Source organism: Talpa europaea (genome assembly GCF_964194135.1).
Source record: "Talpa europaea genome assembly, chromosome: 10".
Lineage (NCBI taxonomy): Eukaryota > Metazoa > Chordata > Mammalia > Eulipotyphla > Talpidae > Talpa > Talpa europaea.
In genome coordinates, this window is record NC_140077.1 from 67649132 (window position 1) to 67793310 (window position 144179).

Sequence of the window (144179 nt, forward strand, 5' to 3'; positions counted from 1 at the left end):
CACTGCACAGGGTGACAGCCAGCATTTTGGATCTGACAGCCCTAGAACTGAGACCTAGAGTGCAGAATTCAGAGCACGGGATCCATACAGCTGCGGGCATGACACCAGGTGAAAACAGGGCAGACACAGCACCCAATAAGAGCCCCTGTGTTGAGGTGCTCCCCTCCACCCCCCTGATCTCTACTCAGAGAACCACTGGGAAAAAACACAGGTCAGCAAGTACAGGTTCCTGGCACCACCTCGTGACCAGAACTAAATACCCAACTAGCTGATTCCATGTTGGAACTGAGTAAATACAGAGGGAGGGAACTGTAAGGGACAGAGCCCAGCAACACAGCATCAACACCTTGGTGGAGTTTTGGCTTAACAGTGCTGGTCTCAGTCTGGTAAACAGTTTCCGACACCCCTAAAGGAGCACTCCAAAGAGATGCCCACCAACACCATGGCACAATGTCCCAATGCATAGAACTAATTAGAAAGCAAACAACAGGGAGAAGAAAAAATATAAATAACCAAGCAAGCCAGTAGGAGGACACACCACAAAAAAAAATACAGTCACCAGAGATCAACAATGACATGGAAGAACTTCTTGGCCTATCAGATAGAGAATTAATAATCATCCTGATTAAAAAGCAGAAGGGAAACAAAAAGGAAAAAAATTATTTGAGACAAATAAAAACTGAACTGAAGAATGAAATTGAGGCCTTAAGAAAGGAAAGAAAAGAAACACAGGAGATAAAAATATTACTAGAGGAGATAAAGAACTCTGGGAAAAGCAATGAAAACAGAATCGATGAAATGGAAGAACGGATCAGTACTATCAACGATACAGAAATAAAAAGAGCCAGAAGATAAAAGGAGAGAGAAGTACAAATGAAGCAGTATGAGGAGACTCTTAGACAATTATCAGACTCCATGAAAAGAGGAAATATAAGAATTATAGGCATTCCAGAAGGTGAGGAGAGAGACAAAGGAATTGAGAAATTATTCAAGGAGATAATTGAAGAAAACTTCCCAAGCATGAAAAAGGAGATGAATATAGACATACAAGAAGCGAGAAGAACTCCCAATTACCACAATGAAAAGAAAACTGCAGCAAGACACCTAATAGTAAAGTTTGCAAGAGTCCAAGACAAGAAAAAATAATGAAACTGGCAAGAGGGAAGAAACAGATAACTTATAAGGGAAAACCAATCAGGTTAACTTCTGACTTCTCTGAAGAAACATTATGGGCAAGAAGAGAATGGAATAACATATTCAGCAAATTTCAAGACAGCAAATGCCAACCAAGAATACTTTACCCTGCAAAGCTCTCCTTCCTCTACGAAGAAAAAATATGGACCTTCTCAGGCAAACAGAAACTCCAGAAATTCATTACAACTAAACCCCTAATCCAAAAAATTCTACAAGAAGTCCTAAAGCCAAAACCAACAGAGGAATGAACAAGAAGAACAGAATAAAGCAAGGAATAAAATCACAAAAAAAGACAAACAAAATGGCAAACACAGATGCCGACGTATCAATATTAACTCTAAATGTAAATGGATTAAACTCATCAATAAAAAGACACAAAGTAGCAGGCTGGATTAAAAAACAAAATCCAACCTTCTGCTGTCTCCAGGAAACACATTTAACCACAAAAGATAAAGACAGACTGAAAGTAAAAGGTTGGAGAACAATCCTACAAGCAAATGGACCAAAAAAGAAGGCAGGAACAGCCATACTTATATCAGATGAAATAGACTTCAAATTAAAAAAGGTGAAAAGAGACATAGATGGACACTACATTATAATCAAGGGGACAATATATAAGGAAGATATAACTCTCATCAACATATACTCACCAAATGAAGGGACACCAAAATATATTAGACAATTATTATCAGCTCTGAAAACAGACATTAAAGAAAATACATATATAGTGGGAGACTTCAACATCCCACTCTCACCAATGGGCAGATCAAAGAGACAAAAAAAAAACAAAGACACTAGAGCCCTAAATAAAGACATAGAACTCATGGACTTAACAGACATCTATAGGACAATGCACCCAAAAAAAATCCGGGTATACATTTTTCTCAAGTGCACATGGATCATTCTCCAGAATCAATCACATACTGGGCCACAAGACAAACATTAATATATACATGAAGATCAAAATCATTCCAACTATCTTCTCTGATCTTAAAGGCATTAAGCTAGAAATAAATCATGAAAAGAAAACAAGGAACCTTCCCACTTCATGGAGATTGAAATCTACACTACTGGAAGACCACTGGACTAATGAGAGGATCAAAGAAGAAATTAAAAATACTTTGAGTTGAATGACAAAGAAGACACCACTTTTCCAGAATGTATGGGATGCAGCAAAAGCAGTAATGAGAGGAAAATATATAGCAATACAGGCTCACATCACCAAACAGGAAAGAACTCAAAGAAACAACCTAATCTCACATCTCAAAGAAATAGAAAAAGAACAACAAAAAAACCCTAAAGCCAGTAGAAAAAAGGAAATAATAAAAATCAAAGCAGAAATAAATGAATTAGAAATTAAAAAAACAATCCAAAAGATCAATGAAACCAAAAGTTGATTCTTTGCAAAAATAAACAAAATAGACAAAACTCTTGCAAGGCTCACAAAGAAAAAATGGGGGAAAACACATATAAATAGGATTATAAATGAAAAAGGAGAAATCACAACAGACTCAGTAGAAATCAAAAGAATAATAAGAGATTACTATGAACACTTATACGCAAACAAATTCAACAACCTAGAAGAGATAGACAAATTCCTAGAACAATATAATCATCCAAAGCTGGACAAAGAAGAAATAGAACAACTAAACATACCAATTACAAGCCGCAAAATTGAAGAAGTAATCAAAGCACTCCCCAAAAACAAAAGCCCAGGCCCAGACGGCTTCACAAATGAATTCTACCAAACGTTCAGCAGTGAATTAGTGCCTATCCTACACAAACTCTTTCAAAAAATTGAAAAAGAAGGAATACCACCAAATACGTTCTACGAAGCCAACATTACACTAATACCAAAACCCAACAAAGGCAGCACAAAAAAAGAAAATTACAGGCCAATCTCCCTAATGAACACTGATACGAAATCCTCAACAAAATCCTTGCCAACAGAATCCAACAATGCATCCATAAGATAATTCACCACAACTAAGTAGGATTTATTCCAGGGACACAAGGATGGTTCAACATCCGAAAATCAATCAATGTTATCCAATACATCAACAAAAAGAAATATAAAAACCTTATGACAATATCCATAGACCTTGAGAAAGCATTTGACAAAGTACAACACCCATTTACGATAAGGGCCCTTGAAATTCTCAGGATACAAGGAACATACCTCAACATCATAAAAGCCATATATGACAAGCCCACAGCCAATATCATTCTCAATGGTGAAAAGCTGAAAGCATTCCCATTAAGATCTGGAACAAGACAAGAATGTCCACCCTCACCACTGCTTTTCAACATAATACTGGAAGTCCTAGCCAGAGCAATAAGACAAGAGAAAGACATACAAGGCATCCAAATAGGCAGTCAAAGGAAGCAGTCAAACTATCACTATTTGTGGACGATATGATAATACACATAGAGAAACCCAAAAACTCCACAGAAAAACTAATTAAACTAATCAGTTCAGTAAAGTGGCAGGATACACAAGGTCAATGCACAAAAATCAGTATCCTTCTTATACACAAACAATAAATCTGAAGAAGAAGAAATCAAGAAAACCATCCCTTTTATTATCAAAACAAAAAAAATCAAATACTTGGGATTAAACTGAACAAAAGAAGTAAAGCACCTGTACAAAGAAAACTATAAAACACTGTTAAAAGAAATAGAAATAGATGCAAAGAAATGGAAAGACATCCCCTGCTCGTGGATTGGAAGAATTAACATTATCAAAATGGCCATCCTACCAAAAGCAATCTACAGATTCAATGCTATGCCAATTAAAATTTCAATGTCATTCTTCAAAGAAATAGAAAAAAATATTGATGAAATTCATATGGAGCCACCAAAAACCTTGAATAGCCAAAACCCTCCTGAAAAAAAAAGAAGGGAATTGGAGGCATCACTCTCCCAGATTTCAAGCTATACTACAAAGCCATAGTAATCAAAACTGCATGGTATTGGAACCAGAACAGACACACGGACCAATGGAACCAGATAGAAAACCCAGAAATAAACCCACAGATTTATGGTCAACTAATCTTTGACAAAGGAGCAAAGAATATGTGCTGGAGCAAAGAAAGTTTGTTCAATAAATTGTGCTAGGAAAACTGGGTCGCTACATGCAAAACAATAAAATTTGACTACTACCTCACACCATGCACAAAAACCAACTCAAAGTAGATTAAAGAACTAGACAAGACCTGAAACCATAAAATATATAGAAGGAAATATAGGCAAAACACTACATGACATGCACCTCAAAGACATCTTTACAGGTACATCACCCAAAGCAGTGATAGTGAAGGCAAAGATAAACAGCTGGGACTACATCAAATTAAAGAGCTTCTGCACAGCAAAAGTGACAATAACCAAAATGAGGAGACTCCACACTGACTGGGAGAAAATTTTTGCACACAACACTAATGATAAAGGACTGATCACAAAAATCTACAAAAAGCTGATGAGACTCAACAAAAACAACGAAAATAATCCAGTCAAAAAATGGGCAGAAGAGCTAAAAAGAAACTTCTCCAAAGAGGAAATATAAATGGCCAGCAGGCATATAAGAAAATGTTCAACATCACTTGTAATCAGGGAAATGCAAATCAAAACTACCATGAGATACCATCTTACACCAGTGAGAATGGCACATTCTAAAAAACTAGCAACAACAAATGTTGGCGAGGATGTGGAGAAAAAGGAACTCTCCTGCACTGCTGGTGGGAGTGCAAACTTGTCCAACCACTATGGAAAGCTGTGTGGAGATTCCTCAACCTACTAAAGAAAGAGCTTCCATATGATCCAGCAATTCCACTAGGTATTTACCCAAAGGACACAGAAACATTAATTCCAAAGAGCACCTGCACCTCTATGTTTACAGCAGCACTATTTATAAGAGCTAAGCTTTGGAAACAACCCAAATGCCCAAAAATAGATGACTGGATCAAGAAGATGTGGTACATATACACCATGGAATATTACTCAGCATTCAAAAATGATAAACACATGCAATTTGCAGCAACATGGATGGAGCCAGAAGGGATCATGCTCAGCGAAATAAGCCAGAAAGAAAAAGAAAAATACCGGATGGTCTCACTCATAGCAGGAATCTAGAAAACCTTAATAAGGGACCAGGAGAAAGAATAACTATAAGAAAAAAAATCTAAATCAAAAAACAACTATGAACCAGAGACACACTATCAGGGGCGGGGCAGGGAAAGGAGGGATTGGGGTCAAAATAAAAGGTTTCAATTGTATGGGGAATAGAAAAATAAAATTAAAAAATAAAAATAATAAAAAAATAAAGAAGAATGTGCATCAGAGTAAAAAAAATAAAAAAATAAAAAGTTAAAAAGACAGAATAAAAATTGCAAAGTATTTTCCATACTGACAACCATATCTCATATCTTTTTCATCCCCCTGATTTGAATTAAAAGAATTATTTAAAAACTAATGACCCTTACATACTCTGTCTCAGCCTGGACGTGTAAGAAGAGCACCTTACAGATAGTAAGCGCTCAGTGACAACCCGAGCAAAAACATCAAGGCAAGACCAAAACATCAAGGCAAGGCCAGTCTGTCAAAGAAATAAAACTCCTTGAAAACAACCTCTTTTATGTCTTGCTAATACTTTTTTATTTTGTAAACTTAGTAAATTAGTTAACTTAGCCTGTGAATTAACTTCCTATGGATTACTTAAAAGTTATTCTGGGAGGGACCTCCCCTGTGGCGCAGCGGTTGAGCTCTGGGTTGCGAAACAGCTCGTATCTGGTTCGATTCCTGGCTGCTCCCTGGCCACTGGAGGAGGGTCCCACATGGCGTACAGACCTCTCCTGCCCCCCCACCGCTGCTCCCCTCAGCAGTGTACTTCGGTCCTTCTGCCTGCTCTGCCCCCCGCTCTGGCTTTGGTGAATTCTCTCACCCTCCCGTGCTTCTGACTGTACCCAGTGCTTGAATAAATAAAAAAATAAATCTTTAAAAAAAAAAAAAAGTTATTCTGGGAAAATATCAAATTGCAACCCAGGCCTAAGAGAATGATGAACCACCTCTCACAGGCCGTCCTCTCTAGGTGTGAAGACAGAAAATAATCAAACAGACAGCCTGCTCTCTAGAGTCTTGTAGCATTATGGAAGAAGAAAGATCTGTGCAATGAAGGACGCCATGAACAGTTAATCCTCATCACTATTTGTAAAACTACCTGAACGTCTTAACACTGAGAACTCAAATTCTACACTAAGATGTAAAGTGGGTAGTGCAGGCACACTTGGAAAGATTTGGGGAAGGAAATTACCAAAATGGGCAACAGCTTTCCAGGCGCAGTATCTCCAGGACCGGCGGTCTGGCTGGGAGGCCTGCCAGACCGTGGGTGTGCTCGCCAGACTGGGAGCCGGGCTGGCTAAGGCAAGGCCAGCCTGTCAAAGCAAATACTATGTGCTGTGGAGTGAAAAGTCAGTCGTGTTGACTATTTTTCTATAGTAATATTTGAAAAATTCATCTCTGCCACAGAACTTTAAATGGAAAAACTCAGTGACATAAGCATATTTTAATTGAGGAGATTAGAAAATCAAAGAATGTCAACTTTTTGTAATTTTTCCACCCAAATTCAGTTTAGTTAACCAAGGTTTATTGTATAACTCATGTTTCTTCCTCTCTTATTCAAACCTGAAAACATGGACATATGTTTAAATTAATTTTCCTTCATTTATTGAACAATGTCACCAACTAAACCAGAATAATTGAGGTGCCTTTGTGTAGATATGGACAGATGAAGAAATCAAGTTTGTAATAATCCATTTAAGAGTCAACGGATGCACTCAGGCCAGCCATAATTTCCCCCAATAGTAAAAGGGAATTATTTTTCACATGCCCATCAGCAACTCTATTAAATTTGTTTCTAGAAATTATGACAGTTAATTCATTTCCTGGTAGAGAGAGAACATTAGCTCTCCTGGCCCAGAGTTTCAGGAAATAATATGATGAGACCAGACAATTTCTGGTTCAGAAACCAGAATATTTTTTATATACTCTGAGTCCTCACTGCAGTTCATATACAGATACAGAATTTGACCCCCTTGTATTTGTTCATATCAGATACTGTGACTCCTAAATAGGGTATTTAAGGCCACCAGGAAAGAATAGAAGACAGGAGAAAATGAAAATAAATATTAAAAATAGAAATGAGAGTATGAAAATGGACAGCAGAATCCTGCAGTCTCACCCTCTCTGCAGAGGGAAGACCCCATCAGATCCACGAGCTCAGCATAGCCAGCCAGGAAGAGGGAACTCCTGTCTCATACCTCATACAGACTCAGAAACATCAGGGTGTGTGACCCAAATCTCCCCAGAAGAAATTGGCCTGCTGGTACATACAATTACAGTCACAAGACCCACCTCGGTCTACCACAACAATAGCAGCAGGCCCAGCCCCTCTCCCCCAGGTCAAGGGCCCCTGGGGGCATCTCTTCCAGGCACCTGGTAGCCCCTCACTTGCTGCCCCTGTTCTCAGAAGTCCCCAGGACTTGGAAATAAAGCCCCCAACCATCATCCCCTCCCATTCTCCCCATAACGGGGCTAACCGCACCTGTGCTGTTCTGTCCCTAACTGGGCTAACCTCCTGTGCTGTAACCAGCCCTGCAGAGTCACCCAATTTCTTTGAAGAAAAGAAAGGAAAAAGAACCACCTAAAGGTGCATATTTTCTTTTTGTTCTTTTCTGGCTTTGCCTTGAATTTCTTTCTCAGTCACTCCCCCCAAGGCACTGGAAAACTGGATGTCAACTTCTTACATGATTAACCAGACATTTGTGATGAATGGGCCCAGGTCCATATGATGAACACATGCCGCTCTCCGCTTGTCATTCTACCACTTCCTCCTACTAGAGTCTCATCTGCAACACTAATGGGGGGCTGAGGGTCAAGGGATGGGTCAAGAAGAGTGGGGTGGGGGTGAAGTGGAGGACGCTCTTGTAGTTCTGCGGGATCATGTGCGCTGGCATTAACAGGTGGAGACCCAGGTTTTGAGAACCACTGCCCCAGTGGTGGCTGGCTCCTCCATTTCCCATCTGCAAAGGGGGTCAATGTGGTGAATACAGCATTATTTTAAAATCTGACACATACAAGTCTCTCAATATATACTTTATGTCAGCAAAATTGGGTCTTGAGAACAAAAATTCCTCTGTTTTGTCCACTCTAAGTAAATGTGAAAATTGAAAAAAAAAATATCTTCCTATGCTATAGAATATTGCCTTTCTAAGGGACATACATAATTCACAGTGTCGTGGGCAGTGACATAGGCGCTCTCAGCTTGGGCTTCCCGAGGTCTGTTTCATAAAAGAGAAATTTTAATGGTGTCTGCCTAAGGAGGGAAAAGTTCATGGCAAAGTTGAGAATGTCTTGTTTTAAAAAAGAAAAAAAATGTAAAGGAAAGGTAGAGGTTATTGTTGACTCACTCTTGCCACTATCTCATTTTATCATGAGGAGACTCCCAGGAAAATATTTTGGGAATAGCTCAACTTCTGAACATCAGTTCTTGGAAATCATTAGAAAGTACAGTGTGCTGTACTGTAAAGGCTATTCACTGAGGACTGCAAATCCTCATCTATGCCTACAGTAGACATCCGCAGCCCACACACAATGTGAGCACAGAAGCAGCTTCTCCCGTTCAGAAAAGAATCTTAAAACTGAAAATTGCAACCAGCCCTCAAGTGGCAACCTGTAGAAGTTTTGTCATTTTCTGATCCCCACAAAGAGTCAAAAATAAAACCTCTGGGCTCTGAGATTGTATCAGTATTTGGGGAGGTCTGATGACTCGCCACTCATAAGCCAGAACTCCAGAGGTAAGAGTTAGTGGGAGGAAATCAGGTTTAGAAGGAGTCGGTGACCTTGAAGACATGGGGGTGTCTTCTCACAAAGGCCAGCTCCCCAAGCTAGGGAGGAGCAGGGACATCCATGAGGGAGCAGTAAGCAAGGAGAGAGAGTAAAGTGCCTGTGTTGGCAGGATTTCAGAGAAGAGGCAGGGTTTCAACCAGGATCTGCCTTCTTCCAAATTATGTCTCAACCTGACGTGTCACGGCATGTGGGTGTGCTTTTCACCACCACAATGAGGTGGAGGCTTCTCCTCGGCTTCCTTCTACTCCTAATCTTGGTTTCAGCCAGTTTGCCCTGGTTTTCTCTACATGAAACAATAAACAGGAGTCTGCTCAGGACCGACAGGCAAGGACAAGGGACTCATGTTTCCAGGCCCATGACTCAAGGAAGGGTGACATGTCTTGACTGATGGATGCCTAGTTCCACCTAAAGGGTTCTACTCTGATTTCACTTAAATTTCTGAAATTTTTCTTCTAAGAGATCTGCAGGTAGAATGAAAACAACTTTCAGTTTCCAGAAAACCAATTAAAGTATCGACACTTAGTGGGAGGTGGTGGTTTGAGCCTTAAGGGCTATGGAGAAATGAAGGCAAATTCAAAAGATGTGGCTTGAGCTAAGAACAGAGCATAAGTGCCCAAGGACAGAGCAGCAGATCAAGGAGTAGTGTTGCAGCCACACAGTGGATGCTGCTCAGCTATGAGAAGAGAGACTCGTCATTTGCAATAACATGGATGGAAGCGGAGGGGATACCGCTAAGTGAAACAAGTCAGAGGGCAGAAGACACACCAGATGGTGCCACTTACACTGGAACATAGAGAAACAAAACAAAGGGTTTTGTTAAAGCCAAACATAGCAAACCCTAGAAACCTGACTGTAAAATTGAAGCTATGGAGGGGAGGGGGACCACAGAGGACTGTGGTGAGGACTGTGGGTATCTTAGTGGAATCATACACAGGGTAGTAAACCAACGTGACTTTGATAAATCAATAAAAACAAAAGATTTGGTTCTATTCACCTTATTACCTAAGCTTCTCCTTCATTGGTCACTTACTATTCTAGTCCTTGCCGTTCTCCCACTGCTCTGATTTTAAAATCATCTGTTGCGCTTCTCCATCATCTATTCTAACTGCCTTTTTCTACATTCTAAAGAACATCTTTCTCACTGCAAAGGGTTTGGCACAAAACTAAAAACTAACAATTCTGGATTTTTTTTCAAGGTTAGTCTGAGTACCATTCATCAGTCCAAGGTTGCAAGCAAAAAACAAGAAAGATGTCAGTGTTGAAATAGGGTGGGAAGCGCTGCAAGTTATAGCATGTTCATGGCTTATTGAAAGGTATAACAACTACATTTAACTGTTTTAAAGAACATTTAATTGCTTCAGCTCACCTCTTGTAGGTTTCGCTACAAAACTTCCCTGTTCCACACAAGGCCATAAACATGGACTGCTCGAGGCCCACCCTGGGGAAGTGCCAGGTGTTGAGAGCTGCGCAGCCGTCTGCTCAGTCCTCCTAGACATTCCCCGGGACCCTTGTCTGAGGTGTCTCAGGGCCTCTCAGGAAGGACCACACTCAGGCTATTTTGTAATGAACACATCGTAGAAAATTCTCAGTAACAATTTATTTGTATCCCATTTCCCTTTCAATCAAACCACTTATTGAGCTCCTTCTAAGTGTTCACAACAACCCGTGTGGCTGGCACCTTTGTCATTTCATTTTACAAATAAGGAACATGGTTCAGAGAGGTGAGGGAACGTGACCAAGCTCGCCGTGCTGTTACGGGCAGACCCAAAGGCCCTCCATTTCAAAGTCAGTGCATTTCTAACACCTTAGAGGCCAGAGCGAATATCAACGTTAGTGCTGACATTTGAGTGTGGCGATGGAGTTTACCTCCTCTGTTCAGAGCAGGAACACAAGATTCAGCAAATACGGGCAAGATTTCTGTCTCAGGACATGCCACCGTGGCATCTTCTATCATGAATATGGAAGCCAAGGGCAGGCCAGCGCCACCCAGAACAGACGGATGAAAGCAAGGGCCGCGGAAGCCAGACAAGGAATGGCAGAAGCTGTATAGTCCCTCAAGATGACACCATGTAGTTGAGGCATTTCCAAAAGTGCAGAACCAAATCCGAATACATAGTGGAAAACAATAATATAAATCCCAAACACAGGCAGTATGGAGAGGGGATTCTGAAGGGGATTCTGGACAAACAGACTACATGGACAGAAGCCTGCAAACACAGCAAGAACTCTAGGAGACAGACATGCAGGTCGTCACTTATTCATCAACAAACACTATCACATATCAGCTACCACGTGTCAGACATGAAGCTGGGCTTGGGGCAGATTGTGAGCATCTTTCTCTGCCAAGCCAAACTGGGCAGCCTGGAGCTCCCAGTCCTGGCTTCGCGTGTAGACATTACACAGTGGCAGTGGGTCTCTAACCTTCGCTCTCATCTCTGCAAAGTAGGAGTAGGAACACCCACCTCACTGGTGTCTCTGTGGTATTAAACCAGGGAAGGCAAGATACCAGCCTACTGCGGCCACTGGCATCAAGTCCCAGCTCGGTACCTAGTGGAAAGACTTGACTCCGCTGAAGGGGGAGTCGCTGGTGTGTGCTGGAGGGCCCTGAACAGTCAGCGAGTCACCAGAGCAGACCCTCTGCAGTGAGGTTACTGGGATCCCAGCAGGTCATAGGCTCCACCCCTCTAGATAGAAAGCATTGGGTGAAATCTTGTGTAAGGTGCAAAGGAGGGCCTGGGGAAGGGGCCCGAGAAAGGGGCCCCGGGCTTCCCAGGTTAGAGATACATAGGATGGCTGGGAGGGAGGGGGTGCCAGGGCTGTGCTGTGCCCTACACCAAGAAGGTCCCCACCCAGGGGTCACATGCTGATGTTCAACATGTCGAACATCACCTCCCAGAGTAGCGAAATAGGCATTTTGCTACTCTAAAGTTAGATATAAGATTTCTCTTGTCTATAATGGTGGGACAAAGGGGGTGTTATTTTTCCTGCTCTGGAAGCTGTCATGTGGCTTAGAACAAATATATTTAAATTGCACACAAATTATTACTCACATTACAAACACATATTCTATAAGAATTCGTTATTTTCTAGAATGAAATCAGCCTTCATCCTATTCTCAAATCTCATAGTGAATCAGATTTTACCATTTAGACAAGGATAAATGGTAAATTTGTTTTACATCCTATGTCTTTTTAAACCATGTAAATTACATACCACTGATCTGTATTCATTACTCAGAATCAATTAATGGACTTTTAAGGTAATACACACAGATACCTCATGGGTAAACGGATCGCTGTTCTGTGCCAGGCAACCTGGTAGCTAGGGCAGTTCGAAGAGCTGCATGAAATCGTTTTTCTCCAAAACACAAGTATCCCATGCTTTTTGAACAAATGAGGAGACTTATCTTTGGCAACTGGAATTTCTTAGAAATGTTATTTCTTAGCAATAACATACCTATATAAACGGTATTTGAAGAATGAAATTCTACAAGAAGGAAAATCTATCCATTTGCTCTAGTTGTTAAAGTCACATGAGGCGTTTGAGTATAATTAGCAGTGTTTGTTCTAATAAGAGTCTTAAGAAGAATTTAGCAAATCACATAAAAGAGCAAAATTTTAATTTATCTGCTTTTTTAAAATCTTGTATATCTTCAGAAACTACACATTAAAAGAGAAGTGGGTATTATTCTGAAACTCAACTTCCAATTAAGATGTTTCTAGCTGCTGGGATACGAGGCACCTACATCCGTAAATAAAAATGCCTGTAAGTTTGTTTTAGCAATTCATATGTGAACAATTTTCTGAGTTGATGGTAATCATCCACATAATGATGATAGTGTTAGTGGCAAAAATTTGATTTTTTCAATATAAAAGCTTAAGAGTTGGCACTTTAGGAAGTGTGATGTGATTATTTTTAAAATGTGATAATTTTCAAAGCTCACTATAGGAAGAATAAACATTAAACTATGATAAATCCCATTAAGAGACTGTTTAGGGAACCTATAAGTGAAAATATAACATTTCATTAGGAGAAAAACACAGCTGTGTGATGACTCCCCTAAAATGATAAAACTAACAAATGGGAAATTATTTGTGTTAATGCTCTGTAAGTAAATTTTATTATTATGTGTCTCCCTGCACTCACTTCCTGGATTTCGTTCTCTGGCTTTCTACAATATTTGCTGTGAGCCATCTTCTCAAAGAATGGGGATGAGAACTGCAGTGAGTATGGCAACTTCTTACCCTCTTATTTCCAAAAGCAAACTTAACAACCCTAATGTCAAAGTAAGCCACTAATGCGCCCCCAAAATTCAGAAATATCAACTACATCGTGGTCACTGTTATAAAAACGGATTATAAGCAAGAGTGAGCCTCAATCTCACCCAAATAACCTGAGAGGGGCTCAGAGGGCCGAGGGGGTCATGCCTCAGATCCAGCATGTCCCAGGAGAAATGGGAGTTGAGAGAAGAGGGCATCAGGGAGGACCACCTCCCCTGCAGAGACCTCCAACTTCATCAAGATGCTATAAACAGGGAGGGTATTTTTATGTCATTTTTATTTTAACTTTTTATTGAGGTGACTGGTTGGCACTGCAGAGGATTTAGAGGCCCAGGGGCTCCCCCTTCAGGTGTTACCACACCACACCCGCCACAAGGCACCCCCAGCCATCATCATAGTCCTTGAGCAGATGCTCTCAAAAGGGCACCTGTGTCACCTCCAGGGCCTGCCAGCGGCCACCCCGGCCTCAGCCACTGCACTCTCCTCCTCAGGACCTCTGGACAGCCCACCTCCCTGCAGCAGAGACTCCCAACACGCACTGCCTCCCACGCCTCTAAACCCACACTGGTGCGCTAACGTCTCCTTTCTCTGACTCTTTTCAGTGCTTACAGTTCACACCATATGATTGAGCTCTTAATTACACACTCTCGTATTGTTCTCTACTTTTATGTCACTCTGATTCTCAGGATGTTACTAAAAATACCGCATGTTCAGGACTCACATCGAACCTCTTTTCTCTGCAATATTCTAGGTCCATCTGACTTCTTCCCTTTTCTTCACGCAGATCTACTGAAACGATTCCTGCCACCATCAGACGTGCTGAAGCTGACGTGGGAGAAGGGTTGGGAGGACTGGAAATCCAGGGCCTGCTGTGAATTTCCAAGCCACTTCACATTTCCAGAATGATCTCACCGACCCCAGTGGGATAATACAGGGGGCTAAGATGATACAGAGAGTATTATCTTTGTTCACTTTTGTTTGGAAAACAAAGAGAAATGAGTGGTGAGTTCTAAATTCTGAAATGTTCGATTCCCCCACTTTGGAAAAATAAGCATATTAAAATGGAATATTTATTCTAAAGTTGTCTCCCACTAGCACTCAAAATTTAAAACCCAGATGAGTCACAAGTTTATGTTTAATTCAGGGACCAGAACTAGTCAAAGGTCAGCTAAAAACTAAGTAGCTGGTAAATTTTGAGATGTAAAATTATGTTCCCTTAGAGTGAAACAGTCTCGGGGTTACTGAATTAGCAATGGAGTGACTTGCTGACCAGTGCTAGTCAGACTTGGAAACGTTTTCTTGGAGGAAGTATTTACTGGGGTGTTGCTTCTGGCCATTCTTGCCGAGTGGCTATGTCTTGTGTGTGTGATGCTGTGTATGAGCATGCAGGGGCCATGGCTTTAATAGGGAGCTTTTGTCATGTTAATGGTGCCTCCTTCAAGTGCCTCATTTAAGACTGACATTAACGTATTCTTAGGGAACCATGAATATTTTGATTTATTCCCAGATGATAATTTAACATGCCAGGAGATACAGAAAGGTTTTGATACACACACACACACACACACTGAATGACCTCCTGGGTCTTTTCTAGAAGAGGAGAGTTATAGAATGCAGCAAAGCAAAAAATGAAAAAAAAAATCATGATTTATCTCTTCAAAGGAGCTTACACTCTAGACAAGAAAAATAGTTGATTGTTGCCTTAGACTGAATTGGACACCTCCAAATTCAGGTGTGAATCTCTAAACACCAGTATGGGAGTATTTGAAGACAGGAGTCTAAGAAAGTAATTTAGGTAAATGAGGTCATCTAGATAGAGCCTTCATTCAATAGGACTAGTGTCCTTGTGAGAGGAGACACCAGCACCAGCTCTCTCTTTTTTTTAAGATTTATTTATTTATGCATACAAGAATTGGGGTATAGGCCAAAGTGTGGGGGGGTGAGAGGATTCACCAGAGACAGAGTGGGGAATAGAACAGGCAGATTGACTGAAATACACTGCTGAGGGGAGCAGCAGGGAGACAGGAGAGGCATGTGGCACCATGTGGGTAGCTCCCTCACCAGGGATCGAACTCGTGCTGCAGTGGCTGCCAATAGCTTCATAGGTTGCATCTTAACACCTTGCGCCACCAGGGAGGCCCAGCTCTCTTCTCTCTCTCCCCTCCCCTCCCCTTCTCTTCCCCTCTCTTCTCTTTCTCTCCCTCTTTCTCTCTCTCTCTCTCTCTCTCTCTCTCTCTCTCTCTCTCTCTCTCTCTCTCTCTCTCTCTCTCTCTCTTCTCTCTCTCTCTCTCTCTTTCTTTGCCATTAAGGACACAGCATAAAGGTCTCTGCAGGACTCTCACCAAAACTAACACCTTAACCTTGGACTTCCAGTTTCCACAACTGTAAGAAGTAAAAATCTGTTGTATGAGCCACCCAGGCTGTGTTGTTATATGAACTTAGCCACCTATAAAAATCATCCTTTCAAATTAAAGGATTAACATAAAGGTGGTGGTTCCAGAACAGAGCAATGTATTGGATTAGATTGCTAACTTTAAAATGATTCATTTTATGTGAATTTTGGTTTTAAGAAGTCATTTTTTAAAACTTATTAAGCAAAAACAATTGATGCCTTATGTCGTCAAATTTTAGATGTGAATTGCCAACTAGTTGAGCTCTAATTAAGCTTGGTAATAACTAACACAATTTATTTTCTCCATAAATCTTTCCAGAAAGACTTCAAAGGGTCTGATCCACATCACTGCTAAAATATTAACAAAACAAACAAAGCTGCTCATTTTCTTGCCAGCAACTGAAGGAACAAGATTGTAGAGTGGTGAGAATTCACTGGATCCTCCATTTACACAGGGAAGCTCAGACACATTTATTCAGGAAAGTCTTGAAGTTCTTTCTCTTTTAACAAAATAAAAATTGCTGTTTTAATTCAACAGTGTCACCGTAGGAAGAGGGAAATTTCTCCTACTTCATACTCAGAAGATGAGAATTTAATCTGTGTCTAATGAATGAGAGCTATTTAGAAATGGGAATTCAAATGTTTTGTGGATTATGGTCATTCCTTTATCTTCAGAAGCTGATGTATTTGGCTTCTTAGCTGTGTTTGTGTTAATTGTAAGGATTGCATCTGAATTTGCTTCACCTTTACCGAGGCTGGAAAGCTGGGGTAAGATGGCAGTGGGCTTAGTTTTCCTGTTGTATGAGTGAAAAATCAAAAAGACATGGAAACATCACAAGCATTTTTGCAATCTCCATTTCTTCCTTTGGATTTCAATAGGGAAGCAATAGGAAATAGGGCTTGGGAGTCAGCAGGCAGGATATTTGACCCTGGTCCAGTCCCTTACAAAACAACCTTGCGGTGCTCATAGTAGGCAGCTGTCATTACCTAAGAAAACAGAGGTTTGAAAGAGAAAAGAGGGGAAGAGTGAAAAGCAAGAGTAGGGAAAGGGGGGTGGCAAGGAGGAAGTCTGTCAGAACCTCAAGAGATTAGCTCATCAGTTGTATGTCACCGAAGGGAATGCAATATCCTGACTCTGCCCAGGTGACTTTGATTTTAATATTAAGTTCCTCATTTTCATTGCCCTTTCCTCTCTTGAAGGAGCATTATTTAGACAGTACCAACAGTTTTCCATCTCCTCCTGGGTAGCACTTTGTGAAAGCACAGAATTCATGAGCAGGATTAAAAAATAAATGACAAAACAGGTACCTAAGCAATATGTATGGGGTCAAATTTGAACCCAAGCCAAACATGACAGAAATCTAGCTGTTCAAGCTCTAAACCAGGAAGTGACAAGTTATTTCCTGATGAATTGTTCTAACTAATAAAGCCATAACACACAATGACCATAGGAAAGTCTTAGGAAAAGTTTAAATCATAGCTAAAACCCTCGTACAGAGATAACACAGTGAATGGTTTTTTCCAGTCTTATTTCTAATCTTGTGGTCTTGAGCCATAGCACTACATATTGTTTTCTGGCTTTTTAGTTGGCATTACATCATGCACATTTCTACATCATTCATGACACGTGACAAACCAAGAACCGTGCGGGAGGAAGCAGAATGAACCCCGGGGCCACTCAACAGTGAGCAAAGCAAGAGTTTTACTAAAGAAACAGGCCAGCTCCAGCAGCAGCCAGCAAGCCTGGGGTTTACATAAGGACAGATAAAGAGGTAGAACAGCTCCCGCCAGGGAGGGATCCCGATGGAGATTTGCCATCCAAGTGACAAACACGTCAGGGTCTTCGAGCAGCACTCAGGCTGTGGGTGGTATTGGTCATTCTGTTTCTTGAGTGTGGCTTGAGTCTTTCATCCCAATATGTTCTTGTCCTTCTGTTAGGCCACACTCTGTCATTTCCCTTCTGTTGCCTCCCCCAGACCCTGTACCTACCTGCCTGTCAAGGCCTAACTCCTCAGTTATTTTCCCCAAATACCATATCTGCTGTGTAGATGTATCTCCGTTCACTTAACATGAATAAAATATCCGTGCCAAGCCTCCTGCCCCAGCCCACACACTTCCCCTCCTAGTTGCGGTACAGAAAAGTGAGAGGAAACAGCAGCATCAGCCCCAGGGTCTCAGTGTCATCGTTGTCACATATAAATTAAAGATCTAAGGCCTCCTGGTGGCACAAGAGTTAAGCCTCAGCACTATCAAGTTATCACCAGCCACTGCATGCTGAGTTCGATTCCTGGCCAGGGAGCTGACCCACAGGGTGCAGCAGACCTCTCCTGCTTCCCTGCTGCTCCCCTCAGCAGTGGATTTCAATAGATCCATCTGTTCTGCTCCCCACTCTGCTCTGCACCCCATTCTGCCCCCTCACCCCACCCCCGCACTGCTGGCCTACACCACATAAACAAATAAAAATCTTTTCCACATCCAGTCATCTCCACATCAGTTTTCATGCCACCAGGAAGAGACAACTCATCCCTTCAAGTCCCTCTTGGACCAGAGCATGTTAGCTCTTTAAAGCTCCTCTGGATACGAAGCCATCATCCCAGCCACAGACATGCTATAACCTTGATTTTTTCCTTCGGACAAGGAGGCAATTTGCCAACAAAATTAACTAGGTCAAGTCTCAGCAGATGGCAAGATGATGGTTTCCCCAGAATTTGACCCGTTCTGCCACCACCCTGACATAAAATTAAAAATAAAAGACAGGTCAGGTGCCATGCTGAGCTTTGGCTTTTTGTTTATTCCAAACAAGAAAAAAGTGAAATGCACATTTTCTCTTTAAATCTCTGAAGACAAGAATCAGGGAGCAGCATCTTAAATATTTCACCACCCTTCAATACTTAAATCTCCTAATAAATACTCTGAATTAAACAAATATTTGTTGACAAATGAGTGAATGAATGAGTCGATTTTAATTTTTAATAATGCAGAGATGAAACACCAATGGGCTGAGCTGACTCCTACAAGCACCAGGGCGGGTGATGGAGAACCGGGCTCACCCTGCTTCTTCCGGTTCCTGTTTGTTTATTCTATTTCTTTTCCTTTTTTTTTTAAAAAGATTTATTTATTTATTTATACAAGCACTGGGTACAGTCAGAAGCGCGGGAGGGTGAGAGAATTCACCAGAGTCAGAGCGGAGAGCAGAGCAGGCAGACTGACGAAACACACTGCTGAGGGGAGTAGCGGGCGGCAGGAGAGGTCTGCGCGCCATGTGAGACCTTCACCAGTGGCCGGGGAGCAGCCAGGGATCGAACCGGCGCTGCAGAGGCTGCAGGCAGCTTCCGCAGCTCAGGGCTCAACCGCTGCGCCACTAGGGAGGCCCTGTTTATTCTATTTCTGTGCAAGTTACTCTGAATGTTTTACATACATGGTGGAGAGAAAAATCTCTGAGCTTTATAGGTGAGTCTCCCGATCTATACCATTATGTTGAAACGGTTTGTCTTTACAGATGGGTGGACGCATTGCGATAAAGTTGACTGCTCATGTAGCTGTTAATCTTAGCGTGAGCTGGGGAGTGCAGAAACTACAAACTTGGAACCACACTCCAGCTCCTTTATTTTTGTGCCATGTCACCTTGGACCAGGTACTCCAATCCAGTACGGCTGTTTCCTCTCCTTCCAAATTTGTGTTCCAGTCTCTCCAGGCCTCTCCCCAGTCAATGAAATTCAACGGTTGGTCTCCCAGCCTCAATTTACAAAATGTGGTGTAAAGCCCTTCCTGCCAGTCAGTCTGGGAGCTCAGCCTCCTGCCAAGTTGGCTCTGCATCGAAGTTCTTTTCTTTTCCAAACCCTAGTGGCATCATTTTGACTTTTCTGCATATCAAATACACAAACCCTTGATTTCTCTGTTATGATAGTTAATTCACGTACCATACAAGTCCTTGTGAAAGTTTATTTCTGAATATCTGCCATCAGTTTCTTCCCTCCTGGTGTAAGCATGTTACTTAACCATCAAAATGTGAACATTTCCCTCTCACCCCTGCCGGTAACCTGCACTGGGAATTTCTTGACCAGTTGGATGCAGAGGGAGGGTGTGCTAGGACTCTGGGGGGCTGTGTGGCTACAAATCTTGCAGCTTGGAAAGTTCTTTCTCTTGAAACAATCTGGGGAAGCCCGCCACCAGGTAAGCTTGACTTCTTCGGCACCAGGAATATCATAGGTCCAAGTAACTTGGAGAGGCCTGGAAACTGAGAAGCCAAATGGAGGAAGAGCAGTGCCAGGAGCACAAAGAAGATAGCTATGGGAATGGGTATTCGAGGCCAATTGATACCACAGGAATCAGGGAAGACATGCCCCAAATCCTAAACTGCAAAATCATAAGCAAAATAAAATGATTGCATAAGCCAAAAAGTTTTGGCACGGTTTACTACTCAGCAACACAACAAACCTAAACTACTCTTCTTGTAGGAAGTTGGTGTCACCAATCCATCAGTAATCCACGAGTCCTCGATTTTTTCCTGGTGATGTTGATATGAGCTCATCTACTTACACTCCTTCATTTAGTTTCTATTGTCATCTATCACAGACATTTGTTAACAGGAAACGAAGTCTCAATGATAGTTAGACACAGAGCTTATTAGGTAATGAAAGGATTTGAACCCTGGAAGCAGTCCGACAGAGTTTACTCAGTGCGGGCAGTTCCAATAAACACGAGTTTGAATCTAGTTTATATAGACATAGGAACAGAGAGTCTTTGACATTAAGGACATCATTATTCTTGGCAAGGGGTTTTCTAGTTTAAGTTGTTCTGACCTAAAGATGGTTAGTGCTACAAAAATGCAATGCAGAATTTAGTCTCTTCTTTTCTGGTGCTGCAGAGATGCAAAGTTAAGTCTTTTCAGTTAAATCTTTTTTTTTTAATCTGGCTCCTTGGTTATCATTGAAAGGGCTGGCTTTACCAGTAGGCATCAGATTGTGTAGCTGTTTCAGACATGCCGATGGCTTTGCTCTCTTGCCTGTAAGATAGAGGGTATCAAGGGGAGTCTTCTAGAAAACTGTACAACATATTCACACATCTACAAGGCCACTGGCAGAGTTCAAGACAGATTCTGCCTGGAGGAGATGGAGAAATGAACCAGTCTATATAGTAATTGAAGTCTCCAACGCCGGCTTCATGTAACTCCACTGACTTCCAGGGAATGAGGGGAAAATTATACAGGGTTCATTATGTTGGATCAGTTATATAGGAGGATTTCTTTTTTTTTAAGATGTATTTATTCATGCATACAAGAACCGGGGTATAGGCCAGATGTGCGGAAGCGTGAGAGGTTTCACCAGAGACAGAGCGGGGAAGAGAACAGGCAGATCTACTGAAATACACTGCTGAGAGGAGCAGCAGGCCAGACAGGAGAGGCCTGCCGTGCCATGTGGGTATTTCCCCAGCCGGCCGGGATTGAAGTCGCACTGCAGAGGCTGCGGACAGCTTCACAACGCTGGGCCCAACCACCTGTGCCACCAGGGATACCCACATAGGGGGATATTTCTGATGTAATATTCAAATAAGGGTGATCTCACTCAGCATCTAATTGGGGAAGCTTGCATGGAGAAAATGAATGAAGAGGGCCTTCCTGGTGGTGCAGGGGTTAAGTCTCAGCACTATCAAGCCATAGGCAGTCACTGCATCCTGAGTTTGACACCCAGCCAGGGAGCTGACCCACATGGTGCAGCAGACCTCTCCTATCTCCCCACAGCTCCCCTCAGCAGTGGATTTCAGTAGATCCACCTGTTCTGCACCCCACTCTGTCTCTGGTGAATCCTCTCACCTCCTGCACCTCTGGCCCACACCCCAGTTCCTGTATGCATAAATAAATAAAAATAAACTTTCAAAAAAATCGAATGAAAAGTCCATAGTATGTTGTCTTATATAAGGTGAGTAATATAATTGCAGTTGAATCAAACTTAAGAAACAAGATCATTTATTGGAATTCTTACCTAATCTGCCCTGCAATTCCTTTAGAAAGATAACTGCATTGTTGAAATTATAAGTCCTGAAATCAAAAACCCACTGGTTTTAAGACAGAAAGGCTATGACAAAGAGTTGACCATGGAAAATAAAGTCTAAAATAATTTCCTACCCAAAGTAAGAAGCTACAGCAACACACAATGAAATGAGTGGTAGCTGTGTCCTTAGGGAGCCAACATGAGCAGACTAGGGGAATTAAAATTCTTTTAATGAAATATTGAGTTGTCGGAAAAGTCATGACACATTTTTACTTGAAAAACATAGAAAAAATACATCATGACTTTTCCAACAACCTTATATATTTTCCTCACCGTAGTTTTAGGAAAGAAGAGAGAAGAGGATGGAAACAGAAGGTACGGCCAGAACAGACACTGCAGACTTTGGCTCCAGCTTGATGCTCAGCTGACCCTCATCAACCTGTGATCTCTCATCACAGGTTGGCCTTTTGGCTTTTGTGTTTCCATTTTACTAATCTCCTCCAGCCCTTGTTGGAGTCTATTCCTTAGAAATTAAAAGACACTGAGTTTTTTACATTTTCCAGTCTGACATGACATTGATTAATGTAAATATTTAAAGTTTAGAAATCACTAAAATATACACCTTGATCAGGAAAGGAAGGAAGCTGGTGTGTGGGTGTAGTTCATACCCCCCTGGAGCTTCTGTGTCACTCATTAGCCCATCGATGCTTTTGCTTTTATGTTTAAAGGCATTGAGCTATTCGGATCATCTCTGTCTGTTCTTTTATTCTCTCTCAAAGGACCTTTAACTGAGAAAAGACACACTTGGGTTTGATGAGTTGGGTTAGTTTAAACATCTTCAATTTGCATTTTTGGACATACCTCACATTATTTTTATGTCTTCCAAAGCAAGCTGGAAAATTAAGCCATAGTTTTAATCCAACATGTTCACAGATAGTAAAACATTTCCAACCATCCATATTTTTAAACATATTTTTTATTTCTCCAAAATCTTAAATCATTGGGATACTGTGTTTATTGGTTTAAATTCTTCAGGTCTTGAATAGACACTGCCACCACAGATTTCCCTCTGTGGTGAGAAGCACAGGGGGAATGAGTATTTAATTCTCTTGTTTTGAAAATCAGTCTCAGGTCACATTCACTTCAAAAGCTTAGGGTCCAACTTTGAAGTTTCCTGCACTTCAAAAGCTTTGCTTTGAAATGTGTTCTGCAGAGCAACACACCAAGCCTCCTGAATTTTAAGGTTTATTGAAACGATTTCCTGTGGTGAAAAAAAAAGCAGAATAATAAATGAGGGAAATCAGCCTAAAAGGAAACTTGAAGAGACATATAAATCCAATTTTCCTTATAAAAAAAAAAAAACTTTAATGTTTACTTTTACAAAAGTTTTCACCAGCCTTTTCTACATCGCTATGCCATGAATAACGCCATCAAAAAATACAGTTGTTCATCCTAAATAAGAGATTATTGGAAATAGTCTAAGCATTCTTTTCAGTCATCCTGACAGCATTAAAGAGACCAAGAGCATCAGCTAGAGCCTAATGGCGCAATAGAGATCAGCACAGGGTGGGAATGAAGGCACTAATTGCTTTGTAAAGCAAAAGGAATTCAAAGTGTTATTTCAAGAAATGAGGAACAGAAGAAAGCTAATATGAAAGTATGATAGCTTTTTTATTATTTACTAAATAATATTTCCTCTTATGGTAGTTCCTTAAGGACAAGGGTGTTTGTCTGCTTTGCTCACTGCTACGTCTCTTTCATTCCATTGGTGCAGCCACATGTAGGGTTCTAACGTATTTGCTAAATAAATGGCTGACTTACTGATAAATCACACAGGAAACCAGAGAGCAATGTGCCCTCAGCACCAGAACATAGCAGTTAACACTCACTGAGCATTAAACTCGAGAGCTGGTACAGCCCACAGGCATCAACTCAGCCTCTGCTCCTCCCTGTGAGGTTCAGACCAGCAGGCGATGCCCTGATTTTGCTCTCCTCAAAGGCTGGGGCTCAGTGCCCACCACATGCAGCCGTCAGGACCCGCCTTAGCTAGACCCCCAGGGTGCTCACACCTCAGTAAAGTGTGCACAGCCCAGCCGGGGATGGGGGTGGTGGGGCCTCTGGTGCTCAGAGGAGTCCTCTCTTGGCCCAGGGAGCAAGTGTGGTTCGAAGGCAGGGTGGGGTGAATGAGACACACTTGCCCCCTGCGGTTCATGATAACCAAGAGCCCATCTGAAGATGGCACAGGATCCCAAAGGAAACAGAAGTATCTGATCTCCAGGTGCATCCAATGTGAAGTCCATGCAGCAGCTCTTCCCGACAGGTGGGAGAAACATACCAGAGTCCATTTGTAACCTGTGGCTGCAGCCAAAGACTGTTGTTGTAGGTGGCACCCCCTGGAGGGGTGCTGGTGAGGATGGAGCACCAGGGGAAATGTGAACACCATATGCGTGGGGGTGGAGATGCTGATAAGAACTATAAGGGACTGCAGAAGCAGCCACCAGGATTTGGTGTCCAGGATTCAGCTTTCAGGATTTCAGCGTCTTTGGATCTTCAGTGATTTCGGGTTTGGCCAGTCTTGCCCCCACCAACCCAATCTCCCAGAAGGCTGTTGGGGGCCTCTCCAGCAGTCAACCTCTGAAAGGAAAAGTTCAGAGGCTTTGCAGGTAGCCAAGAGACTGAAACTGTTCCCGTTTTTGATGCTGTTATAACCTGGCAGGGAAGGCGGAGACCCGGGGAGGGCAACTCATTGAGCTGCAAGTGGGGATGATTGTCGGGTCCTTGGGCCACTGCAGCTGCTGTTTTGAGAGTCGCTTGTACTCTGGGGCATCTCGGCAACACCTGTGAGCATCTCCAGTGTGTCTTCTGTCATCATGAGTTGGACCCCAGCCTATTGTCTGGCTGCCACGTGCTTCAGGCCTCATGGTGGGAAGACACCATCTTAGATGCCTTTTGTTTAGAACTTCAGACTCTGGACTCGGCTTCAGGTGAGGTAAACGGTGGCTTCAGTGACTCTTTGTTTTCCCTGGTTTGTTAAATAAATCCCGTTACTGTTTTTCTCTGAACCTGAGGCCTTGCAATTGTGCACACAGATGATGAATTCAGACAGGGACCAGCAAACTATTAGGACATGTCCTTGGCCAGTTTTAGTGCCACTTGCTGTTCTGTATCACATCAGCTAGGTCTCTTAGATGTCCAGAAAGACAGCAAGCCCCATGTAGCTTATAGTGTCAGACTCTATGCTGGAGTATAAGGTGAGGACACTAAGGTCAGGATGGCAGGCAGGAGCAGGAAGGAGGGAGGAAGGGTGGAGTTATGAAGGACCAAGAAATGTGAGAGAAGACCAGAAGATAAACTCTGACTCAAAGGGAAAGAGAAGGAAGTTTTTCTAAAGATCTATTATGTGCCTGACACTGAATGTGATACTTGCATGCAGTATCTGATTAAATCCCTTAAGATATGCATTAGTATCTGACTTTGCAGATAAAAAGAAAATACCAGAAAACAGCAAAACCATGAAGTCAGTTCAGAGAAATCCCACATGGCCAAAACCTCAAGACATCAGGAGACATCAGGGAAATGCAAGTCAATACCAAATAAGAGCCCATTTCATAAGATGATTGATGAAAATAAAGACGCCTGAGCACATAGCGTGGCAGCCATGATCCAGCGCCAAAACTGAGATGGTGGTAAGGGGGAGGCAGAAGGGGGGGCGCAGGGAGAGGGGTACAAGGGAAAAACAAGATACACTACAGCTATTAATTGGTTCTGAATTGAATCATGGATTCAAGGGTCTCGAGGTTATTATTACATTAATCATTTCTAAGGCCAATTTCTACACCACTGATCTTCATCGGGTGAGCCGGATGGAACAGAGTGGGGATGGGCCCTGTGGCCCTCCTTCTCCCATTTTCACAGTTTTTGAGGTGTGTTTCTACTTCAAGAAAGGAAAAAGTCCCTCCATGGCTTAGTCGACGTATGAGCACATCAAAGGTAAGAATATAACCAACACTTTGAAGTTCTTGAGCTTTCTGTTGATCCGCTGGACTTCTTCCCTGAGGCTATGTGCAGACCCTGGCTTCTCTGCCACCCCACCTGGAGAGCCAGCTGCCATCCAACACCAGCAGCCCAGAAGGCAGCAGCCCAGGACCTGCACTCAGCAGGTACCATCTTGTTGATGGAGGTGGAACTGGCATGCCATATTATGCTAGTTTCAAGGAATAAGTCCTTTGATATTTGTAGACAGGGCAGCACAATCACAAGAGTCTAGTTAACTTCCATGGCCATAGTTATAGTTTGTTTTTTCTGTGTGATGAGAAGCCTTAAGATCCACTCTTGGCAACTTCATATGTTTCCAGTTCTGTCACAACAGAAACCTCTTCACACTGATGAGTTTCAGGGAGTCATAGGGGGGCACATGGTCACCATGGGGAGCCCAGAAAATGTTCTGAAACAATTTAACTAATTTCTAATTATTGAAAATTAGTAATATAGCATTCCTTTGGTTTTATAAAGGCTATTTACAAAAAACTGCAGTACATGTCCTAACTAAAGAGAAACCTTAGACGAATTCTCTTTGAGATTAGAAAAAGAGAAGACTGTCTTGGTGGTTGAAAGCCTTGCTGGCTGAAGGGGTACACACATGCCCCATAAACATTTGTAGCATGACAACCACGGGAACTGTCAGAAAAAAAATAAGAGTTCTTATAATGTCCAGGAGGAAAAAGGTTATTGAGCATTATTTCATGTTGTTTGATTTACTGCATGAAAAACTCAAGCAAATTAATTCAACAGACCAACCTAATGGTTCAATAGAACTAATAAGGAAATTCAGTAAATTTATTAGACATAAGACCTATGTACATAAATTAATAGGGTACCCCTATGCCAGCAATACCAGTTAGGAATTATAATGAAAAACAAACTGCAGATCAATTGAAGTTCTTGCTCAACCCCCCCCCAAAAAAAAACTCAGTTGCATCAATTGAAACAAATAGCAGTTGATTTTGCTTGCATATCTAACAGTGGGTGGATAGTTGCCTGCAAAGGACACAATTCCATGAGGGCAGTGGTCTCTGTAGCATTCTTGTCTTTTCCTCATGGGTGCATGATAGCTGCTGAGGCTCCAGACATTGCATCCGCATTAAAGGCAGTGTGAAGAGGGGAAAGGCTGTGCCAGGTGCATCCACTGTTCACAGAAAACTTCCCAACAGTAGACTCCACCTGACATCTCATTGCTGGACAGTTTCACTGGACCCCTGACCAGAAAATCAGTATCTTATTGGGGCATCTAGTATCTACACGAGGTGGGGAATTAATGTTTGAATCATACAAACAAAAATGTCTGACATGTAATGTTCACAGTTCTCTAGAACTTTACGGAGTTTTTTAAATTCTATTAAAGGAAATACAAAAGAAGTCACACGAAGAAAAATTAAACATGTTCACAGATGTAACAACTTAATATTGCAATGTGATCAGTTCTTCCAAAAATTAACTTATAAAGTCAAGGTAGCTTAAGTTAGCATCCATGCGAGATTTGAAGGAAAACTTGACAAACTTAACCTAAAATATATAATAGGGGCCTCCCTGGTAGCGCAAGGGGTTAAGTGTCAGCGCTATCAAACTATCCTCAGCCACTGTAGCATAAGTTGGATCCCTGGCCAGGGAGGTGTCCAACATGGCACAGCAGAATTCTCCTGTCTCACCCTCAGCAGTATATTTCAATGGATCCACCTGTTCTGCTTCCCACTCTGTCTCTAGTGAATCCTTTCACCGCCCCCCCAACCCGCCCTGCACCTCTGGCCTCCACCCCAGCTCTTATATGCATAAAAAAATAAATCTTTAAAAAATAAAATATATAATAAAAAGATAAGATCACAAATAACTAAAATGCTTTTGAAAAAGAACAAGGATAGGGCCTCCCCTAATAGTATTTGTGTAACTAGTTTCCGGTAACCAAATTAGAGGCAGAAAACACCTCTAAAAGTCACTGAAATTGTGGAGGAATCAGTTGAACCAACTCTTTTGAAGATTTGCCAGACTTTTCCTGGTATCATTTCATCAAGCACAATGTCAGTACCTACTGTCTGGTCTATGTGCCTTGACATAATCACTACGTGGGCATGCACAACACGTGGAAATTGAATCACATTTGAAAGCGCACTCGATGCAAACCCCTGTGGGTTAGTCAGAGCTGGTGTTTACAGTTCGCCTGTATGCTAAGACTTTAGTAACCCTGAATATGGAGAGGTGGAGCCACTCAGAGCCATTACATTATCAGTTAAAAAGTGGCCATTTGTTTAAAAAGACACTGATAGTGTAAAAACAAAAATAGCAATACAAAACACAACAAAACAAAAGCAGACAATTATAAACTAGACATCCTGCGGGGGAGGTGGAGGGAGAGAGATCAGAGGGAGGAAGAGAGGAAATCAGAGGGAGGAAAAGAAGAGCTCAGAGGACTGTGGTGAAGGTGCACACGTGCATTGGTGAAGGAAATTCTATGGGGACTACACCTGGGTGGGGGGAGCAAACACAGAGCTTCCATATGAACCAGCAATTCCACTCCTAGGTATTTACCCAAATGACACAGAAACAGTAATTCCAAAGGGCACCTGCACCCCGATGTTTATAGCAGCACTATTTACAATAGCTAAGCTATGGAAACAACACAAATGCCCAAAAATAGATGACTGGATCAAGAAGATGTGGTACATATACACCATGGAATATTACTCAGCAATCAAAAAAGATAAACACATGCAGTTTGCAGCAACATGGATGGCGCTGGAAGGGATCATGCTCAGCGAAATAAGCCAGAAAGAAAAAGAAAAATACCGGATTGTCTCACTCATAGCAGGAATTTAGAAAACCTAAATAAGAGACCAGGAAAAAGACTAATCAATACAAAGTAAAAATCAAAATCAACAAGCAACTATAAACCAGAGACACACTGGGGGGGGGGGGGAGGTCGGGGAAAGGAAGGACTAGAGTCAAAATAAGGGGGGGGTGCAATTGTATGGGGAATATAACCAAAATGAAAATGCATACATTGTGCAAAGATGAAAAAAGATGTAAGAATTATATAAAATAAAATATTTAAATAAATAAAAATTATGAACAATTTTGTAAATAAATAAAAACTATGAACAATGATGAAAAAAATAATTTTTTAAAATGATAAAAAATAATAATAACAAAATTAAAAGACATTGATAAACAGACTGGTGAGAGGCAAGGACAGATAAAATCCTGGCAGTGCTGAGAGGCTCCCCCATACCAAAATGAACAGGTGGGGCCTCCTCCGTGGCGCCGCGGTTGAGCTCTGGGTTGCGAAGGTGCCCGCAGCCTCTGCAGCTCCGGTTCGATCCGCGGCTGCTCCCCGGCCACCGGAGGAGGGTCCCGCATGGTGCGCAGACCTCTCCTGCCGCCCGCTGCTCCCCTCAGCAGTGTACTTCGGTCCTTCTGCCTGCTCTGCTCCCCGCTCTGGCTCTGGTGAATTCTCTCACCCTCCCGCGCTTCTGACTGTACCCAGTGCTTGTATAAATAAATAAATAAATAAATCTTTAGGAAAAAAAAAATGAACAGGTGGCCCTGATAATGTCTCTGAAAAGTGGTATAAATACAGGCACCACAGTCGAAGTGATTTGAGGTGCTCTTGGGGTTCAGCCTTGATTCTAAGACTTCCCAGTGGTTTTGAGCAAAGCGCCAGGGTCTTTGGCACCTCCCCTGGGTGGGGGGTGGGCGGCAATACCAGAATGCTCAGTACCAGATCCAATCACTCCACCTCGGTCTCCCAAACTCTGCCAAGAGGCTCGTTACCTTCCCTCCCCCCTTTTTCTACCAACTAATTGCATGCTTATATTTTAACATCAACTCCCCCACACACATATTCATACTATGATTGTATTTATGCATTTGGCTTTGAGTCCTTGAGAAACCCTCCCACTTGTGGAGGTTAGCACTCCAGAGTGCGCCTTATGAAACATCAGTGGTTGTTCAAATTTTCATTTGAATGACATCTAGTAGGCAGTGAACAATCTCCTAAGAAAAAAAAAAGTTGAAATCTTTTAAAATCAGTTCATCTTCATGACAAAAAAAGGAACTCTATAGAAAGAAATGAACGGAGTCTGCTCCCCGTCCCAGACCTCCTGGTCAGCATTCCTCTCCCTTTCTGGAGCTCCTGTGCCGGGAGGTGGCTAAGTGGGTGTTTTCTCAAGTGTCCTCCAGGAATTACCTTGCAATCACCCAGAGTCAGTCAAGGGTGTAATCTCAACCCCTTTCTGCAGGACATCCTGACACATTTCTTGGTGGTGTTACAGGCCCCAACCCAAAAGACTGGATCCTTTGCCCTCTAGGAAAGAATTCACCAGTGAGCGCCAGATGTCACTGAACCAGGCAAGGCTTTCTTAAAAACTCATGTACAAGGAACCCATCGCTGGAAAGGGCCATGGAGCCGGGCTCCCAAGGGAGTTAGGAGATATCCAAGGGGTCGGTCCATGAGGCAGAGAGGAGGTGTGCAGCAGCAGAGCTTGTTCTGAGCTCTGGGGTAGGCCCAGGCTGCACAGAGGACCACGTTCCAACTCTGAATGCAGTTCTTGGCCTCCTTCCTCCCTCCAGGAAATTGTGACATACTCACCACCAGGATCTAAGGCTTTTGTCTAAGATAGCGCCTCCTGGTCAGCATGTCATCAGGTGGTTTGTGCTTCCGTGATTCAGGGCTCCTGCTCCAGCAGGGCTGATAGCACTTCTTCCCACCTGCTCATCTGTTTTCTCACCTGTGCTGATTCAGGTGTAGAACTGGATGACTAATCTTTATTTTGTTTACTCCGTGTAGTCACTGCTATACAGGTATGTTAGTCCCTAAACAAAGAAAGCCCCTCGTGATGTGGTAAAAAAGGAACTCTCCTACACTGCTGGTGGGAGTGCAAACTGGTCCAACCAACCACTATGGAAAGCTGTGTGGAGGCTCCTCAGTCTACTAAAAATGGAGCTACCATATGACCCAGCAATTCCATTCCTAGGGATCTACCCAAAGGACACAAAAACACTGATTCAAAAGAGCACCTGTACCCCTGTGTTTATTGCAGCACTATTTACAGTAGGTAAAACCTGAAAACAACCCAAATACCCCAAAACAGATGACTGGGTCAAGAAGATGTGGTCTGGATACACAATGGAATATTATTCAGCAATCAAAAAAGATAAACTCATGCCATTCGCAGCAACATGGATGGAGCTAGAAGGAATGATGCTCAGTGAAGTAAGCCAGAAGGAAAAAGAAAAATATCAGATGGCTTCATTTATAGCAGGAATATAGAGGAACCAAATAAGACATCAGTGTAAAAAAATAACAACAGTACAAAACACAACAAAGCAAAAACAGACAATTATAAACCACAGACATCCTGCAGGGGAGGAGGAGGGAGAGGGGTGCGAGGGAGGGGGGGAGGTGCACAGGGGACTGAGGTGATGGTGCACGGGTGCCTTGATGAAGGATACTCTATGGGACTACGCTTGAACGGGCGGGGAAGCAAATATTGTTTAAAAATGAACAATGTAAAAAATTAAAAAAGGAAAGGAAGCCCCTCAAGAATAACCCCAAATCTCCGCGTGGCCCCGCTCTCTTCTGCTTTGTGCGCAGAGACCCATCTGCTAGGAGCTGCATCTGGGGGGCGTGGTGGTTAGAGCTGGACGTCCAGGAGCCCCTGACGCTGTGATGAGCTGCTTCTCAACAATCCACCCAAGAGACGTCTTTGGCAAAGAACAGTTAACAGAAGTTTACCCCCGGAAGGTCGCATGATTTCTGAGACTCGCATGGGCTGCTAGTGCCAGAGAACAGTTCATTCTGGAAACCCAGCAGCATCTCACGCAGAGAAGTGTGGCTCTACACCCCGCTGAAGTGCATGGGTTCATCGACCCAAACCGGTTCTCCAGTGCCTGAGGACAGCACACGGATCGCGCGAGGGGAAGCGGGTTTCCGGGAATTAGTAAATGAAGCTCCAAAAAAAATAACAAGTCACATACGGGGCAGGAGTGAGTCCAGGTACTGCCCCTCTCACTGAAGTTTTGTATCTTTCCATGACTCATTTTTCTGTTTTCCATGTGACTGTTTCACAATGTTTCAGCACCAATGCAGGTTCCCGCTGTGCTGGGACGGGTTGGGCGGGGCTCGCCGGCCTCACTGCGCGGGGACTCCGCGGCACAGAGGGCCCAGGGGTCGGGGCGGGAGGTTTGCTGGACGGTCTGCAAGTTAGGGTCAGCGTGTTTATACGGTACGAAGGCTTGACTTCCTTGGCTGCTCGGTCACTTGATCCCCCTTGCTACCACATCTCCCTGACCTCATTCCTCTTTCCCCCAACATCATGAGAACAGTCTAGAATTTTGCTTTGAAAACAAAGTTTGCTTAGGTAATTTGTGTAGATAGACCCATATGAAATTGTCAATATGTGGCCTACACAAATGGCAGTTCCAAACAGGTCCAACCTAAAAGCCCTCTTCCAATATCATCTGTCAGTGCAGAGAAATACACTCTTAGTTTTAGAAATGTTCCTCTTCAGACTGTTCAGTAGTACACTGCCCTCACCTTCCTACAGCTCAATAACTAATCGTGGACCACGACTTTTATTTTATACTCACAGCAGGACAAGAAGATATTTGACTAGTGATCTAGATTCTGTATTTACTTTAGACTTTCCACCCATGGGGTGGCTAATCCAGCCATCTGCTTCTCTCTGCTGTTGTCCCAACTGGCCTTTCATTTGCATCAGTCACTGTCTCAGTAAACAGACAGGTAAGAACAAGTCAAATTAACTTTCCTGATAGTTTACAGTTTTATTACAAACAGACTGAAGTGAGCTTTAGCAAGAAATCCAGTGCCTAAATCCCCTTTCCTGGGAGAAAATTGAATGCCAATTGCAGATATAATGGGGAAATATCTCCATTATCATCCATAAACTGTCCCCTACCTTCCAAGGTAATATCCATCTAGTCAAATACATTATATGTGTTTATGGGAGGCCAATCACACAAAGCCAAGCAATGTAATCCTCTAGAATGGAAAGCAGAGATGCTGTGAATTCTCAGGAGTATTGTGTGACAGAACTAATCCTGTGTATGAGAAGCACATAAGCAGTTAAATGCATCTTGGAAAACAGGAATAGTAAGCTTTTACTCTGAAATGAAACTTATATTTAGATAATATTTCCTCCTTTATTGAGCTGTAGTAATTTGATGCACTTAGTTAATTATAGTTTGGGTCTATTGTACCCTAAAAAGATCAGTTAACACTCACAAGACCATTTATCCTGTGCCGATTACCCAGAATTCTCTATCTCTGAAAGGAATTCTTACCTAAATACTTCCAAGGTTTTAATTTTACATCTTTTCAGTGCACAAAAATACAACAGACTCCCTACACCTCTGGTTTTAAAGGAATCCTTATCATCCCCATGCTATTCCTGGAAGTTGAGTATCTTCAGTTGCTACAATGAACATTTATGAACATACTTGAAATAAGTGAAAGACAGCCCCAGTAAATCAATGATATAGATGCTTTTTCCTAGAACTAGAGTCACCACAGCAAGATTTTTTTATTGTGAATTGCATATCTTTTTAAGTTCCTTGTACACAGGGATACCGTGAATTGACTGATATTCCACTCATTTTATTCATCAAGGCTTTTATGTTCTGAACCTTAAAATTTGTAACACCTCTATCATTTCATCCCTTCCCTTCAAATTGAACTCAGTGACATCAAATTTCACATATCAGTTGTTAGTCATATTTTTTTTTCTATTTCAACGATGTCTTTCATTTGTCCATTTAAATGATTATCTAGGGTCTCCCTGGTGGCGCAAGGGATTAACCACAGCACTGTGAAGCTATCCACAGCCACTGCAGCATGAGTTCGATTCCCAGCCAGGGAGCTGACCCACAGGCACAGCAGACCTCTCCTGTCTCCCTGCTGCTCCCCTGCGCAGTGAATTTCAGTCAATCCGCTTGTTCTGTTCCGCACTGTATCTCTGGTGAATCCTCTCACCCCCCACACCTCTGGCCTGTACCCCAGTTCTTGTATGCATAAATAAATAAATCTTTAAAAGAAAGTTTATCTACTTAAAAATTCCAAAATGGTGAAAGATTTCGAAAGCAAAATTAACATGACTTATACCTGGCCAAAAATACTTGCCGTATAACTCACAGGAAAACAAATAGGATTTGGATATTAGAAGAAATCCTAAATCTCAATGAGGGATCTTACTGCAATTGGAAAGAAGAAATAGATGTACTTATTTCTATTCCTCTCAATAGAACCAAATAAAAATCCAGGCCCTTTTATGTGAAATAAGCAGAGAAAAATTTGAAAGATGCAGAGAGGGCAGATTGGATAAGGACCCTGGGACCCAGCGACCAACAGACCACTCAGTTCCTGGGTGTCCTGCTTGAAGCTGCAGAAGCTGCCAGCCCAAAATGACCATTGGAGCCCGGCCACGCCCTGTTGGGTCCACTCACCCCTGACCAGATGACCTACAGTCTAGCGACCCTGGTCTGCTATAGGAGGAAATATTTTGGGGTAAATAGGAATGGTTTAAGAAGAAAGGCAGGGCCTCCCTGATAGTGGCCTAGGGGCTAAGGCTCAGTCTACCACTGCTATGGCCTGAGTTTGATCACTGGCCAGGGAGCTGATCCACACAGTGCAGCACGCCTCTTCTCCCCGCTGTTCCCCTCAGCAGTGTATTTCGATTGATCCACCTCTTCTGCTCCCCACTCTGTCTCTAGGGAATCCTCTCACCCCACACCCTGCACCTCTGGCCTATACCCCAGTTCTTCTATGCAAAAATAAATAAATAAAATCTTTAAAGAAGAAGAAAGGCAATAAAAATGAAGGCCAAAAGACCAAGACTAGCCTCCCTTCTGACACCGACACCATAGTTGTGGAAAGAAAGACCCAGACCCCTTGTCTCTAACACACCTCCCTGTCTCCAAATACAAAATAGAAAAAGGGTCACAGACCAGGGCGAAGAGGCAAGCCCTGTGGGACTCCTGCCATTTGGAACACACTTTCTTTGACATTCTACAGGGGACTGTTCAACAGGGCAGCCTGGGGAGATCAAAGAAAGCACAATCGCCCCAGGCCGCTTAAACAGCCTTAGCAAACCAGTGACTGCAGCCCTGGAATCCTGGTAAATGCATTACTTTGACTCCATTATACACTGACCAAAAAAACAAAGAAACAAACAAAAAAAATGAACTCCCCCCCCCTCAATTACGCTTTTTTTTTTTTTTAAGATGTATGTATTTATACATATAAGAACTGGGGTATAGGCCAGAGGTGTGGGTAGTGAAAGGATTCAGCAGAGACAAAATGGGGAACAGAACAGGCAGATCAACTGAAATACACTGCTGAGAGGAGCAGTAGAAAGACAGGAGAGGTCTGCTGTGCCATACGGGTAGTTCCCTGGCTGGCCAGGGATCGAACTCATGCTACAGTTGCTGCAGATAGCTTCATAGGTTGCATCTTAACCCCTTGCGCCACCAGAGAGGCCCAATTATGCTTTCTTAAGATAAGCAAGTATATATAGTCAAAGAGAATAATTGTGTAAAAGCGGACCAAGATAATGTCCTCAAAATGTTTAATGCAATGATTGGTTATAAGGAGCTTGCCCAGTGCTGGCTCCAGCTCCAGCCTTCCCAGACCAGCCTGCAGAGAGATGTGATCTTGTAGGCAGAAATTCTTATCACTGTCATTTGCCCCCTGGTAAAAACGAAAGGAGTGCACAATTTAAAAAAGGTATGTGAAAGGAAGACTAAAGGAAAATCTATCTTTTTCATGTAGGTTATTCTAGATATTCTAGAACTAATGAGAAATATGCCTTTCTAAAGGAATTCAAGCATTTTTTTTCTTTTTTTGCCAGCAAAACAAACTTAGAGAATCCCAGGTTGATGTTTTGCCAATTTTAAACTAAGATATTTGTTTGTGTAAGAAAAGACTATTCCAGGAGTTGAGACTGGTTGAAATAACACCAGTACCCTCGAGCTGATGATACCTTTAGCGCTGAGAACCAGAAGTGTCTGCATCACTGGAAATCCAGAAATCGGTGGGATTCAAACCAAACCTGAGTTATATCACAACCTGGAAACTATTTGCAGTGAACATGTCACTTGAACTTAGCAAAAAATGAAAATGTATTTTATCCTATTTCTTTTTTATTGAAGTAACATTACAGTGTCAGGTACAAACTCCAGGTGTGTGTCACTGAAAGTCAACACGTATCTGTACTACACTAAGTTCAGCACTCACAGCCCAGTTCCACCCCCGCCGCACCGTCAGGCCTATTTACACACCACACACACACACAAACACACACACACACACTAGTTTTACCCTGAGCTTTGCTTTTGTTTCTGTTTTTGCCTTTCTTCGTGCTGAGATCACATCTGACAGAACATAAGAGTCACAACTCTGGAGGCAAAACATCACTCTGTGAATTCTAACTTTACTTCTGAATAGCCCTGGCTCATGTTTCTCTATGGCTTTAGTTTCTGTCTCCAGGACCAATGTTAATGTAGCTCTTTGCTGAGCATCTGTGACGCCAAATGTGGTTTACCTTTCGACAACAGGAGTTTGAACGGCCACGTCTAGGTGGGTTTTCTTGTGGACAAACATGATCTCGGGGCGTGATAAATGCAGTCCAGTAAGTAGATGTGTTTTCTGTTTTCTAGATGTGGGGACAGAAATAACTGGGGCATAGGCCAGAGGTGCAGGGGGGTAAAAAGATTCGCCAGAGACAGAGTGGGGAACAGAACAGGCAGACTGACTGAAATCCACTTGCTGAGGGGAGCAGCAGGGAGACAGGAGAGGTCTGCTGCACCATGTGGGTAGCACCCTGGCCAGGGATCAAACTCGTGTTACAGAGGCTGCAGATAGCTTCACAGTGCTGTGCTTAACCCCTTGTGCCACCAGGGAGGCCCCACTTAGGATTCTCTTAATGACATTTTCTTTTCTCTCCTCACTGTATTAAAAGAATAACAGATTATGTATGAATCAATCATTTATGTTATGAGTAAGGTTTCCCATCAGCAGCAGGCCGTTCGTAGTTACATCTGGGGTGGGAGGAGTCAAATATCATGCTTGGATTTTCAACTATGTGGGCATTGGCGCCCCTAGTCCCAGAGTTGTTCACGGGGGCACTGCCCTCTCTCATATACAAACCACACAATCCTCTCAACCGCCCTGTGAGGTGAGTGCTATTTGCTTTTCCATTTTAAATATGAAAAAACTGAGTCTTAGTGAACTCGAATAACTCCCCAGTTATAGTCTCCTCAGAGACTATAAGCAAAAGAGGTAAGGTCAGCTCCTGACCTTCCTACCTCCTAATCCTGGGTCTGACCCTGGAAGCTGGACAGTACCTAGGGCGTCCTCTCCCCACATCTGTCTGATGTGGGGACAGCTCCCGGTTGCGGGTGGTGTCCGTTCCCTGAACCTCACCATGTCATGAGTGTCCTCAGGGCTGTTGTGCAGAGGTGATGAAAATGTCCTTTATATTTATCTCCCTGACCAGGGAGAACTCTCTGGCAGCACATGGAAGATGTAGAGATCACAGGATCAGTATGAAGATGGTGGGTTACAAAGAAAGCTGTTTTGAAGCATAAAGCAAATATTTATTGAACACCTACAGTGGGCTGTGCATAATTCTAACATTTGGAATATATATATATGCACACATAGAAAGAGACACACACATATACTTCAAAGTAATAGGACTGTAATACAATCAAAAAAGCATTTATTCGAGAATAGAGATCATGACCTGGGTCCACCACGCAGGGGCAGGCCTCAGGGGGTTCCATAATGGACAGGCCCCAGGGCTGAGAGGCGTCTGAAGGACCAACCAGGGAGTGGTATAAGTTTTAGGTCATTTGTTAGAATCTGGGGTCTTCATAACCATCGGCAAATGGCCTTCCTGTCTCTTCCCTGATCACCGAGAGGAGAGAATAGGCACTGCTGCTCTTTTGGAGGCATGATAAGGAAAATCCATGAGAAGTTTTCTGTCATCGTTGCCCACAAAAAATAGGGTCAGGCTCTCACCTCTCACCCAGAGTCTCCACATGGGGCAGCCGGGAGACAACGTGGGCCCTCTCTGACTCCAGACAGGCTCCATGTCGAGGAACAGAGAAAATACCTGCCTTAGTGCACATTGCATTTTATTGGAGGGGGGGATGACTCAGGCGGGAGGACGAGAGACAGTCACACAATAAACGTGACGCACGGGTAGATCTTGCGCTCTAGTGACGTGACCAGGGAGACATCGGGGGAGCTCCAGCCATTGAGACACTCCGTGTGGGCTCGCTGGTGTTAGGGCCAGGTGTTTTGGCTGTTTGTTGTGAGCGATACTTGAGAAAGGAGATGGTTGGAAAACATGCCAGACCCTGTCGCTGCTGCTCCCACACACCAGCAGTGGCTCCACACTCTGGCTCCCCACCCAGAAAGTACCAGTGGGAAGGATGGAGGTAGAGAGAAACAGGCGGAGGCTGCTGCTGCCATCACAGGGGCAAACATGGCATTGATGTGTGGGTGGGACATGGGACATGGTCAGGTTGAAGATACTAGGAAAAGAATGTCCCGACTGGTAGATGTGAAATGTGGGAGAAGGAGTGCGGCTTCCAGTTCACTTAGCGTGACCCAAACAACTATGGAATTGCCAAAAACTGCCCCCAGTAAGACTGGGGGTAGCACTGTGGGACCGAGGACAGCTCGGGACACTGGCGCCGGAGACACCCCGGGGAACATCTAGTGCAGAAGTCACAAGATGACTGGGTGCCCAAGGAAGAGGTTGGGGCTGGAGCTACAATTGGGAGGAGAGACCAAGCATGGTCTGTGACTTGGAGGAAGGAATCTGACATAAGAGAAAAGACAGCTCATTTTTAGCAAGCACAAGTGAATCGTGAGTTGTCCAGGATCTCAGTGGAAAAGAAAAACATTAGTGAATTTGTATGAAACCAGAACAGAGATTTCTGCCAATTCTCATTACTCAAAGAAAGTTTGTGTAGGTAGTCCTTAGCAATTTGGATTTGTTGTTTTTTTTTTTAAATAGTTATTTTTGTAAAGATGTTCTGAATCTCTATTGGCCTGTTGAAATTCTTAAAATGATGACATGCTAGTGCGTCTTCCCTCAGGAGAGGAAGGGCGATCAGCCTGGGGCAAGGGGCAGCTTGAAAATGTGATACAACTTCTGCTCTCAACATCGAAAATGCCCTCTCAAAGGGACCCTCAAACATCAGTGTGGGAGTGCTGACTGGTGCAGCCCCTACGAAGAACAGTATGGAGGTCCCTAAAAATAGATCTGCCATGTGACCCAGCAATTCTCCTCCTATTCACCCAAAGAACACAAAATCATCAATCCAAAGGGATGGCTACACCCCCCTGTTCACTGCAGCTCTATTCACAGTAGCCAAGTTACGGAAACAACCTAAGCTCCCAAAGACAGTGGAGCAGGTTAAGTAGGTATAGTCTATGTGCGTGTGGAATACAACTCAGCCATATAAAAGATGAGATCTTGCCATTTGTGACAAAATGGGTGGAAATGGAGGGGGTGATGCTCTGAGCAAAATAAGTCAGGAGAAAGGCAGATGCTCTGACTTCACTCACATGTTGAGCATCTAGAAACAAGAAAAAGGACCTGACAGAACTAAACCCTAGAAACATGACTGAAGAATTGAGGCTGCTGGCAGGGTTGGGGGGTGGGCAGTAACGGTAGGAACCAAAGAGGGAAGGGCCAGAGGACTGTGTGCAGGACTAAGGGTGGTGACACACATCTGAGGAGGTGTGACTCGATTGCCCCAAATCATCTACAGTTTTGTAAACCAATGTTACGTCGATAAAGAGAAAAAATTAAACGTTCTTCTGGGAACTTCCTCTCTTGTGTCATCTCTTCATTTGTCCTCTTAGTTGACAGAATCACCACATAATCAGATGACTGGCCTTGGGAAGGGAAGCATCTGCTTGTCACCTGGCTTCTCAGGAGAGGAGACCCGGTGGCTCAGCCCAGGCAGCTGCTTCGTGGAGGCAACAGGCCCTCCTGGGCTCCGAGCAGCCATGCAGCTCTGGGCAATGCCACTGCCCCAGCGTGTTTCCAGTGCAGGGAAAGAAGAAAGGTTTCAGTGGCTTGGCCTGTAGGGCCAAAGAAGTGATTTCACTCCCTGCAGAGGCGGATGAGGATCTCCCTGGCGGCCGACTTCAAATTCAAACACTGCCTTCTGTCCCATGCAAACAAAACCGTTTGTTTGAACTGGGCGCTGAGGGATGGTGTTGAAGATCTCCCGCCTGCAAAGTGTTCCTCGGTCTCCCAGATTCAAGCTCAGAGCCACATTCCTGCCACAGTTCCTTGGCGAATCCTCCAACCACAATATAAAGGGAAGTTTAGTCTGTACCACAAGGAAAATTGCAGCTAGAGGTCAGAGGGGCAAGCTAGATGGCACCCTGACCCAAAGGTGTGCAAGAAATGTAAAAATTCCATTCTGGAAAGTGAGGGGAAAACGAGAACCCCGGGGAGTCACGTCCAGCCGTCAGCCACCCTCCCTGAAGGTGGGTCTTGGAGCTGGAAGCAGAGAATCCTGATGGCAGCAGGAGACAAGCCTGACTCTTCAGGCCTGAGCAAGCCCAGGGCCTGAATTGCTGGGCTCAGAAACGCTGGGGCACACCGGCACTCACACAGGAGACATTCATGGAGCCAGATGCAGACATGCCTGGTATATGTGGGCCCCGGGGACAGTCGGACACCAGGAGGGGGCTTCAGCCCTTTTTTCCTCTCCTCATCCCAGCCAGATCGAACGACTTTAAATGTCCCTAAATTATTTCCAAGACTTGCTTAGCTTTCACATCGGGGCAACTGTTGAGACTGCAAACGCTGATTTATTAAGCTCACAATAAAACCAAATGCCATTTACAGCAAGACTTTGGGGGAACGAGATATGTTAGAGGCAGCCAGAGGACAAAGTCAAGCACATCTATGCATGGGAGATCTGATTGAGTAAAACACTTACAGAAATTCACCATTGTGGAAACAATAGTTACATAATGGCGAAGCAGACCTCCCCCACCCAGAGCTGAGATCCCTACGAACAGGATTTCCACATCTGCCATTCCAAGTTGCGGGGGACAGGAGGATCTGATCCCCGGGTTTTGTGCCTCAGTGTCCCACTGTGGAGCGGCTGGTTCTCACTCCTTTCACATTTATGGCAGGCCCAGGCACTGGCAACCTGAGCCTTCCAGGAGCCTCTTTCTTTGAATTGCTTATTCTTTGCTGGGCTCACCCCACAAAGTGTAACCGGTGGCTAAAGCCAAAGATTGTTACAGGTGGCACCCCCTGGAGGGGTGCTGGTGAGGATGGAGCCCCAGGGGAAATGTGAACACCATATGGGTGGGGGTGGAGAAGCTGATAAGAACTATAAGAGACCACAGAAGCAGCCCCCAGGATTCAGTGTTCGGAATTCAGCTTTCAGGATTTCAGCATTTTTGGATCTTCAGCGATTCTGGGCTCGGCCAGTCTGCCCCCACCAACCTGATCTCCCAGAAGGCTGTTGGCGGCCTCTGAAGGCCGTGGAGAGGCTCCAACAGCCAACCTCAGGCAAGGAAAGTTCAGAGGCTTTGCAGGTAGCCAAGAGACTGAAACTGTTCCCGTTTTTGCTGCTGTTATAACCTGGCAGGGAAGGCGGAGACCCAGGGCGGGCGCCTCATTGAGCTGCAAGTGGGGCTGCTTGTCAGGTCCTTGGGCCGCTGCAGCTGCTGTTTTGAGAGTCGTTTATCTGGTGCTGTGCTGGGGAATCTCGGTGGCTCCATGGCTCCATGAGCCTCTCCTGTAGTGTCTTCTGCTATCTCACGAGTTGGACCCAGCCTATTGCCTGGCTGCCACATGCTCCAGGCCTCAGTGGTGGGAAGACACCATCTTGGGAGCATTTGTGTTTAGGACTTTAAAACACTGGACTCAGTGACTCTTCGTTTTCCCTGGTTTGTTAAATAAATCCCATTATTGTTGTTCTCTGACTCTGAGTGGTCTTGTAATTATGCACATGGGTAAAGAACTCAGACTTGGGCATGTCCTTGGCCAGTTTTAGTGCCCCTTGCTACCCTGTATCAAAAGTACACCTATTGCCCTGTCAAGCTTTCAGTCCATATGTATTTGATGTGTCCATGCTCTATCCCAAGCATTGTTCTAGGTACCCTGAGGAAAAGGGGGGAAGCAGAGAGAAGGAGAGGGAGGAGGCGGAGAGATAGAAATTCCATAACCTCATAGATCTTAGTAAGAGAGACAGGTAGCTTAAGAGGAAAAGGAGGAGGAGGAGGGAGAGGGAGAGCACTAAAATACTGAGCAGGTATGAATGCAATAGAACAGATTTATCAACCTGGAAAACTGGCAGGACAGGCCTGCTGGCAAGGTCATCCCCAACAGAGAGCAAAGCAAATGCAAACCCCTGAGACAGGAGAGCAAGGAGAGCAAGGAGGTCAGAGAGGCCAGCACAGAGGACGAGGGCGAGGGCAAGGCTAGAGGGTGGGGGGGGATGAGATGGGTCCAGCGCAGGAAGGTCCTTGCGAGGACATGACGCTAAGCAGAAGTGAGTCCACAGGAGACTCGGTGCAGAGGAGGGACATTCTCCTGCTTTCTTTAAAGAATAGGCAAGCGCAGACTCGGAGACCCCAGAGAGCAGGAACTTGGAAGTCCCAGTGGGCAAGGAGCATGCCCAACACTGTGCCCGTGTGTTTCAGGGACCCAGACCCCGCTTGTGGGCTCCCTCCCCAGTGCACTATGAGCCCTGAGTCCCAGGATGGAGAGCAGCAGAGGCCGTGATATTGCCTTTGTTTGCACCTAAGCACGCGCTCCCCTCGACAGGTGCGTAGTAAATGCCATCTGAAAACTGAATGAAGCTCATTGGGACAGAGAACTCAGAAAAAGCCACACAATAGAGCCAAATGATCTGCAGTGAAGGAGTAGAGGCCGTTCAACAAAGGACAGTTTTGGCCACACCTGGAACTGAGCTGTTGAACATTCACATGCAGGGCGGGGGCGGGGAGGGGGATGAATCAAGACACCTTATGCCTTTCACAAAAGTTAACTCATGACTGTAAAACTTCTAGAAGAAAGCCTCAGGGAGCTTCCGTGTGGCACTGGGTTTGATGGTGGGTTTTAGATACTACTCTCAAACCAGGAGCCACAAAAGAAAGAATCATTCCATTAGCGCTCATGAAAATTTGAAACTTCCACAAAGGGAAGCATTTCCATCACGAGGAGGAAAACCCACAGAGAAGCAGAAGTGGCTGCCACACAAGGGACTCTGTGAGCACCACCTCCGAGCACACATGCTCTCGAGGGCCAGATGCTCCTCTGACCTCAGAAGAGCCAACTTCAGGCCACCACAGCTGTCCCCAACCCACGTGGGCGCCTGCTGAGCGATGTGGAAAGTAATGTTTAAATCAGCTCCGTTGTTTCCACTGGGGCTGGCAGGGATGGAGGAGGGAGAGAAGGAGGGAGAAGAGGAGGGAGAGGAGGGAGAGGAGGAGGGGTGGAGGAGGGAGAGGGGGAGGGGGTGGAGGAGAGAGGGGGGAGGGGGTGGAGGAAGAAAAGGAGGAAGAAGCAGAAGAAGGAGGAGGAGAAGGACAGGACGACCAAAGGGCTCACAGTGGTGGCTGCAGCAGTTGCATCTACTATTCCCAGGGGCACAGACGCCGGGGATGAGGAAGGAGTCATAGCAGTGCAATGCGGGTTAGAAGTGCTTTGCTGGTGCTGGTCCTCTCAGGGCAGGACGAGGCTGAGGCTGTGTCAGGAAAACTGTTAACTGAATGCAGATGTGGCCGCTGAAATAAACCACCAGCCCCTGGCAAAGCCGGGGAGTGGAGCTGAGGGGCTCTTCAAGGTGCAATCCATGGCTGCAGGGAGACCAGCGGGAGCTCAAGCCATCAGCAGCCAGTGGCTTGGAGCAGAGCTGGGGTTTGGCTGCACCTGGACACAGCAGAGTGGGCGAACCAGCCAGGAGAGCACGCAGCGGCCTCCTGGGACCATTGTAGAATCAGGGCCTTGCCCGGGAACCCATTGAGGCCCAGGGTCCTCCCTCCCCAGCCTCCGTCAGCCCCTCCTCAGGGCTCACACACCAGTGGTTCCTCAGTGGCACCCCTAGCAGGGTGTCCCCATGGCCTTGTCACCCACCTCACCTGTCAGCTCAGTGCCCACCCCCCACTGTGATCCTGGGGCCTTCGCAGGGTGACCTCTCTCAGCACTTCCTGCTGCATCAGCACCCACAGCACTCACGCAACGACTATGCCGGGGTCAGTGTGCCCAGACAACCAACTGAAAGTCCCGGGGCACGCTGACCTCAATAACTAAAACATATATATTGGGAAGAAAAGTAACTGGTTAAAATAAGTCAACATATCAAACCAGAAAAAAAAAAGTTTAGTATATTTTTTAATTTAAACCAAAGTGACAGATAAAGCAGAGTGCAGTAGAAACCCTAGGGGCCTCCAACTAACAGGCCGAGGGGCATCACCCGCTCCCCTGCTTACACCCAGGGAACCCCACGAGGAAGTGCTCCGGGTATCTCAGTTGCAGATAAAAAACGCTCACTAAGTTTGTGACACTGTAATAGCACTGTGAGCCATAAACATTATCTGTTCTGTTTCCCAAATTCTGTTTTTACTGTGTGGGCTTTGAAGAGCCTTTGCTTTTGAGGGGCCTTCAGGGGCCACTCCGGCCTGCTTCTCTCCTGCAGGCATAGCCTCCAACAAACCCATGAAATTTCCCTCCAGAATGCAGTCTTTCTGTTAAGTGAGCCCGTGTCTCCAACTTTCTCTTCGCTGCTATCTTAGAGGGGATGCATCAGTGACTGTTTTCCATAAACCCAATGTGTGAAGGGAGGTCTTGAAATTCTGACAGCTTCCAGATGATGATATTTTTTTAAAGATTTATTTATTTTTATACAAGAATTGGGGTACAGGCCAGAGATGCAGGGAGTGAGAGGATTCACCAGAGATAGAGCAGGGAACAGAACAGGCAGACAGACGGACCAAAGTACACTGCTGAGGGGAGCAGCGGGCGAGACAGGAGAGGTCTGTCCCACTATGTGGGTTTCTCCCTGGCCGGGAATTGAACTCTTGCTACAGTGGCTGCAGATTGCTTCATAGGTTGCGTCTTAACCCCTACACCACCAGGGAGGCCCCAGATGATATTTTTAAAAATTAAAATCCCAATTGTGTAAAGGCATGTGCTGCCATGTTTGAGAGTTACGGCAGAAACACGTGGTGGCCATGGGAGTGGGATCTTGTTCCCACCCCCGAGCCCGGAGACCTCGTCACGGCCTCCCGAGTGTCACCCCTTAGCCTAAGGTCAGGGCAGACGCAAGAATGTTCTACCTGTCACAATTCCTTCTGGGCCATGAATGGTCATTTTGAGGGAAAAATCGTACGAATATTTTTTTCACATAGAGGTTCCAAAAGCACCTCTCTGCAGCAAAGGCTTGGACATGGTGCATGCTGCAGAGGAAGCCATTTCTTCTCCAGCATCTCATTTGCTTCGTCTTCAAGCGACAGATAAAACCCAGATGATGAGGCCAGATTGTTACACTAGAATTTCCGATTGCTCCATATCCATTTGATGCAAGGCTCGTGGTAATTGTGATTTAAATTACCTGATGTTTAGGGAAATCACAGTGGGTGGAATCACAAGTCTCCGTAAGCCCAGCATGGGGTGGAGTGGGGGGCATCAAAAATCAAGGGCGTTCTCGTGTCTCCCACGTGAGCCAGGTGTCAGATAGGTGTCCTGAGCCATCTCAGCAGAAACACTTTTCTCTGAGCACCTGGGGAGGGAGACTAGGACCAAGTGGCATAGCAAAGTCGCTCCTGCCCCATCTGCCCTGCCTTGGCTGACAGCGGTGGCACTACAGCTGTGTCAGGAAGCTGGGGGGCGACAGAACATCCTACTACAAGTTGCTTCGAGGAGCAGAAGCTTATTTCCTGGCAGGAGAGGAGCCGAGGCTGGCTGGAGGCCAGCAGGGTGGGCATCAGGGCCCACCATGCAGATCAGGGCTGAGTGTGACTGGCCTGTCTCGCTATCCTTTCCTCCCTGAGAGCCGTCTTCCCCAGCACGGCTGCCAGCTGCTGAGCATGTGGGTTCTGGTGGCGAGAGAGAAGGCAGTGACAGGGCGTGGGGCAGGCATCTCCACTCCGGCAACAGGCAATAGTCTGCGGTGGAAAGCAGCCCAAGCTGGTTCACAGAACAAGTCCTCATGAACTTGAGTCCATGAGGCACCCCCAAACCAGCACCCCCTCTCCATAAATGAGGTTATGACAAGCCCCAGCGGAGAAGATCTAATTGCATTATGCGTGTAGGAACAAAGTTAAGGACGCTGAATCTGGTTTCTGGTCTTACTAACAGGGTATGACAGTGGGCCCTGCAGTCAGCTTCTCAGCAAGAGCTCGTTGTAGGCTCAAGGGAGGAGGGGCAGCCTCCATTTGTTAGCTCTGACATCAAAATACATTACAGGGGAAAGGGTTAAACTGTCTGGTGAGGGGTGGAAACTAGGTTTCTGATGGTGACAGATGTGAGCAGACACAGCTGGCTGAGTCTGTACCCCTCTGAACCTGCAGGCTACACACCAGTGTCGATCGATCAAGGAAATGAAATTTTTAAAGCCACGTGCGAGCCCATGCACATCTGCATGTCCACGAGAGGGGATGCCAGCTGTCCAATGGGGCTACCGACCTGGAAGAGCTCTGGGAGTCTGCTTGGAGTGTGCGTTTTAGAAGATGTGCTCACATTCCTGCGCCGGGCCACGGATCAAGGCATCTTCCTTTCCCCACGGGCCCAAGGACGGGACAGCAGCTGCCCTGCAGGCACTGGTGTGGACTGTCCAGGTGCATGGAGACAGAGCACCGAGGGCGGACAGCGGACCCCAGGGCCGCTGATGGCCCATCCATGGAGATGACCCTCAAACAGCAAGCAGGTATGTGGAGGCAGGGCCAGGTCTGGCGGCAGTGGGCACGCGGCCTGAAAGTGCAGTTACTTGACAGCTGGACCCCAGGATGCAGAGGCCTGCTTACGCCCAACCCTTGGGGATATGCCTGTGTTTCAACCCTCTAACTATAGGAGGGGGTTCCTGTTCTTTTATGTCCTTGCTAAGACAGCATCAGGGGAAACTGTAGCCAGAGTTGAAATCGCCCACGCTTACCACAGTGAGACTCTCCTGGAAACCCACACCAAGTCCATGAGCGCCGCGCGGGGTTAAACAGGCTTAGGTGCAGAGTTGCCCTGATCCCCTCTTCCCCCTTCATGTCTAATATGGGGCTCCAGAGAGAACTGAGTCTGGTGTTTGTCTTCCTTTCCTCTTGGGCGGGGGGTGGGGCGTGCATGGGGGCTCTTAATAAATGAGCTTTGGGACTAAGTCAGTCTTGGTGCAAACTTCATAAGCTCTCTTTCTGGAGTGGTAAAAGAGAGCCCACTTTGCCAGGTTATTAAACATCAGATGAGATCAAAGCATATGAAACTGCAAGGATTGGGTTTGGTAGATTATTCTGGTGGTTGTGACTTCTGATAACCCCCAAGGTATCCAGGAGGAGAGAGCAAGAACCAGGGCAGGAACCAGGGCTAGTGGGAATTCTGTGGGCTGCAACTAAATTTGCAAGGCAACAAAAATGCATGAAGGCTGGGGTTATGTTTCCTCGTGATTTCCTAAATCATCGCTGGAAAGAAATGACTTTTATTTACACAAATACATCAGCGCATGCACGACTGACCTTGCCTGCAGCCTCGGAACCAACAGAAAAGTCCGCACTCTCCCTTTCTGCTATAGGAGCTACTATTACACTGCAGATGTGCAATATGCACCCCTCCTCCCTCTCAAGACCAGACAGCTCCTGCCCATCACCCCAACTGCGGAGGCGAGGGTGGGAGCTCCGGGAAAATGGCTATGGGTAAACCGACGCATAAGTGCATTTTTTCCAGTCCAACGATGCTTTGAGATTCTGTCACTTGAAACAAACTTAACAACCATTTTAACACATGAGGGGTTAAATGGACTGTCCAGGGCTAGAATTTAGGCACGATTTGTCATGCTGTTTCTCTACAGAAGCGTAGTCTGTGTTCCGAGTGAATTTGTAAGATCAGTGATCGACTGTGTACAAGTCCATAGAAGTTAAACTCACTCATAAAATAACAGTGGTTTGAGAATGGTGAGAATTTGGCAGAACTTAATTTGAAAGTAATGGATTGTGTTGGGTGAAGATTTATCGGGTTTTTTTTGTTTGTTTGTTTTCTTTCTTTCTTTCTTTTTTTTTTTTTTTGTGAGACCCTCGCCGGTGGCCGGGGAACGAACCGGCACTGCAGAGGCTGCGGGCAGCCTCACAACCCAGCGCTCAACTGCTGCACCACCAGGGGAGGCCCTATCGGTTTTTTTTTTTTTTTAAAGATTTATTTATTTATGTGGGCCTCCCCTGTGGCAGAGCGGTTGAGCGCTGGGTTGTGAAGCTGCCCGTAGCCTCTGTAGCGCCGGTTCGCTCCCGGCTGCCCCCCGGCCACCGGAGGAGGGTCCCACATGGCGCGCAGACCTCTCCTGCCGCCCGCTGCTCCCCTCAGCAGTGTACTTTGGTCCTTCTGCCTGCTCTGCTCCCTGCTCTGGCTCTGGTGAATTCTCTCACCCTCCCGCGCTTCTGACTGTACCCAGTGCTTGTATAAACAAACAAACAAACAAAAATAAATAATATATGCCTCTTAAAAAAATAAATAAAATAAAATAAATTAAGATTTATTTATTTATGCATACAAGAGCTGGGGTACAGGCCAGAGATGCAGGGGGGGGAGGCGGGGAGGTGAGAGGATTCACCAGAGACAAAGTGGGGAGCAGAACAGGCATATTGAAGTACACTGCTGAGGGGAGCAGCGGGCAAGTCAGGAGAGGTCTGCTGCGCCATGTGGGTTTCTCCCTGGCCGGCCGCAGATTGAACTCGTGCTGCAGAGGCTGCGGATTGCTTCATAGTGTGGTGCTTAACCCCTTGAGTCACCAGGGAGGCCCGAAGATTTACAGTTTTAAACAGCAGTATTTTTTAAACTCATCTGCGGTGACCTGTCTACAGAATAACCAACACTTTACTCAGTACAAAGTCATAATATAAATAGTCACTAATTTAATCATCACAACTTCAAGATCTGCTAGCAGTGCTGGTTCCAATTTCACCAAGGAGCCCATAGCAAAGTGAACACGTATATTCAAAGCTTGACACACCTTCAGATTTTCGAAGGTTTCCCACAACAGACATCTTAAAAGGATTTTCTTTCATTTAAGTAAATAATTTTGATACATTGAGTGGTTCCAGTTTTAAGAAACTGAAATTTATAGCTAGGCTCCTTTCTTATTTTTGAAATTCAACAAAAACAAGAAATCTGATATCCATTCACAAACAAGTTGCCTTCCTCCCTGATGGAAGGACATCGCCACTGTAGAGAAGGTGGGGGTGCAAGCAGAATTATTCTCCAGCACCGGACAAGCAAAAAAAGGGAACTGTATTCACGAAGCTGAGGCTAAAACCCTCACCTCTCTGGCCTGACCTCCCCTTCCGTCAGCAAGGATAAGGGGGCAGGTTTGGTGAGACACCTACCGTCTTTACAATCACTGACAAGATCTCCCAGGCCCAAGTCAGTTCACCCAGTGCCTCTCGCTCAGTGGTAGCCTGTCAATGGAGGTGCCAGGGTCACCTCACACAGGTGAACAGTTTGCAGAATGCCTGTGGCTTCCTGGACTGCAAGCAGTCGAGGTCTGCTCCAGTGAGCCCTGCCACCCGGAATGATGGGGTGGGTGCTGCCTCTGGGTCCTTAGCCTGTTTGAGGCAGGGCGCTGGGTTGTTCTAGAACATGTGTCCTTTCGGGGTTATCACTAGTCGGCAAACCTAATAGAAAGTCCCTTCCGCTAAAGGAAGGCACTCAGGGAGACAGAAGTGGAAAGCAGCAGCCCCCATCCTGACACGTCCAGCACAGCACTTCCATCCTCCTAAGGAATCAGCCAAGCCCTTTTCTCAAGCACAAAAGAAACAAATAGATATGGAATATAAACCAAGCAGCAGGCTAACTCGCGCACTAGTGACCTATGACTTTAAAGAATCATGGCTTGGGCCTCCCTGCTGGCGCAGGGGTTAAGCACCCAGGAGCACATGGTGGTCTCAGGATGACTCGCGATGAGACTGCTCCAGACTAACCCCATGCAACTAAAGACATGGGGCCAGGATATCACTTTCAGCTCAGGAATTCTAAGCAGCTGAATATTATTGAGGTGTGATCCAAAGACAGAGACTGCCTTGCCTCACTTATATTTAAAATATTTTAAATATAAGTGATAGAACATGGCAAGGCTGACACATGGAGCCAAGATGAAAGCCACAGCAAATTCTCGGTTAGTGGCGCACGTCCTAGAAAGTTTGTACCCCGAGCAAGGACAGGACACAGGCCTGTTCCAAAGTCTCGGAACCTGACAGGGCTCATGATGTCGACATAGCTTCAAACCCGCCATCTCCCAAGGAGCTGGAAAATTCCACCACCACCTATCCCTGCTGGTACAATGATCATGGCCCGGGCTGGCTGGCAATATTCCCACAGAACCTTTACACTCATGTTCTAAATTGGACCTCTTACTACAGCGAACGTGCTCACTAGGTGATTACTATCCCAGCCTCAGTTGTTAGAATCCCTACTTGTATAAGGAGCTGTTAGGGAGAAACGGCATCGGTGTTGACAAAGCATTTATATTAAGGAATCCTTCCTACAGTAAGCAAAGGTGTTTTTTGTTTTTTTTTTTAATTAGAAAAAACGCCACATTTTAGTCAGTACAAGAGCACCACATGTGAGAAACACAGAAAAGTACAAGTGGGACTTAAAGAGAAACAGCACGAGACAGAATAGCTGACATTGACCCTTTGGGGAGCCTGCCGCGGCCAAAGGAACCACCACCCCACACGCACAAATGCGGTCGTGGGGGCAGAACCCACACCAGGACAGGCAGAGCCACATGTCTCCCCACCACCCATGGTTTCCTCCACTTTACGCAACGCGAAGAAATACTTGACATAAAGTTATTTTACAGCCAACACAGCTGTAGGAGGATCGTCGAGCAAACCTATATCCTCAGGGAGCTGTTCACTGAAGTGTAAAATGGGCTTCACATTTTTATCTTTGTGCAAAATCCACACACAATAGAAGCTGTGACAGTGCAGCCTCAGCAATGCAGGGACGGGGCTATTCACATGTGGTGAGGAGAACCCATGAGGCTGTAAGCAGGGCTTGCAAACGCCAGCGCTTCCATCCAGTTGGGGCAGCTGAAGAAGAAGCAAGTTCACGTCTGAAGAGCCGCTGCCTTCTAGGCCAGGTGAAGGCTGTCCGGGGTCACCTCTGCCCACCTTGGGTCTCTGTCCTACTGGACCCTGCAGTTCTCGCCGCTTGGGGCCTCGGGTCCCACTTCTGGGTGGGGGGCTGGCCAGTCTCGCTCGGTCATCAGGCCCCCCAGGAGACTGTTGGCTGAACCCCTCAGGGCAGCACCTGGCTCCACTGGGTTTCCCTCTGCCACCTTGACCTGCGACACAAGCACATCTGTTAGAGGCTTAACCCACAGCCACCTCTCCACAGACGAAAACATAAAGCTCACGTCACCAGGTGCCCCTCCCACTGGGGGCTGAGCAGTGCAACACTCCTGTCCTGGGAGCAGGCCCACCTCAGAGTCACCCCCCAGGCCAGAGGCTGCGCCCCCATCAGAGGCGAGTCTCGGGGTACTGTCCTCTCCACCTCAGTGTGCCCAGGGCCCAGGAGAGGCTGGGCTGCCAGTGATAGCCCTGTGTCCCAAAGCCAGGACCTGACCACCCACACGTGTCCTGAAGTCCCGCTGCCACGGGGACTGCCTGTCCACACAACAAAGCTGCTTCAGGAGGGGCTCCCAGCACCTCCTCTCAAGAGCCCCTGTCCAGTACCAAGAGCACTCACAGCCCCCCATGGGGCTCCAGGCAGAGAGCAGGCTGCGGGGACAGTGGGGCTCAGGCCCAGGTGAGCGAAGCTTCTCTTCTTAGAGCCTTGGTCTACTCTGACATGCAACTCCTCACAAAGGAAGGAGAAACCACCAGGGACGACGTCACAAAATGGCTTCCTAACCACCCTGTAAGCCCCTACGCCTGCAACCCTCGCAGCTCTGTCACAAACGCAGCAGCCTGACATGAGGACACAGCTAAGCCCCAGGCATCACGAGGACCCGCACAGAACCCAAGTCTGCAAACCAGAGGGCAGACGCCAAAGTGAGGAATTGCAGCACAGTGAGCTGCAGGAAAGCTCGGGAAACAGGTCCCTCCCCCCACTTGCCCCCTCCCCACGCTTTAGTTTCCTGACCCAAGAGCTCCAGAGACACCCTGACTATAATGGAAGTCCTGAGCCAGCAGAACGCAGCACATAATCCCTTAGTGCATAAAGCTCTCAACATCAGCGAATAGATTGCCAGCCTCGTCCCTGATCTGATCCACTGTGGGGTCGGAGTCCTGGCAAGCAGAGAGCCTGCCCCTCTCCCGGGACAGGCATCCCAGCACCAGACACCACCCTCACCGCCGTGCACACGCCACAGGCCATGATCTACATGCTTAACACCCTGACGAGTGAGCAAAGGAAAAATGACAGAACTTTTAAAACTTCTGAAGCTACTCCAGCAACTTCCAGCAACGTTCCCTGATTCCCAGTTTGAGAAACACTGGAAAAAGAATTCAGTAAAACACACGCTTTCGCCTAGCCAGGCGGGAGCTGCTGGAGAGGCTGCAGCCTGGACTGAAGACACCAGCACAGACGTTCTCGATTCGAACAGCAGGCAGGCTCGTGACAAGGCGTTCAGAGGGGGCTATGTCCTAGAGCACCCCAACAATCAAGACAGAGAAACCCGTAACAGAATCCCTCTCCCTGAGATGCGTGCGGTTTTTTTCTTTTAATTGAAGTAACACTGCAATGTTAACATTATGTTAGTTTCAGGTGTGCAGGGCTGAGAACTGACACTCATGTGAACAGGAAGTTCGCAATCCTCTTGTCACCACATCTTTGTTCTGTCCTGAATGACCCACCCGCTTCCCTAGCTAACCATTATAGTCCAAAAGTTTATTTTTGTTTTATTTAGTTGATGTGTTTGTTTACCACATACCAGTAAGAGGGGCACTGCTTGTCTTTCCTGTCCGACTGTTGTCACCAAGCACTATACCTTCCTGGCTCATCCACATTGTCACAAACAGCAGGATTTCATCTGTTCCTAGGCTGCAGAGTATCCAGGCCACATTTTTACCCACATGTCCGCCGATGTGTGCCCAGGACTTACCTTCTGTGATCTGCTGCCCGCAGCTGCAGGTTTGTTGGGCTCCGCCTGATTCTCTTTGTTGAGACTGAGGCGGGGTGAGGGTAAATTCTGGGCAGCTAGGCGAGGGCTGCTCCTGGTGGCCAGGGTGGTTCTCCGAAGGACGTAGGGGCTCGTCTTTCCAGTTGGGATATTAGCAAACCCTAAGGGCAAAAGAGCTGGCTGTCAACATGCTCCTCACTGGAGAACAGCTGACAGACACAGGGGTGGCGCCCAGAGCACGTCCTCTGCCCCGTGGACAGGCAGACCTCACACTCGCCCTGGAGAGGCCACGTCGAATCGGTAACTGACAGCAATTCTCATCAGAAATCTCAGAAGCTGCAATGGTAAAGCAGGGACAGTGGACAGAAAGTTTCCTTTGCTGCTGCTTCCCTGAGGGCCTCCAGGAGCTATTCTTGGAGCTCTGACGAGCACACCAGCATTGCAGGAAAAATTGGACTAGGGGAAGATAAAGGATAATATGGAAAGGAAATCACAAAAGGGCCGATTTTGTTTAAAGAGAAAAACAGGGTGTGGGAAAGCCCCTCCGGGGACAGTTCTCATGCAGATGCGAGGCTCAGGGGCCTTGTTCGCTCGCCCAGAGGAGCTGGCAGGACCTGGCAACCAAGAGGGTCCCTCAAGGCACCACGGCTCCAGGCAGCCTGACCGGCTGTGAGCAGCACAGGTTTGGTTTCCCGCCCTCTCATGACAAGTACAGAACGGCAGTGAGCACGGGTGGCAAAACGTCTGGGATGAGGCTTGCCTAGGAAGGCTTCTGAGCCGTGGTGGCTGAGGACAGCAGGGACAAACCCTAAGGACGACCGCAAAGGGCAGCTCCAGCTGGGGCTGGTGTCCATGCTTCCTCCGGGTCACAGACCATGGGCCCACAAGGCCCAGGATATAACCTAAGAATATCCTGGCACCTGCGTGCTGACATGGCCTGGGTAGGACACAAGGCTCTTTCTAAGCCACACGCACCTTTCTTCACAACCTCCGGAAGCCCCTCAGGCTCAAACACGTCCTCCGTGGGGTGAGGGCTGCTGTGAACGGCTCTCCGGCTTTTCTTGGAAAACGTCTCCGGCGTAGAAGGCGTTGTGGCCCCTCCACTCTCCTGAATCCCACTGAGCCTTTGCCTCTTGCCGGAAGCTTTATTTGGGCCAAAGGATAACTCCTTCTTCCAAGCAGGAGGGGAGGGAGATGGTTCTAGAACTGCCGAGTCAGGCAACGGACTGTGGGGATGGCATCGGACCGGCTGAGCCCGCAGGAGGTTAAGCTGGGTCTCCAGCATCTCCTTGGCCGTCTCCAGCTTCTCATGGCTGATGAGCAGGGCGCAGTACTTGTCCAGGTACTCGTCGGCCTCCTTGCTCTTGGCTTCCAGGGTTTCCTTCAGTTCCTTCATCTCAGCCGCTAACTCCTCCGCACTTGCATCCGCAGTAGCACCTGCAAAGATAAGGTGAAAGCACGTCTCCTGCGACTGCCACCCGTCCAGCGAGCATGGGCACCCAAGCAGGCGGCCCGGCCCTGCGCTTGCTCCAGGAACAAAGGCACACCTGTGCCTGTGCTTAGTCCAGATACTCCTGCCCGGGAGTCCTCACGAGGGAGCGTCCTAGCAGCTGCTTGTTCCCTAAAACCCACCAACGCCTCCACCTGCTATTTCAGTCCACCCAGCACCTTCCCTGTAGTTCATGTGAGCGAGAACTTACTCATCAGGCCCTATCCTGTCCATACTCTCCTGCAAAGATGAATGCAGGCCCTATCCCGTCCATACTCTCCTGCAAAGATGAATGAAAAGCTACATCCACAGCAGGGGCAGGACAAGCTGAACAAGCTCCAAGGAGCATCTGGAGCAGGGGGAACTGACAGGCAAGTGCTTGGAGGACAAAGTCAAGCAGGTCAGTCTGAAGTTGACATGAAAACCACCCAGCCCCGAGCCGCGGCCAACGGAGCACTGGCCTGCCCCACAGTGACCACTGTCCGTGCTGGGGGCACAGGTGTGGCACCTACCAGCCATCATTTCTTTTTATTTTACCTCCGCACCCCAAAATACAGCTGACCCCAAGGAGGGGCAAGGACAAGTGGAGTGGGCGGTCTCTCAGTGAGCAAAGCTGGCTCAAGCAGCAATGCCCAGGACATGGGGCTACACCTGTGCACCCTCCCGCCAGGGACACTGCCGGCTGCCTGGCTTTGGAGGGACGGAGGACACCATCACCTGTTTCACAATGCAGGTTTCATTCTGAATTCCCTTGATGACCCTGAGCTGAGCACAAAATTCAGACTGGAAACGGCTGAGAGTCAGCACAGAGCGCTCACAGGGAAGGTCCCATGCCCCGTGCCCACCTGCCCCCTGGCTCTTCTCCGCAGTGCTGCACTGAGCCAGCTCCTTCTGCAGTGCTTCCTTCTCCTGCTCCAGCTGTTTACAGGATTTGATCAACAGCTTGATCTTTCCCTGAGCACGTTCGTTCTCCTTCTTCAGCTGATTTGCATATTTTAGATTGTCCATCTACAAAACAACAGCAATCCCACTTAAAACCTTGCATTTCTTACAAGCATGTGGAATAGTAATTATGAAATTGAACGAGGACTCACGTGCTCCAAATTTAAAATTTGTTGTCTTCAAGTATACATCAGGATGTGCCTAGAACAACTCCCATCCAACTGCCCAGCTTCCCAAGTCTCCTCCATGCCCTGGTTTTGTGGCTCCCGTCTTAGCTCAGTTTCTAACAAAGGCCTTTTAAGGGGGTGCCCGGTGCCCCAGATCCACTGGGAATCATGCTGGGGAGGTGGGGGGCAGGGAGTGCATGGACAGATTCTGGGTGAGAGAACTCTGTTCCGCTTGAAAGCCTCAGTGACTAAACTGGTTTTTAGTCACAGCAAGTGAAGGCCACCTAGGACCACGACTCACTTGTAACCCGACGCCACCCTAAGGCAGAGAGGGACGGGAACGTGGGTCACAGCTCAGGTCACAGCTCTTAACCATCGCCTATGGCAGCATCCCAAAGAGCTTGGACCTGAGCAGGCACATCACAGCCACGGTCTGCCCCAAGCCCGCTTCACGACGCCTTTTGCCACAGAAAAATGAATTTGCTTATCAGTGTCACCCCCAGATCCCACCGGGGTGTAAGGTGACGCCCAGCAGGTGATACGTAATATCTAAAACGTATGGATTTCTAGAACAGTCTAGATCCAGGAGGCTCAGCTAAGAGAGCAGGACATGAGGGGCAGGCCAGGGGATCTTAAAGAGGCTGGGTGTCATGTTCACGACCCAGGCAGGTCACTCCCCTGTAAACTCCATCCTGAAATGATTTACCAGCAGCGCTGCAGGGGATTTCCACTTCTGAATCCAACCACAGCTGGATTAGAGATCCAGTTAGTATGGTTTCAACAATGCTCATCGACTAGACCTCATTAAAATCTTTACAAGGGGTCTGGCAAAACAGCCCAGAAGTGACCACCACCCCATGCATGGGTGTGCGATCAGACACCACCTGCAGTGAGCTATCCAGGATTCAGAGCAAAAAGTGAGCGGCCCCACAGCTCCATCAACCGCCCTGAAGCCAACATCTGTCCTGGTATGGCAGCAGCAGGACTGGCCAGCAGTCGCGAGCAGTTCCTCCATGCCCAGTCGGGTGTGTTCCTGGTGCAAGAGATCTGAGTGCACAGCGCTTGCACCCAGCTGCCCAGGTGCATGTATCCAACACACAAGTAACACCCTGACTTTAAAGTTCCAGTCAACCCAAGGATCTCTGTCCTCCAGGCTCACACACGCTGGAAGGATTTCGTTGTGTGACAATGGAAAGGTTGCAGCACCATCTACTGTCTGACAGGCCCAGGCAAGGCCTCACCACCTTCTTCTTCTAAAGTGATTTTGTTTTTTTAAAGAAACGTTTTTCCTAAGAAAAGGTTTCAGGATCCTGGCATGGAGAGATGGGGAGAAAACGCACACACCCGTCCTGGCCCAGCACTTGGCCCCCGGTGAGTCCCAGGAGCCCAGGGAAGCAGATGCACAGACACGGGGAATGACCCCCTCGCCCCCAGCCAAGCTCGGGGCCGCCCAGACCACACATGCCCCATTTGCCTCTAATATCCTCTGGTCTGGTCGTGGCATGACCAACCGACAGTTTATTCCAGCTGTGAGCCTGAGGCCATTCATTAACTTTTTTGTGAATAACTGAGAAAATTGAGAATGAGGCTCACAATGACCGCAATAACTATCACAAACGTTAAAGTGAAAGCACTTGAACCCAAGCCACGAACATGCCGCCATCCGTGGGTTGAGGGAGCGAGAAGGGCCATACCTTGCCTCTCTCCAGTTTTTCCAAAAGCTGGGTGGTGGCTGCCAGGGAGCAGCTGAGCTCCTCCTTGCTGGACTTCAAGAGGCCCAGTTCTACCTGCTGGGAGCTGAGACGTTCTTCGTTAGAAGCCAATTTCTCTCGGTAAGCCTGGATTTCCATTTCAGACTAGGGCAGAAAAATGTTACTTTAACTGGGAGATGAAACCCAAAAATATCATAAGGAAGACAAAATAGAGAACAACTGTCCCAAGGCCCTCAATTCATCTTTGCGACTCTCCTATTCTACCCCAGTATGGAAACCCAATTTTTTTAAAATCCCAGTTGCAGACTGAGACCCGCAGAGAGTGGGACAGACGTGGCCTTAACGGGAGGGCGCCCCTTGAGAAGACAGGGTGCAATTATGCCTCGAGGACCCTGGCCTCCAGTCCCAAAGCCCAACCCCATGCCCACCTGCTTGCGGGCATCCAGCAGGGCCTGGTGCGTCTGCTCGGCCTCACACAGCCGTCGCTCAAGGGCAGCCACCTCTTCTCTCTCTCTCCCTTCCTTCTCAAGCTGCATCTTGTGCTCAGAATCTAAACGCTTCTTCAATTCACTATTTTCTTGCAAGAGCTGCTGCAGCTGACCCTGAACAGGAACGTGGTAACATCAGAGGAAAATAAATAAGTGCAAACCGGACATGTCTTCAAGAAGTGCAGAGCACGTGGGGAGGGAACGTAATTCAGGGCAAGCCCAGATCTGCACAGAAGGGCCCAGGATCCAGTGAAGACTACTGCTGCTCCCACCAGGCTGCCCACTACCCCCAGAGACACAGGCTCTCTGCGTCCCCCTCCCCCAGCCCACGCTGGGCCCACCGCCCAGGCTTCCAGGCCTACTGATTCCAGAACCAACACTGCAGCAAGGCCCAGCCCACCAGCACCGCCACCTGCTGCAGCCCCAGATCCGTTCCCATCTCTGACCCACGGGTCTGCGTGTCCCATAAGTGTCCCCAGGCTCCTGCCCCTCATCCTTCCCTGCACAGACCGGCAGCTGGCCTGGGGGCTGTCTCCACAGGCCACATGGACACGTCCCCTCTCCATCTGCTCCTAAACCCGCACCCAGCTGGTTTCACCTCAGCTCCTCTGACTTAGCTCCAGGGGACAAAGCCAAGGGAACCCTCCATCCTCCTCTCACAGAGCCTGGAGCAGGATGGGCACGGCCCCCTCTTCCATCAGCTGCCAAAGCTCAGCATTCTCCTGGCTGGCCTGTCCACATCCCCGTCCTCCTGCTGGTCTTGTCTCCTCTGTCTCCCCACGGAGTTGGGGGCCTCCAGGCCGCACCAACACCTTTGCTCCACCTGTGCCTCTGTTCCACCTCATTTCCTGCCCTCTCCGTTCTCCTCAGGTGCTTCTTACATTCTGAGGTAGCTGAGGGAAGGTGTCCAACCTTCAACCCCCTCCAAGCTCCTGTGTTGCAGCTGCTATGCCTCAAGACCTGCACTGCAGTCCCGACTGACCGGCCACAAGGGCTCCCTCCAGCTTCTAAAGAACACAAAGACCTGCCAACCCTAGGTTTTCCACTCTGCTCTCTAGACCTGGAAAGCTCTTTTCTCTGCCCGTTCTTCTCACAGATGACCAGTGAACCGCAGGTGGAGTCCCCCACACACCCCGTCTGAACAGGGGTGTCCCCATCCCACTTCCACCTACTGCAGGGCGCTGCTTAATGCACTTAACCGTTTGTTTGCACATTTCCTATCTGACAAGGCCGACTCTCAGCCCTACTAGGGCAGGAGCCACAGCTACCAACAACCTCCCGTCCTGCCCCCACAGGACACATGGCCAGCGAGGCTGCCGCAAGGTCACCCAGCAGGCAGGACTCGGGGGCACTGGCAAGGAAGATTTGCATGGGGCACTGCCAGGAAATCCTGTAATCCAATCGCTGAGATTAAGTGCCAGCGTTTTCTGATTTCGATTATATTAAATGTCTCATTTAAAGACAAGCACAAGCTCCCCCATTCCTTATACGGGCGATTACACACTCACTTCTACTTTAGCAATGACTCCGGTCATACTCACAACCCCTGTGTGTCCTGTGCTGCCTCAGTTCCACAGAACAAGGTTGCATCAGCATGGTGGGGCACAGGGGCCCAGCCTTCAGCCAAAGCTGGCCTGCAGGGCTCTCCCCACCTGCCAGCCTGCTGCCCAGGGCTGCCACCTCGCACTGTGCCAGGGGTCCAGGAGCAAGGGAGGCTCAGGCCGGAGCCTGAGAGGGACCAGTCCTGTCCTCCAGGCGCACCCCAAGAATGTGCCAGCTTCACACCCAGCTGTGACTGTGCTCGTTCTCCAGACAGGACACTGGGGTCACCTTCCGGGCACACGACAGCCCAGGGGGAGACTACGCCAAGTCTGACTGATGGGATCTGTAAGTAGGGCGGTCCCGTGCAGCAGGAGACCTTATAAGAACACCAGTGGGGGTGGGGGGTGGCAGTGAGGGACCGGGAATCTGCCCAAGGTCACTTACATCACTGCTCTTTATCTCTTCTGACTTCAGTTTCAATTCTTCCATGAGCCTGCTTTTCTCCCCACTAAATTCTTCCTTCAAGGCCGTCGTTCTCTGTGTCAGCTCCTGCACTTCCCTCTGCAGCTCCATCTCCCTCAGCACTAGGGCGTCCACCTGAAAGTCCATCTTCCATTAGGGTGTGTCATTTCCAATCCATCGCCCTGATACAGCAGCAGACACCTGGCACCCACTTTAGTCTTCAAAAATAAAATGGAAGCCGGCTAATCCCCCTCCACTAATCCACTCAAATGAAATTCTCCAGGCCTACTGGTCAGCTCACTTTTTCTTCTCAGGAAAGATTTAATAAAAGACAGCAATGAGGAAAGGAATGACAAGCAGTGATATGATATTACTAAGTCTGAAAATCCAGCACAGGAGTATTAATGTGATTTAAACTTAGACATCAGAGAAGAGGGGATGAGGCAGAGGGCAAGGTTTTTATCAGTCTCAGCTCAGCTAATCTTACCCTGGCATCGAATCAGAGACAAACCTGCCCACAACTAGCTAAACCTGCCAAAGCTCTGGTGTTGGCATTTGCTCTGCCCGGAGCGCCTGCTCTGATTGCCTGATCACCTCCACCAGAGCTACCCCCTTGAGAGCTGCATGAAAAGTTGAAATTCTTGGAAAATACAGTTAGGATTGATGGCTTTTTCTGGACAGTCCATTTTCTTTTATTATCTGTCCAGTAAAACTTATAATTTGAAAGAATGGCTTTCCTGGATCAGTAAGTAAACACAGAGCAAAGCATTCATTTTCCTTTGATAGTTGAACCTCCTGATAACAGACCTTCCCGTCCATCATCAGCTGACAGGACGGAACACACCCGGGGCCAGGAACCTCAGGTGGGGACAATAGCAACATCTTTACTAGTTCTTGCCCCCAAAGGATTTTTTTTTAAAACAATTTATTTATATATTTATTATTTGATACAAGCACTGGGTACAGTCAGAAGCGCGGGAGGGTGAGAGAATTCACCAGAGCCAGAGTGGGGAGCAGAGCAGGAAGAAGGACCGAAGTACACTGCTGAGGGGAGCAGCGGGCGGCAGGAGAGGTCTGCGAGCCATGTGGGACCCTCCTCTGGTGGCCGGGGAGCAGCCGGGGATCGAACCGGTGCTGCAGAGGCTGCGGGCAGCTTCGCAACCCAGCGCTCAGCCGCTGCGCCACCGGGGAGGCCCCAAAGGATTTTTTTTTTTGAAGGCAGAACAGAGGAGCCCCTTCTGATTCTAACCAGGGACCTCGACTGGGCAGATCTGGGGTGAGGGTGGGAAGCATATTTGAGCAGGAACAGTGCATGCTGACCCAGGCCCCTCCCACATCAGCTGAGGACCCACCCGCCCACGGAAGTGTCCAGATGCAAGCGTGTGTCAGAGCAAACACGGTTACCACTGCTGGCCAACTCAGCGGCCCAAGCCCTAGAGTCACTGATGCCCAGCACCCACAGAGCACAGCCACGACTGCATAGGTTGCCAGAGGAAGATGCCACCCACACGGAGATCTGTGCTCCTCCCTTGAGGCGACACGTTTCCACAGAGATGCCACCACTCACCTTTTCCACCAAGGACACATTTTCCACTTTGGCTGATTCCAGCTCTCGCTCCAGGTCCTGGTGAGACATCCTCAGCGCTTCTAAGGTGTCCTGTAAAGTGTCGTTGTGGGATTGGAGCGCCTGAGTCCGCTGCTCCAGCTCCTCCGTCCGAGTGCCCAGCTGCAGCTCCAGCTCCTGCCAGCGCCGCTGCTCTGCTGCCACCTGCGACAGTTTAGAGACCAGCTGCTCGCGGTCTTGGATTTGGGTGTTGAGCAGCCTGATTTCTTCCTCCTTCTTCTCCAGTCTTTGTTTGCCGTCTCCAACCTCCTCAAGCAGGCCATTCACAGAGGACTGCAAAGCCACGCGACCACACTCAGCCTCCTGCAGGCCTCGCCGCAGCTGTGTCTTCTCAAGTTTGAGCGCTTCCACGCAGAGGCTCAGCTCCTGCTCTCTGGCCCTCTGCGCCTCCAGCTCATGGCACGAGGCTGCCACTTTCTCCTTTTGCTCTTTCAACTGAGCCTGGAGCATGTCCACTGCTGTTTGAGATTCTTCTTTCATTTGCTCTTTTTCTTGTAACAGATTTTCCAATGAAGCATTCAGCGCTTCTAACTCAGAGACTCGTCTGTGCTCCTCCTGTAGCTCTTTGCTCAGGTCTTCTTTTTCTGCCTTCCTATTGACAAGCTCTAACTCTAGCACACGGAGGCCAAGGGCCATCTCCTCCAGCTTGGCTCTGAGGGTCTCAGCTTCACGGGCCGCCTGCTCATGCTTCTGGCCAGCTGCCTCGAGCTCTTCTTGCAGGTCGGCAACTTGACCCCGCAGCCAATCTGCCTGGTGCTCACTCTCCTTCAGCTGTCCTAGGACCTGGAGCTGCCGCTTCGCATCCGCTTGCAGCTGGTCTTTCAGCTGCTGGATGCCGGCTCTCAGCGGATGGGCTTCTGGGGAGGACATGTTCTGCCCTCCGGCCCTGGGGGTCTCCTGGTCACTACACAAGGCCGCCACCTCTGCCTGCAGCTCCATCCGCTGCTTGCACAGTGTATCCACAGCTGCTCTGGATTCCTCTGCCATTTGTGCGCTTTCTTGCTCCTTTTCCTCCAGGAGGCGCTTCAGCGAAGAGAGGGCCGCATCTGACTCAGACACGTGGCCTCGCTCTTCTTGCAGCTGCTCCACCAGATTTTCTCTGTCGGACCGCAGAGCAGCCAGGTCTGCCTGCACACCCTGCAGGTGCCCAGCCATCTCTTCCACTTGTGTTTTCAGGGTCTCCACCTCAGCCTTGGCGTTCTCAGCCTCCATGATCACCAGCTCCTGGCTCTCCTCGGCCACCTGCAGCTCCTGCTCCAGGCGCTCCACGCGGTCCTGCAGGGCATCAGCCCTGCGCTCACTGTCGCGTAGCTGCTCTGAGACGCGGCTCTGCTTCTGCTGGTCAGCCTCTATGCGGACCTGAAGCGCCTCGATGCCACGCCTCAGCTGCCGCACCTCCCCCTGCGTGGAGCTCAGCCTCCCGGCCACCTCCACCTTCTCCAGCAGTGCAGCCTCCAGGGCCCGGGAGACGCGCAGCTTCTCATCATCTGACTGGATCAGCTGCGCCTGCAGGCGCTCATACTCCCCCACCAGCCACTCCCTCTCTCGGGCCAGCTGTTCCAGCCGGCCTTCCAGCTCCCTCTGCCCAGTAGACAGCGCCTGGGCGTCCCTGTCCGGACTCCGCAACCACTCCTGCAAGTGAGCCTTCTCCCTGGACAGCTCAGCCACCTCCGAGGACTGCATCTGGCGGGGCGGTGACGGGCCCTGGGCCATGTCGGGGTGAGGCCCAGGCGCCCCTGGAGCAGAGTCCTCCATCTCCACAGAAGTCAGATCCAGGTCTTCACTCTCCTTCGACAGAACACCAACCTCTCTGCGAGGCTGGTTTCTCTTACGGGTGACCACGGAGAGCTCTTGCTCAAGGCGGGCAATGACTTTCCGCTTGTTTGCATTGTCCTCTTCCAGCGACAACTTCTCCATCTGGACTCTCTCCAAGTCCGCCCCCAGGGAGAGAGCCTGGCGCTCCAGGCCTGCGTGCTGGGCGCTCATCCTCTCCAGCTCCTTTTCCACAGCAAGGAATCGCTCCCTCCATCCGGCATTCTCTGGGACCGCGCTCTCTCCCGAGACTTCCTGCGACTGCTGCTCTGTGCCCGCCCTGGGTCTGCAGCCCAGGCCTTCCCAATCCCCTACCCCCTGGTGTGACTCCTGGTTATTGAAAACAGGGGGTTCCAATTTTTCACTTAACTCTGATTTTTCTTTCTTAAGTTGCTCCACTATTTGCTCCAGTTTCAGGCATGCTGCAATCTTGTCAGCTAGCTGTGCTTCCTGCTGCTTGAGTTTTGAGTCTAACTCTTTCATCTTGCCTAGCAAACCTTCAACTCTTTGGTCACGTTCCTCTATGGCATGCAGTAAACGCACATTCTCATTGGACATCTCCTGGACCTGCACTTGGAGATTCTCAGTGGTCACCTGACCCCCCAGAAAGTCAACAAGATCCAGGGTGCTGGGGCCGGATGGCGACGGCTCAGGACCACCTGCTGGGGGGCTTGGGGCTCTGCCTTCCGCTGGGCGCCCTCCAGGGCTATCTTCTGGCAGCCTGAGGGCCCCGGGCAGGGTTCCTCCCTCCAACTCTGGACGGTCTTGCTGGTCCTCAGAGGTGCCATGGGTGACGTGCTTGGGTGCTCCCCTGCTGCTTTCTGAAGTGGTCACGCGTTCACAGCCCTCACTTCCCCGAGCAGCCTGTAGGTGTAACACAGAAATGAGAATGTATTTACTTTTCAAGAAGAATCAGAATAAACAAGCTTAATTACTACTTTACCAAAACTGGCAACTTGCCACTGATAAACACAGCTCTCCCTCCTGAGTATCCATCACCCCAGCACCCAGCAAGGGCTCTCTGTGGGGAAGGGAGCGCTCGGGGAAAATTCTCCAGGCCAGTCATCACTAAAGTGTGACCAATTTAAATTCCTCTATCTTTCTCGCCAGGCATATGCTAGGCAGCCTGGGTATGGAGCTCCCTCTGAGGCTACCAGACTCACAGTAACACTCCGCTTCCATGGTGGCATTAATGATGTTCTTCAATAAAAGCAAGCCGCGGGGGTGCATGACCAGTCACAACCCAGCACTCATGCTCCACATTTATGGGTAAATCACGTGTGAACCTCACTGTCCCCCCACCTGTAAGACAGGGTGCCCCTGCCTCCAACCCCCAATCCTAAAGGAAACTCCAGGGACAGCACACTCAGCTCACACTCAGAAGCTAAATGTCACATTCAATAAAGAAAGAAAGGTGTTTTTCAATGATTGTCATCAAATCATAGATTTGAATGACAGCAAACTATTGGAAAAGTTTCAGCAGCATGATAAACGCCACATAATTTAAAAAAATACATTTTCATGACTAGCTCTGACATTTAAAAAATGTCTGGGAAGAGCAAAGTTTAAACCCAGGTCATGTCACGATGCATAAGCTCTCAGCTACTGCTTCAGAATGAAATAACACACCAGGGGAAGGCCCGTCTCCGTGATGTACGAACTGTCTCCGGGAGACCTGGGCACATGTCCTCAGCAATCCCCGTATGAGAGGTTGTAGCTGGAATCGCTTAGAAATCCTTTCCGCAAATAAAATCTATCGTTTCCATAAAGTGCCGATTCTTTACAGCACTGTGATACTGTCTTTACATCCCTGAAACCAACCAACACCTTAGATGAGCTGCAAGTTTTGATTCTGGCCCACCATGACGGGGGAAAAAGCATGAGCCCAAGTACTTACGTCCACTAGGTCGGTGCCAAGCAACGACCGTGAGCTCAGGTCCAGGCCTTGCAGCTGCAGGCGTGCCGCCTCGAGCTCCAGGGACAGGTGCTCCGTCTGCTTCTTCTCTGCCGCCAGCTTGGACTCCATCTCCGCCATCACGCTGGCCAGCTGCTGCTGCCACTGCTCCTTCTCCGACAGGTACTCCCTCCGGAGCCCCTCCAGCGCATTCCTCTCAGAGCCCAACAAATGCTGGAGCTCCTGGATTTCCTTGTTTCTCAGCAGGCCTTGACTCTCCATTTTCTCTTCCAGCTGCCTGAGGGAATGCAGGTGCACCTGACAGAGGGTCTCCAGCTCCTCCACACGGCCCCCTGGGTGAAGTGGGGGGTCCCCCGGGGCCAGAGCCTCCTCCCCCAGGCTGCTGCTCAAGGCATCCCCATCTGAGTGGCTCAAAAGGGATGTTTCTTCTGTCAGTTCTACAAGATCTTTGTAAAAAAATCCTCCCACGCCTACCGGACGAGGGCTGTCACACACACTGGAAAAAGACGACGACAGAAGGAGCCCCTCCCCGGGCCTGGGCGTCACCTCCTTCACCAAGTCGCCCTGGACGTCTCTCAGGTCCACGCACAAGGCCGAATTTTCTGCCTTCAACTCGTCCACGTAGGCCTGGAGTGCTGCCATCTTGGAGCTCACCTGGCAGTGCTGATCGTGCAAAGCCCTGTGTTCGCTCTGCAGTGAGGAGAACCGTGCCTGCAGCTCAGCGAAGTGCGCTTGCACTGCCTGGCTTGATGACGTCAAGCGTTCGCCAAAACTGCTGTCATCCAGAGGACCCAGGGACGCAGATTCCTGCTTGGCCCCAAACGTGGCTTCTGGCAATTCTGTCACCAGTTCATCGTGGAGGAGGCTACTTTCATGGTTTAGTGTCCTCACTTCGCTGACCAGCTTCTCTACCTCTGCTGCCATCTTACTTGTTGCTGCCACACATTCTGACCTGGACACATCAAGCTCGGACAGGAGTTGCAGCTTCTCCACCCGCAGGGAGCCACACACCATCTCCAGCTCTGCCAGCTTGCTCAGGGCCGCCTGCAGGGCGTCGTGCAGGTGCGTGCTGCAGTCCCCACCTGCCAGCCACTCGCCATGAGCCGAGGTGCATGTTCCTCCTGTGTCCATGTCACAGTCTGGAAGGCCACTGGCTTCTGGTAGCTGAGCATCCTGTGCCAAAGCCCTGGCTTCCGATCCTGCCCAGGCCTGTGTCTCCTGCCTCAGGCGCTCCTTCTCCAGCTCACTCTCCTGAAGCCTCAACTCCAGATTCCTTATCTGAGCTTCTAACTGCCCCAGCTGGGCACCGTAACTGTCTCGAGAAGAGCCTTTCACTCCCAGGTCTGCCTGCAGGAGAGCGTCACCACACTCACTGGTCATGGGGGGGCACGGCTCCGGGGCACGGTACTCACGCTGTATCTGCGCTAACTCCCGCAAGTGCACTTTTTCTGGAGATAAGGCCCGGACTTCCTTTTGCATCTCACTCTGCTCTTCCTTTAACGTCAGAATTTCCTGCTTGAAGGCATCAGCCTCGCTCTGGGAATGGCTCAGGAAGCTGGCCACCCCAGGCCGCACAGCCTCCAGCTCCAGCTCCAAGCACTGGTTTCTCTCTTCTGCTAGCGCTAGTTTTGCCACACATGCCTGGTGCTCCCTTGCAAACGTTTCCTTGAGCTGCTCCAACTCCATCTTTCTATTTTCACAGACACTGGTGCATTCACTGAGCAAGCGTTCTAGCTGGGAGCTCTTTTCTTGTCCCGCTTTGTATTTTTCGCTGAGCTCCTCAAAGGCACTTCCTGTTTCCTCGCATCTTTGTAGTAAAGTCAGCCTTTCTTGCTTGTACTGGCTGGATAACTCTGAAATTCTCTTCTCCTTTTCATCTATGCAGAGTGAAAAACTCTCACTTTTCCGGAGTAAGTCCATCTTCTCCTGACTTAAGCTCGCGTTCACTTCCTTAAGCCTCCCATTCTCCTGGGTCAGCTCGTGGATTTCCTTTTTATGGAGAGAAATGACTGAGTTCATTTCCTTTTTCTCCAAGCTCAGAGTTTCTGACAGAACTTGCAGCTCCTTGAGAGAGTCTTCCAGTAAATGGTTCTTCCCTCTAATTTCTTGAGTCTCTGCTTTCTGAGCCTTGAATTGCTCGGTCAGCAGTTGCATCTCTTTTTCCTTGTCCTTGAGGGTGCCCAAATTCTCAGCCATGACATTCTTATGGGCAGAAGCATCTTCTTGCAGCTTACTGATGCGCTGACTTGTCTCGGCCACAAAATCCTGATGCATCTGCTCCGCCTTTATGAGATTTTCTTCTATTTTTTCTCTCATTTGCACCAGCTCTTCACACTGCTTTTGCAGATCTGAGTTCATCTGCTTCTGGGACTCAAGGGAACCTTCCAGTGCAATGACTTTATTTTGCAAGATGCCTGAATTTGGGGGGCTTTGGGCTGCACCACTCCTCTCAGAAGGCAGGCTTTCCTGTTCTCCAATGATGTTTGCAAAGGAATTATCCCTGGCAGCTTGCTGTTCGAAAGCCAGAAGACTTCTGTCACAGGCTGCATTTACGTCCCGGGGGGAGTCCCTGGAGTGTACCCGGCCCTGGAGGCTCTCACACTCGGCACTCAGGTTGCTGTAGCGCTGGTCTCTGTCCACGATCTCAGCTGACAGCACCTGAAGCTGGTGCTCTAGGTCTTCCACCTGCCCTGTCAGCTGAGCCACCTTCCAGCACATATTCTCCATTTCCTTGCGGTGTTTCTGATCTGAGGACTCGGCCTGCTGCTGGAGCGCCGCACAGGCTTGCTGCTGCACACCCATCTCGGCTGCCTTGCTGTCCAGTGCCGTCTGGAGTAGCCCGACCTCGGCACCCAGCTGCCCTCTCTCCAGCTCCAGTGCAGCAAGGCGCTCACTGCACTCCTCGCTCTTTGCTTGCTGTGTCTTCAGGCAAGTCTCCAAGTGGCTGATCTGGCCCTGCAGGCTTTCCCGTTCTGACTCCATCTGATGTAGACGCTGTTCATTTTCACTTTTCCAGCAAGAAAATTGAGTCTTCTCCTGTCTCAGTTGGTCGCACTCTTTGTGTTTTAACTCCAGCATGCTCAGGATAGTGTGGGACTCATGCTCAGTCCTACTTAACTTCTCATTCAGCTGTTCGATGTGATGCTCCCTCTTCTTGAGAAGGTCCTGGGAGCAATCCCGCTGCTTCTCCAGATCAGCCACGGTGAGCTTCAGCTTCTCCAGAGTCAAGGAATTCTCTTGCTGACTTATCTTTTCTTGAAGATCTCTTAGCATGGCTTCCTGAGACATATTCTTAGCTGTAAATTTTTAAAAAGTTCCTTTTAAGTTGTTAAGCATTCACTAATTTTTTTTTTCTACACAAATTCTAAACTCTCAAAAAAAAGAGCCCAAACTCATAGCTTCCTAAGCCCTGCAAGGACCAGAGTGACTGTGTGGTGCTGCCTGGGAAGGGAGCACGCGCCTGGGAGTCACCCATATCCGTATCAAGACACGAGAAAACTGCTCATGTGGGATGGGTCGCTTCTTCTAAAGCAGCTTAACAGTGTCATAAAAAATGCCAAAGGATTATTTTCCTAAGCATGTAAAACTTTTCTTCTCTGTGTGTATTTTTTCCCCCATGCAAAGAGAAAACTGAAACAAGGCAGAAATGAAATGGAAAATCCCACTGCCCCAGGAGGAAGACTGATTCCCAGGAGATGACTGCCCTGCCCGGGCCAGCAGCAGGAATGGGCGTTCAGGGCAGCAGTTCTCAGGCCTTTGGGGGCCAGCAAGGGATGTGGCCCCGAGGCAGCCCCCCATGAGCGTTGTCTGGGAGTGTGAGGCCACCTGGGCACCTCTCCCAACCCCACCTCCCCCATGGCTTCTGCCAGGTAATTCGCCTCTGCCCCGTCGGTGCCACTTTGCTGAGAATACCCAGTGCTGGAAAAGCCCACCGCATGTGGGTGAAGGAGAAGAACAGTCCAGAAGCTCAACAGCCATGGCGGGAGCAGGGGTTGCACCTACAGACCTCACCAACCATGTTTTACCAGCTAAGCTCTGTCGACCCACATAGACTGCAGGCGGGGAAGACGGGGCGGAGAGGGCTGCCAACCACCGTCCGGGAGGACCTGGGCCGGCCTTCTGGGCACGCTGGCAAGTGCATTCCTCCTGCCCCGGATTTCTTTCAAGAGGAGAGGGCGGCAGCCTGACATGCCTGCCGTGGGGGCCTAAAAGCCCTCTGGGGAGACTGGAATTTAGAAAAGGAAATCGTCACAGAGAGCCAGCAGGTGGGAGACAGGCTGGACCTGCAAATGCCCAGTGGAGTGGAAGGCAGGAGACGCAGTGCACCATGAGGACTGTGAAGGCCACAGGGCATGCGGCTCTGGAGAAGGCAGGAAACCAAACCTGGGTCAAGGCTGCCATGGACAACATGGCCACAGCAGTGGGGACGGTTCCAGGATCATGGACCCCTATCAGGGCGGGAGAGGAGGCACCGGGATGTTGCATGCACCGGGATGTTGCACGCTCTGGGAATACAAGCAGGGGCCCTTCCCTTCTGTGGGACAACAGGAGGTGGGACTGCAAAGCACTGAGAGGCGGGGGTGGAGCTCCCAACAAACATGCCCACGCGCCCGGGGACACAGAACACAGGAGAGAACTAGCTGTGTACCTGAGGCCCGCAAGGTGCCTCAGTGCCCTACCCTGCCCCTCCCGCGGCACACCTGAGAGAGCCACGTCTACTCACCTCTCGTTTCTTTGGCCAAACGCTGGCTCTGGCTCAGGGCCTCCTGGGCCGCCCGCAGCTCTTCCGCCAGGCTGCCCACCTCCCGGGTCCGCTGCTCCAACTGGCCCTGCACCAGGCCACTCTCCTTCTTCAGCTCCTAGAGCACAGACAGCCGGTTACAACCAACACTCGGCCAGGGGACTCCCACCCCAACGGACCGGAGAACCGTGTCCAGCTGAACACATTTCTCTCTGCCCCAGCCCGGATGGAGCAGACTATGCGACTGCCATCCGTGTTTCCTGAAGGGGAATCGGAACCAAGGCACGAAACCACCACCTGAGCATCACCTGCCTCGGTCCTGCAACAGCTGTTCCCTGAGCTGCCTGCTGCCTCCACACATGGGAAAGAGCTAGTCCTGAGGATCGGCCTACTCACAAGGCCCCAGACACCCCCTCCAAGGTCCCATCACTCCTGAAGGCACAAATCAATCTTCGCAAAAATGTGATGTGCTGATGAGCCACAAAAGTCATATTTCTCACTGTTACAGCATCTGAAAGGCTCACTAGTTGGGGGGAGGGGAAGGGATATTCATGAATAAAATTACCTCCGATCAATGTCTATCAAGATCAACAATGTGGGGCCTCCCTGGTGGCACAGCGGGTTGAGCACAGCGCTAAGCTGTCCTCAGACCCTGCAGCACACGTTCGATTCCTGGCCTGCCAGGGAGATTCCCACATGGCGTGGCAGACCTCTCCTGTCTCCCTGCTGCTCCCCTCAGCAGTGTATTTCAGTCATATGCCTGTTCTGTTCCCCACTCTGTCTCTGGTGAATCCTCTCACACTCCCAGGCCTCTGCCCTGTACCCCAGCTCTTGGACAAAAATAAATATTTAAAAAAAAAAAAAAAAAAAAAGGATCTACAATGTACAAGATGCTAGAACCGGCATGTGAAATATGCAAGTACAGCTGAGAGGGCGTCTGCCCAAAGGGCCGGTGCCCAGCAGGCGGGCCTCGTCCCAGGCACTTAGTGCCCCAGGACTTGCTAACTGCTGAGGGGAGAAGCGACCTGTGGGAAGTCAGAGGACGAATGAATTCCAGACGGGGAAGTTGGGCTTCCCCAGCAAGAACAGGTTCTCAGGGCACCTGATCAAATGAGGTGTCCATGCATTAACCTGCAGTGGAGAAGCACAGGGCACCCCACTATCTAGAGACTGGTTGAGTTTTCTAAATCTTAGAAACCAAGCAATATTTATATATGCAATAAAAACGCTCTGGTCACAAGCCATGTACATGTTGTTGTAAGTCCCCTCTTCGTATTCCTCAGCCTGTGTTGCAGCCTTCAGCAATTTCAGAGCTGACCAGTAGCTCAGCCCACACTCTGCACGCCACCCCCGGAAATGAGGATTGGCACTGCCCATCAAAAACTGACAGACTGGACACATCCTTACCTCCCACAGCCTCACATGCCTAGGAGCAAAAAAATAAATCAATAAGGTTTAATATTTTTTTTAAGCCATTCTCCTAACACAGCCCTCTGAGAAACAGGGAAATTTCGAATCTTAAAGAAACAATTAAGACCCATCCTCCAAAGCCCAACCGTACCAGGAGGAAACAGATGGCCTGGCAGCACTGGGCTGGACGGCTGCCTGCAATTACCAGTCTGGTTACTACCAGCAGATGGGCACTGATGTAGCAAAGCCAAATTCAAGAAAAGCGAGAAGCTGGCTGGGAGAAAGTACCTGAAAACTCGCTGGCGGCGTCTGTCTGTATGTATCCATGTTCATTTCTTTATAAAAATAAGACAAAACCCATGGCAGCAAGGTGCCTCTGCCCCTTTGTACTAACCCTACCCACCAAGCAGACAAACTAGACCAATGCTCTTTTAAAATAAAGAGATCAATCAGCGCTCGAGGGCAGCTCCAAGCAACCTCAGGAGCGAGAGGCCAGCGTCCAACCGACGTCGCTGGCGTCATTAAACCACAGAAGCTGTCACCGCCTGTTCACTCTTCGGGCTCAGAATAATCACCACTCAAATGAGATCACAGATGTGAAAGGGAAAGCACCTTAAGCACTTCAACAAGGGTAATGGAGCATTATTAGTAGTATTTCTTTCCCAAATTTGCCAGCTGCCAGATACATGCGCAACACTAAGAGCAGCCGAATGGGTTCAACATAAAAGAACAACTAGAATTTAATCACCGGGGACGACTTAACATTTTTATTTTGCAACTTTATGAAAATCTCTTCATACCCTAAAAATAAAAAAATCTATCAAATGGCACTGCACCTCCATCTGGAAGCGTGACGAAAAAGCCAGAAGACATGGGGCAAAGCTGGTCCATCAGTAGATGGTGGGGGGTGGAGGGAGGGATAGAAATGTTTCTGCCTCTGTTGGTCTCTGTCCGTCTGTCCCTAAACTGGAGACATTTAAATGAAAAGCAAGCTCAATGGAAAGAGCAGCATGTCTGTCCACACTGGCATTTGCTCTGCAAATAGATGTTCGGCTAATCCTGGGGTCCAGCAGGCTTATCACGCTATGGCTGCAACCAGCTCAAAAATTTTAAAAGGCCAGAATTTAGAAAATGAACATCTGAAAAGGGATCTGTCAGCTGCCATCCAACAGCAATTAGTTTTCCGAGAGGCTACGGCCACTTAAGACTTGATTGGGCAGCTCATTATCAACAATGAGTTAAGCATACAAGGATATATTCTCCCAGGCATCTCTCGCAAGCACACACGATTTGCAAAATTGGGCACTAGTCTGGAAAAACACAACAAAACTCGCTATCACCACAAGCCAGCTTCAGACCTCAGCAAGTGAGTTCACCCGGATCAGCTAGGGTTTAGGGGCAGGACAAAACAAATCTCAGTAATGGCAGCCCTGCCAGTCCCCCTGCCCACCCATGAGTGGGACTGGATCCATCCCCTGCGAGCAAAGCCTCTATCATGAAACAAGGGGTGGACACGAGGCCGGCGAAGCACATACCCACGCCCCGCCACGCAAGGGTCCTGGAGGCACAGTCAGATGTCGGCCAGCAGCCCCGGTGGCCCTGGCTGTCACGGGAGAGGAGGGGCCACTGACCGGACTCCATCCACTCTGGCTGAATGGCCACTTTTCCCTGGATGGCCTGTGAGCTGCAATCCCAGCACTGAGCAGCTCTCACTACGAGCAGCACTTTCATGTACCCAACGCAGACAAGGAGCCTTATCGGGACAATTCTCCTTGTTTCATATCCAAAACCTAGGGGCCTACACATGAATGCGTTGTGCTCCCTAATAATCACACACAGGCAGACAGCCAAGGAGACAGAGCAGGCAGGACTTTAAATGCAAAAAATCTCCAAAGCACTGTCCTCTGGGTGACCACGCGCCCACAGGTGATGACAGACGGGAGACACAAGAGGCCATCGCTGTGGGGGGGCCCAGAGCAACAGGAAGGGAGCCCAGCAGCCCACACAGGCACACCAGCTCCGCCAGCCGTTGAAACCTCTGCACAAAGTGACACTGCAAGGGGGAGTCTGGGGAAGCCACACAGCAGGAAGGTGGCGGGCAGCAGTACGAGTCCAGATGCTGCTGACAGTTTCCCTTAAGTCACGCAGCATCTGACTGCGTAATTCTGAACTCAACCCTCTGCCCTCTTGAGATCATCCTCAAAAGCCGCCACCCGCACAAATATAAACTAAGACAAAAATGAAAGGCACTCCTGGCTCTGTGCAAGGCTCGTCCCCAAGACCATCTCCCTGGACCCCTAAACCAGGGAGCATGACATGCGATGGGACAGGTTGCTGGCGTGGAGGTGGCCCCACAGTCCACCAGGTCACAGGGGACACCCGCAGGCCCAGGCCATGGCATCCCAGGCCAAGCGAGCCCCCGTGAAGTGTCTGGACCTGGAAGCCAGGCTCCTGCTCCACCAAAGTGAGTGCAGCTGGCAGCCAGGGAGGGAGGGGCGGCTGCTGGAGGGCCACTCGCAGAGGGCAGAGCCCAGCGCCAGTGCAAATGTGCGCAGAAGCATCTGCTGGTGGGTCCCCACTGGCCAAAAGGCAAACATTTGTTTTGCCGAAACAAACATTTCCATTTGAAACTGCTCACTGATGAAGCCATCACGCCAATGGGAACTCTGGGGCGGGGCTGGGCCTCCTGTCCCCGGCAGAACAGGCCCCTGGAGCCACTTCAGCCAGCCGCCTCAGCTACGACAGATGCTCGGTGAGACGAGCCCACCACTGGGACACACGCTGACTCTGGACAGATGCCGGCTTTTCACACAGAATTTAGAAAAAAGAAAAGAATTTTCAGAATCTGAGCAGCGACTGCAAAGTATTAAAGGAAAAAGTAGAAAAACGTCCTTTCCCCCGAGCCGTGTGATGAAGAGACCTCTGTCCGGCTGGCCTTCTTCACTGTTCTATGACCTGTCTTTAAGTGGTTCTTAATTAAGCCCTTTAAGATAAACTCCAGAGCCTCCCCGGTGGCACAGCGGGTTGAACACAGTGCTGGGGGTTGAGTGCAGTGCTGTGAAGCTGTCTGCAGCCTGGGTTCTATTCCAGCCAGCCGGCGAGAATCCCACATGGTGCAGCAGACCTCTCCTGTCTTGCCCACTGCTCCCCTCAGCAGTGTATTTCATCAGTCTGCCTGTTCTGTTCCTCACTGTCTCTGGTGAATCCTCTCACCCTCCCGCGCCTCTGACCTGTACCCCAGTTCTTATATAAATAAATAAAAAAATCTTTAAAAAGAAAAAAAGATAAACTCCAGACCACTGAATCAATTCCGAGGAGTCAAATTAAAGAACGGATAAAGTGCACTGAGAAGCCCCTGGGGCCCCTCAATCTGTATAACAGACACTATTCCGTGTAATAAACATGAAGCTTAGGCCTGCCTTTCAAAGTCAGAGTAGCATCATTTCTAATGACTGGATGTTTTTATCAGAATCTTAAATCTGCGTGCACTTTGCCTGTCCTGGGTTTTGCTTACTTAAATCTATGACTTCCACTAGACTTTTCTATCTGATGACTCACAACTCCTAGGAAATGGATTTAATTCTACCATCAGCAAATTTGTTTCTTTCCATTCAAAAGTTCTCCTCCTTTCTCCTTTCTCCCATCCTTCACTTCTTCCCAAGTGGTTCAAAACAACCTTGGGGAAGGTGGGGGGAGGAAAGGCAGTGCACTTCTTAATCCAAGTCATAATTTCCATTAATTGACACTTCAATTGATCAAGGATATTAGTAATCTATCAGAATTGAAAGCAGAAAAAAACATACATGTCTGTGTACTGACTACATGCAGTGTGACACTTCCGGCAAGTGCGTGCCTTCACCATAACTGCTGAGATCCGAGATCTGAGCTGAGAGCTAACGTGTGCACTTGCATGCACACCCAGTACAGGCTCTCCTCACCCCACCCCACCCCTACGCAGCAGCCCAGAGCCCCACCGCCACCCCCACTCACCTCCATGCTCCTCTTCAGTGCATCTTCCCGGGTCTGACTCGCCTGCAAAGCCTGTTCGGTTCTGCAGAACTTGTGCTTGAACTCCTCCAAGCTTTTTTCGAGCTGGTGTTTTATTGCTGTGACCTACAACCAGAAGACAAAGCTTTATTGTATGTTCTTCACTCTTCACAAAGCACTTCTTAGGTAAGACAAGGTCATGGGGCGGTGTCTTCTGGCTGAGACACAGCGGAAATCCCAGTTAGTCACAGCACCGGACTTGACTTAAAATACCGTCATAGCAGCCCATGACATAACCTGGCAACAAATCATAGATAAGGGGGCTGGGGAGGAAACCATGAAGGATAAAAAGTCCAACCACAAAAAGTAAAACAACTAAACAGTAATAAGCAACCAACAGTAACATTATAATAAACTGAAATCAGAAACAAACTGAGAGGACAAACCTGCAATACATAAAACAGAATAAAAATGATACGCCCACAGAGGGGGCGGATCAACATGGCCGTGAGGAAACGCTGCGAGTAAGATCTCCCATTAAAAAAAAGTTAATAGAGAGGAAAAGTGGCAGGTCCCAGTGAGAACTGGGACACGGAAGATAAACGGGCGACTCCAGCAAACTACCCGAAGAAGAAAGTTGCCATTAGAGAGGACTAGAAGGGAGTAAAGCTCAGAACCCTGCTACCCTCTCCCACCCACAAAGTGGGCACTCTCCGACCAACAGAAAGGAGGAAAAAACAAAAAAACTAAAACAACCAACAAGAGCAAACTACACATCAAGCGGGACTGTGAGTGGAAAGGAACTATTTCAGCCACCACACCCCGTGAGCTGGAGCAGTGGAGAACCCTACAGGATTTGCCGCTGAGGTGAGCTAACGGCTCCAGGCACCATTAGAGAAAAAAAAAGGTTCCTGCAGACTACAAACAGCCCCAGGCCAGCCGGAAGCTTGTGCAGAAAAGCAGCACACTTGAAAAGGATACGCGTGATCCCTTCCAGCACCATCCATGTTGCTGCAAATTGCATGTGTTTATCTTTTTTGAATGCTAAGTAATATTCCATGGTGTGTATGTACCACATCTTCTTGATCCAGTCATCTATTTTTGGGCATTTGGGCTGTTTCCAAAGCTTAGCTATTGTAAACAGTGCTGCTATAAACATAGGGGTGCAGGTGTTCTTTGGAATTGATGTTTCTGTGTCCTTTGGGTAAATACCTAGGAGTGGAATTGCTGGATCATTTGGAAGCTCTCATAGCAAGAATCTAGAAAACTTAAATAAGGGACCAGGAAAATGAATAACTATAAGAAAGTGAAAATCAAAATCAACAAACAACTATGAACCAGAGACACTCTATGGGGGTTGGGGGGATGGGGAGGGGAGGGGTTGGAGTCAAAATAAGGAGGTTGCAATTGTATGAGGAATATAAAAATAAAATTTATTAAAAAAAAAAAAAGAAAAGGAAACGCAGAGCGCAGCTGCCCAGGTCCCCGCGCCTGTGACCTAAGCTTGCAGGGAGACGTGCGGGGGCCCTCACTGAGGTGAACGTCCCTCACTGAGTAATCAGAAACCAGGCGCCCGGACACGGGAACAGGGTGCAAAAGGCACCATTTCTGCAGACACTGAACTGGGCTACAGCCCACGTCCTGGACCTGAGGACTTTGGATTTGAGACCCGGGGCATGAAATTCAGGGCGAGGGATCCCCACAACAGTGGGGCACAAGGCAGACACAGCACCCCAAAGCCGTTGAGGCTTTCCCCACCACTCCCACTTTGTTCCCCTGTCCCACCCAGTAAAAAAAAAAAAACAGCCCCACAAGGACACTAGGAGAGATCTCTGGCGCCACCTAGCGACCAGAAAAAAAACCCACCAACACCCCATAGAATAGGGACCTTTCTTTAGTAAAGACTGCTTGAAACCTGCAGAAGGCTCCCAGAGGAGTCAGAGGTGAGCTGGAAAGTTCACCCAAGCCAGGACCCTTCTGACCAGCAGTCCAAGCCCAGAGTGGGAGCGGGCACCCACGGCCGGGGCAGACTGGGCGCACGGAAGAGTGTGCCTGTCTCCGAATCGCCATTTTAGAATAGGGACCATTCTTCAACAAAGACTGCTTAAAACCGGCAGACGGCTCCCGGAGGAGCCAGAGGTGAGCTTGGAAGTTTGCCCACGCCAGGCCCCTTCAGGCCAGCAGTCCAAACCCAGAGGGGGAGCGGGCACCCACTGCCAGGGCAGACCGGGCGCGCGGAAGAGTGTGCCTGTTTCCAAAGCGCCATTTTAGAACAGGGACCTTTCTTCAATAAAGACTGCTTGAATCTGGCAGAAGGCTCCCTGTGGAGCAGAGGGAGAAGGTCCCCTGCACAGAGGTGAGCTGAAGGCCCCCACAAGCCCAGTCCCACCTGGCAGGAAGTCGAAGCCCAGAGGAGGATCCAGAGATTTGGAACCCAGAGTGCAATCCAGATGCCCCACCTCCAGGGAAGTCCTTGGGATGTCAAGACGCACATTTGTAACTAAACACAGAAGAAGAAGAGATTCTGTGACAATGACCATTAACATACTCAAAGTACCACTGCCTCACTAGACTTCTGGCATAACAGTTTTTGACTCATTTGGAATGCTAGTTTTTGAAACTCCCGAAAGAACACACCAAAAAGATGCCAGCCAGTACCAGCGGCACAGTGTCCCAACACATAAGGCAAATTAGAAGACAGACAGCAGGGAAAAGAAAAACTACACGCAAAGTAGCAACGCCTCAGAAAAAAGACACACCACCAAAAAAAAAAAAACCACCCACCAGCTTGCAACTACAGTGACTTGGAAGAACTTCTGAGCCTTCCAGAAAAAGAACTTAAAATTGCCATGATGAAAAAACTGATGGAAGTCATTAAAGAACAAGAATGAAATTGAGTACCTACAGAGGGAAGTAAAAAAAAAATGCAGGAGATCAAAGAATTAATGGAGGCACTAAAGAACTCTGGAAAAAGCAATGAAAGCAGAATAGATGAAATGGAAGAACGAATAAGTACTCTTGAAGACACAGAAATAAAAAGAACCAAAACAGAAAAGGAAAGAGAAGTACGAAGAAAAAAGACCAAAGAAAGACTTCGGGAACTATCTGACTCCATGAGGAAAGGAAATATAAGAGTTATAGGAATCCCAGAAGGAGAAGAGAGAGATGTAGGAACAGAGAAAATATTCAAGGAAATAATTGAAGAGAACTTCCCAAACATGAAGAAGGAGCTGAAAATTGATATATAAGAAGCAAGAAGAACACCAAACTTCCATGACGAAGGGAAAAATACAGCAAGACACATAATAGTAAAGCTCCCAAGAATCCAAGACAGGGAAAAAATAATGAAAGCTGACAAAAGGGAAGAAACAGATAACATTCAAAGGAAAAGCAATCAGACTGACATCAGACTTCTCCGAAGAAACACTACAGGCAAGGAGAGAGTGGAGGGACATAGCCAACAAACTAAAAGACAACAGATGCCAACCAAGAATACTCTATCTCGCAAAGCTCTCCTTCCTCTATGAAGAAAGAATAAGGACCTTCCCAGACAGAAACTCTGGAATTTCATTACAACTAAACCCCCACTCCAAAAAACACTACAAGGAGTCCTAAAGACAGAACCTCAGAGGGACGAATAACAATGAAAGAAGGCCCCCCCCAAAAAAAAGTTATTAAAAGAATAAATAAATAAAATCAAAGAAAAGACAAACACAATGGCAAATACAGATGCTAACATATCAATATTAACTCTAAATGTAAATGGACTAAACTCTTCAATAAAAAGACAGAGTCCCAGGCTGGATTAAGAAACAAAATCCAACCTTTTGCTGTCTCCAGGAAACACGTTTAGCTACAAAAGATAAAAATAGACTCAAAGTTAAAGGATGGAAAACAATCCTACATGCAAATGGACCAAAAAAGAAAGTAGGAACAGCTGTACTTGTATCAGATAAAACAGATTTCAAACTCAAAAAAGGTAAAAGGAGACCCCAACATTATGATCAAGGGGACAATACTTCAAGAAGAAATAACACTCATTAACATATATTCACCAAACGAAGGAGCACCAAAATATATCAGACAACTGTTGTCATCTCTGAAAACAGACATCAGAGAAAACACATTCTTAGTGGGAGACTTCAACACACCACTATCAACAATGGATAGATCAACAAGATAAAAAATAAGTAAAGACACTAAAGCTTTAAATAAGGATCTAGAGCGCTTGGGCTTAACAGACATCCATAGAACACTAAACCCAAAAAAATCTGAGTACACATTTTTCTCAAGCACACACGGATCATTCTCCAGGATCAATCACATAGTGGGACCTAAGACAAACATCAACAGATACACCAAGACTGAAATCATACCAAGCATCTTTTCTGACCATGAAGGCATCAAACTAGAAATAAACCATAAAAAGAAGGCAAGGAACTCTCCTACCTCATGGAGATTGAAACCCACACTTCTGGAAGACCACTGGAGTAATGAGGAGATCAAAGAAGAAATTAAAAAATTCTTTGAGTTGAATGACAAGGAGGACATCAATTTCCTAAATGTATGGGATGCAGCAAAAGCAGTAATAAGAGGAAAATATATAGCAATAGAGACTCACATCAGGAAACAAGAAAGAACTCAAAGAAACAACCTAATCTCGAAGCTCAAAGATCTAGAAAAAGAACAACGAAAAAAACCCAAAACCAATAGAAGAAAAGAAATAATAAAAACAAAAGCAGAAATAAATGAAATTGAAACTAAAAAAGCAATCCAAAAGATCAATGAAACCAAGAGCTCGTTCTTCGAAAAAAATCAATAAATAGACAAACCGCTAGCCAGGCTCACAAAGGAAAAAAGGGAGAAAGCACAAATAAACAGGATCATAAATGAAAGGGGAGAAATCACAATGGACACAGCGGAAATCAAAAGAATAATCAGAAACTATTATGAACAGTTATATGGAAACAAGTTCAACAATCTAGAGGAGATGGACAAATTCCTACAACTCAACAATCACCCAAAGCTATATAAAAAAGAAATAGAACACCTAAACAGACCAATTACAAGCAGCAAAATTGAAATGGTAATCAAAAACCTCCCCAAAAACAAAAGCCCAGGACCTGATGGATTTACATATGAATTCTACCAAACATTCAGAGAGGAATTAGTGCTTATCCTTCACAAACTCTTCCAAAAAACTGGAAGGAAGGGATAATACCAAACACGTTCTAGGAAGCCAACATGACACTAATACCAAAACCGAACAAGGACAACACAGAAAAAGAAAACTACAGGCCAATCTCCCTAATGAACACTGAGGCAAAAATCCTCAATAAAATTTTAGCTATCAGAATCCAACAATGTATCCATAAGATAATTCATCACGACCAAGTAGGATTCATTCCAGGAATACAAGGATGGTTCAGCATCTGAAAATCAATCAACGTTATCCAACACATCAACAAAAAGAAACATAAAAACCATATGATAATATCAATAGATGCCGAGAAAGCGTTGAACAAAGGGCAACACCCATTCATGATAAAAGCCCCTGAAATTCTTGGGATACAAGGAACATACCTCAACATCATAAAGGCCATATATGACAAGCCAACAGCCAGTATCATTCTCAATGGTGAAAAGCTGAAAGCATTTCCATTAAGATCTGGAACAAGACAAGGATGTCCACTCTCACCACTGCTTTTCAATATAATACTGGAAGTCCTAGCCAGAGCAATAAGACAAGAGAAAGACATCCAAGGAATCCAAATAGGAAAAGAAGAAGTCAAACTATCACTATTTGCAGATGATATGATAATATACATAGAGAACCCCATAAACTCCACAGAAAAACTAATTCAACTCATCAATCAGTTCAGTAAAGTGGCAGGCTACAAAATCAACACACAAAAGTCAGTAGCCTTCCTCCACACAAACAATAAATCTGAAGAAGAAGAAATAAAAAAAAAAAAATCCCTTGTATTATTGAAGCAAAAACAAATCAAATACTTGGGAATAAATCTAACAAAAGAGGTAAAAGACCTATACAAAGAAAACTATAAAACACTGTTAAAAGAAATAGAAGACACAAAGAAATGGAAAGACATCCCCTGCTCATGGATTGGAAGAATAAACATTATTAAAATGGCCCATCCTATCAAAAGCAATATACAGATTCAATGCTAGTCCAATAAAAATTTCAATGTCATTCTTCAAAGAAATAGAACAATTATTGATGAAATTTATATGGAATCACCAAAAACCCCGAACAGCCAAAGCTCTCCTGAAAAAAAAAGAAGGGAATGGAAGCATCAGACTCCCAGACTTCAAACTGTACTACAAAGCCATAATCATCAAAACTGCATGGTATTGGCACAAGAACAGACACACAGACGAATGGAATCGAATAGAAAATCCAGAAATAACCCACAGATTTATAGTCAACTAATCTTCGACAAAGGAGCAAAGTATATGCATCGGAGCAAAGAAAGTTTGTTCAATAAATGGTGCTGGGAAAACTGGGTAGCTACATGCAAAAGAATGAAGCTTGACTACTACCTAACACCACGCACAAAAACCAACTCAAAATGGATTAAAGAACTAGACATAAGACCTGAAACCATAAAATACATAGAAGGAAATATAGGCGTAACACTACATGATATGCACATCAAAGACTTCTTTACAGACACATCACCCAAAGCAGTGATAGTGAAAGCAAAGATAAACAGCTGGCAATAACAAAAACAAAGAGAAACCCCACCGACTGGGAGAACATTTTTGCACACAACACTAATGAAAAAGGACTGATCACAAAAATCTACAAAGAGCTGATGAGACTCAACAAAAACAAAGAAAATAATCCAGTCAAAAAATGGGCAGAAGAGCTAAAAAGAAACTTCTCCAAAGAGGAAATATAAATGGCCAATAGGCATATGAAAAAATGTTCAACATCACTTGCAATCAGGGAAATGCAAATCAAAACTACCATGAGATACCATCTTACACCAGTGAGAATGGCACATTCTAAAAAACTAGCAACAACAGATGTTGGCCAGGTTGTGGAGAAAAAGGAACTCTTCTGCACTGTTGGTGGGAGTGCAAACTGGTCCAACCACTATGGAGAGAGCTATGTGGAGATTTCTGGACCTACTAAACATAGAGCTTCCATATGATCCAGCCATTCCACTCCTAGGTATTTACCCAAAGGACACAGAAACATCAATTCCAAAGAGACGGGGGTGATATGACCCAGTCACATCTAAAGTCTCACTCCTGGGCCGCCCTGCAGGCACAAGGGGTTAAGCACTACACTATAAAGCAATCCGCAGCCTCTCCAAGCGCGAGTTTCATCCCCGCCCGGCCAGGGAGCAACCCACATGGAGCAGCAGACCTCTCCTGCCTCGCCGCTGCTCTCCTCAGCAGTGTACTTCAGTCATTCTGCCTGTTCTGTTCCCCACTCTGTCTCTGGTGAATTCTCTCACCCCCCACATCTCTGGCCTGTACCCCAGCTTGTATTCATAAGCAAATCTTTAAAAATAAATAAATGAATGCATGAACAAATAAATAAATAAATAAACAAATAAAATAAAGTCTCAGTTCCACCACTGACTGAAGACAGACCAACAGCAGCCAGTACAGAAGCAGGGAGCCCTACCAGGAGACTGTAAGTGACCAGTGAGGATGAGGCTGGACAGAGCACTGGACGTGGTGCAACTCGATGCCTGAGCAGGTAGCAGGGGCAAGAGATGTGTGGCAGCTTCCGGCGTAGCTCTTAGATCCTGCTCGATACACATAATGGTGCAAGAGAACTCACCTCTAATGATTCTCGGCTGTACATTTGCTCTCTAGAGATTTTTGTGGCTTAACGCAAAAATGTCAAAAGGGGCCGTTGTACAGTGGTGGCTGAACCGCCCCTGGTAAGAAGCACGATGCAGCCATAAACCCACAGAATGCTCTGAGCCAGCAGCACTTCAATTAGGGAAAAAAGCCTTTCAAAATTTAAAAAACCCAGGAGAGTCAGTGCATCTCCATGGCTACTCTGAGGCATGAGAGATGATGCCAAGGAGGCCGGGCCAGAGCAGCCTGAAGAAAGGAGTTGCTCTTGGCTGGGATGAGTAGGACCAGATGTGTGAAGACGGAGAGGCCAGGGCACGCAGCTGGCCCTGGGACTGCAGAGGGAGCCGCCGCCCCAGGAGCTACGAGCCGGTGCTCCCCAAGAGCTGGCTGCAGAGCAAGGGTGAGCAGTCCCCAGGCAATGCATGGGGATAGCCCCACCTGCTCACGGGGCCCAGACCACAGGACACAGAGGCCTCACACATCTTCAGACCCCAGACCCTCGCCCTCTGCCCCTTCTCTCAAGGAGGAGACCAGGCCCAGCAAGGGCTGGCCTGGGTCTGGCCCACGAGCAGGGTGAGGGCACCCTCACAGGTCAGCAGGGCAGGAGGAGCAAAAGGAAGGGCTGGGGAGGTGGGAGGTTCACCTACTCGGTCCAGGTCGGCCTGCAGGGCATCATGGGCACTCCTGGCTTGCTGCAGCTCCTGTGTCAGTCTGGCCTTCACCTGGGTGCCCTCCTGCTCCAGCGACTGCAAGGCCCGTTGCTGCCGGAAGAGCTCCTGGAAAGCACGGCGTCCGGTCAGAGCAGACACCACAGCAGGAGGCCGGGCCAGGTGCCCCCACTGCCAGGCTAATGGCTCCAGCTCCCCGATTTGCTCAGGGAGGGGTGGGGGGGCAAAAGAGGACAGAACTGAGCTGACGGTCTCAACTCAGCTCACCCCAAAGTGGGCTTTCCTACAGCAGAGACGGAGACACGCACCCTGCAGGGTGAGTGGGCTCCCCAGGCTGGGGAGCTGCAGAGGCGGGACACCAGTGATCCGGTCCAGTGGCTCCCCACCCAGGGTGTCCTCAGCCTCCCGGACAAACCCCTCCTGCCCCTCACCTACCTCCTGAAACTCCTTCTCTTTCTCCTTGCTTCTCTGTTCCAGGGAGCAGCGGGCACTCTCTGCATTCTGTCGCTGACAACTCAAATCTTCAGTCAGCTTTTTCAGCTTCTGCTCCAAGGCAGTGCACTGGCGACACAAAGCCACACGGAACAGAGTTAGCAGAGGAGGATGCAAGCGCATGAGGTCCAGTAAGGCTGCCAAACACCTGGTTCCAGGTGACCACTGAGTTTCCACATTGTTATTTCATAAAAAGTTGCTTTAAAACTATTAGCCAATCTCGGGGCCTCCCTGGTGGCACAAGAGGTTAAGACACAACCTATGAAGCTATCCGCAGCCACTGCAGCACGAGTTCAATTCCCAGCCAAGGACCTATCCACATGATGCAGCAGACCTCTCCTGACTCTCCCACTGCTCCCCTCAGCAGTGTATTTCAGTAGATCTGCCTGTTCTGTTCCCTACTCTGTCTCTGATGAATCCTCTCACCCCACAGACCTCTGGCCTAGATCTCAGTTCTTGTATGCATAATAAAATAAATCTTAAAAAAAAAAAAAAATAGCCAAACTGTAAAACCACAGACTCAGGACAACCCAGCCTGTGCTACAGGGGGTGAAGCCCAACACACGACACCAAGGGCATCCTGATTATGTGGGGACCCCGCAATCCGGAGAGTAATTTGCTTCAAGCATAATAGAAATTTTGTGGAAATTTTAAGTACTGTAATACCTCTTTGCATTATGTGGCCACAATGACACCTTAAGTTTTCCAAAAACGTCAGCAAGGACTTTAACCAAATTTCCATAAGCAATGCAAAGAATATACTTTTACCTTTTTTTATGTAGCCAGCTATCTTTAAAATAAATCTTAAAACTATATGAGAATTTAGGGTGCTTGCGGCCTCCCTGGTGGTCTAGGAGTTCAGTCTCAGGCTATCACCACCAGGGCCTGAGTTCAATCCCCGTCTAGGGACCTACCACAGGGCGCAGCAAACCTCTCCTGTCTCCCACTGCTCCCCTCAGCAGTGTATTTCAGTGGATCCGCCTGTTCTGTTCCCCACTGTCTCTGGTGAGTCCTCACCACCCACACCTCTGGCCTAGACCCCAGTTCTTTTATGCAAAAATAAATAAAATCTTTACCAAAAAAAAAAATGCAGGGTGCTCTTGGAAAATGAAGTTGAACTGAAACAGTCTTAGATCTTGGCATGGTGGTCCCACCCTCTGAATCTCCCCGTCATGTGGCGGTGACCCCACAGCCACCCTGCCCAGCGCCAAGTCCAGAAAGAACTTAAGGACCTGGGGTTGTCCAGGAGAACTCTGGGCCTGAAGGATGGGCCCCAACTTGACAACTCTCCCTACTAACATATGACCCTAAAACTCACAGTCTCATCTAGAACTATTAGAAATATTAGAAATTTAACAGAGAAGTAATAGAAAAAGAAAACCCCACGGGAGACATTGCCGGAAGGCCAGTCCAGGGCCAATTTCAAAGCAGCTAGAAGTGAAAAAACAAAATGGTCATTAAGAGTTACATGAGTCTGCAAATATCAGGACATTAAAAATACCAAATTCAAAAAGTAAAATAATGAGCCACAGGCTCCCTTTAATCCACTGAGATGATAAGGCCACTTCATCAAGCGGGGACATGAATTCAACAAATACTCATCGGGAGCCCACTCTCTGCCCAGCCCTGTGCTGGCCGGGGATACAAGCACCAAACAGAGCAAGCCCCAGAGGGTCCCAGCTAAAGCCTAGGGATGGTGAACAGTTCAGGGAAAAAGAGGCTCCAACACTTGGCGCCCTCTGCTGCCCCTCCCCCAAACTGCAACATTCCACAGAGGACCCAAGAGCTGAGGCATCTTTCTTGGAGAGACAGTAGGCTGTTAAAAAAGAGTCACCAGCCTCTACCCCAGTTCTTGTATTCATAAATAAATAAATCTTTAAAAAAGGGGCCACTGGTACTATTTGAGTGTTGTTGTTTTTTTTTTTGTAATAGAGGCATGCTTTATTTATTTGTTTGCTGGTTGTTTGTTTGTTTTGTTTATACATGCACTGGATACAGTCAGAAGCGCGGGAGGGTGAGAGAATTCACCAGAGCCAGAGCGGGGAGCAGAGCAGGCAGAAGGACTGAAGTACACTGCTGAGGGGAGCAGCGGGCGGCAGGAGCGGTCTGCACGCCATGTGGGACCCTCCTCCGTGGCCGGGGAGGCAGCCGGGGATCGAACCGGCGCCGCAGAGGCCGCAGGCAGCTTCGCAACCCAGCGCTCAACCGCTGCGCCACCGGGGAGGCCCGGTACTATTTGAGTTTTATTAATTTTTTCTAGACATTCTGAAAGAGACAACAATCCACCAGGAGAACATGACCACTAGGTGTCAGGATCGCTCCAGAATACTCCAAAAATGTGTCTGGGTCTCAAGATTTTGAAAACAAGGTGCTCTTAGCACTTTTGGTAATGCACTCAGTTTTGCTGCCTGCCCCCTTCGCCACCCCACCCCACTTCCACCTGAGGCCAAGTCTCGTGGACCACACACTAGTAATCACTTCACAAAGGAAAATACCAGAAACAGCATATACCCACTAAAGAATACAGCTTTGGGCCTCCCTGGTGGTGCAGCGGGTTGAGCACAGCGCTATGAAGCTGTCCGCAGCCTCTGCAACGAGGGTTCAATTCCCGGCCAGCCAAAGAGAAACCCACATGGCGTGGCAGATCTCTCCTGCCTCGCCCGCTGCTCCCCTCAGCAGTGTCTTCGGTCGGCCTGCTTGTTCTGCTCCCTGCATTGTCTCTGGTAAATTCTCTCACCCTCCCATGCCTCTGGCCTGTACCCCAGTTCTTGTATAAATAAATAAAAAATCTTAAAAAAAATACAGCATTGATTTTGGTTAAATTATCCCCATTTCATTTAATAGGTGATTCCAATGGGAGATCAGGGAATGGCACAAATCAAGGATAACTTGATTTCAGCAACAGATCTGACAAGGTCATAATAACATCCCTCAAGGCAAGATGGAGAGAAGGGAACTGAATTTTCAGTTAGGTAGATTCCCTCACTGGGAAAAATGCAGCCAGAAAGCACTAGACAAGCTGGGTTAGGGCCTGGAGGGGAGGGAGGGCCTCATGAAAGCCAGGGAGCAGTGTGCTGGGCGGGGTCCTGGTGAGGCCTTGGATCACCTGCTAAGCTAGAGCTGGCACCCTGTAACTCGTCACGCCGACCCTGCCAGTGCACGCAGCAGGGTAAGTAGGATTCTCATATGCAGGAAAGTCTCACTCATTTTCAACTGAAAATGAGCTATGATAACAAGGAACTCAGTGTAATATTATCACCGTACGTTCACAGCACACCGGGTGCCACAGCAACGCCTTTACAAGAGTCACCTCAGTCTCGACAACAAGCTTGTGACAAGGGCATCAGTACTAACACCATGGTTGATGAAACAACTGACAGGACCAAAAAAACGAAACCAGCAGACCAATCTCTCGTGAACACACACAAATCCGGGACAATTAGCAAATCAGGAAACTATAGAAACATCGTGAGCAAGCAGTTTATTCCAAAGATCAAAGGCTCATTCAAATATTTGAAAATCAACTTAGCTTCCCCACTGCACTGATGGAGAAGACGTCAAGTGAGGACGAGCCAGAGAGAAAGGCAAAGAGCAGAACAACACTGGGCCTAGAAAAAGAGAATGGTTTAGGCCAAAGCAACACAAACCCTCAACCAACAGGCTGAGTAGCTTGGCCTGGACTAGAGCCTAAAGAAGACTAAGTGGCAGGAGCAGATACACTGGATCCAAAGGACAGAGATAAATTCTTTCTTTGGTCCTAAAACTCTTCCCTCTTTCCAGTATATGGGTCAGGTGCCGCGTATACACCATCTTACTCCTTACCGACCCCAGCTCCCCAGGGAAAGGGCCCTGCAGGGTAAGGGCGTAAGTGACTTGTCCAAAGTCAGTTAGGCGAAGGGCAGTCTGAACTTGACCCTGGATCCACCCAACTCTACAGGAACTCCCCAGGTCAACTGCCTCAGAGCTGCTAGTGAAGGGATCAGCCCGTTTCCCAGAGTGAGGGTTAAGTACTTTACCCAAAGAACTGCCCAGAGGGCCTCCCTGGTGGCGCAAGGGTTTAAGACACAACCTATGAAGCAATCTGCAGCTGCGGCAGCACGAGTACAATTCCTGGCCAGGGAGACACCCACGGCGCAGCAGATCTCTCCTGCCTCCCCACTGCTCCCCTTGGCAGTGGATTTCAGTCAGCCTGCCTGTTTTGTTTCCCACTCTGTCTCTGGTAAATCCTCTCACCCCCTGCATCTCTGGCCTATACCCCAGTGCTTGTATACATAAATAAATAAATCTTTAAAAAAAAAAAAAACAAAAACACACCCAGAACATGGAGGCGTGTCACTGACCTGTGAGAAGCCACGTACCTTGCTGAAGGCCTGGTCATACTGGGCCGTGGTTCTCACTAGTTCATCCCTATTTTTATTCAAAACTTTCTCTTTTTCAGTTAATTGAACTTTCGCTTTCTCCAGTTGGAGGTGGAGTTCTTGGAATTTATTCCCTTGGCCTTTGAGCTCTTTTTCTTGTCCTTGTAGACGTAGCTCCAACTCTTGAATCTTGCTCCATAACTCTTCAACCACAAACAAAAAATAGCCTTCGATTAATGCACGTTTTTCGCAAAATATTTACAACTACATTCAGCACTGTACCAGCTCTGATGTGCTCAGCGAGACAAACATCAAGTCACGTTAAACACAAGCTGCTTTAAGAGGATTTCATGCCAATGTTCAGTCTCTTTTTTCATTTGTATTCAAGTAGTCTATCAAAACAGGAGAAATTTTCTTATATTTTCACAGAAAACTTGAGAGAGAAAAATGCTATTCTGAAATTGTGAGCCTTATAGAGGCTGCAACAAAAATGCAGCATAGCTCACACCCTTTGTTAAAATCGCCGCCTGGGTTTGTACACTGCCAAGCTGATATTTGTTTTGTGCCCGTATAGATGCAAATGAGAGCTGAGCATTGAAAAACTAAGCCTCCCGCATTCTCTGGGCGCTTCACCTCCACTAAAGATCAAGACCGTGTGAGCCTCCCACACTGCCAAGATTAACAATCATTTTTTTTCCCTTTTTTTCCTCACACACACAGTATCAGTTCCAAAGGCACTGGCAGAAAGCTGGGCCTCAGCAATGAACATGGAGGGTGGTTTTCAATATATCACACACTGGAAATTATCAGAGTCTGCAGAGAGGATCCAAGCACCACCTGGTCCCCTTGGCCGTCGGCAGCAGCAGGGGCAGCAGACAAGGTTACAGGTTCACTCCCATACAGACGCCTGCAGCGCAGGGCCAGGCTGTTTTGCCGACCCCCTCCCCCCAACCTCCGCCAGGCTGGGCCAGGCCACAGGCTGGTTCCCCACATACAGAGGGGCCAAGGAGAAGCGTGGGGAGCCCCAACCTGTTGAAAAGACAGTTTAGCGCTTCTTGTCCAGCTTGTCAGCAGACAGACACATTCCCAGTGGCAAGGCCTCGAAATATCAAGAACACAGCCCCACCCCCACCTGGACGCGACCACTGACTCCTCCGCACTTTCCAGGACTGATGAAGTCTGAAATTACCCTCACGGAAATTTAAGCTAAATTAGGTCAAGAAGTTACCTTGATTCTGGGCCTTTAATTGATCCAAAAGTTGAGAATTGCTGGAATTCTCACAGAAACCACTATTAGTATCTCTCTTCCCTGTTTGCAAAGTCCATCTGCTCGGAGTCCCCTCGCACTCCGCAGAAAAGTGAGATGCAGAGAATTCTCTCCCGCTGGGCGTTTTCAGGGCACTGGAGGAGAGGCGGCTGGGGGTAGCTTCCTGCTGCCAGGAGAACACGGATGAGGACGCCTGGTGTCTAGCGATGTCACGGTGATTCATGGTGCTTTGGAGGAGAGGCTGGCTTGCTCTCTGCAAACACAGAAGCTCTTTAGAAATCTCCATATTCGCGGCTATTTTTTCAAGTAGACATAAAACCAAATGACCAAGAAGTTAACACTTCCACTGTGTTCCAAGAAAGATTTGCCAAGATCAGAGGACCACTGTCAAGTCCAAGCCCCAGGAAGGGGAGTTTCTAGTGGTCAGACTTCAGTCTTGAAGGTTAAATGCATGCCCTCGGAGGACCCATCTATTTAAGAAGGGCTCACTATTTGCATTTCAGCTGCACTGCTCAAACCCTCCATTCAGCATGTGAGTATTCACAGCCATGCTGAATTCTGAAATTGGTTTCCCTTTGTCCTTATAGTTTTGCACAAAGAAAATGAAAGTTAAATAGGACCCCAAAAGAAAGAACTTTCAAAGAATATCACTTCCCACAATGCCACTCCCCCAAAATATCTGTGTTATATAATACACGCCTATGAATTTTTCATAGATTTGAGTTTCTCTTTCGAACTCTCTGCCTCTATTCTGACAAATCTCTGGGTGCCGGCGCTGTGTTATATTTTTTTGTAGCCACAGGGAAGGTGCTTTTTTTTTTTTTTTTTTTTTAAGATTTATTTATTTATTTATACAAGCACTGGGTACAGTCAGAAGCGCGGTAGGGTGAGAGAATTCACCGGAGCCAGAGCGGAGAGAACAGGCAGATTGACGAAGTACACTGCTGAGGGGCGCAGCGGGCGGCAGGAGAGGTCTGCGCACCATATGGGACCCTTGCCCGGTGGCCGGGGATCGAACCAGCACTGCAGAGGTTGCCGGCCGCTTTGCAACCCAGCGCTCAACCGCTGCGCCACCGAGGAGGCATGGAAGGCTTAAATTTTATGGAAACTCACATTTCTCCACAAAATGACTCAAGGAATCAATGTCAGGGGCAGAGCTGACGCCCAAGACTGAGCTGGAGGATGAAGCACAATGATGCTGCTTGCTGAATTATGCCACTTCATAAACATCTTATGTTTAGCAGAAATGCATCATTTCTGGGCCTCCCTGGTGGCGCAGGGGATTGGGCGCCGCACTGTGAAGCAGTCCACGGCCTCTGTAGCAGGCATTCTATCCCTGGCTGGCCAGGGAGCAGCCCACATGGCGCGGCAGACCTCTCCTGTCTCCCCGCTGATCCCCTCAGCAGTGTATTTCTCTCAGTCTGCCTGTTCTGATCCCCGCTCTGTCTCTGGTGAATCCCCTGACCCCCCACATCTCTGGCCTGCACCCCAGCTCTTGTATACAGGAATGAATAAATCTTAAAAAAAAAAAATGCACCAGGGCCTCCCCTGGTGGTGCAGGCAGTTGAGCGCCGCACTATGAAGCTGTCCACAGGCTCTGCAGCACTGGTTTGTTCCCGGCCAGCCGGCGAGGGCCCCACATGGCGAAGCAGACCTCTCCTGTCTCGCCTGCTGCTCCCCTCAGCAGTGTATTTCATCAGTCTGCCTGTTCTGTTCCCATTCTGTCTTTGGTGAATCCTCTCACCCTCCTCCGGGCCTGGACCCCGATTCTTGTATAAATAAATAAATCTTAAAAAAAAAAAAAAATGCACCAATTCTGTGTCAAATTGGGATGTTTTGGGAGCTTTGTTTGCTTAAGCAAATAACTGTAAGAGATGGGAGAGGTTACATCTGCAGGCACCAGGGGTTTCCAGTGCCAGTCCCTGAACTAGAAGATGGTTCTAGCCCTACATTCTGTCTCTGTTATTGACTTTTATTCTCTTTACCTACCTCTCTCTGCTTGTTTACCCAGAACAAAAAGGAGTTTAAATCCTTGTCAGCAGCTTATTTGCAAGAACTGGGAGAGGATACTGATAATGTTCTCCTCTGAAATAAAAATCTCCTAAATAACAGTCATTAGAGCCCGTGACACTGTTAACAGGACAGAGAACAAGAAGGGGGCAAAGAGAGTCTCCTTGCCTTCTCCCTACCTGTTCTCATCATTACCCTTAGCGGGGGAATAATGGCATGGCTGATGGATTCAACGAACACTTAATGTTTGGGGATAAACCAACTGTCCTACTCTATCTACTCAATCCAACTTATTTGTAAAACCAAAAAATAATCATAACGTTCTTTTCCCAGTGGAAGGAAAATGTGTCAGTCCTGTTTAAAGCATATTCTCCTCCCATCGTATTCTAGCCTCCACCAGCAGACCTCTGTCCACTGCATGTTCTAGTCCAAGGTTCACAGTAAACTTACTTTAGCCTGCAAAACTTTGACTTCTGCCTCTAGTTTTTTTCGTTCTTCCACTTCTTTGTCATATTTTTCTTTCAGATCTTCATATTTGGAACCTGAACACAGGCAGGGAAATACGATTTTACTTCCATCATTGATTGTGTGAAGGAAGTATCTTGGTGCAACAAATAGAACATTTTGTTTAGGGCAACAGATATGGACCAAATGACTCAGCCATCAAAACACACGGAAATGCAGGTACTCTGAGGATTCTGCAGCTGCATTATTTTAAAACACACCACAGAAAGCGATGTCAAAAATTTAAAGGCTTAACCTGGCAGCAGAACCTGGCTCCACAGACATACAAATGCCTGGGTTACAGGTGGTGACGTTTTTTTAACAACCCAAAAGAGAACTAAATTCAAAGTTGGATTAATTCAAGGTTTAGCAGAATAAAAATCTCAGAGCTATTTAAACCAAGTGGGAAACCCTTACCACTATAATAGTGACTTGGCGTTAGTGAGGTTGCAAACATTTTTTGGGGTGTACTGCAAGGATTCAGCGAGATATCTGCAGAGTGGACAGCCTGTTGGCTTCTTTCAAGTTCAGATTTACACCTGTTAGGAAAGAGAAGACCAAATCAGAGCAAAAACTACCAAATACCAATACCAGCTCCCCAGAGAGTAATAAAGCCACCCTAAGAGTTCTTACCATGTCATCCTTCCAAGACATTTAATAAGAAGTAACTTAAGTGACAGGTGAATTCAGCTCCATCTTCAAAGGAGTTCAACCAAGTTAGGGAAAAAAATGTGTACACCAATATTTACCATGTTATAAGGGCTCTAATAAAGATTTTTAAAAATCACATTAGCAAAGAAGAGCTGGGAGTTAGGGATACATTCCAAGCGATTGTTAATGTGTGGAGCACAGAAAGATACAGAGACATAAAAGAATCTAGAATTTCAAAAACATGGGATAAATGTGTGTTGCTGAAGCATCTGCTGTAATTGTGAGTATGTATGACGATACCACGCACGATATTAAGTCACTGTAAAAAGTAAACTGACACACCATGTATTACACGACATTTCTGAAACAGCTATAAAGTCAGGGTGTAACAACACATCTAGAAAAGAGGGGATTGGAAACAAAAAGCAGAGACAGGGAGTTAAATGCCATGTGCATGCACAAGTATCCCTGCCACATGTGTTCTGAGCTTAAAAAAGGACTCAATTCTTGCCCCTCCCTGCTGTCTCTGATTTTCATTTAGCACAGAAACTAAAGGGATGCCTGTCAGGATAGCTAATGACAAGACCGAGTTCTGCCACAGACACACAGCTCACAACAAGATCTGTGCCCAGGAGAGAAGGAGCAGAGGACAAGCCAGAAATACTGCCCAGCGAATCAGATCACCGGTCAGGCTGGCGGCAGGAGTGACAGCACCGTCCAACACAAGTGTCTCCGTAACATGACAGAAGAAGAAATAAGTGAGTTTCATCTGCAGATGAAACCCAGTGTTTCAAAAAAACTATCATTTCCATTTATAAATAAAAGTTATTATATTATACCAAATCATTGTCGTACAAAAATCACCAAAATGCTGTTGCGCATTTCTCGGTGCTCCATCATCAGAACCTGGACCACTTTCTCGAGATCAAGCACATCTCCATTTGCAGTGGCCTCCCTTCAAGGGCTCAGAAGCCACATGCAGCCAGCAGTCACCCTACTGGGCAGCACAGGTCAAGAGCCCAAGGCGGGACAGACTGCCGACTCCAGGGATCAATCTGGAACAGCCTTGCAAAAGCAGGACTGGGTCCCCGTTCAGATTCACATCCAACCCCTTCCCCTACCCTTATCTTAAAAAAAATAAATAAATAAAAATAAAAGCTTATCAACTGCTAAGGTTTACCAGACTGCTATTCTCTAGATCTTCAGTTTCTCCTAAGTAGCACAACACAGAAAGCATGGAAAAACTGCTCTCTACTAGGTTTAATCAACGAGTTTGCCAAGACTCAGCAGCTTCTGATCAACAACCTGACCCGCCCAGGACCTTCCTGAAACCTGATCAGTGGCCGCCAAAGGAAACGAAGCTCCTGCCTTGGAGGTTCTGACGAGGACTCAAAAACTACAAGCAACCATTTTTGTAATTTACAGTTTTTATAGACAACTATGCTCAAGTCTTTACAGTCTCAAGCTCACATCATTTATAAAGTTTCATAAGCATCTCAATAGACCTCATAAACAAGACTATGTCAACTAAAACAGGCATGGTTCTGTGATGCTGAAGATGGAAGAGAGAATGACAGCAGGGACCCCCGCAGGCCTTCACTTTCTCGCGCTCCAGCCTGGCCTCACAGCATAAGACCCCATCATTCTCTCCTCAGTACCCCCAATTATTCCACCGTCTTCTGCCCCATGACCCTGGCAAAAATCAAGCATGAAGCCTCCTGATCACCTTTTCAGTGTTTACATCCAGAAGATTAAACAGTAAATCTATATAGCCCTAGAGACTGGCCCTACTAGATCATCCTGGTCTCCAACCTAACCGGAGCCCACATGCTCCTGGGTCCTTACATAATTCCTGAGTCTCTCTCTCGCATTCTCTGCAACAGAGCATGGGCACAAGCCACATTTAACTTCCTCCATCATTTCAGAACGCACTGCAGCCAGCCTGGCATTACTTATCGTTGAGGAGCCAGTGACCAGCACAGTGCCGGGCACATGGAGCTGTTTAATTGGCAGTGGATGGGCATGTGCCTGCACAAGCGCCAGGCAGAACTGAACAGATTCACTTTCCTCAAATCATCACTAACTTCCCTGATGAAGAAATACTGTAATGTGTGACGATCAGATTATAAGAGTAAAAGAGAAAAGCAGCTAATAAATACACACGAGCCACACCCCTACCCATCCCATCCCAACAAAATTTACCTCTTCAGCTCTTGCTCCAGTTTCTCTATTTGTTTTTTGCTCGAGTTCAGTTGTCCTCCCTGGAAATTCACTTGGGATTCCTTGACCTGAAGATCATGAGCAATCTTCTGCTTCGTCTTCTCCAGATTCTCACATATCTCCATCAAGCTTTGGTTCTCCCTCTTCAGGTTTATCCCCTCGGTTTTCTCATTCTCCACCTAACAGGACCAGGAGGGGGGAAACCAGTCTCTCACTTCATGAACTGGCCAAGAAGTATTCCAAAACCTGAGGACTATTTTTCTGAGTCAGGGCTGCTATAACCTGCTTGCCAGTGCACCATGAACACAGAAATCTGAGAGGCCCACAGCCAGAGCGAGGGCAGAGAGGAACTTTCTTCCCTCCTTGCTTTGGGCAGAGTGTCCGTGCAAAGAACCTGGAGCAAGTTGTTAGCTGTTAAGGGATGAGATCTTTCCATCTGCAGCCACAAGGATAGAATTGGAGGGGATGAAGCTAAGCAAACTAAGTCACAAGAAGAACAATGAATGCTGAATGGTTCTGCCCCTATGCAAAATATAAAGACACAAAGGAGGAGGCAAAGCCAAACCAAAGCAAACCCTTGGAGCCTGCAGTAGAGCCCAGGTTACCAGAGGGGAAGGGCGGAGTCCCATAGGGAGGGAGCCCTGTAGACTGTGGTGGAGGGCTGTGGGTGCTCTGGGATGGCTGGGATGGGCAGGGTGTGGCGACACACTACGAAGAGGGTTGAACCTGTTACCTAAATCATGCCCAGGGTTGAGCCTCCCTGGTGGCGCAGGCAGCTGAGCGCCGCACTGTGAAGCTGTCCACAGCCTCTGCAGCACTGGTTCGATCCCAGCCAGCCAGAGAGAATCCCACATGGTGCAGCAAACCCCTCCTATCTTGCCCACTGCTCCCCTCAGCAGTGTATTTCAGTCAATCTGCCTGTTCTGTTCCCCGCTCTGTCTCTGGTGAATCCTTTCACCCTCCCGCACATCTGGCCTGTACCCGATTCTTGTATAAATAAATAAAATCTTTAAAATAAAAAAAAAAATCATGCCCAGTGTTGTAGTACCTCGCCGAGCACCCAGGTCCCAGTCATACCTTTTGCTTCTGCTTCTGCAGCGCAGCTTCCAGGGTCTCGAGCTGAAACTGCCTCTGCTGCCTTTCTTTCTTCAGCTTGTCCAGCTGTCCTTCGAGCTCTTGAATTTTCTGCAGCGCCCTTGTGGGCAGGCCTTCCTTCCATTCTTCCAAAGCCCAGCTCATTTTGCACTCCTGTTTTATTCAAACATGTATAAAGCTGAAAAGAATAAGCACACCACTGGTCTTAGCATAGAGGAAAGTCCAGTCAGATACTAATGAATCTACACAGCCGCCTGGAAGACCCCGCTGGGCAAAGTACATCTCAAAAGATGAGGTATATGATGCCGCCTCCATCCCTCTGAGGTGGCTTAAGTGCACCCCCTGATTGTGAAGGGCTTCCCCTTCCATGGCTACCTGCTTTCTAGGCTCAGTTTGTATCATGCTAACAAACATGAGTATTTTGCTAAAAGTTTCCAGGGGAAGTAGGTCCTAGAAGCAAATAAGACGCAGGACAAGTTATTTTGCAAATGCTCTTCTTTTCCCACTCACATGGGGTCCATCTAGGAAGCTTTTCCCTGAGACCCACAACCTGGTTCCAGTCTCAGGGCACCGCTTCTCCCTCCCCTCCCTCCAGGAGGTTCCCACTGGATAAACTGATGCTGAAAAGAACAAAGAGTGAGCGCCCCACTGGGATGGAATTAGGTAATGGTAAGCTCCGGACAGACCACAACTAGGAACAAGCATGAAAACCTTAAGTGATTCAGGTCCTCCCTGGTGGCACAAGGGGTTAAGCACAGCACGCAGCCTCTGCAGCACAAGTTTGATCCCCGGCCAGGGAGCTACCCACATGGTGCAGCAGACCTCTCCTGACTCACCAGCTGCTCCCCTCAGCAGTGGATTTCAGTCAATCCGCCTGTTCTGTTCTCCATTCTGTCTCTGGTAAATCCTCTCACCTCCTCCCCCACCGGCACCTCTCTCATACAAGCCCGTACCCCAGTGCTTGTATGCATAAGTAAATAAATCTTTAAAAAAGAAAAGAAAACCTTAATGATTCAAATCCCAGCTTGACCAGCCTGGACATGCTATTTAACTGCTCTCTGCCTTGGTTTCCTCCTTTGTAAAATGATGATCATCCTGCTGGCACCTTCTAAAGCCTCAGAACAGGGTTACCGGGTAAGCTTCTGTTGTGTCCACTGTCCTATCAGACCTTGCCAACACTTGCATTTGTGTTTGGGCCAATGCTACAAAGCAGTAAGGGGTATGAAGAGATAACCTTCCTTCACAGCCTCATCTTAAAGAAATGTAAGCTAGTCCAGAAAGTCTAGCAATTGTTCTATATTCACTGCTAAAGTATCTTAGAGCTGAAATGAGAGAAAAAGCATTCATTTTCCAGTTATTTCGGCAACAAGGTGAAAATGTTTTTTAATTACATGAAATCCACAACCATTTTAGGGTTTTGTTTTTTTTTGTTTTTTTTTTTTTTTTAAGATTTTCATTCACTTATGCATACAAGAGCTGGGGTACAGGCCAGAGACGCATATAGCATTTTGTTTAAATTGACTTCACTCATGAAATTTTTTTCGGTCACAGTCAATTGCTGATAAAATTAATGAAAACAATAAAAAGGTTTCCAAGAATTAAAAAAGAAACCCAAAGGTCTTGGAAAACACATAACATACATGTCAAAGGCCTTGGAAAGCTGTTTTTCCTGTGGGTTTAATTCCTCTCCCCTGCCCCAAAAGCCTGTTTATTTAACACAGCACCTCAAATGCACGCTCATTTGCCCCAAAACTACTGAAATGCCAGCATCGCGCGACGCTCACCACAGGCCATGCACAGCCAAGCAGGCGCCCGCTCCTCCAGGCGTGGGTACAGCTGTCACGTCAAGACACCAAAGCCAACAAAATATAGGAGAGCCGTTCAGAGAAAGGACAGCGATGGAGTGGACAAAGGCGGGCCCTTCCCTTGCACCCCTGACCACCCTCCGAAGCCCCCCCCCCCCCCCGGCCCAGGCTCCTTGGGATTAGGGGCCTTAACAGACGACGGTGTCCTCCCCAGCAGTCTGTACGGCTTCTCTGGGCAAAAGGACACAAACACAAACATCTCAAAAGTTAAGATGTAAGCAAAACAAAGGGGGCGGGAGGTGAGATGGAGGGGCGGTGAGGAAAAGCCCGGGGTGTCGGGGAGGCTGGGCAGGGCCGCCGTCCCTCGCAGACAGGGCTTCCTATTCAGCTACCCCGAGGCCACTCTTCGGCCCCTCCTGCCCGAATCTCCCGCCGCCAGGAGCCCGGGGAACTGCCCGGGACCCCCCTCAGGCACGGTATCCCCGCTGCCCCTTCCTCAGCACCCCGCCCCACGCGAAACCGGGCCCGGGCCCTGGGCTCGAGGACAGGGCGCGTCCCCAGGGCGGGGCAGCGTCTCCGCCGAGGCTCCAGGCGGGGGCGCCGGGCTGCCGGGTCCCCCGCGGGCCCGGATAGGCACGACCGAGTCAGGGGCTCCGGGTTTTCCCGGCCCGGGGCGCCGCCCCCTCCTTCTGGGCAGACCCCCGACGGCGGCGGGCTCGGGTGCGGGGCCCGGAGCGCGATCCCCCGCACCCGGCCGGGGTCCCTCAGAGGCCGGGCCGCGCAGGGCGCTCACCTCGCGGGCGGAGGAAGGGCAGTGGCCCGGCCGGCTCCGAGCAGCCTCCGCAGCCTCAGGCCAGTCAAACCGCCCGCCGCCGCCGCCGTCCGTTTCTATTCGCCCGCTTCCGGCCCCCACCCTCGTCTCCTAGCCGATTGGCCCCGGGGCGCGGCTTCGAGCCAATCCGCTTCCGTCGACTCCGACAGGCCGCCCCTGATTGGTCCTTCCGGATAGATTTAAAAATCCAGGCCCCTCCGGGCGCGGCGCCGGGAGCGCATTGTTTGGTGGCGGCGCCGACCACGTGCTTCCGCCCGGCGGCCCCGCCCGCCGTCAGGGCGCGGCCTAGCGCCAGGGGCCGCCGGGCCACCTCCGCCCGCCTCCGGGACCCAGACGTCCGGCGCAGCCCTGCGGGGCTTCTGCACCGGGGTCTCGCTGAACGATCCTGAGGGCCAAGAATTCGCGTTTAAAAGTTGACCGTGGCGCACGGGAGCGAAGCAACTTGAGTGAATCTAGGACTGCCAGCTGCCCCTCCTAGCAGCGGCCAGCGAGGCAGGGACCGCAGTGTGCAGAGGGCTCTCAAGCCCCTGTTAGCCGGAACTCCAGGAGAGGACTTTGTAACCTGAAGAATCTTCAAAATAGGGTGTAGGGGCCTCCCCAGTGGCGCAACGGGTTTAGCGCGGCGCTGTGAAGCTGTCCGCAGCCTCTGCGGTGCAGGTTCGATCCCCAGCCGGCCAGGGAGAGTCCTACACGGTGCGGCAGACCTCTCCGGTCTCCTCACTGTTCCCCTCGGCAGTGTATTTCAGTAGATCCACCTGTTCTGCTCCCCGTTCTGTCTATGGTGAGTCCTCTCACCCCCTCCTCTGACCTACACCCCAGTTCTTCTATGCGTAAATAAAAGCAACAAAGAAGTGCAGCATGTCTTGAACAGGGAATCAGGTGATTGTTGGGGAGAGGGTAAAGGTGTTATAGGACAGGGAGAGGGGCATCCCAAACCCTGCCAACCTGCCTATTCTAAATGGGTTCTGCCATCCGCCGCATCAGTACAAAACAGGAGACTTTAATGGGAAGGAACTTTAATAAAACTAGGAAACAATACAGGTAAGGCAAAGAATCTAGTTTCTAAATGAAGCACCCAAACTTACCCGTCCCCTCGTGGGTAAAAGTCCATCCATATGGGATCGGCCCAGAACAAGGCCCCAAAGCCTGCCACAAGTCTAAAGCATCTTCCAGTGGGGACCCACAGAAAAGGGTCACAAACAACCGGACAAGCCCGGAAGGAAAAGAGCAAAATCAACATCAAGATAAAAACTGCCATTGTCACCTCCCCACGGGTCTCACCCACATCTGTGTCACCCAGTCCACGACCAAAAGACAAGCGCAGCTTCTTCACGTGTCTCTAGGCTCCATCCTGCTTCCTTCCTCAGTCTCTTCTGCCACTTCTCCTCTTCCTGCTCAGCTCCACCCTCCCTTGGGTGGGGCAGGGAACCTCCCCCTTTCCTGGGGACCACCCTGTTACAAAGGGACATAATTTAACCCAAGATCTCTTTACAGCGTTAGTAGCTTGTTTGTAGCTTCATTAGTATTTTCTAAATGTTATCTGAATCAACATGGTTTCTTTCCATTCCATATGCTTTCTGTTTATTCTTCTTCCTTTGTTCCACTGCTTAGCACTTCAAGTATAACATTGAATAGATATAATAACAGGGTCTTTCCAATATTAGGGGAAAGCATTCACTCCTTCACTACTACAAATATAATGATGGCTGCTTGTGTTTATCAGACTGAGAAAGTTTCTTTTTAGTCCTGTTTATTGATAATTTATTGACATACAGAAACACACAGGAATGCTACTTAGCTATGAAAAAGATGAGATCCCGCCATTTGCAACAAAGAGGAGGTACATTATGCAAAATACCTGGAGGTATTTTGAGAAGTGGGGGAAGAAGTTGAGGCTTCCAGGGCAATCCTGAATGAATGGGGTCAGAATTCAGAGTAAACTTGCATCCTTCACTCAGGTGCTGCTGAGAGACACCAGAAGGACCAAGCACCGCCACCCACTGTGATGTGGCATCTTCCACTGACTTTTCCTCCTTTCCCATCTCACTCTCCCTGCTCCCTACTTGGCTTCCTGGAATTATCACCCAGATCAACTACTTGCTTCCACACCTTTCTTTGTGTCTGATTTTGAGAGAACCCAAATTAAATAAAAGATGTCATATGCACATGATTTATTAATTTTGACAAGTGAGAAATCTGGCTTGGTCTTCTGATTGCTTCAGAAGCTTCTGTTTTGTAGATGGAACCTCAGAAAATCATAATGATTTTGCTGAAGCTGGGGTTTTAGGCCCAGGTGTTCACATAGATAGTGCTAGGGGGAAAAGGATGTCCTAAAGCTAATTCCATACAGTCTTTGTGGACTCCACCCGACCCCAGGCCAAAGCCAAAGACACTGGGAACTCCAAATCCCATCACCACCAAAGGGAAGGTGGCTGGGACCTGAGGGTGGGGTTAAGCAGCCAGGTTGATATAAAAGGCAGACACGTGGGCTTGGGGGACCCCCATTTTGGCTCTCCGCCAGCTAGCAGCATCCGGCCAGCTCTGAGAGTGACTTTGGGTTTCCAGGTCGGCGGATCGGGTAGGACGCATTTAAGACTTTATTTTCCTATTTTCTCCCTGAGTTATCCATTTTCCTTATTTCCTTTTCCCTTGTAAATAAACCTTTTATTAACCTTTTGTGTGTGCCTGTAGTGGAGTATTAATAAGTCCCTTTAAAGCGCGCGGGTAAGGACCCACAGCCAGGCAACCCGTTTAATATCGGGGCTGGCCTATAACAGCAGGACCATGCTTTCATGCCTGTTATATGTAGCTCTAGATTTCTCTTAACTAAAGAGCCATGAAGTTAGCACATTCTTTGGAAAATAAACCATCTTTCAAGTTTGATACTACGGGATTTAAAAATATTTTATTAAACTAACATTGATTTATGGCATTACAGTTTTCAAGTTACAGACTTATAAATCCACATCTGTATGTATGGCGTTAAGGTCACTACTAAAAGTCTAATTCCATGGGACCTCCCTGACGATGCAAGGGTTAAAGACAGTGCTCTCAAGCTATCGCCAGCCACTGCGGCACCAGTTCAATCCCCAGTCAGGAAGCTAACCACCTGGTGTGGCAGATATCTCAAGTAAATATCCCCGCAGCTCCCCATCAGCAGTGTATTTCCATAGATCTACCTGTTCTGCTTCCCTCTCTGTCTCTGGTTTGTCCACTGACCCCCCGCACCTCTGGCCTACACCTCAGTTCTTGTATGCATGAATAAATAAATCTTCTAAAAAATAAATAAATAAAAGTCTAATTCCATCTTCCACCATCCCTGATATACTTGCCCCCTTCCGCCTTCCCTTCTGGTGATCACTAATTTCATCTTTTTTTTTTTTTTGTCTGAAAATATCTTCATTTATTTATTTTTTCTATTTTTTTATTTTAACATTGATCATTTTTCATATTTTTTAGATAATATTTGCTTCCCACCACCCCCTCAGATTGAGTCCCCAAAGAATTTCCTTCCCCAAGGCACCCATGCACCATCTTTTTTATTTTTTGTTTCATTTAGTTCATTCATTTGCTTTTTTCCTTTATGTACCATAGATGAGTGTAATCATATGATCTGTTTCACTGTAGATAATATTCTTTAGGTATATCCACATTTTTACAAGTGGCAGGATTTCATCCTTTTGATAGCCAAGTAATATTCCATTGTGTCTATGAAGCACATCTTCTTTATCCATTCACCTCCTGTTGGGCACTGAGGTTGTTTCAATATCTTGACTATTGTGAATAATGCTACAATAAATGTGGGTATATATGCGTTTCTCTTTGAATTAGCATTTATATGTTTCTCAAGTAAATATCCAGAAATGGGATAAGTGGCTTTTTTGGAATTTCTAGTTTCAATTTTTTGAGGACTCTCCACACTATTTTTCATAATGGCCACATGAGGGCCTCCCTGGTGGCACAGGTGGTTGAGTGCAGCGGTGTGAAGCTGTCTGCAGCCTATGCAGCACTGATTCAATCCCCGCGGCCACAGAGATACCTATATGTCGGGGCAGACCTCTCCTGTCTTGCCCGCTGCTCCCCTCAGCAGTGTGGTTCAGTCAGTCTGCCTGCTCTGCTTCCCACTCTCTCTGGTGAATCCTCTCACCCTCCCGTGCCTCTGGCCTGTCCCCCCCAGTTCCTTTTTTTTTTTTTTTTGAAGACTTATTTATTTATTTATACAAGCAATGGGTACAGTCAGAAGCGCAGGAGGGTGAGAGAATTCACCAGAGCCAGAGGGAACAGAGCAGGCAGACTGATGAAATACACTGCTGAGGGGAGCAGCGGGCACGGCAGAAGAGGTCTGTCGTGCCATGTGGGACCTTCGCCGGTGGCCGGGGATAGAACCGGCTCTGTAGAGGCTGCGGGCAGCTTCACAGGCCAGCACTCAACCACTGCGCCACCAGGGGAGGCCTACCCCCAGTTCTTGTATAAAAATAAATAATTTTGTTAAATAAATAAATAAATCTAAAAAAAAAAGGGTCCCATAATGGCCACATGAATATACCTTCCTTCCAACAGCTTCTCAGGGCTTCTCTTCATAGCCTCTCCAAAGTTGCTTATCGTAAAGGGATTTCTTCTCTCTAATAAAGAGAAGCTTGAGGGTACATATTACATTTTCAACATGAGTATGATTTAAATAAATTTTATTGCAAAAATATATATTCAACATCTTGGTATGTTTTGAGTTGATTACAAACCATATGGACACAGTGATATGAACTGAAGCACCAGAAAAAGAATCTAAAACTTCTTAGAAGCTTTTTCAGCTCCCACCGCTAGGTGATCCCCTACCCCTTAGAACGTCTTGAAAAATATTATAACTACTGTGGCACCCACCGGACTCACAACATCCCCCTTTCTCCTTCCCTCTTTTCCTTTCCTCCGTGTATGTAATATTCTCGTTGCCTCTCCTTTGAAAACACCACTTGCTCGTGTAGAGGGAAGTAAATGAAAAACAAATAGTCCACAATCCTACTGCCTATATAATCTTTCTCATGAGCAAAATAATGAAGCAACAGCATGTGCACGTGATAAAAAATTCTAACTTTCAAACAAGATTAGAAGAGATGAATATGGGAAACTAGAATGAACGTTGGACATCCACTGGACTCAAATCCTCATTTTATGGTTGGGATAAAAATATTTCTAAAAACTGACACAAAGAGATACTGGCCAAAAAAATGGAAATAAAGGAAATCATTTAAACACATAAAATTTCATCTGTCTGGAATCAATTACCATGTACAGCTCAAGACACTTAAGACTCTTGCAATAGTAACTATTTATGAATAAGATGCAATCGTTTACATACCTACAAAAAAAACAGTAGTGGGGCCTCCCCGGTGGTACAAGGGGTTAAGTAAGTCTCAGTACTAGAAACTATCTGCAGCCATAGCAGCTCCAATTTGATCCTGGGCCAGGGAGCTGACCCACATGGCGCAGCAGACCTCTCCTGTCTACTCCACTGCTCCCCTCAGCAGTGTACTTCAGTGGATACACCCGTTCTGCTCCACTCTCTGTCTCTGGTGAACTCTTTCACCCACTGCACCTCTGGCCTACATCCCAGCTCTTATATGCATAAATAAATAAATCTTTAAAAAAAATCAGTATCCCCGGTGGCGCAGCAGTTGAGCACTGGGTTTCGAAGCCGACTGCAGCCTCTGCAGCGCCGGTTCAAACCCCAGCTGCTCCCCGGCCACCGGAGGAGGGTCCCACATGGTGCGCAGACCTCTCCTGCCGCCCGCTGCTCCCCTCAGCAGTGTACTTTGGTCCTTCTGCCTGCTCTGCTCCCCGCTCTGGCTCTGGTGAGTTCTCTCATCCTCCCGCGCTTCTGACTGTACCCAGTGCTTGTGTAAATAAATAAATAAATAAATAAATAAATAAATAAATAAATAAATAAATAAAATCAGTAGCATTTCTTCCAATGGGAAGAGAAAGTTGTCAGGAGAAAAAGTCAGGGAATACCTGTCTCCCTTTTTGCCATCTCCCTGCCCCAAGAGCCCAGTGACTGAGGTGAAGGCCAAGGAGTCACAAATGAAATGAGGAAAACTGGGTCCTGCCTGGTGCTCTGGGGGCTGGAGGAAGAGCTGAGGGTAGTGGTGAGGCTCTTGGCTGCTGCAGGCTGCACCTTAATTACCCTTGTTTTCCCTTCCAGAATTTGCTTCTGGAACCCTAGAACTCGAACAGAAGAATGTTTGACTCAGGTCTCCCTGGTGGCGCAAGGGGATAAGCACTGCACTATGAAGCAATTCGTAGCCTCTGCAGCACAAGTTTGATCCCTGGCCAGCCAGAGAGCAACCCAAATGGCGAAGCAGACCTCTCCTGTCTCACCCGCTGCTCCCCTCAGCAGTGTGTTTCAGTCAGTTTGCCTGTTCTGTTCCCCACTCTGTCTCTGGTGAATCTTCTCACCCCCCACATCTCTGGCCTATACCCCAGCTCTCGTATGCATAAATAAATAAATCTTCAAAAAAAAAAAAAAAGAATGACTCACTCAAAGACAAGAAACCCTTCTGATTATACAAGGTTACTTCATCACCAAGAGAAAAGCTATTCTTTCAGGAAAGACTTAAAGCAGGACAGAACCATGTTCTTGAGGAAAGCTGACCTGTTGGCTGACCTAGGACACCTGAAGAGCATTTCCCTTGCCCCTTCCACCTCCCCTGCCTGAGCACCAGGAGGGTACCAACATCCGGGTATGGGTGCAGGTATCTGTAGAGTAAATAGTTTTCAGGCTTTTCTGTCCTCCTGCCTGATGGGGTACCTGTATTTGTTACATTGTTATAAGTTTACTTCTGTGGGCCATGGGTTTAGTTTTCAGGTATTTGTGGGGAAAAGCAGGGGCAGGAGACAGAGGCAGGAGAGAGGCAGGAAAAGGAAGGGGAGAAAGAACACCAGAGAAGCCCAGAGTGAAGACTTGCAGGGCCTGGAGGCCCGAAGGCCCCCTAGCACCCCTGCCTGCCATGTACCTTGTTGCTATACTACATAAAAAAAGCTTAATAGGAAATGCAAATCAAAACTACCATGAGATACCATCTTACACCAGTGAGAATGGCACATATTAAAAAAACTAGCAACAACAAATTTTGGCCAGGTTGTGGAGAAAAAGGAACTCTCCTGCACTGCTGGTGGGAGTGCAAACTGGTCCAACCACTATGGAGAGAGCTGTGTGGAGATTTCTGGACCTACTAAACATAGAGCTTCCATATGATCCAGCAATTCCACTCCTAGGTATTTACCCAAAGGACACAGAAACATCAATTCCAAAGAACACCTGCACCCCTATGTTTATAGCAGCACTGTTTACAATAGCTAAGCTTTGGAAACAGCCCAAATGCCCAAAAATAGATGACTGGATCAAGAAGATGTGGTACATATACACCATGGAATATTACTCAGCATTCAAAAAAGATAAACACATGCAATTTGCAGCAACATGGATGGCGCTGGAAGGGATCATGCTCAGCGAAATAAGCCAGAAAGAAAAAGAAAGATACCGGATGGTCTCACTCATAGCAGGAATCTAGATAACCTAAATAAGGGACCAGGAAAATGAATAACTATAAGAAAGTGAAAATCAAAATCAACAAAAAACTATGAACCAGAGACACTTTTTGGTGGGTGGGGGTTGGGAAGGGAGGGATTGGGGTCAAAATGGGGGGGTTGCAATTGTATGGGGAATATAAAAATAAAATTTATTATTTAAAAAAATAAAAAAAAGCTTAATAAAAGCCTGAGAAGGCCATTGATGGCTCCAGGACTCTGTTTTACCTGTCTGCTGGTATTATAGATGAACCAGCTCTGTGCCCATCCTGGCACTACAATTGGCATAAGTCTGCAGGATGGTTGGATACAGATGGGTATGGAGCCCTCCGAAGACCTCAGGAGGGATTGAGGAGCAGACTGTGTTTGCCTGTGACCACACTCCATGAGCGATGGCAGCACAGGTGGTGACGAGAGTCCAAGAACTGTGGGAAGAGCTAGAGACGCTGCAGGAGCACAGGAGGTGGACAAGGTCCAGGAGCTGCGGGAGGAGACCTCCAGTGAAGGAGGAGACGGCCCACGAGGACCAGACCAAGACCCCTGAAGCAGCAGAATCGCCCAGGAAGAAAGGATCTCCAAGTCCCCAGCAAGTCTTCCCCCTGGGCTTCTTTTTCCCTTGGTGACTATCTCAATACTCCTCCTATGGCCCACAGAAGTAAGTAAAACAGCTTGCAACAATGTAACAATTGCAGGTACTCCATCAGGCAGGGTAATCCTAATGGTGGGAGGGCAGAAAAGCCTGAAAAATCATTTACCCTACAGGGACCCTTGGAGAGGATGGTATTGTTTGTACACCCTAGGAGATTGGAATCTGGGGGTGGCAGGTGGGCCTAGGTGTGTGAAAGCAGCCTCTGTACTGCCCAGTGATCCTAGGGTCACGGCCTGGAGAGGCAATAGCCAGAGTAGAGGAAGAGGCAGGCATGAGAAGAGCCCAAGATTGGCTGAGGGAGGAGGCCTTCGTCAAGTTCTTTGAAGTCAGGCAGAGTTTGAAAAGCCAACCTAGAAAGGCAAAAGCTGGTGCTGAGATTTGCAATCCCTGAGCGGCTATTAAGCAGCCTAAGTATGTTAAAGAAGGCCAGTGAGTCTCTTAAAATCACCTGTGGGTGATGCCCTGCTCATTGTTGAGTGAGCCTGGTGGTGGAACATGGCTTGTGGTGGAGCCCACAGCCAAAGAGGGGACCCAAGAGAGGCCACAGCTTGTATCCACAGATCCCCAACCTATGTGCATGTGCAAAGGGTTGGCCTGAGTGCAGGGGTCTGCATGTCACATTGGTGGCTATGAAAGCCGAGTGTTAGGAGTGACTGCAGACAAAACACCCTGAGGGTTGGGTGATTACCCCCAAAGACAGAATCACCAAACCAAGAGTGAGTGCATCCTGGAGTGGATGCAGTATGGGGCCTGTGACCGAGACCAGAGCTGGAGAAGGCCAGGAAGCCTGATGGCTCCTGGGGTGTGACAGCAGATGCCTGAGTTGTTCCCCCCTCACATGAGCAGCGCCTTTGGCGACAGAAGTACTGGATCATCTGCTGGTGTCAATAATCGTCTTTTGCCACTAGGTTGGTGCCCTGCCTGGACTTACTTGTGTTCTGTTGTTTTGTTTCATTATTTAGTTGCATTATTTTCTTTTGTGGGCCATGGCTGCAGTGTTTATGTTTGTTAAAGGAAACTTGTACATACTTGCATACATGTAGCCTGTATGGCAGAAAACCCTGAGGGAATGGATTTTAGGGTAAATGATTATCAGACTTGTCTGTCCTCCTGCCATTAGGATTGCCCTGCCTATGGGGCACCTGCATTTGTTACATTGGTATAAAATGTGTTATTTACTTCTGTGGGCAATATGTTCAGTATTGAGGTATTCGCCCAGAGAAGCAGAGGCAGGAGAGAGGCGGGAGAAAGGGGCTTCCCTGGTGGTGCAAGGGGTTAAGACGCAACCTATAAAGGTATCCACAGCTGCTGCAGCACAAGTTCAATCCCCGACCAGGAAGAGACCCACGTTGTGCAGCAGACCTCTGCTGACTTGCCAGCTACTCCCCTCAGCAGTGTATTTCAGTCTGCTTGTTCTGTTCCCCACTCTGTCTCTAGTGAATCCTCTCACCCCACACACACACCTCTGGCCTCTACCCCAGTTCTTGTATGTATAAATAAATCTTTAAAAAAAAAAAGAAGAAGAAGAAGAAGAAGGGAGAAAGAACACCAGAGAAACCCAGAGTGAAGACTTGCCAGGGCACCCCTGCCTGCCACTAAGGGCGCCAGGACTCTGTTTTACCCATCTGCTCGTATCATAGATGAACTATCTCTGTGCCCATCCTGGCACTACAACGTAGGAGTGCGGGTATCCAACTGGAGGACACCCCCAAGAGCGACTGCACAGGCCCTAAGGCTGCATATAGGGTGCCTGCATCTCTGCGCCCTTTGCCACCTCACAGGGTGGCTCCGCACTCAGGTCAGCCCCGTCCTTGCAGCCTCCCTGGGGATGTGCTCTCCTTTCGCCATTTCTGCTGGTGGTAGTCCCAGCACACACTACGTTTGCAGGGCGTGTTAGTCACGAGAGGATTGTAGGATAAGTTAGTGGATGGCTGCTCTGATGAGTCAGATTGTTTTCATTTATGTGTTGAAAACAGACATTTGGGTCAAAGTTTTGCTTGAGGCAGAAAAGCCTACTTATTGGTTACCTGTCTGAAATGAGAAAGCAAGCCCTGGCAGTTGTCCAGCCCCTGGCAACACTGCAGGCTCTGGACACCGTAGGCACATGGCTTGTCCACAGGAAATGTAGACACCTATTTGCTTTAGAGCCTTTTATCTCCAAGCCCAAGCAAATGGAAACATGAAACAGCCCAGAGTTCTGATGAATTCTGCAGTTGAGTGTAATAGATGGGCAGCCAGGCCACATCAGAGCTCACAGTGCCCCGGCCGGGTGCAGAGACAGAGGCTGCACCCAGGGGACTGGGTGGAGGGGAGCCCAATGATGCCTGGGGATGCCAAGGGGGTCTCTTCCTAAGTGAAGCTCATTTGAAAAATTGGTCCAGTCGGCTCTGGATCGCTGGTGCTCCCACGGCCTCATCAGCAGTGAATGAGCACCCCCCCACCCTCCCAAAGTCCCAAGGCAGCAAGTCCCAGGGAGAAAGGCGAATTGCCTGGGTCACTAGTACCAAGTGCTGGACTCAACACGGTAGGCAGAGCCCTTGCACTCCCCTGACATTCTCCTGGGCCATTCAGCCTGGAGCTGGCTGGTAACCTGTGACCATAAAGTCCTCGACATGTCAGCTCACGCTGGGTGGAAGCAGGTGTGGTCTCATGATCATGTAATCCAAATTCCTTTTCCAAGAAAGGGTTTAGAAATATGCTGTTAAGTTGAATTGCCGGCAAACCGGGTGCACACGTACATCGCATATCGATGTGCTTGGCGGCAGGCAGACTCAGGTCCTTCCCCCACAACAGGGAAGTCAAGGGCAAAGGTGAGAAATGCCATCCTCATTGGCTGAGGTTTCCATAAAGCATTTGAATGCCGACTAAATACTTTTTTGATCTGCTGGGTCATAAATAACAACCTAAATCAGCCAGGTCCTCTAAGCACATTGAACACTAGTTTCTGTACGAGATTTGCTCTAAAACCAATATGCTGGGGCCTCCCTGGTGGCACAAGGGAGTAAGTCTTAGCATTATGAAGCTGTCTGCAACTATTGCAGCAAGAGTTCGATCTCCAGCCGGGGAGCTGACCCACAGGGCGCAGCAGACCTCTCCTGTTTTGCCCACTACCCACCTCAGCAGAGTATTTCAGTTGATCTGCCTGTTCTGTTCCCACTTTGTCTCTGGTGAATCCTCTCACCCACCGCATCTTGGGCCTATACCCCAGTTCTTTTATGAAAAATTAAAAAGCAAACCAATACGCTGTTAAAATACTATCAAGGGGCACACTGCAGGAGGATCAAAGATGAGAGGTGCCAGGCAGGTCTTTATTAGAAGAGAGCTTACTTTGTTCTCACCTTCCCCACGAAGCTTGAAACCGCAGGGAGTAGCTGCGTGGGTTTGCATTCCACAGCCTGGGCTCATGGGCCAGCTTCCTGCTCCCTGGCTGTGGACTAAGGGGGTGGGGCTGGGGGGGCGGGGGGCGGGGGTGGGGGGATGAATGGCAGGCTTCTCAGTGCTGCAGAACCTGCCTTCCCGCCCCTCAGGTTCTGGGTGCCAGGCCAGGTGTGGTGCTGTCTTTTTTTTTTTAGTTCCTCCTAGAGGTTTGGATTTCACTGAAAGATAACAGAACAGACTGAGCCAGGCATCTGGGCAAGGACCATCTCTAATAAAAACCCACATACCTGTGTTTATCCCAAAAAGGAATGTTTTAGAAGAACCAAACTTGGAAAAGTAATCATTTCCTGGGATCTTCATGGTAGATTTCAGGAATGAAGAGGTAATAATAGAAGAATATGAGTCTTGGGCCAACATAATTTTTTCACCTGGGGGGATGGGCAGATAGCTTCCAGTGACCTCCTCTGCTCTATGCAGCTCACGCCCACCACCATCTTTATTACCATCTGAAGGCAAAGGCTGCCTTCACCGGCCTGCAGGCTCACTCGGCCCCACAGACCTGGGAGTTGTGAGTGACGGAGGGACTAGGTAAATGGACTAGGGTAAAACTGTCTGTGTGTGTATGAATAGCAGAAGAGACAGCCAGCCAGAGAGAAAGAGAGACAGAATTCTAGGACGTATCCTTGTATGGATTAGTATTGAGGGGTTTTTTTGTTTTTTTTTTTTTTAAGATTTATTTACTGGTCCTCCCTGGTGGCACAGGCAGTTGAGCACAGCACTGTGAAGCTGTCCACAGCCTCTGCAGTGCCGGTTCCATCCCCGCAGCATCGGAGCAACACACATGGTACAGCAGACCTCTCTTGATTTGCCCACTGCTCCCCTCAGCAGTGTATTTCAGACAGTCTGCATCTGTCCTATACGCCGGTTCTTGTATAAATAAAATAAATCTTTTTAAAAAATTTATTTACTTACGCATATAAGAACTGGAGTACAGGCCAGAGGTGTGGAAGGTGAGAGGATTCACCAGAGGCAGAGTAGGGAATAGAACAGGCAGATCTACTGAAATCCACTACTGAGGGAGTAGCAGTGAGTCAGGAGAGTTGCGCCATGTGTGTCACCTCCCTGGCTGGGGATTGAACTCATGCTGCAGAGGCTGCGAATAGCTTCATAGGCTGCATCTCAACCCCTTGCACCACCAGGGAGGCCCTAGTATTGTGTTTTGCTTTGAATTTTAAACAGAAAACAAATGAAGAGATTTCTGGAACACTGGTATAGGATAAATGATTCTCAGGCTTTACTGCAATTAGAACTGCCCTGCCTGATGGGCACCTGCATTTATTACATTGTTATAGTTGTGTTGTTACTTCTATGGGCCATGGCAGCAGTATTGAGACATTCACCAAGAGAAGCACAGGCAAGAAGAAAGAACAGGAGAGAGAAAGGGAGAAAGAACACCAGAGAAGACTTGCTAGGAGCTTAGAGGCCTGCCGACCCCCAGCATCCCTGCCTGCCGTGTACCTGGTTGCTGCACTACATGTAAAAGCTCAATAAAAGCCTGAGAAAGCCACCGAGGGCTCCAGGACTCTCCTTTACCCGTCTGCTGGATCAGAGAAAACCTGTTCTGTGCCTTCCTGGCACTACAACTAGGCATTCAAGTAACATGCCCCCATTGGTTGCTTCAGAAAGTGTGTTCACCTTTTCTCTGCCCCATTAGCCAGTGATTTTTATGGTCTTATGGCCAAAGGGAGGATCTTGAAGGGAGTGGGAGTGAGCAGGGGAGTTGAATTTTAACCAGGCTGAACTGGAAACCAACTTCCTCTGCAGTCCCAAAACACTTTTTTTTTTTTTTTTTTTTTTTTTTTTTTGTGGGACCCTTGCTGGCGGGGGAACAAACTGGTGCTGCAAAGGGTGTGGGCAGCCTTGCAGCCCAGCGCTCAACCGCTGTGCCACCAGGGGAGGCCCAGTTCCAAAGCACTTAATGAAGGCTTTCTGCTGGACAGAAGTAGCACAGGTCATTAGCCAGTGCCCCTTAGGCCAGTCCGTGACCCTCTTCAAAGAAGTCTCACCTTTCTCACTAGGGGCAGCCACTCCTGGGGGCGGGCACACACCCTTCTCAGTCCTCACCACTTGGAGCACCCCTACTGTGCTCCTTTCATTCCATCCTTCTTGCTGTGCTAGTCCACTTAGAACTCTCCTCCTGCCCCCTTTAACCCAAACTTTCTCCTCCCTTCAAGCCCAACTCCAGGTCAAGCCCTTCTTACCCCACAGAGGACCTCAAACCAAGGACCCTCTCCTTTCCATAAGCTGCCATTTTCATTTTTTCTGGTAGACTCTGAGCTATCTGGTCAACTCAAGACAAAAGCCCCTCTCTTTTCTTTCCCGCCCATACTTTTCCTTTAGGGAAAAAAAATCAGGGTCTTTTCACTTGACTTTTATTGTTATTTACTGTGTCCAGGGAGGCGGCAGAAGTGCCCCTCAGCACTGTTGCATCCACCCACTCAAGGCTGTTTGCTTTTTGCAGAGACTTTATGGCATTAGACTCCCAAAGCCATCTAAAAGAATAGAAGTTGCCTCCCATGAGGACAGAGTGAACTGAAGAAGAGATGAATACTAGGGCCACATCATGTCACTTATATTCCTCCACTTTGGGGAGTATATGGAAAGATTTATATGGACTATGGGCCAAAGACATCAGTAAGAATGTCCTAGAGGCCCTTTATAAGAAACAAAAAGTAGAAATCCTTTCTTTCTGTTTAGGCTTCCCTAAGTTTTTAGCTCTCCCTTTAAAATAATAGGGAGGATGCAGGGAATAGGCCTTCCCTGAGAAAGGAATGGTCTTTTCTCCCTAGGCTAAATTTCCCCGCCCTGGGAAGTCAAGAGGAAATTGAGGGTGGTCAACTGGCCAGGGTGGGCAGAGATCATGCAAAAGCAAACTGGCTATCCAGAACCTCATTTCCACCTCTGTTCTCCTCAGTTGCTACTTCTAAAGAAAAGCAAGATGGGCTGAACTGAAGATAATCTCCTGCAGGCTTCCTCCTCTGCCTCTGGCTGTCCTCAGGGTAGGAGATCTCTATCAGGAGGAGGAGGCACAGCAGCGGCCCAGGGATTCACAGCCCAGCCACCTCCCTCCACCCCTCAGCCCAGCCAAGGTCATAGATTTAACAGGAGATTCCACATGAAAAAAACCCACATGGCGCAGCAGACCTCTTCTGCCTGGCCCACTGCTCCTCTCAGCAGTGTATTTCAGCAGACCTCCCCGTTCTGCTCCCCACTCTCTCTGGTGTATCTGCTCACCCCCCACCCCCGCCGCACCTCTGGCTTACACCCCAGTTATTATATGCATAAATAAACAAATCTTAAAAAAAAAAAGAAAGAAAGAAAATTACTTCTGGTTTCTTGATCTATTCATCAACAGTTTCCAATTTGTCAATACCCTAGATTTTTTGCCAAGTTTGGGAACCTCAGTGTAATTGGGGTAATCAAGAGGGTAATGTAGTCAGGAGGTCACTCCGCCTCAGTAAAGAGCTGTTATGTGTGTGGGTGTATGCATGGGAGTTGCATGTTTTCAGTGGGGCATGCCTAATATTTATTACTGGTACTGAAAAGTGATTCGGGCGCTGTGCCCGGCGCTGTCTCTCCTAAAGATTTTGCTCTGTCAATTTCCAGTGTATTTGTATATTTCTGCATTGTAATAGGCCACGTCTCTACTGTAAGTCAAAATAAGGGGGAAAAAACTATTGCAAGGAATATTTCAGGGCTCACACCTAGTAAGTAACACATCTAGATGTTACCCTGGAGAACATCAGGCACTAATTGTTGTAGAATAATCAGGCTCAAGTACAAAAAGGAATAATGCAGGATCATCGGAAGTGACGCCATAAACAGGATGGGCTAGGAGGAAAGGGATCTGTGAGATATGTAAATAGTAAGTTCACATTTATAATCAGTGCTGGCTCTGGGCAGGAGGTTAACTGAAGACATTCAGGCTTCTGCGCCATTGGCCTCTGTGGCTGACACCTGCAGCCTTGACTGTAGGAGGCACTTGGGATATTGGGCCAGGGACATGAGTGCATGATGGTGGACATCTGGAGTGTGGTGTGGGCATGCATGAGTAGGACACCTGAGCTGAGACACAGGCTATAAGGGCAGCATCACAGGATGTAAGAACAGGATGGCAGAGAGCAGTGGAGAGACCACAAGAAAATGCCGGGGGCTGGGAGGCCTGTGAGCCTCCTGGACCCCAGCCCCACTGCCTGCCCAGTACCTGGTTGCCACACACAAATGGTATAGAAAGATCATTAAAAGCCCGTAAAAGCCAACAAGGGCTCCAGACTCTCCTTTACCCTTCTGCTCAGATCCATAGAGAACCTTCCCCGTACCGGGGACCAGCCTCAGCAAAATGCCGTGTCATCCCTATCAGCTAAAGCCTAAGCAAAAAAAGACTCCTCTTATTCGCATGGCCTTCAGCTGGGAGACCGGCTGCTACTCAGCTATCAGAACTTTTTCTACCTAAAAACTCCTTAACTCAAATAGCTTCATTTAAAAACTTTCCCAAGAAACTTCAAGAAAAGGCAAAAAAAGGACCCACTACAATTGTTGTGCTGGATTGCTTGTCAGGCATGCACAACAAACCATCTTCCATTGTCAAGTGGGCCAAACTGCCCAACAACTAATTTCTAAACAATTTTCCGTGCTATTTACTTACAGTATGCTAATACATATAATTTATTGCCTACTATACATTTTAATAAATTTTTCTCTCTCTATGACCAAAAACAAAAAGCAAAGGGATGCCAAATCTTCAGCCCCACGGTGTGAGGCCTTTTCTCTTAGCTGCTTGTCAGTATCCTATCTGGCTGAGGCAACAATGCCCCCTGCAGCATCCCCGTGCCCTGGTTGCCACTACACTGGCCTGTATTAGTTTAGGTGATTTACATAGAATGAAAATCCACCTTCCCAAAATATTTATTTTATAAGTATGGACTTTTTAATACTAGGCTTTCTCCAAAGTGAAGCCCACTGACCACGCCTGATGGAGTCTCAATTTTAAGACAGGGAAATTGTCACTTTTTCCCCTTATGATCTCTTGCCGAGGCCCAGGGAACTCAGCAGTGCCCCTTGGGAGGCCAGCATCCCGGGGTCCAGCACCCAAGGTTCTGGCATAGCTTCCAGCAACTAGTAGAGAGGCATGCCTCCTCTTCCCCACCCTGTCACATGAGCCCAGCCTGCCAAATATTATATTTTAAGATTATTTATTTATGTATGGAAGAACTGCGGTGTAGGCCAGAGGTACGGGGTGCGAGGATTCACCACAGACCAGTGGGGAACAAAACAGGTGGACCCACTGAAATCCACTGCTGAGGGGAGCAGCAGGGAGACAGGAGAGGTCTGCTGTGCCCTGCGGGTCACTCCCTGGCTGGGGATGGAACTCAGACCTTCGAAATGAGAGCGCTGAGATTAAACCCCTAGACCACCAGGGAGGCCTCTTTTATAACTCACTCATTTCTGTGCACTTTGGAGGAAATTACAAGTTCTGCGCAGTCATACATTAATATTTGCTTTCTTAGTAACAATTTGATGCAGAAACAACCAATCCCCACAAGCATGGGAGTTTTTTCAAATTTTTTTTTCCTAGAGGGCTTCTTTCTACACTGAATTGCTATCAATGTCTTGGTTTGCTGCATATCCATAAAAGCAAGGATTCAGTCCTATAAAGACACAGTGATGTAACTCACTTTGCAGAATACCTAACATTGAAACACAAAATTAGTGATCCTGATTTTAGCACTATTTTCTGTCTGTGATGATTTTCATATGTTAGGAATTCTAAATTTCAAGCCCCCCCCCCTTTTTTTTTTAAAGATTTATTTATTTATTTATTTATACAAGCACTGGGTACAGTCAGAAGCGCGGGAGGGTGAGAGAATTCACCAGAGCCAGAGTGAGGAGCAGAGCGGGCAGAAGGACCGAAGTACACTGCTGAGGGGAGCAGCGGGCGGCAGGAGAGGTCTGCACGCCATGTGGGACCCTCGCCCAGAGGCCAGGGATCGAACCGGAGCTGCAGAGGCTGCGGGCAGCTTTGCAACCCAGCGCCAACCACTGTGCCACCGGGGAGGCCCAGGCCTACTTCTTAAAGTAAAAAACTGTTTTAGCCAGAAATGGTGTTTCCATGTGCCTACCCAGGACTGTTTGCTTATCTTAATTCTGTTCTCTTGATTTGATGATGCCTTCACATTTCTTAAAGGTTTATGCCAACTGTCATTTGTTTGAATGGTTCTTTTTGAAATGAAAGAACACAGAAAAATGTGGTCATAGGATTCTTTCAAGAAAACTCGCTATTGAACATTTTCCCCAGATTCTCTTTTTGTAAAAAAAAAAAACCACACCCATTGTCTCTATCAAAAAGCATGTGTTCATGGAAATGCTGTATTATGTACAGGAAGGAATTAAATGAGGACACAAAGACCCTGCCACAATCTGAAGAAAGTCTAAAGAATGGAAAGTTCTCCTCTCCCCAACACTCAGCTTTGTATTAACAGCACTTAGTAAACAGTGGGGCTAATTAAAGTGTTTCTCATTTAATGTTGCTTTGCATTAGCATTAAGTTAATATTAACATCAACTTATATACACAGACTAGTTAATAAGTTGATATTTATATATAATTATAATCAATACTTTAAGTTTTCTACAACTAGATCATATAGTGTTTTCATAGAGTTTGTAGAAAGTAGAGGAAAAGCTACTCTCCTTAATTGGAAAAAAAAATTTTCATAAAGATTACATTGATTTTATAGAACATATGGGGCTGGCTTGGCAGATGGGTGGAGTAGGTGGTTCCTGGCCAGCACAGGGGCCCTGCAAGTCCGTCTTCCTGCTTTTCTCAGAAGAGACACTAAGATCGACGCGCACGCCAATGCCTTCCCTTTGAAAAAATAACCTGCATGCAATTGGGATAATTGGTCTCTCAATATTTTTATGCTCTCTGAACCTTCTTTTCTCCTTTTCTTTCCTGGAAAAGTCTACAGACATTAACTTATCAGCTATTTAATGGTATGATACTGGCTGAGACAATGATTTCTAAAAAGGATTTGAAAGGATTGGCCTACATATTGACCCGGTTATCTTGGTGTTCTGTACTGGGGTCACCTAGAGACTTGGGTCTCTTGATTTCAAATCTACATCTTGGCCCCTGGTGTATGTGTGTGAAAAGTTATGTCTAAATTTCATAAAATTTAAAAATCATATCAGGAGTGGGTGCTCATAGTCCGAGGAGCACTTAGTTGTATTTTTGGTTACTTGTTTTTAGTGAAGATTCCTTTTAACCAATCCCAAACAAGATGGTTTCCTAAGTTTGGAATCTCTGCATTGTGCTTCTCCAAAGTGAGTTACCTTGAACTTACTCTGCTAAGATCAAATTCCAGATTTAGTAAGAATGAGAATGTCGTTTGATAGATATACTTCCAGACTGACCAAAAAAAAAAAAAAAAAAATCAACGTATCCCACCGGAAATGACTCACAATCAGCTTTTTGTGGTAGTTAATGCTTAACCTAGGATTTTTCAGGCACTTAAATTTAAATGCCTTTGTTTATATATACAAGTTTGTAGAGTTAAATTACTTCTGAAGGGCCTCCCCAGTGGCGCAGCAGTTGAGCGCTGGGCTGCAGAGCTGCCCGCAGCCTCTGCAGCGCCGGTTCGATCCCTGGCAGCCGGGTGAGGGTCCCACATGGCTCACAGACCTCTCCTGCCGCCCGCTGCTCCCCTCAACAATGTATTTCGTCACTCTGCCTGCTCTGTTCTCCACTCTGGCTCTGGTGAATTCTCTAACCTTCCCACGCTTCTGACTGTACCCAGTGCTTGTATAAATAAATAAATCTTTAAAAAATAAATTACTTCTGAAGAATATTAAAATGGAAATAAGACAAACAATTTACCCACAAATTATATTCTCCAATGTAGCTTTAAGTGAAAACCTATTACTTTAGCTATTTCTTTTGAAAACTTTTTATTAATAGGTTCTTAACCTCATTATTTTGTACTTATACAAAATGAAAGACGGCCTCTCTGATGGCCTAGGGGTTGAGTCTCAGCACTATCACCACTAAGGCCTGAGTTCAATCCCCAGCCAGGGAGCTGACCCACAGGGTGCACAGACCTCTCCTGTCTCCCTGCTGCTTCCCTCAGCAGTGTATTTCAGTGGATCCACCTTTTCTGCTCCTCACTCTGTCTCTGGTGAATCCTCTCAACCTATGCATCTCTAGCCCACACCATCTCTGGCCTACACCAAACAAATCAAAAAGAACAAGAATGGTGTGAAGGCTTCCAACAGACTCATCACTCAGCTCAATGATTACCAGTTCATTACCCACCTGGTTTTATCTGGAGTCCCACTATAGTGCCAGGAGGGCACAGAGCAGGATATGTATGATCCAAGCAGACTGGATAGACTGGATAAAGGAGAGTCCTGGAGCCCTCGGTGGCTTTCTCAGGCTTTTATTGAGCTTTTACATGTAGTGCAGCAACCAGGTACATGACAGGCAGGGATGCGGGGTTTGGGGGGCAGGGTGTTGCGGGGAGGGCAGGAAGCCAGCAGGCCTCTACGCTGCAGTTAAGTCTTCACTCTGGGCTTCTCTCTTCCTTTCTTTCTCCTGTCTCTGCTTCTGTTGGCGAATATATCAATACTGGCCATGGCCCATAGAAGTAAACAATATAACTTATAACAATGTAACAAAATGCAGGTGCCCCATCAGGCAAGGGAATCCTAAATGGCAGGAGGGAAGAAAAGTCTAAAAACCATTTACCCTATACCCACCCATTTGCTGTCTTACTGGGAAGCAAAACCCAGATATAACATATCAGCTACAAATATTTCAGTATATATTTCTAAACAAGGACTCAGTTCTAACATAAACACAGTGCCAGTTGTCACACCTAAAATATTAGGTGATAATTCCTTGTATTTACTCCATATCCAAAGGCCCTCATAAATGGCATGGCTGACTCTGCTTTAGGTTTATCTGAACCGGGTCACATGTCCTGATAGTTGATACTTTTTGGTCTCCTTTAATGACAGATTACCCTTGCTTCTCCCCCACTGTTACCCCCACTCCATCATTGAAATGTTTTTGTTTTCTCCTAGTTTCCCACAGACTATGTTTTGCTGATTGCATCTCTGAGGTCTGTTCAAGCATGTCCCTCTGTTCTTGTATTTTTTTTTGTAAATTAGTAATTAAATCCATTCTATAGACTTGCTCCAACTCTTGTTACCTTTCTCCTAGCTAAAAAGAAGTGGTTGTTTAAGGTCTGATTATTCCTCTATCATGTTGAATTTCATCAACATGAAACTCACACCGAGATCCATTATTTTATCAGAGGCTCAACATGATGTTACTCTAATTTTATGACTCCTTATATTTATTATTTAGGCTATTTCCATAATAAAAATCCCCCATTCTCTACCCATGGTTACCAGTCATATATGCTCTTAGCAAAGGTGAGAGGAATGATTTATTCCTATCCTTCATTTAGCATTTTTCAAGATAAGAGTTGGTGCCAATAGTAACTAGTTCGTTTTTTCTTGTAGCATTAAGAGGTTATGGTTTTAGGGCCTCCCCGGTAGCGCAACGGTTGAGCGCTGGGTTGCGAAGCTGCCTGCAGCCTCTGCAGCGCCGGTTCGATCCCCGGCTGCTCCCCGGCCACCGGGGGAGGGTCCCACATGGCGCGCAGACCTCTCTTGCTGCGCCCACTGCTCCCCTCAGCAGTGTACTTCGGTCCTTCTGCCTGCTCTGCTCCCCACTCCGGCTCTGGTGAATTCGCTCACCCTACCGCGCTTCTGACTGTACCCAGTGCTTGTATAAACAAACAAACAAACAAACAAACAAATAAATAAAACATGCCTTAAAAAAATTAAAAAATAAATAGACTCATTAAAAAAATTTAAAAAAAAGAGGTTATGGTTTTAAATGCAATTTATTACAAGAATGGTCATTGCTGTGCTTACTGATGTTGAAGTTGACCCAACTCGAGCCATGGAGAGTCTTCTCAAGAGCATCCTGGGCCTTTTGCTTATGACCCTTGAGTTCCTTGACCCTCCTTTGTATGGTTCTTTCCTCAGACCTATAGTCTACCACTCCCTTAGGAGTCTGGGTTTCCTTGGGTGGGAATGATCCGAATGCAATCAGTGGCTTATTTGGATGCATCTTTTGATCCAATAGTCTCCCGGCACCTCCCAAAGATCAGATGGGGGTCAAGGGCACAGGGCTTTGGACTGAAGATGAGCAGGGCTTGGAGCCTGTGGAGTAATTAGGAGGGGGAAGCTTTAAGCTTTTCTGCCCTCCCACTGCACATGCGCACTTTGCCAAATGGCGTGGCGCCGCATGCATGGCGTGGCATGTGTGGCGTGGCACAGTGCAATGCGGTGTGGTGTGGTGCCGAGGACAGAGGAGTGGAGTGGACAGAGGAGTGCATCAAAGAGTGGCAGAGCATAACGGAGTACGGCGACGACAAATAGCGAAGAGCATGAAGACAGCAACAGGGCTGCTAGAACTGGTAATGAACCTCCCTAGTATGGGTTGGTTGCACTATATTTGGTGTAGACGGCAGGACGGTTCAAAGCAGGATGGCTCCACGCAGATGGGTATGGAACCCTTTGAAACCTGGGGAGGGATTGCCGGGTGGCCGGCCACGAGCAGATAGTACTTAGTGGCCAGCCTCCTTTCCCAGTGGGCAACTCCCCAGGAATGGCCAGAGGTAGACGGATCCCTGATGCAGTTGGAACAGGCCCTATACAAAATAGAAGAGGCAGTGGATAGATACAGTGCCCGTGAGGCAGCAGGGGCTATGGGATGGGTGTTCCTCACAGCTCCGCGAGAGTCTAGGCAGAAAGAGCAATCCAGAATCCAGCAAGTACGTGATGAGATGCAGGAAGAGATGTGGATACTGCAACAACATTTGAGGATTTTGGAGGAAGAAGTTCAGAGAAACTAACCCACCATTCCGGAGATGCCAGTCTCCTTCTCAGGAGAGGAAGTAAGGGAGACTGGCCTTTTGCGAGTCATAGCCGGTGGCGGCAAACGAACCTGTGACTCTGGAGATGCCAGACTCCTTCTCAGGAGAGGAGGAGAGGGAGGCTGGCCCTTTGCCTGAGTCTCAGCCGGTAGTGGCAAACCAACCTGCAACTCTGGAGATGCCAGACTCCTCTGGAGAGGAGGAGGAGGCTGGTCCCATGCTCTGGGCCCGCCTGGTGGTGACTCAGAAAATGAAGAAACAGCGACCCAAGGCCCCAGGGGGTGAGGCTGCTGGACCACCGCAAATGACAGAATTTACTACCTATCGACCATACACCCAGGTGGAACTGGTGGACTTGGGCAAACAGTTCTGCCAGAAACTAGAGGAACCCTTGGCAGGCTGGCTGCTCCGTTTGTGGGACCTGGGGGTGGATGGGATTATTTGTATGGCACAAGAGATGGAGAGACTGGCCTCAGTGATTTTATACCCATCCTTGAGACAGAGGCTGCAGAACAGCCAGCGGTATGGCCAGCGCAATCACACCCTGCGGGAATGGATAATGGCTGCTATACAAACAGTATGGGCTGATGCAGGAGATGTGTCGGAGACAGTGAGCAGATGGCAGACGTACGCAGAGCTGGTACAGGTACTTCGGGAATTGGGGATGCGGCAGGTCATGTTTGATGTGAATACTCATGGTCCTGACGATGAGCGTTTCACAGCAGGGATGAGAGACTTGGTATTAAAGAGTGCCCCCTCATTCTCCTTTTGGATCCCTCATGGCAGTTCTAGCACCCTATGTGTGACGTCAAATACACTACGTCACAGCAATGATAGCTAGCTTGGGTGAAGTCGAGAGCCAGCGCTCTCAAACTCAGAAAGGAATATGGGTAGTTGTTGAACACTCACAAGGAATGCCAAGGAGGGCAAGGAAGCCTCTTGGCATCACAAAACCTGTTAAAGTTACCCGTAACCAAATGTGGACAGATTTAGTGAGAGCAGGTGTAGATCACACTAAAACACACGTGAAGCCCAATGCATATTTGTTAGAATTATGGAAACAGCTGCAAGAGGACCAGAGGTTCATGTCCACGAGAAGGACTGCTGCTCAGGGGAAGCCCAGAAGCTTCAGGCCCGGCACCTGGAAGACCACTTGTTCCCAACCCTGTCCTCAGGCAATGGCCTGATCACTTTTGAATAGGGCAAGGGCCAAGGAACCCGTCCATAGGGGATGGGCGGGGACCAGAGGCCACATGTGGAGCTTGCCATCCACTGGTCGCCAGCTAACGTGTAAAGAGTTTTGGCTTTGGTAGACAGGAACAGAATGTACTCTGCTCTATGGAAATCCAGGAAAATTTCAAGGGTCTGCTTGTTATGTTGATGGCTATGGAGGCCAGAGTGTCAAGGTGACAGCAGTGAGACTCTCTCTGGGGATTGGGTGATTACCCCCGAAGGAGTATAAAGTATATGTATCTCCCATCCGGGAGTACATCCTGGGGGTGGATGTACTATGTGGCTTATGGCTAGAGACCACAGCCAGAGAGTTTCACCTTAGAGTGTGTGTGGTAAAGGCAGTGGTGAGAGGACATGCTAAGCATCCGCCCATACAACTGCCAGTCCCTAGGCGAGTGATTCATACCAAGCAATATCGGTTGCCCAGAGGCCACAAGGAAATTACGGGCATAATATCAGAACTGGAGAAAGTGGGCATTGTACTTACTGCCCACAGCCCTATAATTCGCCGGTGTGGCCGGTGGCTCTTGGTGCATGACAGTAGATTATCGTGAGTTAAGTGAGGTAGTTCCCTCCTTGCATGCTGCAGTGCCTTCAGTGGCAGATTTGATGGATCCTCTGAGCCAGGAGCTAGGCATGTATCATTTTGTAGCCGAGGTGGCAAATGCTTTTTTCCCCCTGATGTATATAGCTCCAGAGAGTCAAGACCAGTTTGCCTTCACATGGGAAGGCCGGCAATGGACATTTACTTGCTTTCACAGGAATACCCGCACAGCCATACTCTGTGCCTTAGGCTAGTGGCAGCATATTTGGCCTGGTGGGAAAGGCCATCTTCAGTGCGTTTGTTTCATTACACTGATGACATTTTATTGACTAGTGACTTTGTTGAAGATTTGGAAAAGGTAGTACCTCTCCTGTTGACACACCTGAAAACAGTGGCTGGGCAATCAACGAAAGCAAACTGGAGGGGCCTGGACTGTCCGTTAAGTTCTTGGGGGTTGTTTGGTCGGGTAAGACAAAGGTTATCCCTGATGCTGTAACAGATACAGTGCAAGCTTATCCCACTTCAGCCACAGTGAAGCAGCTGCAAGCCTTTCTGGGCCTGCTGGGTTACTGGAGGGCATTTAAACCTCACATGGTCCACCCCCTACGACCCTTGTATATGTTGATACCTTAGGGGGCAGGTGGGATTGGTCAGCTGAGGCAGCCACAGCATTTGCCATGGCCAAACGAACTATAAAGACTGCTCAGGACTTGCAGGTTTTTGACCCAGCCCAACGCCATGAGCTAGATGTGCATGTTACTCAGGAAGGGTTCGGGTGGGGACTCTGGCAGAAATCAGAAAGGCTACGATAGCCTATTGGGTTCTGGCCCCAACTCTGGAAGGGTGCTGAGGTTAGGTATTCCTTAATTGAAAAACAGCTAGCTGCAGTATATGCAGCCTTACTAGCTACTGAAAGTATAACTGCCACAGCTCCTATCTCAGTGAGAACCACTTACTCAATAGCCAGATGGGTGTGGGACTGGACAACAAAGCTCCATAGTGGTACTGCTCAAACGCCCACTTTGGCGAAGTGGGGGGCATACCTAGAACAGTGCTGCACCCTGTCAACTAGCCCCTTAAGGGCGGAGTTGCAGGAGGTTCTTGGTCCCGTGACGTATGTCAGTATGGAACCAACTTCAGAAGATTGTGTAGAAGCCGAACCTGAAGCTAGTTCCCTACAAGGAGGGATGAGCACTGATTCTAGCAGAGGCCTGGTATACGGATGGTTCCAGCAGGGGCCAGCCAGCCTCTTGGACAGCTATGGCTGTACACCCAGAAACGGACACTATTTGTTTTGAAACCAGGACAGGACAGAGCAGCCAATGGGCTGAACAGCAAGCAGTGTGGATGGTGGTGGCCCATGAGTCTTCCCCTCTAGTAATATGTACTGACAGTTGGGCTGTGTACGGGGGCCTGACACTGTGGAGTTCCACGTGGAATCTAAATGACTGGACAGTCATGCATCGGCCATTGTGGGGCCAGGCCCTATGGAAAGATCTATGGGATCTAGAGCATCAGAAGCAGGTGACTCTCTATCATGTCACAGGACATGCCCCATTGGCCTCACCAGGCAATGATGAAGCAGATACTCTAGCCCAGGTTCGATGGCTTGAAACTACTTCGGGGCAAAATGTTGTGTGGTGGCTGCACAGATGCTTGCTCCACGCAGAGCAAAAGACAATGTGGACCACTGTGCGTGCCTGGGGTCTACCTGTAACTTTAGAGGAGCTTCAAACTGTGAACAATGTGTAGTGTGTTCTAGGACTTACCCCCAGAGACCTTTTGCATCTACAGGCCAGGTGTTGTGGGGTCAGGTACCCCTGACAAGCTGGCAGATTGACATCATTGGACTACTACCTCGCTCTGATGAACAACAGTATGCGGTCCCCTGTGTGGACACTGCTACCGGGTTATTGGCAGCTTACCCCGCTCCACATGTGGACCAAAAGGCCCTTTTGGCGGCTCTGGCACACCTGTGTGCTGAATATGGATGTCCGCTGGTAGTGGAGAGCGACCAAGGGACTCATTTTACAGAAGCCTGGGTGCAGCAGTGGGCCAAGGACATGGGTGTTGAATGGAAGTTTCACACTCCCTATAATTCCAAAGCTGCAGGGATCATAGAGCGTTATAACGGACTGCTAAAGCAAGGACTGAGAGCTACTGCCCCCACTCTGACGCTGGCTGGGTGGAGACGACATCTGTGGGACGTGCTATGAACACTAAATGAGAGGAGCAGGAAAGGCGGCCTGGCTCCAGTGGAGGCGTTACTGCATCACGCCCCTGCTCCCATCCAATTATAGATACAAACTTCGGATATTTTGTTGAAGCATGGATTTGGACAACAGGGCAACATTTTATTGGCAGCCCCAACTGGAGTGGACCCAGGGCAGACTGTGGACTGGGAATGGCCTTGGACTGTGAAGGCTCCCCACATGTGCTGGGTAGCTCTGATAGCCCTTTGGGGTGGTGGCCTGGAGGTCAATTTACAAATAACACCATGGGTGACTGCACAGTGGCCACCACGGGTGCATGTTACCCACCCTGGGGTGGCAGATCAGCAGGCAATCCTAAAGGGAACATTTGTCATGACTCTGTGGCCTATTATGAGCTCTCCACTCTTGCTACATGTAGAGCCCTTTGATGCCTCTTCGCTGGCAATACGAGTGTGGTAGTCATGACCTGGAAGGCCATGATGCCAGCTACAACATTATCCTCAGACACAAAATTAGCTTGTATATTGCCAAATGGGCGGGATCTCCCATTGCTGGTACCAATAACTTATTTATCTTTCTGCCCCTAGGAGAATTGATATTAGTTATATTGTGACGTATACTGTTTGCTTTTGTGGGGCATGGCTACAGTGTTTATGTTTGTTAAAGGAAAGTTGTATATACTTGTGTATAGACTGTATGGCGGAAAACCCTGAGGGGGTGGATTGTGGGATAAGTAGGGGGGAAAAGCTTCAGGCTTTTCCGCCTTCCCACTGCGCATGAGCACTTGGCCAAACGGCATGGCGCCGTGTGTCGTGGTGTGCGTGGTGTGCATGGCGTGCGTGGTGTGCGTGGCGTGCGTGGCGTATGTGGCATGGCATGCATGGCGTCGCACAGCAGCCTAGTGCAGTGTGGTGCGGTGCCAAGGACGGAGGAGTGGAGTGGAGTGGAGTGGATGGAGGAATATGGTGGAAAGTGGCAGAGTGCGACGGAGTACGGCCATGGTGAACAGCTGAGAGCATGAAATCACCAACAGGGCTGCTGGATCCGGTATTGAACCTACCCGGTATGGGTTGGTTGTGCTACAGAGCCCAACTCCATCTCTTACAGACCTGGGGTTCTTGGGGGAACTTGTGAGGCTCTGGGGGCCAGAGAGCAAAGCCTCCCAGACTTTTCTCCTTGGAGAGAAGCCACAGAAGATGATGGACCTAAGACCTGGCCTCAGCAACTAGCAGGAGTCCCCTGGGCAGGTGCAGTTGATTTGCCCACTGGTGAGCATTGGAGAGGACCTCAGGTCACGCACAGGGATAGGTTATACAGAAGTTCTGGGGAGCCCAGGGGAAGGCAGTGAGGAACCTCCCTGCCAGTACATACAGGACATACCCACCAGTCCCCCGGAGTAGCCTGCCTCCCAGCAGCTGGCCCCTTCCACAGATGCCTCTCGCTAGGCAAGGCAACTAAGAGTCCCTATGGAACAAGCCTGAGCTCAGAAAGCAAATTCTGAGCCCTGCAGGCTTGAGGAACAACAAACTGAACACCCTAGCCTGGAGGAAGCAGAGAACTTATGAAAAGCAGAAAAAAAATTTAAAACCATGAACAACAGATATGCTTAAGAGCTAGAGAAGAGACTGAAAACTTGAATTGCGAGCAAGTGGGTTGAGTAAAAGAATTAAAGATATTAAGAACGAATCCTGCCAGACAGAGGAAGGTCAGTATTCTGTGTGGCCACTTCCAGGTGACCTTAAATAATAAAGTCGAGGGGTCTCCCTAGTGGCCTAGGGGTTTAGTCTTAGGACTGGCACTGTGATGGCCTGAGTTTGAGCCCCAGCGACGAAGCTAACCCACAGGGCATAGCAGACCTCTACTGTCTCCCTGCTGCTCCCCTCAGCAGTGGATTTCAGTCAGTCCGCCTGTTCTGTTCCCCACTGTCTCTTGTGAATCCTCTCACCCCCCACACCTCTGGCCTTTGCCCGGCTCTTATATGCATAAATAAATAAATCATAAAAAAAATAGGAAGAACCTTTAAAAAAATTAATATCTTAAAGTTTTATGTCAATCATGCCTCAATAAAGCTGACAGTTAACATTTAAAAATTGAAAAGAAAGAACCCCATAGTTCTTGAGTAATGAATGTACTGGATTGCTTCTGTGATAGAAATGTCCAGCCAAGTAAGAATTGGAAGATTAGTTGCCAAATTCCCCCAGGGCCATGGAGAAAGTATGGGAGAAGGAGAGAAAGAAACGTGGAGAATCAGGTAAGTGTCAAAGTCTGTTTATTAGGGAAACCAGATTAAATAAAGGATATGGAGAGGAGCCAGGAGTTCAGGCAGAAATGAGCCATATATCTCCCCGGCCCCCCAGCCAGGGAATGCCACCTCAGGAACTCAGCCTGAGGGCCTGGGGTCTGCTCCCAGGGGGCCAGTCTGGAGACTAGATTAGTGAAAGGTCATAAAAGGGGAACTTAAGAAATAAGCGCAGAGTGGCTGACCCAAAGGAGATGGTGTGTTAGGAGTGGGGGTTAGCCTGGGTGTTTTGTTTCTTTTTCTTTTAAAGATTTATTTATTTATACATACAAGAACTGGGGTACAGGTCAGAGTTGTGGGGGTGAGAAGATTCAGCAGAGACAGAATGGGGAACAGAACAGGAGGACTGACTGAAATACACTGCTGAGGGAAGCAGCGGGTGAGTCAGGAGAGGTCTGCTGAGCCATGTGGATCACCTCCCTGCCCGGGGATCGAACTCATGCTGCAGTGGCTGTGGACAGCTTCATAGGCTGTGTCTTAACCCCTTGTGTCACCAGGGAGGCCCAGCCTGGCTGTTTCAATGCACTGTGACAGAGGTTCTTAATGGCAAAACAGAGACCATAATCTAAAAATAACAGAAGCAGACCAATTACTTCTCTCTAATCCTCAACTGCTCCATCTATCCCTGGGAGAACGTGACTTCTGCCTCCCAGGGTCGTTGTAGAGATGAAATAACAATACACTGCTGAGTGCAGGAAAGTAACCACATAGATGCACAGAAAGATAATAAAATAGTTCTTTATTGAAATCATTGATACCTATTTGTCCAGGTTCTATGATGAGACAGGGAGTAGGGCACAGGTGAACGCAACCCATAAAAATATCTTCTGTGATTGAGCTTTGGGGAGGGGAGGAGGAGGAAGGAAACAAAGAACATCCAGAGAAGATACAACTTGAGGTCATGTGAGTGCTGCGGAGGACGTAAGAGCAGGTGGAGCAGCCGCAGGTGCAAAGGTCTTGGGGTGGAGAGTACTTGGCATGTACGTCCACAGAAGGGCAGAATGTCAGTCTCGCAGGGCAAAGCCCTCCAAGGAAGACACTGGGAAATGAGAAATTTTTCTCTCCATCAGTCTGATTGTTTAGTCTGCATTATTATTTGTCAACAATTTTATAAAAGTGTTCACATTAAATTTAAGCTCTAAACCAGGGAGATGCACTAAGGCATGTCACCTGGTGTCTTACCACATCATCTCCCCTAATGTCTCAGCTCTCTCACCTGACACATGCTCCTTCCTGTCACCACATCCTGCCTCCACCTCATTTCCTGTCACCCACCTCTCAGGAAGAGGACCCTGCCTCCCAATGGGACTGACCATCTCCTAGACAGTATATCCTTCCTGGTGCTGACCATGACCTCGGCTGCCCACTGCTGGGTGCCCCCCGATCAGCCTCAGGGGCCTGAGGAGTGGGTGCATGTCCCAAGAGATGGCTTCATCTTTGTCTCCCAGCTAGAAAAAAATACAACCTGGATCCCTTTGGCAGTCTCTCCAGAAGGGGATGACAAGGAAACCATTCATTTGGGGCACAGTTGGCAGGCGAGGATACCGAACCTCTCGCCTTAGACTCCTTTTTTACTGAATGTGACTTGTATCTCCATAAAACACTGTCTAAAATTATTACATGTACCTACATGCTTACACCAAACCAAGTCTACACCAGACGAGGGGATAAGGTGAACAAGAAGACACAGGGAGCAAGGGGTAGAGAGGGTGTGTGCTTTGAGAGAGAAAGCCCCCCATTTCTCCTTCCCTCCATTACTATAAGTTGCCAAATGTCCCGTTAGGAATTGGAATTAGACTGGGATAAAAACAAAATATGCTAGTGTTTATATATGTATAAAACATATGCGTGGTGTATACATACACACATACATATAACATACACACATACAATTATCATCTACTATCATCTCTCTCTCTCTCTCTACTATCTGTCTGTTATCTATCATCTCTCTATATGTCCATCCATCCATCCATCCATCCATCCATCCGTCCTTTATCTACTAAAGGATGTTAGAGTTTGTAGAAAGCCCCAAGGGATCAGCAGAGTCCTCCTCACAGAGCTTCTTCCTGTCCAGTTTGCTTTGATTGGGAACATGCTTTGATTTGCTGTCAGTAGTGTCAATGTTTTTGAAGACATCAAATTAAATGAACATGAGGTAAGTCCTGGGGACGGGAAGCATCACAGAGGCACGTGCCTGCATTGACAGGTTGATTCAGACTTAGATCCAGCTGAAATATTTCCAGGACATTTAATATCGACGAGTTCCTAAAACCATGCAGCTTTACGCAGAGGGATGTGTCAGGGCCTCTGTCCAGTAGCTCCCATTCAGTCTGATGCGCATTGAGGAGATCTGAGTGTGATGGGGACTTGCCATGTGGGCTGCCTCTTCACTCTGTTGAAAGAAGCTTGTGGTTAGCTTTTGTACATTTCTCCAGAAAAGCAAAGCTTTTTCCAATTAAAGTGGACTTCGTATTTAAAAAATACCCTCACCTGTGTGGCCTATTAGAGAGCTTTTTTTTTATATTTTTAAATTTTTTTTTAGATTTATTTATACAAGCACTGGGTACAGTCAGAAGCGCGGGAGGGTGAGAGAATTCACCAGGGCCAGAGCGGGGAGCAAAGCAGGCAGAAGGACCAAGGCACACTGCTGAGGGGAGCAGCGGGTGGCAGGGGGGGTCTACGCGCCATGTGGGACCCTCCTCCGGTGGCCGGGGAGCAGCCGGGGATCGAACCGGCGCTGCAGAGGCTGCGGGCAGCTTCGCAACCCAACGCTCAACTGCTGCGCCACCAGGGAGGCCCTATTAGAGAGCTCTTCTAAAGAAAGAGAAATGTGGCCAGCTAGATGAACTTCAAGGCTATCTAATTAATCATGTGTTTAAAGTGTCTTTATTAAGTCCTTTATATTTATTTATATTAAAATAATATAAATAATATAGTCTCTTTATTTATATTAAAAAGAGTGTAGCGGGCCTCCCTGGTGGCGCAGGTGGTTGGGTGTAGTGCTGTGAAGCTGTCTACAGCCTCTGCAGCACTAGTTCGATCCCTGCCAGCCCGCAAGGGTCCCACATGGCACGCAGACTTCTCCTGTCTCGCCCCCTGCTTCCTGCAGCAGTGTATTTCGTCAGTCTGCCTGTTCTCTTACCCACTCTGTCTCTGGTGAATCCTCTCACCCTCCCACACATTTGGCCTGTGCCCTGGTTCTTGCATAAAAAAATAAATCTTAAAAAAAAAAATAAAAAGAGAGAGAGTGTAGGGAGTTAGCGCTAAAACTTAGCTTTTCTTTTTGCCTTTTTATTTATTTTTTATATATTTTTTACATCATGATTCATTTTTAAACAATGTTTGCTTTCCCCCACCCCCTTAGGTGTAGTCTCTATAGAATTTCATTCACCAATGCACCCGTGCACCATCACCTCAGTCCTCTGTGCTCCTCCCTCCCTTTGATCCCGCTCCCTCTTTCTCCCCTGCAGGATGTCTCTGGTTTATAATTGTCTGTTTGTTGTTGTTTTGCTGTGTTTTGTATTATTATTTTTCCCCCTGATGTCTTATTTGGTTCCCCTGTATTCCTCCTGTAAGTGAAACCATCGATATTTTTCTTTTTCCTTCTGACTTATTTCACTGAGCATAATTTCAGAAAAATATTGATTCAAAAGAATACCTGCACCCCTATGTGTAGTGCAGCACTTTTTATAATAGGTAAAACCTGGAAACTACCCAAATGCCCAAAAATAGATGACTGGATCAAGAAGATGTAGTCTAGATACACAATGGAATATTATTCAGGAATAAAAAAAGATAAACTAATGCCATTCACAGCAACATGGATGGAGCTTTTCTTTTTTTTAACTGAAAACTCAGCAACATTCCCAACACTCATGTTGTCTCCAAGGGCAGTGGGAAGACAGCTTTCCCCAGACGTCCAGCTCCTCACTGACTCCTCCAGAGGCAGGGAGTCTGTTGGGAGCAGGAAGCAGTCGTCCAAGTTCAGAGCAGGGAGAGACCTCGAGCTGGATGAGTGACCTCATCACAACCACTTAAGTAACACGACTCAGGCCCTGAAGCGAAGTGGCTGGCTCAGGGCCGCAGGGCTGGGTGGAGGCAAAGCTCCGTGCCCACATCTAAATCCTCTCTGTTTTGCTGCCCCACACCTGCCTCATTCTGCAATGCTGCAATTTTTTATCTTTTAAATTATTTTTAAAACTTTTTTTTTATTTTTTAAATTATTTCCTATCTCAAGCTCAATAATCTGTTTTTCTGTTTATCATCATCACATGATTTTTTTTTTAAAGATTTATTTTTATTTATACAAGCACTGGGTACAGTCAGAAGCATGGGAGGGTGAGAGAATTCACCAGAGCCAGAGTGGGGAGCAGAGCAGGCAGAAGGACCGAGGTACACCTTTGAGGGGGAGCAGCAGGCGGCAGGAGAGGTTTGCGTGCCATGTGGGACCCTCCTCCGGTGGCCGGGAGCAGCCGGGGATCGAACCGGCGCTGCAGAGGCTGCGGGCAGCTTTGCAACCCAGCGCTCAACCTCTGCGCCAACGGGGAGGCCCTTAAATTATTTTTAAATTGAGGTAATGGTTTATACCACTGTGCAAGTTTTGGGGGTATAGGTTTGTCCCTCTTCATATACAACTCAGCCATTCCACTCCTAGGTGCCTCCCCAAGCACAGAGGAACACTAATTCAAAGGGACACTTGCAGTCCTATGTTCATTGCGGTACTGTTGATATTTATGATAACCCAGTCATGCAAACAACCTCAGTGACCAAGGACAGAAGAGTGATGAGCAAGATGTGGTGAATTTACCCGATGGGATACTACTTAGCTATGAAAGAGACGAAGTCTTTATATTCATAAGCACAGGTGGAAGTGGAGGGGATGATGTTAAGTGAAATGTCAGGCAGCGAAAGACAAATATGGGATGACTTCACTATTCTGTGGAATAGAGAGTAACATTGGTTTAGGGCCTCCCTGGTGGTGCAGGGTTAAAAGTCTGAGCACTATCAAGCTATCACCAGCCACTGCGTCCTGAATTCGATATCCGACCAGGGAGCTGACCCACATCAGACCTCTCCTGTTTTGCTCGCTGCTCCCCTCAGCAGTGTATTTCAGTGGATCTGCCTGTTCTGCTCCCCACTCTGTCTTTGGTGAGCCCTCTCACCCCCCACACCTCTGGCTTACACCCCAGTTCTTGTATGTATAAAAAAAAAATTAGAGCCTCCCTGGTGGCACAAGGGGTTAAGGTGCAACCTATGAAGCTAGCCACAGCCACTGCAGCAAGAGTTCCAGCCCTGGCTAGCCAGGGAGCTACCCACATGGTGCAGCAGGCCTCTCTTGCCTCACCCGCTGATGCCCTCAGCAGTGTATTTCAGTCAATCTGCCTGTTCTGTTCCCCGCTCTGTCTCTGGTGAATCCTCTCAACCCCCCACCTCTGTTCTGTACCCCAGTTCTTGTATGCATAAATCCCACCTCTGGCCTGTACTCCAGTTCTTATATGCATAAATAATTCTTTAAAAAAAAAATAAAAGCGTTTGCACTAGAGCGCCAGACAGCCTGGGCTCCATTATCCTGCTTTAGGAGTGTTATAGGACAGGGAGAGGGGCAGCCCAAACCCCGCAAACCTGCCTATTCTAAATGGGTTCTGCCATCCGCCGCATCAACACAAAACACATGGGACTTTAATGGGAAGGAACTTTAATAAAACTAGGAAACAATACAGGTAAGGCAAAGAGTCTAGTTTCTAAATGAAGCACCCAAAGTTACCCGTCCCCTCGTGGGTAAAACTCCATCCATATGGGATCGGCCCAGAACAAGGCCCCAAAGCCTGCTACAAGTCTAAAGCATCTTCCAGTGGGGACCCACAGAAAAGGGTCACAAACAACCGGACAAGCCCGGAAGGAAAAGAGCAAAATCAACATCAAGATAAAAGCTGCCATTGTCACCTCCCCACGGGTCTCACCCACATCTGTGTCACCCAGTCCATGACCAAAAGACAAGCACAGTTTCTTCACGTGTCTCTAGGCTCCATGCGCCTCCTCCAGGTCTCCTTCTGGCTCCATCCTGCTCCTTCCTTCCTCAGTCTCTTCTTCAGCTTCTCTTCTTCCTGCTCAGCTCCACCCTCCCTTGGGTGGGGCAGGGAACCTCCCCCTTTCCTGGGGACCACCCTGTTACAGGAGCTGTGTGACCTGGTAGGGTAGGGAGTTTCTTCTCCTGTCTCACTTTGCTCTAGGGCATGAGGTTATATGACAGGAGGCCCCCAAATGCATCCCCTGCTCCCAGGGGCTCAGCAGGGCTCCCCTATGTTGTCTTTGGAAATCCAAGAAATGGAGAGTGAGGCTCTCCAGCCGTTTCCCTGGAAGTTGAGAAACTGATCTTAGTTCCATCTTCCTTGAGCGCTGCGGGTCTTGTGCACTTCACAGTTCCGGAGATAGGCTGGGAAAAGTCTTCACCACAGACAGGTTTATGATGCGGGTACTGGCTCCGCTTTTCCGCGGGCAGTTCTCTTGCTGGAGAGGCCCGGCAAGTTGTAAGAATTGCGGGGCACAACTAATTTGGTACAGTATCTTCTGTGACAATAACTTCAAGGACCCTTTTCAACCCTAGAAAGGCATAAAGGACCGGCGGGGGGGAGCGCTGGTGAGATAACTGGCCCCAAGTCCTTCGCAGCAACGTCGGCAGACCCTTTCATTTAACAGCCACAGCCCCCCAGGTTTTGAAACGCCGGGGTCCTCCAGGCATCCAATCGGACCCCAGGCGGTCTGAAACCTGGGTTCCCTGGCCAGGTTGGTGCTTGTTCCAGGGGACCAGCTGCGCCTTATTAGCTCCCCCTCCGAAGGGCTGGGAGTTCCCTCCCCGGGCCTACCCTGCCAGGGCGCGGCGCCTCCGCAGCGTGGAAAGAACCGGGAGAACGACCTGGGCCAACTCCCAGCCTGCAGAAACTGCTTTTGGATTCCTGGGGGTGGGGGTGTAGGGCTGGGGTTGGGGGGTGTTGTGGAAACAGCAGGTCCAGCACCCCAGGGTTCCCGGCGAGAGAACTTTTGAGGGTGTCCCGTTGGCCGGGCCACCTTGCTTTCTTCGGGTCGGTCTCCCCACTGCAGCGGCAGCCCGGGGCGGCCCGCCCGGGGCGTCGGCTGCCAGGGCTCCCCGCTGGGGTGGCCCATCCTTGCTCTAGTCGCGGCGGGCGAGCAGCTGCCCCTCTTCGGCCCCGGGTGCTCGCGATCTCGGTGGGACTTGACCTGCTTGCCACTTCCCGGGCCCGCCGGAGCGCTGCGAGGTCCGGGCGGCGGGGATCGCGGGTCCTTCGCCCTTCCCCGGCCCGTCACTCCAGGGAGGGTCGGCTCGCCCCCGCCTCGTCCGCCCGCAGCCGGGAAGCGCTCGCCGCGCTGCGACCCGCCGGGCGTGCGCTGGTGCGGGGAAGGCCGCCGCGCCCGCCGCCCGGCATTCCTGGGATGCCAGCGCTGTGACGCGCCCGCGGCCCGCGCGCTCGGGGGCCGCCGCTCCACGTGGCCGCGCCCCGCGCGCGCCCCCGCCGGCCGCCTTCCCACCGCTCGCGCGCCCCCGCCGGCCGCCTTCCCCCCGCCCGCGCGCCCCCCGCGCCCAGCCGGCCAGGGGGAGCCGCGGCCCCGCGCCTGCTTGTCCCGCCCACTCGCGCGGCCCCTTCCTCCGCCCCTCCCCGCGGCTCGCATTTCCTGCCGCCCGGGCTCCCGGCCCCTCGGACTTCTTCCCAACTTTTCCTCCCGAGCGGGCGCGGGCGGGGCCAGGTCGCGGCTCCTCGGCGCTCGGCCGCCGGCCTCCCGGCGGGGGTCCTCGGACCGTCCTTCCCACCCCGCCGGCCCCGCGGCCCCGGCCCCCCGCCGGCGGGACCCCGGCGCCCGGGTGGCGGTCGCTGCGCCCTCGCCGTGCGCCCCGGCGCGGGGAGCGCCCCAGCCTCGCTCCCCTTCGCCTCCGCCGCCGCGGCTGGAAGGACTCGGGCACCGGGCGCCGCCGACCGCGGTCTCTCCGCGCGGGACCCCCGACCCGCGGGCCAGCAGGTGAGCGCAGGGAGCCGGGCCGCGCTGGGTCCCGCGGGGCGCTCCGGGCCGCGGGGCGCGCGAGGGCCGGGCCGCAGGGTCTTCCGCCGCGGTGGGACCTGCCCTCGGGGCGGCCGGGCCGGGGCGCGGCGATGGAAGGGTCGCGCTGCCCAGGAGTCGTGGTTGGACCCGCATCCTCGTCCCCCTCCTCTCTGTCTCTTCTGCTTGAGGGGGGCCAGCGCGGGCCTGGAAGGGGCTGCTGGAGCCCCCCGGGCGGTGGTGCTGGAGGGTAAAGGCGGAGGACGTGCTGTGGCTCTCCCTGGAGAGGGGCGCACTCCCTGCTGCCTTTGCCCGTCTGGGAACCGGAGCTGGGAGGAGGGGGCTTGGGGAGGAGGGAGGGGGAAGAGTCTTTTGCCCTCGAGTAGGCCCCAGCCGGCCAAAAACTCTTGGGCGTTGTGGTCCCTGCTTGGCTGGTTGGGTTGGATCTCAGGGAAAACCCATGGCCGCGTAATTTCGGAACAGCCCTGCATCTCAAACTTGCAAAGTTCTGGGTGTGAGCAAGGCCCGGGGTGGTGGTAATGCTTGCTCCTCTCTCTCTGGCATGACCCCGACTGGGTTGGGAGGATGGGTAAGTGGATTTTCCACCTCTTTCCAGGGAGCCTTGAGGAAGGGGGGGGGGGGGGGTTCCCTGCTTTCCTTACATTAATCCCTTCAGTGGCTGTCACCCCTGCCCCCCTCCAATTTAAGACTGTGGGTTCAGTCCGAGGGGTGGTGGGGGGGGGCTAGGACTGGCAGTTGCGGCCTCTTTGTGAGGGTGAGGGCTCTTTAGACTGTAGGCTACTTTCTCATTACAGGCTTGTAGCAAAGTGTTACTTTCTTAAAATGGCTTAGTCCACTCTGGCATACAGCTAACCTGCCTAGTCCTCTGGGAGCTGGAGCCCTGGGGGTGGTGGTGGTGGTGATGGTGCAGTAACAGGGGCTCAGAGAGGACCCTGCACCCCTTGGATGGGCAGTGGGAGGGGGCTGTGTGGAGGGAGCCAATAAGGCTTATTGTGGGGGTGCCTTGTGCCCAGAATTGTAGGGTTAAGTCTGTTGGGGTAAGTGGTGGGGGAACATGCATCAGGAAGAGTAAACAGCCAAGGCAAAGAGAATCTTCTAAGATGTACAGAAAGGCCTGACCCAGCTGTGGGGTTGGGGTGGGGATTTATGGTCAGGTGGGTGCAGGGTTGCTGGGTAGCTTTTTTTAAAAAACAAAAAACATCAGGCATGGAACTGGAAGCTGTTACCTAGTGATGGGAAAGCAGCTTCCAGGGAGCACCGGTCGGTCTCCCCTTTTAGACACACCTCCATTCCTATTGAAGTCCAGCAGCAGCAGGCATTCAACCATCCACATTTTAATTGGCTCACTGGCCCCAGCCAGGGCTCACAAGTGTGTGCCGCTGGTCACCTCCCAAAGAGCTGCCTGAGAACAACAGGTGATACTACCTGAGCAGACCAGGCCTTTCCTGAATGCCACCTTAACATTTGGTGAACGGGTTAGGAGCTTATGCCTTAGACTTGATGGCCTTAACGAAGGGCTGCTGTGTAGTTGGTGTGGATGTCTGTCACACTGTTCTCTGTTTTTGACAGGGCTTATTCAGTACAGCTGTAGCGGCTGCTTCTCCTCCTGAAAGTTTGTGAGAACTGAGTGTCTCCTGGTGGGTTGTTGTGGCCCTGTGGCTGGGGGCTCAGCACATGCTACCAAGGAAAGTTCAAGGGCTTGCCTAGCCATTGGGGTGTTGCTCCGAGGCTGGAGTGGTGGTGGAGTCCTGAGTCCCGAGTGACTGTGTCCAGCCCAAGGTGGCAGAGGTCTGCTTTTGTCATCTTGAGCCAGTGTATCCGAGTGAAAAAAGCAGACTGAATTCCTGCAATTTCAGGTCTTTCTCCACGTCCTCCCCACCCCCCAACCTGGCCATATCCCAAGAACCATACCTGTCAGTTTTCCTGAAGGTATAGGACTTGCCAGAGAGAAATGACCCAAGACGAGCCCTTCTTGCTAATCCTAGGACCTGCCCAGCGCCCAAACTGCTTGCACATGTCGTTGACATTAATAGTTGCTGTACTGAGGTTTGTTGGTGCCTGTGGCCAGCGATGGGGAGGGAGGGAGAGCAGTTAGACAACTTGCAGAGGAAAGTCAGAATTTTTAGGAGAATTATGCCTTGCACTGAGTGGATGGGTCAGGGGTCCAGAATTCTAGGACTCCCCGCCCCAGGCCGCCTCTGTTTTCTTGAGAGAAGCCTGTGTGCGCGCGCACGCACACACACACACACATACACTCAAACACGCTTTGATGTTCTGCCTTTTCCCCCCTCTTGTCCTTCTAGTCTCCTCTCCTCTTCTGCATTTGGTCGTCTTTACTTAGCCACCAAGTGCTGTGTGTTTATTGAGCTCATGCTAAGCCTCTGAACAGTGCTATGTGCTTGGTTCGAGGTAATCAGGGGAGCGAGATAAGATGACATATTTAATGAGCCAATTAAATTATTGCTGTTTGGGTTTATTAAATGAGGGAAAACAAACAAATTTTGGTAGAGGGGAGGTAAAATGAATGTCTGAAATAAGACTGTGGTCTTCCCTTACTGATTCAACTTAGCTTTCCCTTTGTGAGCCCGGTGGAGGCTGAGTGGGCCAGGCGGATGTGGGGCAAGTTTTGGAGCCTTCCCTGGCCCGGGGTGCTGGGCTGGGAATCCAGGCTTGGGACTTCAAAACTTAGCTGGGATGGAACTTCTGCTGTGCCATCCTTCAGCTGCATGATCATGGGTGGGCTTTTTGGGGTCTCAGGGTCTTTGTCTACAAGATGGGGCGGGTGGGTAGTAGCTGACTGGTCAGTGCTGATGGCGCCTTCAGTGAGAGACTGGGGGTCAGCTCTTTACTTGGTGCCCCGCACGCAGCGCCTTTGGGCAGGATGGCTATAAATATCGGAGGAGCTGAATGTTGTGAATGTCCTCTTTGTGTGTGTCATTTTTTTCCTAGCAGCCTGAATTCACATGCATGCCAACATACACATAAAGCTTTGTCTCTGACCTTTTTTATTTTTTATATATTTTTTTTTTTGGTCTATTGGCTCAAAGCAAATGTGTTAGCTGGCAGCTGCCATGGCCCCTCTTCTGGGAGGGGAGGAGGATGAGCTGTGGGTGCAGGCATGAGGGAAGTGAGGACAGAGGCACTTGGAGGAGAGCAGACAGAGGATCCCTTTCGCACAAGGGCCTGTGCTCACAGCGGTCCTTGTCTTTCTGATGTTGATATCCAGTTAATTAAAGAAGTCAGAATAACTGCCTGCCTTGAGCAAGCCTGCAGAAGCCAGCCCGTCATCACAAAGGAGCCCTTTTTGCAGCCTTGATTTCCTTCTTTGAAGTCCAGGCATAGTCACCTGCAGCACCTCTAGCATGATGCTCCCTCAGGTGATTTGAACATCAGTGTTATCAAGGGTTGCCCTGCTTTTCAAAAGTTTGCACTATACCATTTCACTTTACGAAAGACCTATGCTATGACCTGTTTTTCCGCTAACCAAGAGAAATTTGAAGAGGACTTCCATTTTTAGGACAAAAGGTGAAAAGTGAAAGTGGAGTTCTGTCTTGGTTTTGTAGCTGCCACACCTTGAGCAGGGAACTGCGCCCCCCTCCCCCTTCCTGGGAACAGCTTTATACAGATTCAGTACACCTCATAGTCCTGCTTTTGCCTAATGTGAGTGTTGTTTTAGGCTTGTTTGACATTTCATAAGCTTTGATAGGTTATTTTTTGGGCCTGGGACCACTCAAAATTTTTTCCATATAAGTAAGTGACTTGTAATTGCTCTGTCACTTTGAGCCAGGTTCAGTTTACAGAAGGTTTCGCTGGAATGCTCTCCTTTCAGAGAGTAGGGGAACCCTGTACTTCATCTGAGAAGCCTCAAGTATTTGACCAACATTAACTCTTTGATCTTCAAACTAGCCTCCCAGCGGGAGGAAATGTTAGAAGAAAGGAAAGGCTTGTAAAATGTCAGGAATGGTGTGTGGTGTGTGATCTCTGAGCAGAATGGATTGTTACAGCCAAGAACTGGTTAAGTCCCGCATGCAGGCCAGGAGGTCAGGAGACCCCTCTGGGGGTGGGGTGGGAGGGGGGGAAGACCTTGGAAATAGGAAGGACAGGCTGGACTTGTGCAAAGGGTGGGCAGAGGGATGCACTGCGGAACCCGCCGGTCTTGGCCATATATTGCATGCACGCTGGCTATGAAAATAGCCTCTGAATTGTTTATAATTCTGAATGGGAGGATGTGATGCAATGCTTGTGGATGGGCTTAGCGTGGCAAGGAAAGGTAATAGTTACCCAGTACCTTTTTGTGGGCAGGGGTGGTTATGCTCCAACTTGAGTTATAAGTGGCTTATTAACATTGTTTTAATTTCCTTTCCCCTTTTCCTGTCGCTGTTCTATTGCTTGGCTTGGTTTTGTTTTGCTTTCCCATCCAGCTTTTGTTTGCTTTGCTTCCAGGTCTCGGCTTTTAGGAAAAAAACAACACATGAGGGCCATGGGTGGATCCATCTCTGTGTAAGATTTGGTATGTGGGTGACTTGACTTCTCGAAGGTGCTCAGTGCGACTGGCTTAAGGCTTGACCCAGAGAGCCATCACTCATCCCGATGCCTGTAACCCTGGGCTGCCAGCCCTTACATGCTAGGTGTTGGTCACCAGGGTGGTGTGTCTGGTAGGAAAAGGAGAAAGGCATCAGCTGGGAGTGGTGGTTGAGCTTTTAGTGTTGAAAATTAGGGGATTTTGCTCGAGGCCGCCTGGCTGGTGGCTTTATCTACAATGCTTTACAAGTTTTCTACAATGCTTTACAAGTTTTCGCTCACATGGCCTATCATTCCCTGTTGAAAATTAGCAAATTCCTCAGGCTTGTGGTTGAGCCAGAAGCACACTTGATACACACTCATTTCCTCAGGCCTTGGGAACTCCATCCCCTGGGAGGGCTTTCTTCCACACTCCATTCCCTGCAAGTCAGCAGGGCGTTCCTTATGGCAGTGGACCTCCACCTCCAGGGAGCTTAGAATCAGCTGGGGAACCCTTTGAACCCTGCCCACAGCAACTTCTGATGCAACAGGTCTGGGGTGGGGCATGAGAATTTGCATTTTTTTGAAAGTTTGTTCTTAGACAAAGTACTTTTTTCCTTACATCATTGTTACTTTTCTTTTTTAAAATTTATATACATTTTACATCATTGTTCATTTTTAAACAATGTTTGCTCCCCTGTAGTCTCCTGTAGAATTTCCTCCACCAGTGCACCAGTGGACCATCAGAATAGTCCCCTGTGCTCCTCCCTCCCGCCCTCCCTCTGATCCCTCTCCCTCCCCCCTCCCTGCAGGATGTCTGTGGTTTATAATTGTCTGTTTGTTGTTGTTTTGTATTATTGTTTTTTCCCCTTGATGTCTTAATTTGGTTCCCTTATATTCCTCCTATAACTGAAACCATCTGATATTTTTCTTTTTCCTTTTGACTTATTTTACAGAGAATTATCCTTTCTGGATCCATCCATGTTGCTGAAAATGGCATGAGTTTATCATTTTGATTGTTGAATAGTATTCCATTGAGTATATGTACCACATCTTCTTGATCCAGCTGTCTATTCTGGGCATTTGGGTTGTTTTCAGGTTTTTCCTATTGTAAATAGTGCTGCAATAATCATAGGGGTATAGGTAGGTATACTTTTGACTCAGTGTTTTTGTGTCCTTTGGGTAGATCCCTAGGAATAGAATTGCATACTGGTCCAACCACTATGGAAAGCTGTATGGAGGTTCCTCAGTCTACTAAAAATGGAGTTACCATATGACCCGCCAATCATTGTTACTTTTCCCTCCCCTCTTTTGATCTCTCTGCCTCCCCCACCCCTCCTGGATGCCTCAGGTCTGTGGTCAGCTTGCAAGTTTTGTCTTATTCTCTGACCCTTTGTTTGGTTTCTCTATATTCTGCATAGACGTGAAATCATCCAGTACTTGCATTTTAAAGGTACTCCCAGAGGAAGCAGATGCTCTGGGGCCTTGAACAACTGCATTTTGAGAAACATTGAGCTATGGAATCTCAACCCATCCACCTCTGTCCTCAGACTTGTTGAAGCAGTCACTGAACTTTTTCACTGTGTTGGTTTGCTAATTCCGCTTTTCCATTGCAGAACTGTGGTCTCCGGGCGCCATTTATGAGCCTTATCTGGACCCAGACCCTGGAGAACATTGATTAGATGTTGCTGTTTGAGTGGGTCTGCTTGACTCTCATCTCTAATCCTGATCTCTGTATGTGGCTCCAAATAGTTTGGTTCATCTGGTGCTTCTCTCTGGCTGGGTATCAAATCTATGTGGCAAACTCTTCCTGTCTCAAATTAACTTGCTGGTTTCTTGCTATAAAATCTGCTGCTTCTGTCGTTTCTGTCTTTGGGACCCTGCCATCCATTTGAGTTAGCTAGCCACTGAGAATCAGTACTCTTATTATTCCCCTTCCTCCTCCAGGATCCAATAATAAATCCATCAGTCCTCAGAGCCTTGGAGTTTGGGCCTCTGTTGTGTCTTTAGTTAGCTCCTTACCCTCCCGCCCCACTGCCTGTTGGACTGTCAAGAGCAGCAAAGGCTGGCTTTCAATATTCTTATTTTCATTGAAGTAGCATTGTTATGAGCCCAGCTTCACTCTGTACCAAAAGCAGACAGAGACCATATTCCTTAGGAACATAAATGCAGAAGTCCCCAACAAAATCTTAGCAGAATATAGAGAAACTATATGCAGAATATAGAGAACTACATGCAGAATATAGAGAAACCAAACAAAGGGTCAGAGAAACAGATAAAACTTGCAAGTTGACCATAGACCTGAGGCATCCAGGAGGGGTGGGGGAGGCAGAGAGGTAAAAAATTCAACACTGTATTGAAAGGATAATGTGTCATGACCAAGTGGAATTTATTCAGGCATGCAAGGATGGTTCGAGATCCAAAAAATCACTGGGAGTCATTTACTACATCAACAAAAAGAAAGACAAAAACTTTATGATCGTATTAGTAGGTGCAGAGAAAGCATTTGATAGGACTCAGCACCCTTTTATGGTAAACACCCTGAAAAAATTGGGGATAGATGGAACACACCTCAACAGAATAAACACTGTAGATACCAAACCCACAGCCAAGATCCTTAGTCATGTACTCTTTCAAAGAGTTTCTATTTTCACTTTTAAAAAACAACCTTATGTCAGAGATTTTATTCAATTCCTTCATTAATAAAGGACCAGTAAGATGTTATAATCAGGCAAGAGGAGGGTTCAGAACCCAGGTACACGTAAGCAGAGCATTATTTTCTCTTGTGTGGAGTGTTATAAAGGGGAAGGCGGCCGTGATCCTGCTGGAGTATTGTCATGAGGCGGAAGCCCACCCTTCCCAGACACCAGTGCTCACCCAGGCCCACGCAAGCAGTGGTGGTGTCCTCCTGCTCCCCAGGTCTCCACAGCGGCTCTGGTCATCACTGTGGTTCTCAAGGAAAAGAGATTAAGGCAGATTTCACACTCATGAATGTGAATTTGTTAGAAGTTATGTATTCCTACGAAACACGTTTCAGCTAAAGGCTAAGGTTCTCTGCAGAGAATGCCCTGATTCTCAGCTATGTGCCCTGCGGTGCTGAGGTCTGCCCTCAGACAGGTACAGCCTCCCTGGGGTCCTGCTTCTTCTGTCTGGGGTCCGTTTCCCCCCTCTCCACCCCCCGGTCCCCAAGGCTCCCACAAGACTGCCTTCTCTGGGCAGCCTTCCCCTACCTGGCCCCCTGGTCAGGCCTTCCCGCTCCTCCCACCCCATGTTGTGTCCTGTTAACCTGCCTCCTCCCTCTGGCTACTCTGGCTAACCTCCCTTCTATGACCCCCATCCCGCCCCCCCACCCCTGCCTGTGTACAGCACAGATGTGGAGGGTCACCTGTCACCTCGCAGCCAGGCTGCTCTCCAGGGCTGCCCCCCGGGCATCACTGCCCCTCTCTGCAGAGGGACTGTCCTTGTCGCCTTTGTCAGCATCACATGGTTCTTCCAGAGCTTTCTTCTCTTCCCTGGAAGAAAGTTGTAAGCTCTTGG

General features: G+C 48.0%; 1 protein-coding gene across 1 annotated transcript; it reads right to left on the minus strand.

The window, feature by feature from the left end:
• Window positions 1-51191: 51191 nt before the first annotated feature.
• CENPF (centromere protein F) lies at window positions 51192-96671 on the minus strand (the record flags this gene model as incomplete). The annotated part of the gene is made up of 19 exons (XM_084245493.1): window positions 51192-51350; window positions 53112-53290; window positions 54105-54566; window positions 55464-55626; window positions 57422-57583; window positions 57868-58041; window positions 59914-60066; window positions 61499-64231; window positions 65265-68578; window positions 70006-70141; window positions 75424-75546; window positions 83910-84038; window positions 84366-84491; window positions 88781-88983; window positions 90009-90300; window positions 92508-92599; window positions 92979-93100; window positions 95415-95611; window positions 96510-96671. The coding sequence occupies 19 exons, from the start codon at window positions 96669-96671 to the stop codon at window positions 51192-51194; spliced, it is 9081 nt and encodes a 3026-aa protein (XP_084101619.1).
• Window positions 96672-144179: the final 47508 nt, after the last annotated feature.